At 36.1% G+C, this 144,179-nt stretch overlaps 8 protein-coding genes across 13 annotated transcripts; 5 read left to right on the forward strand and 3 right to left on the reverse strand.

Annotated features, from left to right (window-relative positions):
- Positions 1 to 32,827: 32,827 nt before the first annotated feature.
- LOC115981309 lies at positions 32,828 to 35,213 on the reverse strand. The gene is made up of 4 exons (XM_031103463.1): positions 34,412 to 35,213; positions 34,155 to 34,325; positions 33,604 to 34,082; positions 32,828 to 33,527 (listed from the first exon to the last, which is right to left on the reverse strand). Exons 1-4 carry the CDS (start codon positions 35,211 to 35,213, stop codon positions 32,997 to 32,999), a joined length of 1,983 nt encoding a protein of 660 aa, XP_030959323.1. The 3' UTR covers positions 32,828 to 32,996.
- Positions 35,214 to 44,626: 9,413 nt separating this feature from the next.
- On the forward strand, positions 44,627 to 45,349 carry LOC115981312. Its single transcript, XM_031103465.1, has one exon. The coding sequence runs from the start codon at positions 44,627 to 44,629 to the stop codon at positions 45,347 to 45,349; it is 723 nt and encodes a 240-aa protein (XP_030959325.1).
- Positions 45,350 to 56,733: 11,384 nt separating this feature from the next.
- Positions 56,734 to 60,231, forward strand: LOC115979444 (glycerol-3-phosphate acyltransferase RAM2-like). Its single transcript, XM_031101492.1, has 2 exons — positions 56,734 to 57,551; positions 58,976 to 60,231. The coding sequence occupies exons 1-2, from the start codon at positions 56,940 to 56,942 to the stop codon at positions 59,879 to 59,881; spliced, it is 1,518 nt and encodes a 505-aa protein (XP_030957352.1). The 5' UTR covers positions 56,734 to 56,939; the 3' UTR covers positions 59,882 to 60,231.
- A 20,929-nt stretch (positions 60,232 to 81,160) lies between these two features.
- Positions 81,161 to 83,637, forward strand: LOC115982917 (glycerol-3-phosphate acyltransferase RAM2-like). Its single transcript, XM_031105676.1, has 2 exons — positions 81,161 to 81,772; positions 82,738 to 83,637. The coding sequence occupies exons 1-2, from the start codon at positions 81,161 to 81,163 to the stop codon at positions 83,635 to 83,637; spliced, it is 1,512 nt and encodes a 503-aa protein (XP_030961536.1).
- A 9,576-nt stretch (positions 83,638 to 93,213) lies between these two features.
- On the forward strand, positions 93,214 to 99,255 carry LOC115979625 (exocyst complex component EXO84A). Of its 3 annotated transcripts, XM_031101680.1 has the most exons (7): positions 93,214 to 93,525; positions 94,656 to 94,753; positions 95,525 to 96,566; positions 96,995 to 97,510; positions 98,290 to 98,478; positions 98,575 to 98,711; positions 98,922 to 99,255. In XM_031101680.1, the coding sequence occupies exons 1-7, from the start codon at positions 93,352 to 93,354 to the stop codon at positions 99,073 to 99,075; spliced, it is 2,310 nt and encodes a 769-aa protein (XP_030957540.1). In that variant the 5' UTR covers positions 93,214 to 93,351; the 3' UTR covers positions 99,076 to 99,255. The 3 variants fall into 3 exon arrangements, with proteins under 3 accessions (XP_030957540.1, XP_030957543.1, XP_030957541.1); XM_031101681.1 differs by lacking the exon at positions 93,214 to 93,525 and having other exon boundaries at positions 94,681 to 94,772; XM_031101683.1 differs by lacking the exons at positions 98,575 to 98,711; positions 98,922 to 99,255 and having other exon boundaries at positions 98,313 to 98,440.
- Positions 99,256 to 104,125: 4,870 nt separating this feature from the next.
- Positions 104,126 to 107,074, forward strand: LOC115982969 (LRR receptor-like serine/threonine-protein kinase FLS2). Its single transcript, XM_031105736.1, has one exon. It carries the CDS (start codon positions 104,435 to 104,437, stop codon positions 106,376 to 106,378), a length of 1,944 nt encoding a protein of 647 aa, XP_030961596.1. The 5' UTR covers positions 104,126 to 104,434; the 3' UTR covers positions 106,379 to 107,074.
- On the reverse strand, positions 106,858 to 113,366 carry LOC115982970. 2 transcript variants are annotated; one of them, XM_031105739.1, is made up of 10 exons: positions 113,283 to 113,366; positions 112,970 to 113,179; positions 111,191 to 111,277; positions 110,638 to 111,078; positions 110,082 to 110,217; positions 109,685 to 109,847; positions 108,411 to 108,539; positions 107,915 to 108,109; positions 107,280 to 107,402; positions 106,858 to 107,145 (listed from the first exon to the last, which is right to left on the reverse strand). In XM_031105739.1, the coding sequence occupies exons 2-10, from the start codon at positions 113,154 to 113,156 to the stop codon at positions 107,038 to 107,040; spliced, it is 1,569 nt and encodes a 522-aa protein (XP_030961599.1). In that variant the 5' UTR covers positions 113,157 to 113,179; positions 113,283 to 113,366; the 3' UTR covers positions 106,858 to 107,037. The 2 variants fall into 2 exon arrangements, with proteins under 2 accessions (XP_030961599.1, XP_030961597.1); XM_031105737.1 differs by lacking the exon at positions 113,283 to 113,366 and having other exon boundaries at positions 112,970 to 113,276.
- A 14,641-nt stretch (positions 113,367 to 128,007) lies between these two features.
- LOC115979194 (leucine zipper protein 1) lies at positions 128,008 to 134,641 on the reverse strand. Of its 3 annotated transcripts, none has more exons than XM_031101167.1 (14): positions 134,407 to 134,641; positions 134,282 to 134,326; positions 134,054 to 134,152; positions 133,861 to 133,971; positions 132,076 to 132,250; positions 131,891 to 131,947; positions 131,395 to 131,531; positions 131,225 to 131,284; positions 131,062 to 131,139; positions 130,418 to 130,491; positions 129,826 to 129,866; positions 128,765 to 128,844; positions 128,567 to 128,629; positions 128,008 to 128,410 (listed from the first exon to the last, which is right to left on the reverse strand). In XM_031101167.1, the coding sequence occupies exons 1-14, from the start codon at positions 134,476 to 134,478 to the stop codon at positions 128,330 to 128,332; spliced, it is 1,173 nt and encodes a 390-aa protein (XP_030957027.1). In that variant the 5' UTR covers positions 134,479 to 134,641; the 3' UTR covers positions 128,008 to 128,329. The 3 variants fall into 3 exon arrangements, with proteins under 3 accessions (XP_030957027.1, XP_030957026.1, XP_030957028.1); XM_031101166.1 differs by having other exon boundaries at positions 129,790 to 129,866; XM_031101168.1 differs by lacking the exons at positions 128,008 to 128,410; positions 128,567 to 128,629; positions 128,765 to 128,844 and having other exon boundaries at positions 129,789 to 129,866; positions 130,413 to 130,491.
- Positions 134,642 to 144,179: the final 9,538 nt, after the last annotated feature.

Consider the following 144,179-nt stretch of genomic DNA (forward strand, 5'->3'; position numbering starts at 1 on the left):
AGTTTGTCCATGGACCTTGTCCATTGAACTTAATGTTTTCATTATTCCTTTCACTTTCTGGATACAATTATTTTCGCCCCCACTTTTTGGCGCATGAATCCTTACATTATATAGCCCTTCTTAGTTGATCTTGACCTTCCATCTGTCGATCAGGTAGATAACTACTCGAGTGCCTGTCCCATCAATCGCCTCCCCCCCCCCCCACTTTCTGTTAGTTGCAATAACCGAAACCACACTATTCAGGGGTCTTTTCCCATCAATGTGGTTAGGACGTTTGTTGGTGCATTCAATGCGGAGGTGACGTCTTTTCCTTAAACTACTCCCACACTGTACCCTCGTGCGAGTCCCATTCTACTCGCCTTTCCTTCTGGGAGCGCTTTGGAGGCTGCCTTTGATAACGTGTCGTTTTTCCCTTTTAGGCCTTGGGATGCCGAGGACAGGGTCATCCTCGGCTGCATCTCTAGGCTATTTGGTCTTTCAATACTTGTCATCGGCAACTACTCTCTTCGGCGCGGGCCTTGGGCCCTAATGGAAAGTGGGTCGGGACCACAAATTCTCTGGCCCCACAGTTCTAATTTGAACTCATCACTGAAATTAATTTTTTATCATTAATAATGCCTTGTAACAACCTGTCTCTTAGGATTTATTTTGAAAGTGTTGTGAAAAATGATGTGGACGTAACATTTTTTTTTTCTTTTTTTTTTCATTTGATAAAAAAATATTATTTTATTCATTGGCTAATACTTGGACTTAATTAATACTATTATAATATTTTTTTTAAACCCTATTGATTAAAATTTGGGGGCCTTTTTTCTACTTGGGGCCTTAGGTGACTGCATCAGTTGCTTTATATATAGAGACGGCACTAATAATCAGATACTAAAAATAATTAACTTCTCTGAAAAATCTTTGCAGAAAACATTTTAGAACAAAACCTTATGAGGGTCCCCCTCAAAAAAAAAAAAAAAAAATTTCTTATGGGGACGTTTGGCTTGCCGTGATGTTACATTACGCTGTACTATTACGTTATTGTAATCTTAATATAAGAATACAACATTACATTATTTAGAAAGGTGATGAGATTATATAATTTTAAATTATGATAATGTTAAAAAAAATAAAATAAACTAAAAATCTTAATGTCACATTATCATAATGCACATCACAACGAACTAAAATTTATTTACATAACTAATACTAGAAACAGTCCCACACGGATTGCACAAGTCACATTGAGAAATGGAATTGAATATATCTTTTTTTTTTTTTTTTTTTTTGGATTCAATGGAATTGAATATATCATATCATAAGAAAATAAGAGCATCACAGCAAGCTGGCTATCTCTAAATTTTGGAGAGAAAAGCCACTGTTCACCCCAAAAAACACCTCCAACAGCCTCTCCATCTCCAAATTCCTTTTTAGATTTGCTACAGTAGCTCTTAGACATGGAGAGCACTGTAGCAATCACTGTAGCTCCTCTAAACAATATCCTCACTTAAAATATTACCTGGTTGAATAAAAAATTACTTTTTTCTCTTTCTTCCTCACTCTCTTTCTCTCTTCTTTATCTCAATGGCTACAAAACGCAAAATACAATCCAAACACGAAAATAATTTTTCTCATAAACCAAATGAAATCAGAAAGAAAAAAAAAAAAGAAAAAAGAGAAAAGAGAGAGACTTGTTCATGAGAAAAAGAATTAATTCAGGCTGCGTTTGTTTTAGTGTAAAATATTTTCCGGGTGTAAAATATTTTCGGGAAATGAAAATATTTTCAAGTGTTTGGTTGCATTTCAAAAAATGCTTTGAAAAATATTTTCTGGTGTTTGGTTGTATTCTTGAAAATACTATAGAAAACACATTTTTTTTACTTGTTGCTCACATTTTCTCAGCTTCCAAACAAATATATAATATCATTTCTCAATAAATAAACACAAAAGAAACAAAACCCAACAAAAAAAATTCATCGAATCCGGCAGTCGAGGGAAAAAGAGATAGATTGGCGGTCGAGAACGGCGGCACCGATGAGCTTTGGGTCAAGAACGAGATCGGTTTTGGGTGGATCGGTCTTGGGTGGTGACGATCTAGGCGGTGCTGGGGTGCGACGATCTCGCCGGTGTTGGGGTATGACTCGCCGGTGCTTGGATGTGCGATCGAAGCTCTCACCGGTGCTTGGATGTGCAATTGGAGCTCTTTCTACTTCTCTCTCTCCTATTTTCCAGGGGTGGAAATCAATTGAAGGTAAAATACAAGTGTAAAATATTTTACAGGGTTTTGGGGCATGATTTATAGTCAACGGAAATTATTTTCTGGGACAACCCAAACACGCCGATTGGTGTAAAATATTTTCTGGAAACCTACTGCCGAAACAAACGCACCCTCAGTCTCAATAATCACAACTGATTAAAATATTTAATTTTCACTCAATAATCACAACGGTAACAACAGAATTATTCTTGATCTTTTCACTCAAAAATCTCTATTTCTTATCACTGTAGAGAGTGTAGAGAGAGCTAGAGAAAGAATGTGAGAGTTGGAGAGAGTGAAAGAGAGATCCGGAATGAACTAGAAAAAAGAAAAAGAAGGGTAGATAGAGATGGGAATGGGATAAGTGTGTGGTGGAGAAAAAACCAAGAGAAAAAAGAAAAAGAAAAAAAAAAGAAACATATGGATGTAATTAAGTTTGGAAAAATAATATAAAAAATAAGAAAAGGCAATTAAGAAATGCTACCATAATATTTTCACAATAAATTTTAAGTAATAGATTGTTATTAGCTAATATTGATAAGTAAAAAAATAATTTTAGTAGTGGATTTAAATTAGAACTAGTAATAACTTTCTACATAAGATTTTGATGTTATTTTTGTGAAAGTATTGGGAAAAATATTGTGGATATAACATTTTTCATTGAAAAATATAATTGTTGGGAATGAATATAAGAAGAATAAATATCATAAAAAAGAATAAAAAATGAATGATGAAATAATATTTAAATGAGATGAAAAGTGCATTTTAAAAAATAAATAACAAAAGGTAAAATGTACTGTACACTCCCCAGACGGGCAAAAATTTGGAGAGATGCTCCGAAAGAAGAACAGGTGGCCGTGGAGCGCACACACAGCACAGCTCATCTTGCTCTTAGTCAACTTTTCATTCTTTCTTTTTCTGCCTCTGAGAGAGATGTGTTTAAGATTTGTTTATGATAAAGAATTTGTTTTAGGCTTTTAAAACATATATTAAATAGGGATGCTTTACACCATGAATTTGGTTGGTTAAGATTTTAAATATTGGGGGCATGATTTGAATATGTGTGGGGACTTTGAAGAAGATGGGGGCCTTAGGTTGGTGTTTTAGTAATGGCGTATTTATTATTTAACTATTTATTTGCTGAAGATTATTTTTCCCTGTATTTTTGTAATGAAAATTTAATAATTGGAGTAGCTTTAAAAAAAAATTGTGTACCTCCAGCTTCTTCATGAACAACAATTACGTAGCAACCAATTAAAAATTTTAACTTTGGCCTCTAATTCCAAAATTTCATGAGGTGATTCAGCTTTAGTGTGACTTAAAAATGCAATTAAAATCAGTTTATTATCTAAAAGAATAAGCTTTTTAAAAAGTATCACTTCTTTCTAGGCATATTAGATATCTTTAAAAAAGTCTCAGCTCCCGGTAGGGCTTTTTACTTCTTAATAAAATTCTTAATTAAATTCAAACTTATAACTGGATGAAATAATACAGTACAAACAATATTTTTTTCTCAAAAAAAAAAAAAATTTAAGAAAAAAAAAGAAAAAGAAGTTAAATATTATATTTTCAAAGGAATTGTAACTACATTTTACGCATGAGAATGTATTATACCAAATTAATACTCAAGCAAAGCTAAAAAAAAATTAATACTCAAGTAATTAAAGTCTTAATTTTTTGTATACATTTTCAAGTGAAGGGGACAAGGATTTGAATCTTACATGTTTTCATTGAAAATATAATATTGTACCATTAAATGATAAGATTCTTGACGATTAAAGTTTTAATGGGTCTTTTGCTGAATTACTCTCTTCAATTGAAATAAATAATTTTTTTATAGATTGATAGTAAGGAAACTCAAGAAAGAGAAAGGTGGGGATTCAAACCACATATGCTCAGTATAAAAGATGTCACTATTAATAAATAAATAAATTTAAAAGTATATAGAAGGAAAAAACAAAACACTAAGTGAGTGTTTGGATACACCAGCGTCTGCGTTGAAGCTGGCATTTGGTGTTTTGTGTAGGTCTCGTGCACTGTTTATGAAACCCGCAAATACGGATTTCAGAAATTTTTAAAAAAACTGGGTCTCACGGCACTATTCACACATTTAAAAATTATTTTCCTATAGTGTTTTCAGTTTTCAATTTTCAGCAATAAGTAGTATCCAAATAGACCCTAAAAGAATTGATTGACACGTTCAAGAGACGTATTTAAAATGAAAACCACTAATAAAGTGTAAATGTATTTCTAAGGAACTGTAACTACATTCTACACATGAAAATAATTTATATCAAATCAATACTCAAGTAATTAAAGTTTTATTTTTTTTTTATATATATTTTCATGTGAGGATGGAGAGGATTTGAATCTTTCATGTCTTCATTCAAAATATCATATTATACCATTGAATGACAAGACTCTTGACAATTAAAGTTTTAATGGCTCTTTGCTTAATTGCTATCTCCAATTTAAGCAAGTAAATTCTATCCTATTATAAAATATACATAAGTAAATAAATAAATTTTTTAATATATAGATAGTAGGGAATGGAGAAGGTGAGATTTAAATTATAGATATCAATACCACCAAAGATGTCACTATTAGCAAAAATATAAATTTTTTATAAAAAAATATATGTTTTTTTTTTAATAATTTGATAGTTATAATGGGGAAATGAGAATTTAACACACGATAGTTATATATGTTGAAAATATTACAAGTAATCAACCAATTGAGTTATATAAGAGATTTTGTCAGTAAATAAATAAATTTGAAGTATAGAGAAGAAGGAAAAAAACAAAATATGAAAAGACCTGGTTCGCACATTCAAGAAACACATTTAAAAATGAAAACCACTGATAAAGTGATTGACAAAAATGAATATTGGTTCAAGGATTGTGGTTCGAGTAGTGGCTCTTTAGTTTAAAATGCTATGCCTACATAGATAGCCCCAAGCAGCTTTGGTGGTTTCAAGTCATAGAATTCGGGTTCAAGTGGATCAGGACAATAATACTGCATTGTATGAGCATTTTTTTATATTCATAAAATATATATATATATATATATATATATATATTGGTTGGAAGTTCTCATTTAAATCCATGAATAATAATCAGAATGCTACTAATTGGAATTTAGCATTGGCCACTCATTGGAGATCTCGCCTTCTTGCCACCAAAAATTTAATAGATTCTTTCCAATCTTATTTTGCTAGGTGGTACTTATGCTGCTTAAAAAAAAAAAAAAAAAAAAAGGCATTTCTTACATTACCTTATTTATTTATTTTTTTTTTGAGAATGCTTTCTTCCATTACCTTGATCTAACAAATATACGGTATGTTATATACCTTTTAAAGATCGAATAAAAGCTATTGATGACCAACTATAAAACTACCTGGACCTTTCTCCAAAAAAAAAAAAAAAAAAAAAAACTACCTGGACAAAAGAAAATTTTCTTGATTATGTTAGAACTACACTTCAAGGAGATGCCTTGCATTTGCTAAAGCAATGGAAAATATCAGAAGAAGGCAAAGCACAAAAAATTGCTTTGTTAAGTAATTTTCTTGAACATGACGAAATTCTAAGAGAATTTTCAAATATCAAATTAAACACCCAAAAGAAAAGGATAGCTCCCATTCAAAGACAATATCTGGTTAAAATCTTTTAGGATAATTATATAAAATCCTCAAAGTTCCATTTTAGTTCTAAATTAAATTGGAGTTCTTAAATATCAACTTAAGTATAATTTCAAAATTATTGTAATTTTTTTTTAATAATTCAATTTTACAAGTGGGATGGGCTTAATCTTAATCACCTATGAAGAAGTTGGGCTATGTGTTTCGCCTTGAGTTTACAAATGAATGACACCAAAATAGATTGGGCTCTTAACAGGCCTAAGGATAGAAAAGTTTCTGGGCGTAAAGCAGCTACTGATTTTTAGTGATTCATAAGCTAAAGATGGTCAAGTTGGAAAATATAGTACGAGGAAAAGGGAGAACTTGAAGAAAAATCTCAGGGTCATCTCAATTCTCAATTCTCAAGGCTGATGAAGGAGTTTGTAGAAGTCAAAGTAGAGTTAATCCCCATATATCAAAATCAGAAGGCAGATAATAAGCTCATGCGACTAACTTTCATGGCAAGAGAGTTTATCCAACCTAAATAGAATGCTTGGCCTCGTCGATTATTACAGAAACCGAGCAAACCAAGTAAAATGGGTCCTAGTAGGGAACAAGAGGTTTGCTCAGCGTAGAGATTGAGCGAAAAACAATGAAACTTCTCAACAAGAAGATGGATTAGGCTCGGCCCATTATTGACTTCCTTGATTGAGAGGGGGAGTATGAACAAAAGAAATTCATAAAAATCCAAAATAACATTTATTTAGTGATTCTTTTGGCTAGATTTTGTCTAAGTGTGAGTTTACTTGTGATATAACTGTTCAAAGTTATTTAGCTGAGTGAGGAAAGAAGTGAATTTCGGCAATGGTATTATTGAAATTGTGAGAAAAAAATAAGAGAGAGAAAAAAGAAATGATGTGACCAAAGAGAGGAGATAGAAGTATCTAAAAATAAAATAGAAGAGAGAGAAAAAGTAATTTCAGCAATACCATTGCTGAAATATCTGTTGCCTAATTTTTGTGCCTATGCTCAACTGACCAAAATCGGAAGAGAGAGGAGAGAGAGAAAATTTGAATTGTGACAATCTCATTGCCGAAATAAGAGGAGAGAGAGAAAAAAAAAAGTTGAATTGTGACAATACCATTGCCAAAATAAGAGGAGAGGTTGAATTGTGGCAATCTCATTGTCGAAATAGAAGGAGAGGAGAGAAGAAAAAATTTGAATTGTGGCAATCTCGTTGCCACAATTACCATTTGGTTTACTCTTTCCTTCTATTTCGGCAACTCAATTGCAGTTAACCTATAAAGCATTCTATGAATAGGTTGTCTTAAAAAAAAAAAATCATAGAACCTATGCACAGATTACATGGATATCACTTTAACATAGAGGCAAATGAAAAAAATGGTAAAATGCAAAGTTGCAAATATTCTTATTCCTTATGTGAAAGATGATGGATTAGTGTTGGAGGAAAGATAAAAATATCGGCATTGGTCTTGCCGATTTAAAAGAGAGAAAAAAAATTGACATTAGTGCATAGATAGTATGAGATTTTTTTTTTTTTTTTTTTTTTTTTAATTTATAAATTTTTGTCGAGAAATAGATAGTATGGGATTTAAAGGCAAAGAATAAACTGAGGAGGAATTAGACATTTTGGAGGATTTGTAGGGGACAATAAAATTATGTATATTAGGAGTGTTCTATTATTAAATAAGTGTTTCCTACGGTCAATATAAACATTGAGCATATTAAAAGTTATAATAATAAAAAAAATGAATAAGTATGAGAAAAAAATAGTAATTGTGGAAATTAGTTGCCGGAATAGGAGAGAGGAAAAATTACAATATTGTCAATTGAGTTGTAGAAATAGGAGGAGAGAGAAAGAAATTGGTAATTGTGGCAATGGTATTGCCACAATTCAACTTTTTATTTATCTCTCCTCTCTCCTACCATTGCCACAATGAGATTGCCAAAATTCAACCTTTTTTTTTTTTTTTTTTTTTCCTATTTTGATCAGTATCAGTCAGCTAGGTAGTCGAGCATGGGCACAAAAATTGGGTAGCAGATATTTCGATAATGGTATTGTCGCAAATACTTTTTATCTCTCCTCTCTTTGGTCACATCATTTCTCTCTCCTCTCTTTTACTTTTTCTCACAATTTTAGTAATTCTATTGTTGAAATTCACCTCTCTCCTCATCCAGCTCAATAATTTTGAAGAATACATATATTACAAATAAATTTGCATTTAGACAATATTTATCCGAAAGACTCTTTATTTAGTATTAGCAAATTATGAACAAATGAAAAGACATAAAATTATTGTTTTTTAATACATTACAATACGTTTATTGTTATTTAGATTAATTATGGTTACTAGGTGAAAAGGAATAGAAGAAAATTATTACTAAGTTAATTATTTATATCTAACAATCTATTTAATATAAAGATGCTAAACTAAAGACAAATGCTCAACTTTTTTATTAAAAAAGAGGCAAATGTTCAACTAATTAACTTTATTAAAAATTCAGCAAATTAGAAATCATTAGATAAAACATATAAGCAATAAAAAAATGAATATTCAATCAACCATTAGCAACCAGTAACTAATTAACTCTATTCAAATATTCTAGACTAATTAACTCTACTTTAGTTACTTTATTTTCTTTCTAAATTGACCAAACCAGCTCTAATTATTGGTTTTTTTTTTTTTTTTTTTTTTTTTTTTTTTTTTTTTTTTTTGGGAACGATTTTGACTAAGTGAATCTGATGGGTTTGGTAATTTTTTGGCAAATGTTTGGGCTTACATATGCCGATTGTTTAAATTTCGTTGTTGGGCTATGGTTATTTGGGCTTTTTGTTTTTGTTGATTTAAGGATGCCAAGGATTTTGGGGCCAAGTCAATTTTTTTGGGGTCAAAATCAAATACCCCATCGATTTACACAAACCACCATAACACCTTCCATAATCACACAAAGTGACCGTAATACAGAGGGTATGGTCACACGAATTTGAAAGGAACCAATCCAAAAGGAGAAGGTAAGTCATTTTTGAGCAAACAATTATTGTACTAAAAATTTATCAAAAAAAAAAAAAAATTATTGTCCTAAAAAGAAAGTAATCTAACTTGAGCATCGTTTTAGAACACATGTTCTGGACTCTCACTTTCTTATCTTTCTTTGTGTACTTATCCATGAATTTGGACTTAAGAGCACTCACAGTAGTGGTGCTAAAAAGCCATATTGGTATATTTTAGCTCCTCACACACAAAAAACTTGCTCCAGCAGTGGAGCTATACTTATTTTTTTTTTAGATGACTTGCTACAGTGCACATCTATAGATAGATGTGCACTGTAGCTTAGAGCTAAAAAAAAAATTCAATTTCTTATTCCTGCCCCCATTAAAATATTACCTCTCTCTCTCTCTCTCTCTCTCAACTCTGATTTCTCTCAACTCTCACCTCTCTCTCTCTCAACTCTCTTAGCTCTCTCTCAATTTCCTCTCACCGCTGCCAGCCCACCCCCATGCTGCCGACTCATGCCACCGGCTCACGCCGCAGACCCCGCTGCAGATCCATGCCACCAACCGATCTCGCCCTTACTTGGTTTTTTTTTTTTTTTTTTTTTTTTTTTTTGGCTGCTGTGGTGTGGTGGTGGTTATGGTTGTGTAGGTAAATCGGCGTCGGTGGGTGGTTGGGTTCGTCGGCATCAATGGTGGCTCGGGTGGGTTTCGTGGTGGTGGGTGTGGGTGTTGCCGCCGATTAGTCTCAGACCCACACCACCAATCGGAGTGCTTACTCGCCGATCGGGTGGGTTTCTGGTGATTTTTTATTTTGTTTGGTCTAGGTTGAGGAAAAAAATTGGAGATTTGAGTTTTTTTTTTTTTTTTTTGGCCAGCTGTGGACTGTGTGGTGGTGGTGGTGGTGGTGGTGGTGGTTGTGGATGTGGTTGTAGCTGTGGTTGATGGTAGAGGTGGTTGTGGCCGGTGTTGTGTATTTTTTTTGGTAGTAGGATATATTATTTTATTGTAGTGGTTATATTATTTTATTGTGTTGAAAGCTAAAATAGATCCATTGCTTTAGCATGTGTGTAGGTAAAATAGATAAAATAATTTTTGGTGGAGCTAAAAAGCTAAATGTTAGCTCCACTGCTGTGGATGCTCTAAACTTGATGCCTAAATTTCAGATAGAAAGCAACAATCAAGGTGTCAATTATCATGCAAAGAAAAATCTCTTCTTATCTATTTTATGCTTAATCTTCGTCCTACATTAATCAACTGAATCATTAAAATGCTCTCACTTTCTTCTCTTTCTTCATCCACTAATTCATGAATTTGGACTTAAACTTGATGCCTAAATTTCAGATAGAAAGTACCAATCAAGGTGTCAATTATCATGCAAAGAAATATCTCTTCTTGTCTATTTTATGCTTAATCTTCGTCCTACTACATTAATCAACTGAATCATTAAAATGGGTAAATTAGATAAATGGTCCTTATTCTTTATACTATATTTCAATTTAGTTCATAACTTTTCAATTGTATCAAGTTGGTCCCTAACCTTTCAATATTGTATCAATTTAGTCCATGCCATTATCTATTGAATGGAAAAATCTGTCGTGTCAAATAGCTTAAATAAAAAAAAAAATTTATTTTCACGTCAACAAATAGATGTACTGTAACATCAATTATTTTTTGAAAAAAAAAAACTGCTGTACCGCCTATCAATGTTTTTGAAAAAAACCCAAATCAAATTTTTTTTAGTTTGATAATAAAGTTCTCTTATCTCATTAAACAAGGCAAACCCAATCTAAAACACATCTCCCTAAAATCCAAATTCTCTAACGTGAGAACCGCAATGCCTTCCTCTTCCTTCCGGCGGTGCCTTCTCTCTCTCTCTTAATTAGTAAAAATGCATATGGAGTATGGACTGTATTGAATGGAAACTGTTGAATATTTTGCCATATCACGACACTTCATATATTATGACATCTGGGTCGGATTTGTGCAAGTTAATTGTTTCTTAACATGTTGTCAAATATGTTTCTAAAGCTTTTGATAATTTCTAGTGCTTACGGTTTGAATAAAAAAAATTAATATAAAAGTTTGTTATCAATTTAGTTAAAATTTATTACGATTTATTTGTGTTTTTCTTGAGCAATGATTTCGTCTTTTTTTGCTCTTAATTGAAATCCAAAAGGTACTGGAAGATGAATTTCGTCAATGCCTAAAATGACCATATCAGTCTATTGAATAAAGTATTACTAAATAAATGTTTACTGAATAAATATTTCTGGCACATATCATATTTTCAATGTTTACGCTCTGACTGCATAATAACAATTTTTTTTTGGTAATCGACTGCATAATAACATGTGTACTGATTATATTACTGTTACAAGCAGAGGTCATACCAGTCTATGCGCTGAGTCTTGAAGGGCATGGAGGTTGTTTTCCACTTGGGTACCAAAACTGCTTAAATGAACACAGTATTTGAAAGATCTCAGATAAGGATTAAATGGGAAGAACCTTGCTAAACGCCATTTGATTTAATATGATTATACCCAAAAATTAAGCTACATGATCTACACGTGCTCGAAACAACACCTATACAATACAAAAATAGAAGACCTCACAGAGAGCATCGGTGTGGTGCCGGCCAAATACCCTCCGAAGGTCAAGTTAGAATTTCTCACAATTCTAGAGTACTAGAGTGGCTAAATTATGCGTACCTTGGTTAATGAGGGTATTGGGGTTTTTATAGTAGTAGAGGGTTGACATCTTTTCCTTGTGATAAGGATAAAATATAAATGTACCTACTGATATGGAGGCATAGAGTAATGTTCCAAACAAGATCCGTCGGCCCTGTTTCTAGTAATATATATTTGGAGTCTACGGCTCCAAGTTGACGGTGTCAACTTTTAGCAAAGATAAAAGGCTGACAACATTAAGCTGAAGGGCATACACAAGACAGACGGATATGACATGACTTGGCCTCCACATATAGGTATATAAGGAAATATCTTGTGTCCCACATTTAGAAAGACTCCTACAAGGAAAGGGTTCCGTAAAATACGATCATGAGGATTCCTATAAGGAAAGGACTTCTAAACCAAGGAAAAGATGTCAACCCTCTACTACTATAAAAGCCCCAATACTCTCATTAATCAAGGTACGCATAATTTACCCACTCTGACACTCTAGAGTTGTGAGAAATTCTAACTTGACCTTCGGAGGGTATTTGGCCGGCACCACACCAGTGCTTTTTGCAAGGTCTTCTCTTTTTGTGTTGTGCAGGTGTTATTTCGAGTACGTGTGGACCGTGTAGCTTACTATTGATTTTTCGGTATCATCAGTTGGCGCTGTTATGGGAAACGCGCACTTTAACCTATCGCTTCCCGGACAAAGAGTTGCATGATACTTACTCGCTCAATGGCAGCTACCAACAATGTTCAGGGAGACGAGCCACGACCCATTGCCCTGGAGAGGCAGGTCCAAACCCTCACGGCAACAGTGGAACGTCTCACCAAATAGAATCAGGACCTTGAAGAACAGCTATGGTAGAAGAAGGCCACTATAGGTACCCAAGAGGAAGACCAAGAAGGTACTAGTGCTAAGAGGAGGGACTGAGAGGGGTCAGAAGGTAGTAACGCCTCGAGTAAACCGGAGCAACAAGATATGAGCCGTCCTTCCATTACAGACATGGCTCCCCCTCACATTGTTGTAGAGATGCAGATGATGAAAGAACGGATGGACCTTATGATGAATGCCCTCAAAGGACGAGTGTCCAGCGACCTCGATGATCTGGTCCACCGAATTGATTCACCTTTCACCATATCTGTCAACTCCTTCCCCCTACCGCAGAAGTTTCGCATGCCGCAGATAGAAAGCTATAACGGAGTTAAGGACCCCCTTGATCACCTAGAGACATTCAAGACCTTGATGCACCTTCAAGGAGTAGTGAACGAGATCATGTGTAGGGCTTTCCTTATGACACTGAAGGGTCCTGCGAGAATTTGGTTCAGCCGGCTAACGTCTAACTCCATCAGCATTTTCAAGGAGCTCAGCACCCAGTTTACTTTGAACTTTATTAGGGGACATTGGTATAAAAAGTCTATTGCGTGCTTAATGAGTATCAAGCAGCAAGAGGACGAGACGCTGAGATCTTACATAGCCCACTTTAAGAAGGAAGCACTCTCGATTGATGAAGTTAACGACAAAATACTTGTAGCAGCCTTCACAAATGGGTTGCGGAAAGGTAAGTTTTTGTTTTCTTTATACAAGAACGACCCAAAGACCATGTCGGATGTACTTTACAGGGCCACCAAGTACATGAATGCCGAAGACGCGTTGCTGACTCGAGAAGAGAGGCTTAAAAAGAGAGAGAGGCAGGAAGACACGCAACATGACAGAGGGCGGAAGATGGCAAGGATTAGAGAGAGAAAGGATGACAGGGGGGAGGTTCACGAGCTTCACCTTGCTGATCGCCCCAATTGACCAAGTCCTAATGCAAATCAAGGATGAAGGAGCCTTAACCTTCCCCGAAAAACTGAAGGGAGATCCCAACAAACGGCCTAGAGACAGATACTGTCGTTTCCATCGTGATCACGATCATGACACGACCGACTGCTATGATCTGAAATAGCAGATCGAATCCCTTATCAGGCAAGGGAAGTTGCAGAAGTTCGTCAGTAGGGAGAGAACAGATCCACCTCCGCAAGAGCAAGCCCCCCAACGAGACAACAAGTGTCCCAAACCACCCCTAGGAGACATAAGGATGATTACGGGAGGCACGGCAACTGTCGTCTCGTCCAAAAAGGACCGAAAGACTTACCTTAGAATGGTTCAGAATGTTCAACTGACAGGCGTCATCTCGAAGATGCCATGGGTCGATAACCCAATTATTGGTTTCTCGAAAGAAGATGCTCGACGTCTTCACCACCCATATGACGACGCGCTCGTCGTTAGCATCTGAGTAGGAGACTATAACACATACTGGGTCATTGAGAATGGAAGTTCCGCAGACAATCTCTACTACCTAGCATTCCAATAGATTCGAATCGACAGAGAATGTCTAGTTCCAACCAACGCTCCACTCGTTGGGTTTGGAGAAACAAAAGTATACCGCCTTGGCACGGTTACATTGCCTGTAATAATTGGGGACTATCCTCAGCAAATCACTAGGGATGTTACATTCCTTGTTGTCGATTGCTCCTCCGCCCACAATGCCATTAAAGGATGACCGACCCTTAACTCATGGAAGGCCATAACTTCAACCTACCACCTGATGATTAAATTCCTCATGGAGTACGGAGTAGGGGAATTACGAGGAGATCAGGTAGCTGAACGCGAATGCTATATTGCGGTGCTAGAGATGAACAACCATCTACAGACCATGAGCATAAAGGAACATCAAACGGGGGCGTAACTCGTAGAGAGGCTCGAGGAGATACCTCTCGATAGCTCCAAGTTGGATAGAACCATGAGGATTGGCACTCTCGCTAGCCCAACGGTTCACCAAGCGCTCATAGCCTTCCTCAAGGAGAATCAGGACGTGTTTGCCTGGAGTCATAAAGACATGCCAGGAATCGATCCATCAGTCATGGTACACAAGCTGAATGTGTCACCTTCTTTTCCACCCATCCGGCAGAAGAAGCAAGTATTTGCCCAAGAGCGAGACCGAGCTATAGCAGAAGAAGTCGGCAAATTACAAGAGGCAAGCTTCATCAGGGAAGTAAACTATCCTGATTGGCTAGCAAACGTGGTGATGGTTGAAAAAGCCAACGGGAAATGGAGGATGTGCGTAGAATTTACAGATCTAAACAAAGCATGCCCCAAGGATAGCTACCCTCTTCCTTAAGTTGACATACAGGTAGATTCTACAGCTCAGCACTAGTTATTGAGCTTCATGGATGCCTTCTCGGGGTACAATCAGATTCAGATGGATGGAGTGGATTGGGAGAAGACTTCATTTGTTACTAGCCAAGGTCTTTTTTGTTACAAAGTAATGCCGTTTGGCCTTAAGAACGTAGGCGCGACGTATCAAAGGCTCATGAACAAGATGTTTGCGAACCAAATTAGGAGGAATGTTCAGGTCTACGTCGACAACATGTTGGTAAAAAGCTGAAGAGAAGACCATTTGAAGGATCTCGAGGAAACATTCGGGCACCCTTCGCTCTTACAACATGAAGCTTAATTCGAGTAAGTGTGCATTCGGGGTGACAGCAGGAAAATTCCTAAGTTTCATGGTGTCTCAAAGAGGTATCGAGGCCAACCCAAACAAGATCAAAGCCATAGTAGAGATGGCCCCCCCTCGAAGAACGTGAAAGAAGTACAAAGTTTAAACGGTAAAGCAGCCGCCCTGAACAGGTTCGTATCCAGAGCGACGGATAAATGTCTACCCTTCTTTCGCACGCTAAAGAAATCTTTTGAATGGACTGCAGAGTATCAGCAAGCATTCGAGGAGCTAAAGGCCTACCTCTTTTCCCCACCACTGCTAAGTCCTTCACAACTGGGGGAAGAGCTCTTCTTGTATTTGGTTGTCTCCCCGGCAGCCGTCAGCACGGCCTTGGTAAGAGAAGAAGACAAGGTTCAAAACCCGTGTACTATGCCAGCTGGGCATTTCGTGGTGTAGAGGAAAGGTATTCACCCATGGAAAAGCTTGCCTTTGCCTTAGTTACAGTAGCTCACAAACTCAAACTGTACTTCCAAGCCCATATGGTAATCGTCCTAACTGACAAATCCTTACGGCGAGCAATGAGCAAACCCAAAGCTACTGGTCGGTTGGCACTATGGGTGATAGAGTGAAGTGAATTTGAAATTCAGTACTGCCTACGCACCACCATCAAAGGGCAGGTCATCGCTGACTTCATAGCAGAGTTCACCAACCTGGAAGACAAGGGGGCAGATGAATATCCGTAGTGGAGTATACATACAGACGGGTCGTCCAACAGGTAGGTCGGGGGTGTAGGTGTTGTACTTCTTTTTCTTGAAGGAGACCTAATCGAATGTATGGTTCGCCTCGACTTTCCTACCACCAATAATGAAGCGGAGTACAAAACTTTAGTGGCAGGGCTTGATCTCACCAAAGCAACAGGAGCCACAAGAGTGGTTCTTTATTGCGACTCTCAGGTCATCACTAACCAAGTAAACGAGGATTATGAGTGTAGAGGCGAAAGAATGAAGAGATATCTGGATCAAGTAAGGAGAAGGGTAGACAAGCTGAAGGCCAAAATTATCCAGATCTCCAAAAAAGAGAACGAGCAAGCCAACCGCCTTGCCAAAGCAGCTTCAGCCAAACATATGACTACCCTTGATAATGTACTCTCTTTTGTTCAAATTTCTCCATTAATAGATACCATCAATGTGCAGGAGATAGGTTCCGAAAGCAATCGGACCACGCCATTGATCTCCTACTTAAAAAATGGCGTCTTACTAGACAAAAGGGAGGCCGCAAGAAAGCTGAAGGTCCAAGTAGCGTGGTTTATCTTGATGAAAGACGTCTTATATAAGAGAGGCTTTTCCCGCCCATGCCTAAGGTGTTGGGGTCCCGAAGAAGCAGACTACGTCATGAGAGAAGTCCATGAAGGGATTTGCGGAAACCATTCAAGTTCACGATCGTTGGCACACAAGCTAATTCGAGCAAGGTACTACTGGCCCACCATGCAAAAAGATGCTTAGACTTATGTCAAAGTCTAAGACAAATGCCAAAAATTTAGCAACATCATCCAATAGCCGTCCGAAGAGTTAACCCCTATGACAGCCCCATTGCCGTTCGCTCAGTGGGGGTTAGACATCGTGGGGCCGTTCCTAATAGCAGTGCAACAGTTGAAGTTCCTGATAGTAGATATCGACTACTTCACGAAATGGGTGGAAGCTGAAACCTTAGCCACCATTGCGGAGAGGAATGTGAGAAACTTCGTCTGGAAGTCCATCATATGTAGGTTTGGGATCCCTAGAGTCTTAGTCTCAGACAATGGGAAACAATTTGACAACAACTCGTTCTGAGATTTTTGCTTGCAGTTAGGGATCAAAAATCACTACTCCTCCCTCGCCCACCCTCAAGCAAACGGAAAAGTTGAAGTCACGAACTAATCCTTACTCAAAATTATCAAGATTCGACTCAAGTGGGCAAAGGGTATATGGCTTGAAGAGTTGCCAAGCATACTATAGGAGTATAGGACAACATCAAGGATGCCCACAAGAGAAACACCATTTCAGCTAACGTATGGAAGCGAAGCAGTCATTCCAGCTGAGGTCGGACTCACAAGCTACAGGGTAGATAACCATGATGAAAGAAAAAACGATAAGGCTATATGTCTACAACTTGATCTAGTTGACGAAGTTAGGGTGACAGCAGAACAAAGGTTTGCATAGTACCAAGATCGCATGGTTAAGCACTACAACTCCTGGGTCCGACACAGAGACTTTAAGGTTGGAGATCTCATTTTAAGAAAGGTCATGGGCGCCGCTAGAGACCCTACCCAAGGAAAGCTCAACCCCAATTGGGAAGGACCCTATTGAGTCTCATGGCAGAGGAAGGGCACCTACCACCTGGAGATAATGGATTGACGGAAGCTACACCATCGATGGAACGCCGAGCATCTGCGGAAGTACTACTAGTAAACAGGATAGCGTGAAGAGCATCACCCCCTTATTTTTAGTATACCGTAGTTAAATTTAGCAACACTCCTCATTCTTTCTATTTTACTTTAGGTTTTCCTACAATAACTCTTTTTTAAGCCCAAAGGGCAAGTTTTCTTCTTTTTAAGAACTACATTTTCTACGAATGCACGGTTTATCATAATAAGAGGAGTTTCATTCAGATATGACTTAATGTGTTTTTTCTACAATATATTATCAAGTCCATAAAGTGGACGACCCCACAAAGTGGACTAATTACTAAGTAAACAAAGTCATTATTAAGTCCATAAAGTGGACGACCCCACAAAGTAGACGAGTTTACTACTAAGTAAACAAAGTCATTATTAAGTCCATAAAGTGGACGACTCCACAAAGTAGACAAGTTTACTACTAAAGTAAACAGTCGTTATCATCAAAAAGGACGAATTTAATAAAGTCTGTAAAGTGGATGACTTCATCCCAGAAAGATGAAATATTTTAAAGACCACCAAGTGGACGAGTTTATTATGTCCATAAAGTGGATAAATTCAATAGTAAGTCCACAAAAGGGACAAACCAAAGTCCATAAAGTGGACGGGTTCATTGGTCGACAAAGTGAATGAATCCATTACTTAATAAGGTGGACAAGGTCATTTGAGGCTGACGACTTCATAAAATTACCATTTAAAAAGCGGACGAGTTTAATAATAAAGTCCACAAAAGCAGACAAGTTTGTTAGCCAATCCTAAAAATTAGACGAGTCCATAAAAGTGGACGAGGTTATAAGGTAGACGGATCTAACAAAACTAATGGCCTCAGTAAAAAGCTAGGAAATCAAGTCTATAAAGTAGATGTCCTTAGGTGGACAAGCCTATCAGACAGACGGGTTCGTCACTAACCTATGAAAACATATCATACAAGCACGAGGAACAAGCATATAGATAAAGAGCAACGCATATATGCTTAAAACGCGGATATATAAATAAGATGACGTTTTTACAAACAGAGCCCAAAAATAAACAAAAGGGCATAAAACATTGTCCAGAAATTAGTTAAACTTTACAAAGAAAAGAAAGACCCTAAGTTCATGAGGCCGGGAGGTCTTGTGGGGTCCCGTTGCCCTTGGTCTAATCTGGGGCATCCTGAGATGAAAGGTTGTCGGCAACTGGGGGATTGGCCGACGGATTCACAGGAATAACGGGAGGATTCATGGCAGGCTGAGCAAGGATGATGCCGTCATCTTAAGTATCTTGTTCTGACTCAGTGGCCCCGTTAGCACCTTCAGGAATGGCGTCGCCTGCAGGAGTTGTTGGCAAAGGCTCATCCATTGAAACCTTTGCCAAATCCAGGTAAGGGTAATTGGATTTAACCTGTTTGAGGCAATCCTTATACCCCACACCATAATATTCAATGCCGGAATCAATGAATGTCAGCGACTCCTTAAACTCTTTTACAGCGTCAACCTTGGCCATTTCCACTTGGCCCAGTAGAGCCGTCAACTCCTTCTCCGCCGTCTCTTTGGCTTCCTGATCTTTTTTCCTCTAACGACCCTCCTCCTCCAATTTCTCTTTCAACTCTTTCACCTCCCTATTAAAAGTACGGAGGGCGTCCTTATACTAATCTTACCTGTCAGTTAGGTTCTTAATATGCTTTTCCTAATGGGCAATCACCCCTTCTTTGGCAACACCTTTGACCTGTAAAGCCTTCATATGAACTAGTGCCTAGAAGATAGAATAGCTGTTAGTTGGTTAGTATGAAAATGAATAAGTAAAAGAAAGAATGAAAGATACTTACCCTAGTAAGGTCATAGAGGCTTGAATCCCCTAATTCACCCGTCGCCTGACCAATACAAGGATCTGCTTCTTTGTCTTTGATAATGGACTCAAGCATCTCGACAGCATAATCCTTGTGGGTAAGAAGGTGACGCTCAGAATCTTGAGTGATGGGGCCGGGTGTCATCATCAACCCCTTACCAGCCCCGTGCTTTGGCGGCGACGGCTTTTTAGGAAGCTTCTTTCCCAGAGTTATGGACGCCTTTTTCTACAGGTGCTCGTCCTTCCCGTCAGCCTTCCTTTTGGCCGTCCCCTTACCAATGGCCTTAGGGGCTAACAAGGACTCCCCCACCTTAGTTTTTTCTTCTTCTTTCTTACGAGCAGCAGCTGCCCTTACCCTTTGTCTAGCTGCTTCCATTTCTACAAGGGCAAAAGACAAGTATGCACAAGTGACGACCTAAAAGAAAATGCATACAAAGATGACGAGAAATTAAGGGACACTTATGTTGATGAGAATAAGCATTTAACTGACGAGAAATTGGTGTTGGCTTCAAACCTCCGCAGTAAAGGTGAAAAGTGTCAAATGTAATGAGATCTCAACACTTTCTCTGATCCAACGGGATCTTTGTTTCTCAATGGATGAAATCTTCCTGCTCCTCTGTAATATGGGGACAGACGCTTGCTGAAAATTAGGAAAGTAGACGGTGTTAGAAGTTTGTAATAAACAAACAAAGGAAAAAGAGCAGATAAGATTAACCTGAATCTTTGACAAAAGCCCAAGTGTTGTCAAAATAACCATGGGGCATCGTCTTCCATTCTTCTTGACGACACACCCAGTTCGTCCCTTTTATAAAAAAGTATCTACCCTTCCAATTCCTATTGGAGTCAGGCATGTCAAATACCAACTTCAGCCCCTTTTTTCCTTACCGTGAAGTGGTATATCCCCTGAGATGAGACTATATGTTGAGGTCGATAGCACCAAAAGAACTCGTCAATTGTTAACTGACGGTTCCCACCACTTAAACGACCCCATAAAATTTCAGCCCCAATGAATATCCTCTAAGTATTAGGGGCGATCTGGCTGACGGACAAGATTAAAAAATTGGCAACTGACGGTGAAGTGCTGTCAACGGCAACCTCAACCTTGCTGCAAACATGGCATCAAATATGCCAACATTCGCAGTCTTCCCGAATAGCACTTCTCAAACTTCCCAGGGAGACGGATTGGGATGTCGTCCAATATTTGGTAACGATCTCATAGGGTTTTAAAGATTTTGTCCGACATCATCGGCTAAAAGTCATTAACGGTCCATATCTTGGGGAGAATGAAAAGACAGTCATCTCCAGGGGCTCCCGGGGTGCTATCTAAAGCCTACTCGTCACAATTATCCTCGTCATTGTCATTGTTGTCCCTATCACTCTCTCTCCCTTCCCCCTCATCTTCCTCATTGCTCATCACTCCCTCATCTTCCTCATTACTCATCACTCCTTCATCTTCCCCTCTATAACTCTCCAATTCCTCGTCAGAAGGTTGGGGTGATGTTTCCCTCTCTGATAACCAGGTGAAGCCCTCCTCGGGTTCGTGACTTGATGGGAAGACCTCGTCGTAGCCCGCTTCATCGTAGACTGACGACTGTTCACTCGTCGCTTCTCTAGACATCTGACTACCTACAATCAACGGAGACATTCTAAGAACCTAAGTTGACAACCTTTCTAAAAAAATACATAGAAAACAGAAAGTAATAAGAGTAAGAGTGACTTACTGAAGTAAAGCTGACGGATTCTTGGAAGATGATGATTTGAGTTAGAGCAGAGGATGTGGGTGAAGATTTCTTAAGTGACGGGTTCGCTGTGACAGTCAATAGTAGTAAAATGGAGAAAAATGAAGGGAAATGCGAGTTATATATAGGGAATGATGGGCATGGAAGACGAAGCAACATCCTCGTCTAGAGGCGGAGCCAATTGGATTGCATCACGCGTCCAAGCATTAAAAAAAGGCTGCTTGAGGAATAGCCCATAATTGATTCTCCCTTTCTCCTGAGAAAAAGAAAACTAAACAATAAAGTTCAACTCCATAACTCGTCAGCTTAGACTAACGGAGATATGGAGTAGGGGGCAACTAATAAGGATAAAATATAAATGTACCTACTGATATGGAGGCATAGAGCAATGTTCCAGACAAGATCCGTCGACCTTGTATCCAGTAATATATATTTGGAGTCCACAGTTCCAAGCTGACGGTGTTAACTTTTAGCGAAGATAAAAGGCTGACGACATTAAGCTGAAGGGTATACACAAGACTGACGGATCTGACATGTCTTGGCCTCCATGCATAGGTATATAAGGAAACATCTTGTGTCCCACATTTAGAAAGACTCTTACAAGGAAAGGGTTTCATAAAATATGATCATGAGGATTCCTATAAGGAAAGGACTTCTAAACCAAGGTAATGGTATCGAAAAATCAACAGTAAACTACACGGTCCACATGTGCTCGAAACAACACCTGTACAACACAAAAAGAGAAGACCTCACAGAGAGCACCAGTGTGGTGCCGGCCAAATACCCTTTGAATGTCAAGTTAGAATTTCTCACAACTCTAGAGTGCCAGAGCGGCTAAATTATGCATACCTTGGTTAATGAGGGTATTGAGCCTTTTATAGTAGTAGAGGGTTGACATCTTTTCCTTAGTTTAGAAGTCCTTTCCTTATAGGAATCCTCATGATTGTATTTTACGGAACCCTTTCCTTGTAGGAGTCTTTCTAAACGTGGAACACAAGATATTTCCTTATATACCTATGCGTGGAGGCCAAGTCATGTTAGATCTATCAGTCTTATGTATGCCCTTCATTTTAATGTCTTCAGCCTTTTATCTTCACTAAAACTTGACACCATTAGCTTGGAGTCGTAGACTCCAAATATATATTACTGGATACAAGGCCAACGGATCTTGTTTGGAACATTGCTCTATGCCTCCATATCAGTAGGTACATTTATATTTTATCCTTATTAGTTGCCCCCTACTCCATATCTCCGTCAGTCTAAGCTGACGGGTTATGGAGTTGAACTTTATTGATTAGTTTTCTTTTTCTCAGGAGAGAGGGAGAATCAATTATGGGCTATTCCTCGAGAAGCCTTTATTTAATGCTTGGACGCGTGGCACAATCCAATTGGCTCTACCTCTGGACGAGGATGTCGCTTCGTCTTCCGTGCCTATCATTCCCTATATATACCTCACTTTCCCTTCATTTTTCTCCATTTTACTACTATTGACTGTCACAGCGAACCCATCACTTGAGAAATCTTCACCTACGTCCTCTGCTCTAACTCAAATTGTCATCTTCCAAGAATTCGTCAGCTTTACTTTGGTAAGTCACTCTTACTCTTATTACTTTTTGTTTTCTATGTATTTTTTAGAAAGGTCATCAACTTAGGTTCTTATAATGTTTCCGTCGCTTGTAGGTAGTCAGATTTCTAGAGAAGCAACGAGTGAACTGTCGTCAGTCCGCGATAGAGCAGGCTACGATGAGGTCTTCCCGTTAGGTCACGAGCCCGAGTAGGACTTCTCCTGGTTGTCAGAGAGGGAAACATCAGCCTAACCTTATGACGAGGAATTGGAGAGTTATAGAGGGGAAGACGAAGGAGTGATGAGCAGTGACGAAGATAAGGGAGTAATGAGCAATAAGGAAGATGAGGGGGAAGGGAGAGAGAGTGATGGGGACAACAATGACAGTGATGAGGATAATAATGACGAGGAGGCTTTAGATAGCACCCCGGGAGCCCCTGAAGATGACCGTCCTTTCATTCTCTCCAAGATATGGACCGTCAATGACTTTTTGCCGACAATGTTGGACAAAGTCTTTAAAACCCTACAAGACTGTTACCAGATACCGGACGACATCCCAATTCGTCTCCCTGGGAAGTTTGAGAAGTGTTACTCGGGGAAGACTGCGGATGTTGGCATGTATGATGCCATGTTTGCAGCAAGGTTGAGGCTACCACTGACAGCACTTCACCGTCAACTGGCCAATTTTTTAGACTTGTCCATCAGCCAAATCGCCCCCAATGCTTGGAGGATATTCATTGGGGCTGGGATTTTGTGGGGTCGATTAAGTGGTGGGAACCATCAGTTAACAATTGACGAGTTCTTTTGGTGCTATTGACCTCAACATATAGTCTCGTCTCAGGGGATATACCACTTTGCGGTGAGGAAAAAAGGGGTTGAAGTTGGTATCTGACATGCCCGACTCTAATAGGAATTGGAAGGGTAGATACTTTTTTTGTAAAAGGGACGAACTGGGTGTGTCATCAAGAAGAATGGAAGACGATGCCCCATGGTTATTTTGACAACACTTGGGCTTTTGTCAAAGATTCAGGTTAACCTCGTCAGCTCTTTTTCCTTTGTTTGTTTATTACTAACTTCTAACACCGTCTACTTTCCTAATTTTCAGCAAGCGTCTGTCCCCATATTACAGAGGAGTAGGAAGATTTCATCTGTTGGGTAACAGAGATCCCATTGGATCAGAGAAAGTGTCGAGATCTCATTACACTCAACACTTTACACCTTTACTGCGAAGGTTCGGAGCCAACGCCAATTGCTCATCAGTTAAACGCTTATTCTCGTCGACGTAAGTATCCCTTAATTTCCCGTCATCTTTGTACACATTTTCTTTTAGGTCGTCACTTGTGCATACTTGTCTTTTGCCCTTGTAGAAATGGAAGCAACCAAACAGAGGGTGAGGGCAGCTGCTGCTCGTAAGAAAGAAGAAAAAAAAACTAAGGTGGGGGAGTCCTCGTCAGCCCCTAAGGCCATTGGTAAAGGGGTGGCCAAGAGGAAGGCTGACGGGAAGGACGAGTGCCCATCAAAAAAGGCGTCCGTAATTCCGAGAAAGAAGCTTCCTAAAAAGCCATCGCCACCAAAGCACGGGGCTGGTAAGGGGTTGTTGATGACGCCCGGCCCCGTCACTCAAGATTCTGAGCATCGCCTTCTTACCCACAAGGATTATGCTGTCGAGATGCTTGAGTCCATTATCAAAGACAAAGATGCAGATCCTTGTGTTGGTCAGGTGACGAGTGAATTGGGGGATTCAGGCCTCTATGACCTAGCTAGGGTAAGTATATTTCATTCTTTCTTTTACTTATTCATTTTCATACTAACCAACTGAAGGCTATTCTATCTTATAGGCACTGGTTCGTATGAAGGCTTTACAGGTAAAGGGTGTTGCCAATGAAAGGGTGATTGCCCATCAGGAAATGCATATTAAGAACCTGATCGACGGGCAAGATCAGTATAAGGACGCCCTTCATACTCTTAATAGGGAGGTGAAGGAGTTGAAAGAGAAATTGGAGGAGAAGGGTCGTCAGAGGAAAAAAGGTCAGGAAGCCAAAGAGACGGTGAAGAAGGAGTTGACGGCTCTATTGGGCCAGGTGAAGAAGGCCAAGGCTGACACTGTAAAAGAGTTTAAGGAGTTGCCGGCATTCATTGATTCCTGCGCCGAATATTATGGTGTGGGGTTTAAGGATTGCCTTAAACAGGTTAAATCCAATTACCCTCACCTGGATTTGGTGAAGGTTTCAATGGATGAGCCTTTGCCAACAACTCTTGCAGGTGATGCCATTCTTGAAGGTGCTAAAGACGCCATTGAATCAGAGCAGGATACTCTTAATGATGGCGTCATCCTTGCTCAACCTGCCGTGAATCCTCCCGTCATTCCTCTGACTCCGTCGACCAATCCCCCGGTTGCCAACGACCCTTCATCTCAAGATGCCCCAGATCAGACCAAGGGCGACAGGACCCCACAAGGCCTCTTGGCCACATGAACTTAGGGTCTTTCTTTTCCTTGTAAAGTTTATCTAATTTCTAGACAATGTTTTATGCCCTTTTGTTTATTTTTGGGCTCTGTTTGTAAAAACGTCATCTTATTTATATATCTGACGTTTTAAGCATATATGCATTGCTCTTTATCTATATGCTTGTTCCTCGTGTTTGTATGATATGTTTTCATAGGTTAGAGACGAACCTGTCTGCCTGATAGGCTCGTCCACCTAAGGATGTCTACTTTGTAGACTTGATTTCTTGGCTTTTTACTGAGCCCGTTAGTTTTGTTAGATCCGTCTACCTTATAACCTCATCCACTTTTATGGACTCGTCTAATTTTTAGGATTAGCTAACAAACTTGTTTGCTTTTGTGGACTTTATTATTAAACTCGTCCACTTTTTAAATGGTAATTTTATGAAGTCGTCAGCCTCAAATGACCTTGTCCACCTTATTAAGTAATGGATTCATCCACTTTGTGGACCAATGAACCCGTCTACTTTATGGACATTGGTTCGTCCCTTTTGTGGACTTACTATTGAATTTATCCGCTTTATGGACATAATAAACTCGTCCACTTGGTGGTCTTTAAAATATTTCATCTTTCTGGGATGAAGTCATCCACTTTACGAACTTTAATAAATTCGTCTTTTTTGATGATAACGACTATTTACTTTTGTAGTAAGCTCACCTACTTTGTGGAGTCATCCACTTTATGGACTTAATAATGAATTTGTTTACTTTGTGGGGTCGTCCACTTTATGGACTTTGATAGAGAAGCGGAAAATAATTCCCATCTCCAGCTCGTCCAACGGGCTCGTCCAGAGCCTACAACGCAGGATTGATCCCAGAGTTTATCCAGAAGAGGAAGAAGCGTCCATGAATAATAGCACCACTCCATAAACTGTCCTCCATGAGGCATGATCGTCCATTAGGTTCGTCCATGAACAATCGATAGATATCTTTGGACGAACCAAACCGTCCTATGCTAGACAGACGGAAGCTCAACACTTAGACTTTCAACAAACCCTTCGAATAAGTTAACTTCCATTAGCGGTTACAATTTTATATCCGTTGAGGTAGTTAACTCCGGAGTTGTTGGTTTCCACAAATCCTGGAACGGTTATTGGACAAGTAACCGTCCCAGGCTCCCTATATAAGGGACCGGTCTGAACCCGACAAAGGTAAGATTCTCACTCAGACAATTTTCCAAAATACTTAGAACTTCCTTCTCTACAAAACTAACTTCTCCATCGGAGGGGGTTCGACCGGTCTTCTCCGGTCTCCTCTTTGATTGCGTTTCCTTCCTTGCAGGCCATCAACCGTTTCGATAGCCCACCGAAGCCAGGCCATCCACCTTACTGATTCGGAGCGATATCAGTTGGCGCCGTCTGTGGGGAGCGAAGGTTGTTTTGCGACTTTCTTTTCCGCGACAAAGGGTTAGGATGGTCAGGACCAGGTCGAGGGCTACTAGCCCTGGCCGTCAGGGAAGCAGAGGCGCTTCAAGTGATCCCCAGCGTGATCGCCAATCTGCACCAGTCATGCAGACGTCATCCGTTCAGAATATGCAATCCATGGCGGCTGCAATGGCGGAATTGACTCGCCAAAACCAGGAGTTAAGGATGGAGATCAGTCAGAGAAGACAGACACGTGAGGAACACGCAGGACAGACACAAGGCCATGGTGACAAAGAGAATACTGAGGTTGGAAGCCAGTTTAGAGGCACTACTTCACGGGTAGTGCCACACTTGAAAGAGGAGATGGACCAAATGAAGAAAGTCATGGAGGAGATGAAGGAGAACATGAGGAGAACTAATCCTATAGAGGATTTGGTCCACAGAACAGATTCTCCTTTTACGGCTTCCATCAATGGCCACCCCTTACCATCAAAGTTCAAACTGCCTTCCCTGGACTCGTATGATGGGACGCGTGACCCCTTTGATCACATTGCAACATTCAAGACGACAATGCACCTCCAAGGGGTCCCTGATGAAATCATGTGTCGAGCCTTCCCTACTACCCTTAAAGGCCCGGCACGAGTTTGGTTCAGTAAAATCCCCCCAAGTTCCGTAAGTTCTTTCGAAGAGTTAAGCAAATTGTTTGTTAACAATTTCATCGGGGGACAGAGGCACAAGCGCTCTTCGTCCAGCTTACTGACCATAGAACAAGGGGAGAACGAAAGCCTGCGGTCATTCATCACTCGCTTCAACAGGGAAGCCCTTAGCGTGGACGAGGTGGACGACAAGCTTCTACTGGCAGCCTTCCACAATGGGATTAATTCGGATTTATTTATCCACAAGCTATACGAGAAGGAGCCGCAAACCATGGCCGAGCTCGTCCATTCGGCTCAGAACTTCATGAATGCAGAAGATGCAATCATAGCCAAGAAGAGGAAAAGAGCTGAGAGGATGGAAGCGCACCCAGCTCGACACTCAGAACAAGCCCCTCGTCCAAAGAAGGGACGGACGGAAGATAGAAAGGAACGAGACAGCAGGAAGACAGGTCCCATGGGAAGAAGCCAGAACTATACGCCCCTGAACGCTCCACTTAATCAGGTGCTCATGCAAATCAAAGACGATCCTTCTTTAAAATGGCCAGAGAAGATGAAAGGGGATCCCAACAAGCGCAATAAGAACAAATATTGTCGCTTTCACAGGGACCATGGGCATGACACGGATGAGTGTTATGACCTAAAACAGCAAATTGAGAACCTTATCAGGCAAGGAAAGTTGAAGCACTTTGTTGGAAGGGATCGTACAGATGAGAAGCTGAAAGGCAAAATGGAGGAATCATCCCGGCCCCCACTTGGAGAGATAAGGATTATCGTTGGAGGGAACCTGATGGGGCGATCTTCCAAATCGAAGAAGACGTATCTCAAAGCGGTACAAAATGTCCAGCTCTCTGGACGACCACCAAGGACGAGATTAATGGACGAGCCAACCATTTCCTTCACCGATGAAGATGCTGAGAGGATCCATCACCCGCATGACGATGCGATCGTTATTACACTGCTCATTGCAGATTATACAACCAGAAGAGTGTTAGTTGATAATGGAAGTTCAGCAGACATATTGTACTACCCCGCCTTCCAACAGATGAGGCTTGGACGAGATCAACTTCATCCAGTATGCTCACCGCTGATAGGATTTGGAGGAATGAAGGTGCAGCCCGTGGGTACCATTACATTACCAGTGGTGGTAGGGTCATACCCGCAACAGATAACCAGGGAAGTCAATTTCCTCGTGGTAGACTGTACTTCTTCATACAATGCCATCATCGGAAGACCCACTCTTAATAGTTGGAAGGCGATAACCTCAACCTACCATCTATCAGTCAAATTCCCTACGGAGTACGGGATAGGACAAGCACAAGGAGATCAGTTGGCAGCTAGAGAATGCTACTTAGCCATGATGGCTTTGGACGAACAGATGCAGACAATGAGCATCGAGGAGAGAAGAGTTATTGCAGAGCCCACGGAAGTGTTGGAAGATGTTCTTTTGCAAGAAGATGATCCTGAGAAATTTACCAGAATTGGAACAGGTATGAAGGAGAAGGCAAGAGAAGACCTCATCCAGTTCCTGAGAAAAAGTATTGACGTTTTTGCATGGAGTCATGACGACATGCCAGGAATCGACCCAAGTGTGATCACTCATCGATTGAATGTATACCCCTTTTTTAAGCCTATCCGTCAGAAGAAGAGGGTATTCGCTCCCGAGAGGGACAAGGCAATCAAGGAAGAGGTTCAAAAACTAACCACGGCAAAGTTCATTAAGGAAGTCTATTACCCGGACTGGTTAGCCAATGTGGTGATGGTGAAGAAAGCTAATGGAAAGTGGAGAATGTGTGTAGACTTCACTGACTTGAACAAAGCATGTCCCAAGGATAGTTATCCTCTGCCACGCATTGATCAATTGGTGGACTCTACTGCTGGCCATCAGTTGCTGAGCTTCATGGATGCCTTCTCAGGATATAATCAGATCAAGATGGATGAAGCCGATCAGGAAAAGACTTCCTTCATCACCAGCCAAGGCTTGTTTTGCTACAAAGTGATGCCCTTCGGCTTGAAGAACGCAGGGGCAACTTATCAAAGGTTAGTGAATCATATGTTTCGTCCACAAATAGGACGGAATGTGGAGGTTTATGTCGACGACATGCTTGTGAAGAGCATAGACGAGGGAAGCCATCTAGACGACCTACAGGAAACCTTTGAAACACTTCGGCGATATAAGATGAAGTTGAACCCAAGCAAGTGTGCATTCGGAGTATCGTCGGGAAAGTTTCTGGGGTTCATGGTCTCGCAAAGAGGAATTGAGGCAAATCCGGACAAGATCCAGGCTATATTGAACATGGAGCCACCGAAGAATATCAAAGAAGTCCAATCCCTCACAGGACGAGTTGCCGCCTTGAACAGGTTTGTTTCGAAAGCCACAGATAAGTGTTTACCTTTCTTTAAAGTCCTCAGGAAGGCATTTGAGTGGACGGACGAATGCCAAAGGGCCTTCCAAGACCTGAAGGACTATCTCACAACTGCCCCATTATTAAGTCCATCCGTGCAAGGAGAAGAACTGTACTTATACTTAGCGGTGTCCCCACACGCCGTAAGTTCAGCTTTAATCAGAGAAGAGGGGAAAATACAGAAACCGGTGTACTACACTAGCCGGGCACTCAGAGGAGCAGAGGGAAGATATCCGCTCATGGAGAAATTGGCTTTTGCGCTGATAACGGCTTCTAGGAAGTTGAGACATTACTTCCAAGTTCATGTCATCAATGTCATGACGGACCATCCGCTTAAGAAGGCAATGAACAAGTTGGAAGCCGCAGGACGACTGATTCAGTGGGCAGTTGAACTTAGCGAATTCGACATTCGGTACCAACCGAGAAATGCAATAAAGGCTCAAGCCTTAGCAGATTTCATCGCAGAGTTCACTCCAAGTTACGAAGACCTGGGGGAAGGAGAGTACAACAAATGGGTCATCCATGTAGATGGATCATCTACATTATATGCTGGAGGAATAGGAGTTGTTTTGCAGTCGCCGGAAGGGGACAAATTGAAATACAAGGCCCGTCTGCAATACCAGACTACTAACAATGAAGTGGAGTATGAAGCCCTTTTAAAGGGGTTGGAACTGGCCAAATCTGTAGAAGCAGACACAATACTTGTCATGGGAGATTCTCAACTGGTCATAGGCCAAGTCAATGGAACATATGAAGCCAAGGAAGACAGAATGAAGAAGTATCTAAGGAAGGTAGTACGCCTTGTGAAGAAATTCAAAAAAGCAGATTTTGTTCAAATCCCAAGGGAAGAGAATGTAGAGGCAGATACTCTGGCGAAGGAAGCATCTGCGAATGAGGCGTTGGACGATATAGATGGTGTATACTACATGCCAAGTATAGACCTTCCAGAACTGATGCAGATAGAGGGAGAAGAAAATTGGATGACCCCAATAGTGTCCTACTTAAAGGACGGAAGGCTTCCAGAAGAGAAGGACGAAGCTAGGAAGCTCAAGGTCAAGTCAGCCAGGTATGTGCTTATGGACGAGGTGTTATACAAGAGAGGTTTTTCCCAGCCTCTCTTAAGATGTTTGGCCCCAGACGAAGCGAATTACATGTTGAGGGAGGTTCACGAAGGAGCATGCGGGAACCATTCAGGAGCCAGATCACTCGTCCATAAAGTCATCCGTAGCGGGTTCTATTGGCCAACCATCCAAGCTGATGCTAAAGCATATGTCAAAGTATGTGATCAATGTCAACGCTTCAGCAACATTCCCAGACAACCAGCAGAATATCTCACGCCAATGATGGCCCCTTGGCCTTTCGCGCAATGGGGACTAGACATTTTGGGGCCCTTTCCGACTGGAACTCGGCAAATGAAGTTTCTGGTGGTGGGAATAGATTACTTCACAAAATGGGTGGAAGCCGAACCCTTAGCCAAAATTACGCAGCAGAATGTCAAGAACTTCGTCTGGAAGAACATTGTATGCAGATTCGGAGTACCTAGAGTACTAGTGTCTGACAATGGACGACAGTTTGACAATACACCCTTCAGGGAATTTTGTGAACAGCTTGGAATGAAGAACCATTACTCCTCACCTTCCCACCCACAGGCCAATGGCTAGGCAGAAGTAGCGAACCGATCCTTGCTGAAGATCATCAAGACTCGGCTCGAAGGGGCAAAGGGAATATGGCCGGATGAATTACCAGGTGTTTTATGGGCTTATAGAACGACAGCGAGAACTCCAACAGGAGAGACTCCTTTTAAACTAGCCTACGGAAGCGAGGCAGTTATACCAGCAGAAGTACACATGACGAGCCACAGGGTGAGGAAGTATCAAGCTGAAGAAAACGAGGAACAGCTCCGTCTTAACCTTGACCTTATGGACGAGGTCAGGATGGATGCAGAGCAGAGGACAGCAAGGTACAAAAATCTAATGGCAAGACAATATGACGCTATGGTGAAGCCTAGGCGTTTCAACATAGGGGATCTCGTCTTGAAGAGGGTTACCTTGGCAACAAGAAACCCGGCCTACGGGAAACTTGGCCCAAATTGGGAAGGACCTTATAGGGTTATCAACTGCAAAAGGCAAGGATCCTACTATTTGGAAGCTTTGGATGGGCGGAGGCTGGAACACCCTTGGAATGTTGAGCACCTCAGGAAGTACCATCAATAAGTGCTGACTCTTCACCAGTGTCCTTGGACGAGGTATCCGGACGAGCAGAAGTATTTACTACTATTAAGTGTTTTTAAGTATTTTAATAATCCCCTAGAAAGTACATTAGTGTCTTCACTTTTGTGCTATTCATGGATGAGTTGGTTTGTATTTCTAATTCAATAAGGCACTAGCTCATGAGCATGTGCCATGCCTGTGGACGAATGATTACATAAGTTTGGGTTTTCAAATATATATATTGTTTTAAAGTATATTATTGGAATCCTTATATGGTCATTTAGATTGATCCGCAAAAAAGAAAGCGAGCATGGACGAATGAAATCCTTGGACGAAAGGACATATCGTCCATGAGCTTTCCTCCAAAGGAAAGATGAAAAGGTACATCCGTCCAAAGCAAGAGACGAGATGAAACCTAAGCTGAAAATGAAGCTAAGGTCTATCCGTCCGTAACACAGGACGACATGGAACCTAACCCAAAATTGAAACTAAGGTTCATCCGTCCAGAACATAGGACGAGGTGAAACCTAACCTAAAAATTGAAGCGAAGTTTCATCCGTCCAGAACATAGGACGAGATGAAAAATAAGCTGAAAATAAAGCAAAGTTTCATCCGTCCAGAACATAGGACGAGATGAAGAATAAGCTGAAAATAAAGCAAAGTTTCATCCGTCCAGAAAAAAGGACGAGATGAAAAGGAAATACTCGTCTAGACCTCAAGACGAGATGAATTCCCAAAAGTGTTCGTCCAAGACGCGGACGAGCGAAGACTTCAAAACTAGCTTAACAATCCATTACATTGGACGAAAAATCGTTAAAAAAGTCTAATCATCAAGGACGACAAAATGATCGTCCATAATTTCGGAATAACGAAAAATCTGGGCAAAAGGAACCAATTTACTTTCTTGGTGATGTAATAAAATTCACCCCCATGCCCAAGACGAGGTGAAGTAAATTCCTAGATGGACGAACCACACATTGATGAAAATAAGAATTTCATACATAAAGCTGGAAACATATATATTCAAACACAATGGAAGTAAAAGTAGAAGTATTCATTTCTTTCATGAAATTCTAAGGGTGGACGACCAACGTCCAAAAACCCCTTTAGTTTTGAATATGAAAATGTATATAAAACTCGTCCATAATCCTGGACGAGATGATTGTACTTGCATAAACTTTAAAAAAAAAAGGAAGAAGTAAAAAGCCCAAAACAACAGGCACTTCTATGAAAAGGCAAATAAAAGTAAACTTTCTAAGGAAATAGATTTCACTTGGGCAAGCTCGTCTTGGGATCGTCCTGAATGACTTCAGTGTTAGCATCGTCCATGATGTTGACGTCCTCGGAACTCGTCTGCAACGCGGAACTCTCTGTAGCAAGAGGGAGCTTGAACGAGTTGAAGTCCAAATCAGGATACGCCTCCTTGGCATCAGCACGGAAGTCTTCATACCCAGCTGCATAATGACTGTCTAGACGATTCTTGTACTCGTCAGATTTCTTAAAAGCAGCTATTGCTTCCTCACGTGCCTTCTCCAAGGACGAGGTAAGCTCTGAAACTTGTCCCTCGAGATGGACGATGCGGGTATCCTTCTCTAAGTTGTCAGCTTTGAGCTCCTCTACTTCGTTCTTCAACTTCGTCTCGCTTCCCAGCAGACGATTAAAATCCTCTGTCAACCTGATGACCTCCCCCTTCTTAAGCAAAACCTCATGGCCCAGCTCCTTAGCCTTATCCTTGGCTGTCTTGGCCTCTGTAGCAAGCTCCTTGGCCTGGCAGGTCGCTGTATAAAACTTTGACATAGCCTGCATTTGGACGAAAAGGAGTTGGACATTTTATTCAAACTAAATGTTTACACACGAGGACGAGGAAGAAATTTACCTTGAAAAGGTCATGGATGCCAGAACGCTCAAACTCCTTCACTGACATGTTGTAGCATTCGTTAACCTCATGATCAGTGACGATCCCTTTGAACGTCCTCCATGCATAACCCTCGTCCAGAACCAAATTAGAGGGACGATCAGAGGATTCAGACGAGCCAGACTTCTGAGAAGTTTTGGGAGCTGGGGGAGGATCAGACGGAGCAGGATGAATCGTTTGGACGGGCTCCACGTCCACCACAGGCTCGTCCAAGTTCACTGTTGGTGGCACGAACTTGGGAACCTTTGGAAGGGAAGGCCTTTGTTTTTGCTTCTTGTGGCCACGACGACTGGGAAGGTCGTCCAGGTCCACAGTACTTGAAATTGGTTTTGACTTCCTCTTCCCAGCCTGGACGGAAGCCACTTTGACAGTAGGAGCAGCAGCATCTTCGTCCCCGCTAGCCACTGTTTTCTCTTTGTTTTCCCTCATCGTGCTTATCCCTATGACGAGAAAAATTAATTTAAAAAAAAAAAAAAAAACTGAAATAACAAAGTATAGTGGACGACACTTACTTCGACGAGTGAGCTCTTCGTGACTTAAATTCTCAGCAGTTGGGATTGGACCAAGTCCCCAAGTTGCTAGACGAGTAAAAGTAACCAAGTCGTGGAAAGTCCTTCCTGGAAAAGTGCGAACCACTTCTATCTGATCCAAGAAAAACTTATCCAAACGTGGACGAACGACAGCTGCATCACCAAGATAAATGGTTAGACGAGTGACAGATTAAAATTTGTTGAAGGACAAAAAAGATAAAATGGAAAGAAAAACATACCCTCAGGGCGAAGACGACCTAGAGGGCTGGTAAAAGGAGGGAAGGAGGGAATACCCACATCAGCTGGGTCCCCAGCCCAATTTCCAGAAATAATAAAAAATTCTTTTTTCCAAAGACGGTCAGACGAACTACGGCCCGTTATTAAACTGTAATACGAACCTCTGGACGAGAACTGGTAGAACCCAGCAGATTTTTTGATCTCTGAGGGCTTATAACAGTAAAGGAACTCGTCCACTGTAATTGGACGGTTCCCTTCCAATGCCTCACGCCATAATACTTGCATGGCAACTATCGTCCTCCAACCATTGGGATTGAGCTGGTTTGGCCCAATACCCAACCTTTGGAAGAGGTCTCTGCAGAAAGAGTTTAAGGGAAACCTAAGGCCAGCTAATAGGTAAGAAGCGTATACCCCTAAGCCTGAGGAAGGGGAACAACACCATTCTCCAGGCTGGGGTAGACGAGGGTTAAGCTCTTTAGGGATTTGGTATCTATCTACAAGAGTTTTTAACTTAGCATCGTCTAAGGTGGACGCTACCTCTGGGGCACAACTATAGATTACATCTTCGTCCTCTTCCTCGTCTTGAGGAGGACTTGATGGCTGTCTGGACGAGCTAGCCCCAGATCCAGAAGCCGCCCTACGTTGTTGTTCCTGAAATTCCTCTAAGGGAATCCCAGGAACCCCAGACGAGTAATGCTCGTCTGAGGAGTCACTACAGGACGAACTATCTACACTACCGTCACTCTCAGAAGAACCGTCCTGGTAGTCGTCTATCTCTCTCTCTAGACTAGAAGATGAAGGCATGGTTGAAATGTAGAGGACTTAAAACGAGAGCCTAAAAAGAAAAAAGGAAGAGGAAATACCTGATGAAACTAGGACGAGAGCTAGACGAGAATCTTGGACGAGTTGGCAGAAGAGTGAGGAAAAAAGTGAGGGGCATGAAAGAGAATGCGCTATTTATAGGCCCCAGCAACAGGGTCAACGAAGCGACACTCACCACTCAGAGATTGACACGTGGCGATCTCTTTGGGAAACGGGATCGACGCGACTGGCCAACCAACGGTTTCGTGACACGTGGCGTACGAAAAAGCGAAACTTTGTTGAAATCACGACAATGTCCTGGACGACCCTTTGGACAAAGGGGCAACTGATAGAGAAGCGGAAAATAATTCCCATCTCCAGCTCGTCCAACGGGCTCGTCCAGAGCCTACAACGCAGGATTGATCCCAGAGTTTATCCAAAAGAGGAAGAAGCGTCCATGAATAATAGCACCACTCCATAAACTGTCCTCCATGAGGCATGATCGTCCATTAGGTTCGTCCATGAACAATCGATAGATATCTTTGGACGAACCAAACCGTCCTATGCTAGACAGACGGAAGCTCAACACTTAGACTTTCAACAAACCCTTCGAATAAGTTAACTTCCATTAGCGGTTACAATTTTATATCCGTTGAGGTAGTTAACTCCGGAGTTGTTGGTTTCCACAAATCCTGGAACGGTTATTGGACAAGTAACCGTCCCAGGCTCCCTATATAAGGGACCGGTCTGAACCCGACAAAGGTAAGATTCTCACTCAGACAATTTTCCAAAATACTTGGAACTTCATTCTCTACAAAACTAACTTCTCCATCGGAGGGGGTTCGACCGGTCTTCTCCGGTCTCCTCTTTGATTGCGTTTCCTTCCTTGCAGGCCATCAACCGTTTCGATAGCCCACCGAAGCCAGGCCATCCACCTTACTGATTCGGAGCGATATCAGACTTAATAATGACTTTATTTACTTAGTAGTAAACTCGTCCACTTTGTGGGGTCATCCACTTTATGGACTTAATAATGACTTTGTTTACTTTGTAGTAAACTCGTCTACTTTGATAATGACTTTGTTTACTTAGTAGTAAACTCGTCTACTTTGTGGGGTTGTCCACTTTATGGACTTAATAATGACTTTGTTTACTTAGTAGTAAACTTGTCTACTTTGTGGGGTCGTCCACTTTATGGACTTAATAATGACTTTGTTTACTTAGTAGTAAACTAGTCCACTTTGTGGGGTCGTCCACTTTATGGACTTGATAATATATTGTAGAAAAAACACATTAAATCATATCTGAATGAAACTCCTCTTATTATGATAAACCGTGCATTCGTAGAAAATGTAGAAAAGAAGAAAACTTGCCCTTTGGGCTTAAAAAAGAGTTATTGTAGCAAAACCTAAAGTAAAATAGAATGACTAAGGAGTGTAGCTAAATTTAACTAAGGTATCTCTTCTTTTTGAAATGGTTATGTCGTAAATAGAAGCACTACTTTGCGACTTCTTTTTTATTTCTATACTCCGAATGATACTTAGGGCCAAAATCCCAGTTAATAAAAAGATCTTGCTCTATGCTTATTGAAACTATCCGACTTTAATAATACTGAATCGAACAAATGATACTTAGGGCTGAAATCCTTATTAAGAAGAAAAGGAAAAGATATTATGATGAGCTTATTAGGGCTGTCTGGCATGATAACACTGACCTGAGAAAACAATACTTAGGGCCGAAATCCCTTACCAAGAAAAAAGACGTTATCCTGAAGTTACGAGAACTGTTCAGCACAATAATGCTAATTTGAACAAATGACACTTAGGGTCGAAACCCTTGCTAAGGAAAACATATTATTATGAACTTAATAGAGTTGTTTGGCACAATAATGTTGACCTGAGAAAACAATGCTTACCCCGAAATAGCCGAGATGACAGCTGAATGCTCGGCGCGGTGTAGAAGGTAATCATCTGAGGACATATAACCCAAAATTGAGCAGCCCCTACAGGTTGCTGAGTAATAAGGCGTTTCACCATCTTCTTAAGAACTTTCATAGCTTTAACCTCTTCTGGTATTTGATCCGAGGATTGAGCAACTTAGAATTCTTATTAAATAGCTGACCTTTCCATAGGTTTGAGTCCGAGGACCATGCAATACCTTGGTTCTGTCCAAAACTTGACATTTATAAGTAGTTGGTTTCCTCATAGGTTTGAGTCCGAGGACCATGCAATACCTTGGTTCTGTCCAAAACTTGACATTTATAAGTAGTTGGTTTCCCCATAGGTTTGAGTCCAAGGACCATGCAATACCTTGGTTCTGTCCAAAACTCAGTTTTTCTTCTAAGTAGTTGGTTTCCCCATAGGTTTGAGTCTGAGGACCATGCAATACCTTGGTTCTGTCCAAAACTCAGTTTTTCCTCTAAGTAGTTGGTTTCCCCATAGGTTTGAGTCCGAGGACCATGCAATACTTTGGTTCTGTCCAAAACTCAGTTTTTCTTCTAAGTAGTTGGTTTCCCCATAGGTTTGAGTCCGAGGACCATGCAATACCTTGGTTCTGTCCAAAACTCAGTTTTTCCTCTAAGTAGTTGGTTTCCCCATAGGTTTGAGTCCGAGGACCATGCAATACCTTGGTTTTGTCCAAAACTCAATTTTTCTTCTAAGTAGTTAGTTTCCCCATAGGTTTGAGTCCGAGGACCATGCAATACCTTGGTTCTGTCCAAAACTCAGTTTTTACTCTAAGTAGTTGGTTTCCCCATAGGTTTGAGTCCGAGGACCATGCAACACCTTGGTTCTGTCCAAAACTCGATATTTATAAGTTGTTTGGGGGAATTAACCCCTCGGCAATGGCATGAGACCTTGGTTTTAGGGGAATTAGCTCCTCGGCCAAGCCCCTAGAACCATCCGTGCTGCTGACGCTACGAAGCGCAGCCCTTAGTAAAGAAACATAGCCCCTAGCGAAGATACGTAACATCTAGCGAAGAAACGTAGCCTTTAGTGGAACTTTACGCTAGGACACTACAACTGGCCGTTAGAAATGACAAGGGGACTGCCTCGACCTACCGCCTATGCCAACACACAAGCCTTCCCCACAGACGGCGCCAATTGTAAGGACGCGATTTGTAACGACCCGTAATAACGTTGGGTTCGCACGTAAAAAGGCCCAAACAATATCATTTATAAACGTGGGTTTGAAAGGTTAGGCCTTGATCACAAGACAGTGGGTTTTTCGTGGTGTTCATGCTTAATTAAAATCGTATTCGCCCTGGGAGTCTTTCTCCTGGAGGCGGGCTGGGAGGCTCTGGTTTTTGGCCATTTTCCCCAGCCGCTTCTCTGGATTGCTTACTTTTCCTTTTATACTAGCAGGTGTTCCTTATCCTTCGTCCACATGTAGGATCGACTTTTCCAAAACTGATACTTGTCCCATCAGCCTATATCCAGAGTGGTTGGGGGGTGGTTGTAAAAACTGGAGAGTATGGCTCTGTCAGGTGCAGAGTATTGAATGGTAGTAATGGTAGCTTTCCCTTTGTCCTTGGTCGTTATTCTATCCAGCGTCTCCTTCTTTATTGACATAGATATTTTAGATTTTTTCCCAAACTGTTCCTATATCTTTTTTGCCCTTCCTTCCAGGGGGACCTCGAATATGCCGAGGACAGAATCATCCTCGGCTGTGTCTCAAGACTATTTGGACTTTTATTACCTATCCTTGGCTATACTCTTCCTCGGCTCGGGCCTTGGGCCCCAATGAATAAATGGGTCAGGGCCACAAATTATTGGGCCCCACAATATATATATATATATATATATCATTTTTGAAGTGAAGTTTATTCCAATATGTGAATGCCTAAATCTTATGACAGGTATGCTTTCTTTTTTTCATTATCATTTTTTCATTTTGTTTAAGCTATTTTTCTTTAACTTCAAAAAAAATTAATAAAAACTTCTCACATACGTTTTAACCAAATCATAATATTGAACTTTTGTACTCATTTATTCTCTTCTACAATAATTGGTTCAGGTTTTTGTTACATACTCACATTTTCATTTCTCAGAGTGATAGAGAAAGCAAACAGGTTTATTATTTGTTCTTTTTCTAAATTTATATCTTAATTTATAATTTGTGTTAATTTCTTAATTTTGAATTATGAATAAGTTTGATTATATTCTTTATATTGAATGTAAATTGCTGTTTATAGGTTTTTGGTTGTGTTATATTCTTCAGAAAAAAAGAAATAAAATAAAATGAAAGAGTTTATATAAATTTGGCAACAAAACTAAATAGATAAGCCTAAGAAATGTTTACTAATAATAGTTTTATCAGTAACTTTTTATTAACATGATTTTAAAAAAAAAAATGAATAGAGAGATAACTTATTAACGTGATTTAAACTCTACTAAAACTTTTTTAAGGGATTGGTTTAAAAAAATTTCAAAGTAATTTTCTAACTACCAAAACTCACAATTGAAATACCAATCTGTAGGAGATATCACTTCCAAAGATTAATATCTTAGCTATCATATATTATACGTTGACTTTTTTTCTTTTTCCAAAATAAGCATTTCTCTCTCTCTCTCCGCAAAACAAATGAATTATAATAAAAATTAGCTAGACATGGGTAAGGCTACACCACCTTTTTTCTATAATAAATGTTTAATTTAGATCATTTTTCATGTATATACACACACATGTAGCATGCAACGCACATGACTTAAACTTTAAGTTTAAACTTAAACTTGGTAAGGTGAAACTCACTCAAGTTTTAGTATCTTCTTCCATACTTTTAAGGACAAAAATTAAATTCTCATGTGAGTCTCTCTACTTCAAATTTTTAAATGTTTAATAATTTAGATTGTTCTTAATTATTGAATTGAGGTTTCTACTTAAACATGATTTCAATTATTATTTTGGATAGTTTTTAACTATTAAATTCAAGAGTTTTCCATTTAAATATATGTGATCGATAGAGCCTTAAAGTTCAATGTATTATTGAAAATCATTATATATATATATATTTAGTAACCTCTACCATCTTCCAATCAATTATATATATAATTAATTAATTAATTTACTAATTAGTTGTTCTTAAAATATTGATAATAGACTTTTAGTTTGAATATAATTTAATTTTGTTCAAGTTTAAATGTATAAAATTAAGTTACTAATCAGTTGTTCTTAAAATATTGATAATAGATTTTTAGTTGGAATAGAAGTCAAAACGTGAGTTTTTTATTTATTTATTTATTTATTTTTTATAGAAAGGAAACATTGGTTGGTATTTGAAATTTAAGTTTATAATTTTTTATAATAGACTTTTAGTTTGTATCCATAGAACATTTGGCATAACATATATATATATATATATATGATGTGTTCTGTTGGTTCAAAATAAAAATCGTATTAGAGATGATCTTATAGAAAAAATAAGCTAGGTTACTCTAATAATAACTGGCTGAGTTCTATATATAAATAAATAAATAAATAATTCTAACCAACGTCTTGTGCAGGAGGATTATACACAAGTGATTGGAGGAATAACCATATAATGGATCTAGAATAGCTTTGGACACCCATAGACAAAAAAAAATATATATATATAAATATAGTAGTGTAAATAAGTCATAAACATTTTAAACATGCTAACATTTAAAAAATTAAACAAAAAGTGTCTATCAAAGTTAATAAATATGTGCTAAGATTAAGAAAAATATTACACTATTTACCAATATATGTTCAAAAGAAAATGTAAAACAAAAAATGAAATATCCAGCCTTAATCACCAAAGCATAAATGTGGATTTATTCGATTTTTTTGGTTAACTCATAAGGAATTAGGCTATTTTAGTCTTATTTTATTGTAATTTTTTAATTGATTGAAAAGTTAAGAGTTGGAATAAGATTTTGAGTTATGAACCATTATAAAAGAAAGTTTACATTGATAATTTGGAAGACTGTGAGTTCCAAATACTAAAATATATCTTTACGTAACCATCAATATATAAAAATCAATTTTGAAAGGACCATCTAATATATAAATACAATTAAGCATGTACATATAATATTTATAAAAAATTCATTAGCTTTAGTCACTCTCCCTTTAGTGGCTCCCCACTCCTACTAGTAATGTATAATCGAATCCTTTATCAATATATATATAATTGAAACCTCAGAAACTTCCACAATTTTCCATGTTAGCACAATATTAAAAAAAAAAAAACGTAATTGAATTTTTTTAAACTCGACTCTACCTTTCCCTTTCACGAAGACTCTGCCTTTACCTTTCACGATATTGTGCCTTCTCTTCCAGCTCCTCCTAGCTCCTCCTTAATCAAACCCACGACAAGCCAATCAAACCCACGGCAAGCCAACAGCAAAGCATCATCACATCTGAAAACCCACCATATCCACCAATAGACATCTTCTTCCTTAAAATCGATCTCCTTCCTCAGACCACCCATGATGAACACTATAAAAGAAATACAAACCTCAATATTTTAACATTTGAATTATTCTTTTGACATTCTCATGCTACAATCTCCTTCCCCCAAAACCCAAAACTCAGATTATTTAAATATTATCCACACAAAAAAACCCATAGAGAAAAACGGAAGTCGATACCAGATAGCTGCTGTCACCTCCATCTTCTTCATCTTCTTCGCCAAGACTCCTTTCTTTTTGCTTTGTTTCTTTTTCCTTTCGTTCTTTTGTCTTCTCAACCTTATTTTGTTTTGTGTGCCTCTGCCTGACCAAGCCTGTGAAGCTTTCAAATTCAAGTTTATATGCCTTTGCCACGTCCATCAACGGTTAACTTCGTGTGCTTGCATTATTTATTTTATCATTTATATTATTTCATATTTAGTATTGATTGTTTATTTTATTATTTATATTATTTTATATTAAGTATTGATTGTTTACTTTATTAATAGTGCTATCTCTTTTGACAGTTCTTTTGATAGTAGTGATTTTAAGGGCCGTTTGGTTAGCTAACTCAAACAACAATTTTCACATTTTAAAAAAAATTTCACACATTTCAACACATTTTTTTACCCCCACATATATAAAAAACATTCAAACAATATTACTCAAACTAACTAACCAAATAGGCCGGCATATGTTTTGTGGTTTACAACGACCACTATTAATGTTTTATAATTTTAATTTACATTTAGCTTTTTGTTTTGTTTCTCTCTTTGTACTAATATGATACTTTTTTTTTTTTTTTTGTGTGTTTGGATATAATTTAAGCTTATGAGTTGTATTTTTGTTGTTGGATGGGTTAACATATTTGCTATTGTTGTGGTTCATCAAGATTAATTAGAAATATTGAATAATTTGTTCTTTATATTGAATGTTAAACCTTCATACCCAATAGCTTTCCCGTGCATCGCATGGGTTAGCAACTAGTTTATTGTAATATATATATATATATATATATATCCCCTTTTGATACAAGATAGAAATTATACTCTAGCCTAAATGTATATGTGTGTGAAACTCTCTCCTAAAGACTTGAACCCTGGCCTTTACCCCCCACCCCCTACAAACACTTATACTTGTGGAGTGACCATCGTGTCAAGGGTGCGTGGAGATATTTATTGTAATATCCTAATATCCTAATACTTTTTATAAACCTATCCTTTCAAATAATTAGTTACAAGCATAGTTTTAAAAACGGGACCGAACTAGCCGGTTCGACTAGATTAATCGAGAACCAGACAGTAATCCGGTTCAGTTATGCTTAAAAACTAAAAATGTAAGAAAAATCGTATTTAACCAGTAACCATCGGCTTAACCGGAAAAACCGGAAATTGGAATGGTTGAACCAGTTTTGCAAAATTGATGAAAGAGACCTGAAATGGAGCTTTATTTTGCAGAAAAATCTTATTTTTTCTCAGATCTACCAATCTAAGTGGGTAAGGACAGATTTTTTGCTAAAAAAATCTTCTTTTTTCTCAGATCTACTAGGCTTGAGAGAGTGAGAAAATTACTAAATGCTCATGCTTGGTGTTGAAACCAGCCTCTTGGACTGGTATGAGGTATCCACAGCTCTTCGGTGAGACAGGGAATTAGAGGATCTGATGGAGATCTAACTTCCATACACACACACACGCACACACACACACACGCGCGCGCACACACACACACACACACACACACACACACGCGCACACACACACACAGAGGTACTGGACGACAAAACACTGAGAATTGAAAAAATAAAAGTTTTTGACAATAAATCGTGTGGGGTGCTAGGTTTATGAGGAGAAATTTAAAAAAAAAAAATTTATTATTAAGGAAGGGTGTAGGGATAAGGGCCCAGGATCGTATATTGGGCCTTGGGCTTTTTTCAAAGACGTTGAATGGTCTGAAAAGGAACAAATAATTATTAGGGGTTCCAATTTGAAGTCTCATGAGTAAAGAACGAATGGAAGGTGGTCTGAGGAGGAACTCCTCCTCAGATATGATGAATTCAACTCAAATATCTATTCCAGCAATTAGAATGACCTTTCAAGAAGCTCCAATGATAGGGACGTCTCTTATGAACATAAAAAAAGGAAGGAAACCCAAAAATATCCAAGGAAAAACTGCTACCACCGCATTAAATGCACTGCAGCTACTTTTCTAACTGCATTTATGTGGAGAAGACCTCTAAACAGTGCTGCCTTAGCTACCACAACTCACAGAAAGCCAAAAAGGGTGTCTAATAGGACAGGTACTCAAGTAAGGGCTTAAATGATCAACAAGTGTAGGATCAAGATGGTCTGAAGGGAGCTATATAATGTTAGAAATCCTCCATGAGTGAAGGAGAGGAAAAAAGAGAGAGATAACACTGTAGCAATCTAAATTGTTCTTGAACCCCATCGTGATCAATTTATATAAATGTGACCTCCTTGGACAGTGAAGTGTTTCAACTTTATTTTCTTTGTTCTTACTCGATCACCTTCCAAATCCCTACTAGCCATTGTTAAATTTATTAGGTCTTAGTTCTTTGACCCATTCTCTAGAAATTTATTGTATTGGGCTCATTGGGCCAAGATCCATACATTTTGGGCTTATGCTGTAAATCGGGTCCCTACAATTGGTGTCATCTGTGGGGAAAAACTTGTGTGATAGTGAAAACAACGGTCAACTATGGTAGGTTCAGGTCTACACCAAGCAGAATCCATAACATCCCAACATGAAAATTCATTTGCCAACCTTGAGCGTAGGAGAGATTAAGAGGGCAGCGTGCGTACTACACACACAAGCAAATGCCACTCTCGAGTTGGGAGTCACGTCTCTCAAGAGCAACATAATAAAGTCATGCAAAGGGAGATCAACCATCTAAAAAGGAAGTTACGCCATGCACATCGAAGACGAACTCCCTCCCCATCTGATTCCTCTTTAGACGATGAGAAGGATAATAGTTATCGACGTAGGTCAATGACTCCTCCTAGTGAATCTTTCTCATATGAAGAGGAGCACCACCGTGAACACAGATGCAAAAGCCCAACTCACAGAGGGCTGGGAAACGATGCTATGAGCAAAGTTTTGAACCAGATTTCCAAGTCACCCTTCAGGCATAGGATTGAAGGGGCAACTCTTCCTCAGTATTTTCATCAGCCAACATTCACCATCTACAATGGGCGAATGGATCCAGTGGAGCATGTGAGCCATTTCAGTCAGAGAATGGTTGTCCATTCTAAGGACGAGGCCTTGATATGCAAGGTGTTCCCATCCAGTCTGGGACCCGTGGCGATGAAATGGTTCGACGGCCTAAGGGCAGATTCTATAGATTCCTTCAAAGAGCTCACTCAGGCATTTGGCTCTCGTTTTATTACATGTACCAGGGTCCGTCGACCCTTAGACTCCTTATTGTCTTTGTCCATACGAGAAGGGGAGACCTTGAAAACATACTCGGACAAGTATTGGGAGATGTACAATGAGATAGACGGTAACTTTGATGACGTCGCCATCTGTACTTTCAAGAGTGGCCTCCCAACCGAGCATGGTTTAAGGAAGTCCCTAACAGGAAAACCTGTCACTAGCTTGCGCCAACTCATGGACCAGATTGACAAGTATAAAAGGGTTGAGGAAGACCAGCAACTAAGTAAAGAAAAGGCTAAGGCTATCCCTCAGGAGATGAGGGATTTCAGGTCAGACTGATATAGTAATAACTGACCTCGGAGAGATTTCGTTGGACAGTCAAGGTCTGCCAACACCCAGATGGTTAATGCAGTATTCTGAGACCGGTGCACCAGGTTTTGGAGAAGATTAAGAGCGAGCCGTTCTTCAAATGGCCGAACGAGATGGCTGGAAACCCCATGAAATGCAACCAGAGCCTTTATTGCCAATACCATCAAGACTAGGAGCACACTACGGAAGATTGCAGGAATTTATGGGACCATCTGGACCAGCTGGTCCGAGAAAGGAAGTTGAAGTGACTGCTCCACCATTCTAGTGGCCAAGCAGAGCATACAAGTTCGGATCACCGGAGAGATACTTCTTCAAGGCCTCCTTTGGGAACAATCAATGTCATTTTAGCTGCTCCTGGTAGGACCGGTTCTTGTTCCTCTAGAGTGATGTCTATGGCTCAGTTATCCACCGAAGACAACAATTCGGAGCCAAAAAAAAGCCAGAATAAAGATCCCACCGATCCTAAGCTTCTCGGACAAGGATAAGATTGGAATCATCCAACCCCATGACGATGCTTTGGTGGTCACACTCAGGATAGGGGGTATGATGTGAAGAGAGTGTTGGTAGACTAGGGTAGTGCTGTCGAGATAATGTACCCCGACCTGTACAAGGGGCTGAATTTGAAACCTGAGGACCTAACGGCATACGATTCCCCTCTAGTAAGTTTCAAGGGGAAGACTGTTACTACTAAAGGTCAGATTAGACTACCCATACAGACCGGTTTGGACGTGGTGGAGGTGGATTTCATTGTGGTGGACGAAGCTCCGGGGGTGGACCAAAACTTCATTTGCCACCATTTGAATGTCAATCCAACTATTACACCCAAAAAACAACCTCCTCGATGCTCATCTAGAGACCATTCTGATGCTATTAAAGATGAGGTGACAAAACTTAAGTAGACAAGGCTATCAAGGAAGTTTTTTACCTTGAGTGGCTGGCCAACACTGTGGTAGTGAAGAAGAAGAATGGGAAATGGTGAGTATATGTGGATTTCACCTATTTAAACAAGGCTTGTCCAAAAGATCCCTTCCCTATACCTTGAATAGACCAGCTGGTAGATGCCACTGTAGGCCATCCTCGGATGAGCTTTTTAGATGCCTTTTAAGGATACCATTAAATACCTCTAGCCCTAGATGATCAAGAGAAGACAGCTTTTGTCACTCCCATTGGAAACTACCATTATAAGGTGATACCCTTTGGCTTAAAAAATACGGGATCCACCTATCAAAGGACGATGACTAAGATGTTTGAACCACAGTTGGGCAAGAATATTGAGGTCTATATAGACGACATGGTGGTAAAGAGTAAAGTGGTTTCTGAGCATGTGGGAGGCCTTAGAAACATTTTTGAAATTCTGAGGAAACATAAACTACGCCTTAACGCTTCCAAGTGCTCTTTTGGTATGGGATCAGGCAAGTTTCTAGGCTATATAGTGACCTACCAGGGAATCGAGGTTAATCCCGACCAGGTTAAGGTGATAAACAATCTATAACCACCTCAGAATCCCAAAGAAGTTCAGAAGCTAACCGGAATGACTACTGCCTTGAACCGATTTCTCTTTCGGTTAGCAGATAGATACAGACCCTTCTTCCTGTTAATGAATAAATGGAAGGGATTTAAGTGGACCGAGGAGTGTGCTTTGGCTTTCTAGTAGCTTAAGGAATATCTCTCTCATCCACCTATCATGTCTAGTCCTGAGATGGATGAGGTTCTATTTACTTATATTGCTATGGTCCCTCATGCGGTGAGTTTGGTGTTGATACAAGTTGACAGTGGTATACAATGGCCAGTTTACTATGTGAGCAAGTCATTGCATGAGGTCGAGATTTGCTATCTACCACTAGAGAAAGCTATCCTGGCAGTAGTGCATGGTACACGAAAGCTTTCCCATTACTTCCAAGCACATATTGTTGTCGTCCTGACTCAACTTCCACTCAGGGCTGTACTTTGAAGTGCCGACTACACGGGAAGGATTGCTAAATGGGGCACAGTTCTAGGGGCTTTTGACATCAAGTACATGCCTCGTACCTCTGTCAAGGGCCAAGTCCTCGCCGACTTAGTAGCCGAGTTCACTGAACCCCTATTAGAAGAAGAGGCAGCGACGCAGAGCATGGATGAAAAATTGGTTGGCACAATCTCCCTACAAAAGCCTTTATTGTGGAAGGTATATATGGATGGTGTTGCAAATCAAAGAGGCTCCAGAGTGGGGCTAGTTCTGATTTCACCTGAGAAGCTAACCATCGAGAAATCATTAAGATTAGGTTTCTCGGCCACAAATAATGAAGCTGAATATGAAGCTTTGCTGGAAGGAATGTCCATGGTTCAAAAAATGGGAGGAAAGGCAGTAAAAATGTTCTCGGACTCAAGACTGGTCGTCGGCCAGGTGAAGGGTGAATTAGAGGCAAGAGACGAGAGAATGCAAGGGTACTTAAGTCAAGCTAGGCATTTACAATCAAGATTTGAATCATTCAGCCTGCTGCACGTCCTTAGGAGTGGAAACACACACGCCGATCCCTTAGTCATGCTTGTAACCTCCTTGGCACAAAACTTACCTCGAGTTATCCTTATAGAAGACTTGTGCAAACCCACAGAGGTAAAGGGAAAGGTGGTCCATGTTGACCAAGTCAGAGTAAGGCCTAGCTGGATGGATCCCATAATACTATTCCTGAGAGAGGACATCTCGCTAGAAGACAAATCAGAAGCTGATAAGGTAAGGAGAAAGGCACCTCGTTTTTGGCTGTCCGAGGACCAAAAATTGTACAAGTGCTCTTTTTCTGGGCCATATCTACTTTGCATTCACCTTGAGGCGTCAGAGCTACTCCTTGAGGAGCTACATGAAGGGATTTGTGGAAGCCACACAGGAGGTAGATCTTTGTCTCACAGAGCTATCACCCAAGGCTACTAGTGGCCAAATATGCAGAAAGAAGCGCAAGAATATGTGAAGAAGTGTGATCAAAACCAAAAATTTGCACCAAATATACATCAGCCAAGAGGAGTCCTTAACCCCCTATCCAGTCCTTGGCCATTTGCTCAATAGGGCTTAGATATAGTTAACCCTTTCCCCAAGACAGCAGGGAACAAGAGGTATCTGCTGGTTGGCACTGACTGTTTTACTAAGTGGGTTGAAGCTGAGCCATTGGCGACCATCAGAGATGTGGACGCCAAGAAGTTTATCTGGAAAAACATTGTCACCCGGTTCGGGGTTCCTCACACCTACATCTCGGACAATGGCCTTCAATTTGATAGTAAGTCTTTTAGGAGATACTGCTATGAATTGGGAATCACAAATAGATATTCTACCCCAGCTTATCTCCAGGGAAATGGATAGGACGAGGTGGTCAACAAGGTCATCGTTAATGGACTCAAAAAGAGGTTGGATGACGCGAAAGGAAGATGGGTGGAAGAGTTGTCACATGTCCTTTGGACGTATAGAACCACACCTCTCAGATCAACAGGAGAGACTCCCTTTTCAATAACTTATGGGGCCGAGGCTGTCATTCCTTTAGACTGGCTTCCCAACGTTAAGGACCAGCTCGTTCAATTCGATCTGTAGCAACGAGTTGCTAGAAAAGAGCCTAAACTTTATTGAAGAAAGAAGATAAAATGCTAAGGTTCAATTGGCATACTACCAACACAAACTCAAGTAAGGGTATGTTGTCAACGTAAAGCTGAGACCATTGGTGCCTGGTGACTTGGTGTTGAGAAAATTTCTAGGTATTACAAAGAACCCAGCGTGGGGAAAGCTAGGGCCCAATTGGGAAGGACCATATCGCATCACTTCGGTGGCTGGTGTAGGAGCATACTTTCTTGAAGACTTGGATGAACATGTAATACCACGCCCGTAGAATGTAAACAACCTGAAAATGTATTATTATTAATGAAAGTCTCTTTTGTCAATATGTTCATTTATTAAAGGCATTATACTTCCTATTATTCAATATTTATAAATGTTAAACAGAATCTTAGTCATGCCTGGGTCCTCGGACCAAATGCTTTGGGGAAATTAACACACTATGACATTTTTATAAGTGTTTAAACATAACCTTAGTCATGCTTGGGACCTTGGAGCAGATGTTTTAGGGAAATTAACATACTATGACATCTTTATAAGTGTTTAGAGAGAACCTTAGTCATGCCTGGGTCCTCGGACCAGATGCTTTGGGGAATTAACACACTATGACATCTTTATAAGTGTATAAACAAAACCTTATTCATGCCTTGGTCCTCAGACCATATGCTTTGGGGAAATTAACACACTACGACATTTATCTGAATGTTTAAGTTGATCTGAGATTGTAACCAACTCCTTGAACTGGTGGCTTTGAGTAAGTTAATGACCTTAATTATTTATGCAAGTGTTGGGCAAAATCGAGAATATCTCCCCCTTCCATTTTTCTTTCAAAGTCTGTTAGTTATCCTTATTAGATTCAGCCTTCATTGCAGAAGGGTCATTTCACAATGCAAGTATGGAGTAAATCTCTTTGTTACTGATACATAATTGTTTCCAGGTTTTATTAAAGTTAGAGCAGCAACAGTACAATACTATTTATGACAATCATAAGCTTCGAAGCGCATAAAAGTAAAGGTACGAGAGATAAAAAGAAAAACTTTTTTCATTAAACAAAAGAAGGAATACACTGTCTGAGGGCAAAACACTATCACAAAAAGTTATACACAAAAAAAAACTACAAAAGAAAATCCTATATTCGGGATTCTAGGCCTTGGCTTGGGGAGGGTCTTTCTTAGATCAGTAGCCTCGGAGTGGACATCACCAGTTTTAGACTTAGCCTCTGCATCCTTGGCCTAGGAGACCACATCCCTGATAGTGAGGGCATCCTCGAAGGGCTTGGCCTCCATCGGTGACTGAGCCCCCTTACCCACTCTAGCTCCTTTAGAAACTTTAGCATCAGGAAGAGGAGCTTGGCTGGTAAGTAGCTGCTCGGGAGGAGAGACCGACTCTGGAATTTCTCGAATATCTTCTAGGAAGAAGATATTCTCGGCCCTCCTCAACTCGGAGTCTGTAGGGACTCCCACCCGATCCATCGCTGTTCCCTACGACTCGGTGCAGTAGTCCCTGCATACTACGACCACCTCCTCTACCAGCCGGGTCTCCATGTCCTGCACCCCACGTTCGTAGGATGCCTTCACCGCAGCCTCAGCTGCTTCCCTAGCCACCCAGGCTGCATCCTTGGCTTTCTGTAGCTCCTCCTTAAGATCCAAAACAGATTGTTTTTTGATGGCCAGGTTTATCTCTGTTATGTGCAGTTTTTGGCACATGTCCTTGGCCTACCTTTCTGTGGTCTTTAGACCTGCCTCGGCACTCTGGCGAGCCTGGATAGCTTCCTTAAGCCTTTTAAATAACTTCACCTATTCTTGTTTAACAGCTCCAAGAGCCTTCTCAGCTTCAAGGCGGGAGTGGGCCTCATCCTTAACCTTGTCACGGGCGTTCCTAACCCACTCCTCGGCCACATAAATTTGTTGGGTAACCTGCATAAAAGTGGCAAAGGGTTATAAAAATAAATAAATATATGAATGAATATGTACCTTAGTATTTAGTGAAAAGAGATGTTGATTGGCTTACCATTGTGAGGTCCCTCTTCAATGATATGACCAGGTCTAGCTGCCTGGTATGCTTGAGACCTTCCACATCTCAAGGGAGAAGGAGAGGTTGCTCCAAAGCCTCGACAAGGTAGGTGGCATGCCCCCTCTAAGACTCCCAAATTGTGGCATCCCAAGGGATGGGAGCACCCTCTATCTCCAGCCGAGGGGCCCAGGTTTGCGGCACTTTAACCTCGTCCCAGCTCTCCATGGACTTAGCTCTTTTGTCCTGGGGGTCCTTAGCTTTCTTCTGCTGTTTAGCCCCCTTTTTAGGGGCATCCTCTCCTTCCTCTAGGTCCTCAACTGACCTCGTCCTTCTTAGATTCAAGTTGGCATGCAGTCCGTGGTTAGTAGGGAGCGGAGGAAGAGGAGGGAGGTTGGGAGGAACTTGGGTCTTGTGGATTTCTTTTAAAGTTGACCCCTTGTTCCTGTTTGCCATTAAACCCCTTAAGCCAGTCCTCTGCTTCAAGTCCATGCCTTCTTCCTCTTCCTCTGAGCTAGTGGTGACTTGGGCAACGACTATTTTCGAAGGATGAGCTGTAGAAAATTTGTCGGACTCGGTTTCAGAATTCGAGAGCTGCATAGGCCTTTCCTGCGCTCCTTCTTCCTATTCGAAACAGAATTTTTCTATCTTTTCTTCAAGAGATAAACGGGAGGATACTATCTCTTCTTCTACTACAAATGCTTGGGGTGGAACCTGCTGAAGTGGTATTGCGAACAGTGGAGGATTCTGCTAGATTGGTAGTATGACTGGGGGAAGGTCGTCCCGAGCAAGGAAATCCGGTTTTGATACGTCTATCCTGGCCAATCGTGGGTCACCTACTCTAATGGAGTGTCCGATCTCTTGGAGTATCCTCGATATAGGCTCAAATTCCAGAATCAAGTGGATGGCTTGCAGCTGTCTGTACTTGCTTACAAATATTTCCGATCTGAGCAGATAGCTTAGAGCCGCAACATTGGTAAAGCTGAGCTGAGGAGCAACTTGATTCTTATCTGCAAACATAGTCGAGAAGCAAAACACAGTTAGAAAATCGAATTCTTTCATCAAAAGACAACAGAATGACAGAGATAATGAGATGGTTAGGGTTAGAGAAACCTAACTCTAAGGTATCCCACTTGGCACTCCTTCTCGGACTGGGCAATGAAGACCATCATGCCACGCCCCTGAAGCGATAAGGTAATCGTTTTTCATCCCCTTGTTAGATTTGGGGAGACACGAGATGAGCCTGACGATAGGCGACCTGGACTTAAGGTAAAACCCTTCATCGGCTTGTAAGTGGCATTCGTATAGGTGGACCACATTGTGCCAGGTAAGTCCCAATTGGAGATGCTCATTAAGAGCATCGACACAGCCTAGGATCCTAAACATATTAGGTGTACATTGGTGGGGGCATAACCTATGGTTGAGGAGGTAGTCTCGTGTTATCCTACCCATGGGAAGAGTCATCCCTCCCTCTATGAAAGCTATAATGGGGATGATGACCTCCCCTTCCCTTCTGTGTAACACGATTTGTTCTGGGGAACAATATCGTAGGCCAACTTCCTGGGGTATATGGTACTTATCTTTAAAGGCTTCTATTTTGGTAGGTGAGTCTACTAGGCTCGCGAATCTACCCATTTAGACAACCTAAGAAAAAACTACTGGAATTTGTAAGTGAAGAAATAAGAACTGGAAGGCCGAGGAGATTGGCCAAGTAGAAAAAGAAATGTTTAAAAGAATATAAACTTACAAGAACTAAAGCGTGCGCTAATCCCTGATACCTTTAGAAAGGTTTTCAAAAGATTTCTTGAGGAACAGGTGAGAAAAGTCTGGTGACTTGGAAAGTTTTGAGAATTTGAATATTAGATGTCTCTGGAAAGCTTGAAGATTTGTGAAATGGGGAAATGATTTCCCTGCACGCTTTATATAAAGGGAGAAAATGAGTGGGAATACTCTCGCTAAAAATTCTAGGAAAAATATCAGCCGTTGGATTGGCGCCTCACCATTGGATGTAGGGAACATAACGCCACCTAGAGCAATTAATGATGCTCGTGGGCAACGAAGCGCTAGAAGCAATTATAAGGCACGTAAACCCGCACTCCCACATGTGTGAATCAAGGAATCAGTTGGTCTTATCTCTAAAAAATCAAAATCCCACTTTTTCTCCTTGGATGAGAGGGAAAAACCGGAATTTTGAGGGGCTATTGTAGGGATAAAGGCCCAGGATCGAATATTGGGCCTTGGGTTTTTTCGGAAGACGTTGAGTGGTCCGAAGAGGAACAAATAATTATTAGGGGATCCAATTTGAAGTCTCATGAGTAAAGAACGAATGGAAGGTGGTCTGAGGAGGAACTCCTCCTCGGATATGATGAATGTAGCTTAGATATCTATTCTAGCAATTAGAATGACCCTTCAGGAAGCTCCAATGATAGGGACGTGTCTCATGAACATACGAGAAGGAAGGAAACCAAAAATATCCAAGGAAAAGCTACTACCACCGCATTAAATACACTGCAGCTACTTTTCTGGCTGCATTTATGTGGAGAAGACCTTTGAACAGTGTTGCCTTGGCTACCACAACTCACAGAAAGCCAAAAAGGGTGTCTGATGGGACAAGTACTCAAGTAAGGGCTCAAATGATCAATAAGTATAGGATCAAGATGGTCCGAAGGGAGCTATATAATGTTAGAGATCCTTCATGAGTGAAGGAGAGGAAAAGAGAGAGAGAGAACACCATAGCAATCTAAATTGTTCTTGAACCCCATCTTGATCAATTTATATAAGTGTGACCTCCTTGGACAGTGAAGTGTTTCAACTTTATGTTCTTTGTTCTTGCTCGATCACCTTTCAAATCCCTACTAGCCGTTGTTAAATTCATTAGGTCCTAGTTCTTCGACCCATTCTCTACAAATTTATTATATTGGACTCATTGGACCAAGATCCATACATTTTGGGCTTGGGCTGCAAATCATGTCCCTACAAAGGGTATACGTGTGTGGCTAGGAGTGAGATGGTGGGAAAGTGGATTGGTCATAATAATTGGTAAGTCAGTGAGTTGTCTAATCACCTAACTTTGGGTTTTTTTTTTTTGAATTTTTTTTGAATAGATAAATAGTTAAAGTTAGACTATTATTTATAAAAATAAATATATGAAACCTTAATAGTAGATTATGCTTTTTTTGTCAATAATTACTGACTAGAAAAAAAAGGTGGTATGCAAAAAAAAGAAAAAAAAAATTCTATATTTTATATTTTCTTAAAATAATTTATTGAAATTCAAAATTCATATAAAAATTATTTAAATATTTAAATTATATTAATTATGACATCATTGGTTCGACCATCGGGTCGGACCATAAAACTGATAATCAGTCTCTTTTCCGGTTCTTTGTCCGTTCCGGTTTTTAAAACCATGATTACAAGTAATATGATATGATAGAGTTTGTTAGAGTTATTGGCACATGTAACAATATAATCATATGGGTTAATTGGTGAGTGTTAATTAGTAAGCCAAAAGGATCAAATCATGTGTGACCATTGAATTCTATAAATAGTACTTGTAACCATCATTTGAGATATCTTGAAGAAAAACTAATTCCTTATTTAGTGCATTTCCTTTCTCTTTTAATATTTCTCTATGAATAGTGACTAACTCGAATTAAGTCAATTCACTTACAATTCCCATCTATTTCCATACACTTCTCATCCATCCTCTTTAGGAATCACCAATTTTCTAACACTTTATCACTTTAATAAGTTATTGAATAAGTTGTCTTTAGCATTACTCAAAGAGAAAGTTTATTGACAAATTTTGCCACAACCTTAACATATGCGACTATGAGTGATATAGAAAAAATAGTGAGTTTATGTGAAAGTTAGTGGCTTCTCATTAATAATAACAATTTATCACCTTAATAAAGTATAAAATAAGTTAATGTGTTTAGTATTGCTCAAAGAGTAAGTATGTGGGAGATCATACTCAAGAGAACTTTCTCAAAACTCTACTAAACGAGAAGTGTCGAACTAAGTGTGAGTATGGATGTTGCTAAAATGATAAAAGATGAGTGTTTGACGTTTTTTCTGTGGGTCCCGTGCACTGTTCACAAGACCCACAAGTACGGAATTCAGCAAATTTTAAGTTAAAACTGGGTCCCACGACACTATTCACACATTTAAAAATTATTTTGCTACAATATTTTTAGTTTTCAACAATAAACAGTATCCAAATAAACCCTAAACAATACCAATTTAATTGACACTATTCAACCAGTGGCGACTCCAGGAATATTTCCCAAGGTGTTCCTAAATTTTTTTTTTTTAGTTGAAAGATTCAAAGGCCAAAGCCATCATCAAGTAGATGAATCTTGGGTACGTAGTTTTTTTTATCAAATATTTGTCCATAATTCTAGCAAAAAAATAAACAATAAACTATAAGTTGATTTGAAATATTAATAAAATTATTAATTATTATTGTTTAGTTGTTTCATTAATTTGTTTGTCTTTTATAAACTATAATTTGTTATATTATTGTTTCATTAATTATAAAATTATTAATTATTATTTAGCCTAACATAATTTAATTTGTTTATCTTTTATAATATATTGATTAATTAAATTATTAATTATTGTTTATTAGTTGCTTCCATTAATTAAATTATTGTTTATTAGTTGCACCATGTGCATTTACTTCCCCCAATTCAAATTCCTCACCCGGTCCCATGTGATGTGCCCATTCACCCCCACCCCACTCAATAGACAATGAGACAAACCCCATCACAAGAGCCAGCTGCCAATTTGAAAATTTCACAATCACAAATCACAATAAAAAAATTAATTGTATCTCAAGTCTCACCAACACCAACACACGGATAAAGCCAAAAAGGAAAAAAAAAAAAAATCAAGAACAAAGTCAAAATATTAATAAAGTTAAAAGATAAGTTGAGCCAATCAATTAAAAGATAAATTATTAAAGTTAACTTTTAAAGTCTTAAAAGAATAAAGAGAGCCTTAATTTTTCAGATAAAGAGAGAGACTGAGAGAGTCAGAGAGAGAGAGAAAAAAAAATAAAAAATAAGAAGTTATGAAATACCTTGAGCAAGCTGAGTGACAAGCAACGGAGCACTGAGCGACGGGCGACAGAGCAAGCCGAGTGACGGGTGACGGAGCAAGCCGAGCGACGGGCAACGAAGCAAGCGACGTGACCGAGCCGAGCGACGAGCGACGTGACCGATCAGTGATCTCCGATCCGATCCAGTGAGCGATCGATGCCCGAATCCCGATGCGATGTGCTCTGGACTGGAGCTCGAGTTGTGTTGGCTTTTTTTTTTTTTTTTTTTTTTTTTTAATTTAAGAGTGTTCCTCATTTTCTTAAGGGTGTTCCTCATTTTTTTTTTAAGGATAAACAAATAAATTTTTTTTAATTATTATATATAATTTTTTTTTTCAAGTCAGGGTGTTCCCAGGAACACCCTGACTCTAACGTCTTTGCCGCCACTGTATTCAACTACGTGCACCGCATCAATTGGAACACCCTGACTCTAACGTCTTTGCCGCCACTGTATTCAACTACATGCACCGCATCAATTATATGTATGTTAAATGAAGAGTAGATGGTGGTTGTCCGTCTAATTAAATTTTGATTTGTACTTCATTGGGCCACATTGGCACATCAATTGTTTTCATACGATATATACGATAAGCTGTGCATCAACCCTTCACAGACATCCAAAAATAAATAAAGAAAGAAAAAAAAAAAAAAAAAAAACCCTTCATAGACGTAGGACCTCGGTTCTTCCCTTATCTTTGTTTTCATAAACCAAACATTTTGTCCCTTTAAGCAAACTCAACAGTTAATACAAACTGGTTTTCTCTTTCTTATTCTAAATTCTATATATAGCCAAAAAAGCATAGACAAGAAATTTCAATTAGCTAGCTCTTTTAGAAGTTAATAGGCTTAATTTCCTATAGCTTCTAAACCAAACCATGGCCAAAACAACCTTCCCAACTGTGGACAAATGCACATCAATAGGCCGAGAACAACACGCAGTGGTTGCTGACATGGATGGTACCTTACTTAGAGGCCGTAGCTCTTTCCCTTACTTTGCACTTGTGGCCTTTGAGGTTGGTGGGATTCTGAGGCTCCTTTTCTTGCTCCTTGCAACCCCACTAGCTGGACTTCTCTATTACTTTGTCTCAGAATCTGCAGGGATCCAAGTTCTGGTCTTTGCAACATTTGCTGGTATGAAAGTCTCAGATATTGAGTCAGGGGCTCGAGCTGTACTGCCAAAGTTTTATTCGAGTGATCTTCACCCAGAGACTTGGCGTGTGTTCTCTGCATGTGGGAAAAGGTGTGTGCTGACTGCAAATCCAACAATTATGGTGGAAGCGTTTTTGAAAGATGTGTTGGGAGCTGATTTGGTTTTGGGTACTAAGATAGCAAATTATAAGGGCAGAGCAACTGGGTTGGTTTGTAAGCCAGGGATACTTGTTGGGAAGAACAAGGCTGATGCTCTTGAAAAGGCCTTCGGAGAAACTGAGCCAGATATTGGTCTTGGTGATAGAGACACTGATACTCCCTTTATGTCACTGTGCAAGGTTTGCATTTCTAATTATTTCAAAACCAAACTCAATCAATTTTTATTCGCAAATCTAATTATTTCAAGGACCATGTTAATGAGTGTCTTTATGGCATTTGATAATAGATAATTTTATAAAAGCTTTGATATTACTTTTATAGAAAATATAAAAAAGTTTCAAAAAAATCAACTGCTTCTTTCTTTTTTCATAAAAAGTTTCTAAAAGTATCTCCTAAACTAGGTATCCGTTATCTTTTTCCAAACTCAATCAATTTTTATTCGCAAATCTAATCATTTCAAGGATCATGTTAATGAGTGTCTTTAGAGCATTTGATAATAGATAATTTTATAAAAGCTTTGATATTACTTTTATAGAAAATATAAAAAAGTTTCAAAAAAATCAACTGCTTCTTTCTTTTTTCATAAAAAGTTTCTAAAAGTATCTCCTAAACTAGGTATCCGTTATCTTTTTCCTTACTTCAAAACCAAACTCAATCAATTGTTATTTGCAATTATATTTTCAAAATCAAGCACTTATTCACAACCACTTTTTTTACAAGAGGAAAACAAAAGAAGTATGAAGCAAGTTTTGGTATCCTCTCATATTTTTTACTATCCATATGGGCAAGGGCGGAGCCAGAAATCTTTATTTGGGGGGCCAAGTTACAGATCTAATATATTTTTCAAGATAACCCCCCATAAACACATATACACACGCTTTTTTATTATATACACACACTTTTTTATTTGATAAGTTATATATATACATACACCCAACCAAAAAAAAAAAAAGAGCTTAGTAATTTCAATCAAAATTATGTTTGGTGGTGATCTTTCATAAAATAAAATTTATTTTTACTAATTTTTACAACGAAATTCTTAAAAAAATTCATTTTCGATACAAATTATTAAATTTTATACTAAAGTAAGTAAAAAATCTTTTAATTCAATTAATGAAATCTTCAAAAACATGAATGATACAAAACTTGGAGGAATAAGTTAGGCTTCAAACATGTTTGAAACTATTTTTCTCTAACCCATTATGTGGTAACTAAAGAGACATTTCATGTGTAATTTTAGTGACATTATTTTTTTAATGAGTCAATAACTTGTTAATTGCCATATAACTGGTTGAAAAAAATATAGATTCAAACATGTTTGGTGTCAAATTTTATTAAATATTTAACAGATATAAGAACATATTTTACAATAAAAAATAGAATTGCGAAAAATAATATTATGTCTCTATAATTATTAGACTAATTTTTTTTAAGAGCATCATTTGACTAAATCAAATATTTGGAGGAGCTAACTCTTATTTTTGTAGACTAAATTTTGAAAATATTAAAATAATTATATATATTAAAAAAAGAACCAATTAGAATTTGTAGTGCTATAATTTTACTAAAATTCGATTATTAACTGGATGCAAAACACATGCAGGAGGCTTTTATTGTGCCACCACAGCGAGAAGTAAAACCTGTGACAATGGACAAACTCCCCAAGCCAATTATCTTCCACGATGGCCGCCTTGTTCAGAAGCCAACACCTCTCATAGCATTTCTCACCATTCTCTGGATCCCTATAGGCTTCCTATTAGCCTGTCTTCGAATCGCTGCCGGTGCTCTCCTCCCCATGCCTCTAGTCTACTATGCTTTCATGGCACTAGGCGTTCGTGTCACCATCAAAGGCACCCCTGGCCCTCCTCCTCAAGCCAAAAAATCCATAGGCCAATCTGGTGTCCTCTTTGTTTGCTCCCATAGAACACTACTTGACCCTATTTTCCTCTCCACCGCTCTTGGCCGTGCCATCCCTGCCGTGACCTACTCTGTCTCCCGCCTCTCTGAAATAATCTCACCCATCAAGACCGTCCGCCTTAATCGTGACAGGGCCAAGGATGCATCCATGATCAAGAAACTATTAGAAGAAGGTGACTTAGCAATATGCCCTGAAGGTACAACTTGTAGGGAACCATTTCTTTTGAGGTTTTCGGCTTTGTTTGCTGAATTAACAGACCAACTCGTGCCGGTAGCCATGGTGAATCGGATGAGTATGTTTCATGGAACCACAGCTAGAGGTTGGAAAGGAATGGACCCGTTTTATTTCTTCATGAACCCTAGCCCAGCTTATGAAGTAACTTTTCTGAACAAGTTGCCACTTGAGCTAACGTGCAGTGCTGGGAAGTCTAGCCAGGAGGTTGCGAATTATATACAAAGGGTTATTGCTGCAACTCTTTCTTATGAGTGCACAAGCTTCACTAGGAAAGATAAGTACCGGGCACTTGCTGGTAATGATGGAACTGTGGTTGAGAAACCTTTGCTCAAGGCCAACAAAGTAATGGGATCCTAAATTATATATGCATGGTAATATATGTTTGCTGAAATATATCAACATAAACAATAAAATAAAAAAGAATGTAGAAGAAAGTTGAAAAGAGATGGATTAACTGATTTTCATTAATTGCCTGAGAGAAATGATTGTTATTTTTGTATCAAGGTTCAAAACTTCAAATTATGGTGATACGTTTGATAAAGTATATGAAAATAAACAAAAATTATATATATCTGTAAGTTTTGAAAGAGGAAAGTACATGTTTAATATTATTGTTTGCGATGATAACCATCGGAGAAAAAGTGTAGTAAATTGAAAGTGTGAAACTGCAATTTCAATAAGCTCAATTCAGAAGCATGAAATGAGGTCAAGCTAATTTATTAAAGCACATCCATAATGTTGGCAATATTTCTTGCCATATGTTTCTATTATAATTGTAATTTTTTTTTAATGTAATTCAATTTTATTTCAATTGTAATTGCATCAAGTCAATGGAGTTTAAGTTCAAATGAAAGAAGGGCTGCAAAAGGAAACTAAGTCAAGTGAAATTCAATATGCCATACAAAATTGACTGTAAGACAGTTAGATTTGAAAATCAGTTACACAACACAATTTGACTGAAATTCGCCAAAAACTTGGTCGAGCAAGTTTGCCATGAATTTCAATTTTTGATTTTCTTGATTATTCTTATAGCCAACCAACCCTCGAATTTAATTTGTAAATAAACCCTAATCTCGGTAGAACTGAAGAGAGACTATCTCTTACCCTAGAGAGAAATTCTTGTCACCTCCATTCTTCTCTATATTACTTACCTTTGATAGAATATTCCATTCAAACACCTTGATAATCCTAAGTGCATTAGATTAGTGCTAGAAATCATTGAAGCAATCCTCAACTCTCCAAGTGACCTTGAAGTATTTGAGAGCGGATTCGCAGTAGGTGATCAACTTGTGTAACTGAGAAGCTATTGAAGAAAAGTGACTGGTACAACCTGTTGTATCAATAGTGGGGAGCTCGAATACAAGTTCCTTACTTATACTGCAGGAGGTTTTATAAGTAGAATTGTATTATAACTATTTTCATAGTGGATTCAATTTTTTGGATGTGCAACTAATTTGGAGAGTTCTCTAATTTGAGTTTTATTTTCATCAACATATTGCTTGTTTGCGTGCGTGCTGTGAGTGATTGTTGGTTTATTGCTCTATTGATCTTGTTCATGATATTGATTAATTAACTACTTGAACCATAATTGTTGTGAAAATAAATCTACTTACACAAGATTAACGAAGAGCAAAGAAAAATAAACAAAAAAAATTTATGCGGTGATAGAAAAAGTTCCATTATAAAATAAAATAAGAATATTACAATAGTATCACAAAAGAGTACTCTATTGTATTTGCACTAGACCCGATAGTTTTTTTTTTTGGTAAGAACTAGACCATGTAGTTACTTCTTTCTCTATAGTACTTAAAGTGCGGCATATTCTTGTGGTATATTTATATAAGCATAGGTCGGCTACAACTACAAGTCCTAAACCGACAAAGACTTAACTCCCAAGTCCATAGTGCTCAAGGATTCTAGAACCAAGTAAAACTTGGTTTCCACCTGACTCTGGCAATCCAAAGTCAAGCTACGCACAACAATAATTAAAGAATTTGATAAAATCTAACACCGTATGGATGTATCTAGCTGCCTTATCCGAAAGAAGAGCCCGAAAGACTTTGAATGCATTTCATTAAAGATGACAACGGGACACATGGTTAATGGGGAGACTAGCATCAAGGCTGCTGCATTTTCTCATTTCCAAAGCATCCTTGGACAGATCAGATCTTGCATTATAAATAGCAAGTAGTAAGAATCAACATTTTTCACATATGCCAGTGAAACATTCTCATCACTAAGCCAAACTAATAATCTTCCTTATTAGCAAAATCTTTTCGGCCTAGTCCACACATAAAGATCATTCTGTGAGCTTGTTGGACAGGTTTTTGAAAAGTCAGACTTATTTTATGAAAAGAAGTGTTGCGTGGGTGTGTGTGTTTTTGAAATAAGCTACATGCTCGGAAAGGAGCATTTTCAATCGGTGAGAGAGCAGTCCAAAAATTGAGAGACTGCAAGCTCACGAAAAGTGAAAAATAAAAATGGGTTTTTTCTTTGTTAAAGCTACAAGCATAAAGGGAAAAATTTTTGAAGTTTTTTGCTCAGAAGAATTTTTGAGTGCTACAAACATGGAATTGAAATATTTAGTTGTGAGATTGTATTTATAAGTGGTGAGGTATTATTGTACTTAACTCATTTTATTGTGAACTCAAGATTGAGCATAAACTTAAGTATTATAATATTTATTTTATTATAATGAATTTGTCAAATTTGAAATGTAGTTTTTCATTCTAGACTAGAGGGGTTTCCATGTAAATTTGGTAGTATTGTGTGGTTGATTTTTTTTTTTTTTTTTTTTCTCAATGAATGAAAGGGTGGGCGGGAGACCATTGTCACTCACCCCTATGGGCATGAACATAGGGGCATCCCCCGCTAAAAAAATGTTGGATTGAGTTATTGCTACCATGGTTGATTTTTGCTTAGAATTTTGGGTAATTCTATTTGTCTTCATTGCTTGGGTTTTTTTATTTGATTTAATTCACATATAGGCAAAGATTTATCCCAACAAATGTCATTAGAGCTTTGGATTTTGGAATGTGGCTGTCTTGTGTTAAATTAAATGAAAAATATGACTATGACAAACACTCTGGTTAAACTCTTGGTATTGAATTTTTTTAATTTAGAAGTTGATGATGGAGGACATCCTTTATTTTAAGGACTTTCATGGCCCTATTAAGGGTGATAGTGCCAAGCCAAGCAATATGCCAAACAAAAAGTGGGAGAAGATGCATAGAAAAACCATTGGTGTATTAGACCATGTATTGATGTTAGTATTTTTTATCATGTATCTCAAGAGACTAGTTCAAATACTTTATAGGAAAAATTGGATAGTCTCTACAAGAGAAAGACGACTCAAAATAAAACTTTTACAATTAAAAAGCTTGTAAGTTTTAAGCTTAATGAGAGAATATCAACTGCAAAGAACCTGAGTGAGTTACAAAACTTGGTAAATTAAATAGTTACAATTTGAAATTTCTGATAGATGTTGAACTGTAAGCTTTATTACTTGAGTTCCTTAACATTTGAGAGACTTGTGGATGTCACTCAGTAACTTTGCTTTGAATGGTTTGTTAAAAATTTGATCAATGAAGAAACAAGAAGCTAGAGAAAGGAAAGGACAAAAATCATAATAAAGCTGATACCACTGTTGTTGAAATATGAAATTTTCAACCCGAAAAAAGAAAAAGAAAAAGAAAAGAAAAAGTGGTTTCATTAAAAAATAAAATAATGGAAAGGGTAAAAATCTAAGAACAAAAATATGGGGCTCTTTGGTACTAATGTTTAAACAATAGTTTTCAGTATTTAAACAATAATAATATTTTTGACACGTATTTCTATAACATTTAAACATGTTTTTCTACAACACTGAAAACTAAACAATAATACTAAAATTCTCTAACTAAGAAAGTGTTCGGTACATGTACTTAAAAACTGAAAACATTTATTTAAAAACATGTGTGAAAATATATATAAGTGAAAAAATGTGTAAAAATATATATAATATTTTTTAAAAACTGAAAATATGTGTTTGAGTGACTATACTAAACTGACCTAAGCAATCCTAAAAATGGAAAGTGTGTTTTATCAAGGAAAATAGTAGGACGTGTGGCTGAGTAAAAAATAACCTCCTGCCACACGCATCAGTCACTCGAATTAAAGAAAGAAAAAGATGACATCAATGTGGCTACTGGTTGGCTGCAACACATGACATAAAGTTAAAAAAATAAAAATAAAAAACAAATATCAAAAGTGAAACGTGAAGACGTGAAAGATTGTCCCCGTTTAAATTGCCACTTGGGGAAGCAACCTCTTTTTCCAAATGTCTGTAAATTAAGACTGCGTTAGGCTCCATATAAATGAATTTTGGAGGTTAAAATAATTGCAGGTGAATATTTTTGGGAAAAGAAAATATTTTTTTAGTGTTTGGTTGCATTTTAAAAATTGTATTAAAAAATATTTTTAAGTGTTTGATAACATTCTGAAAAATACAAATTTTCTACTAGTTTCTTACGTTTTTTCAACCATTTTCTCAGCTTCCAAACAAATTTATAATAGAAAATTGCAAGATATAAACTTTTTAAAGAAGCAAAAATCAAAATAAAACCATTAAACTTTCAAAATCGGTCAAACAGAGAGGGGGAGGAAGAAAGAGTGAGAGATTGAGGGAAAGAGAGAGGTAGATCAAGAGAGGTTGAAATCGGGTCAAGGCTTCAATCTGTGTTTGGCATTGACAACGAGCTTCAGTGGAGACGAGAACGAGATGACAAGGCTCCAATCTGTGTTTGGCAGTGACGACGAGCTTTAGGCGGCGACTATGAGTCAGCAGCGGTGATGAGATTCTCCTAGGTTCAAGCTCTCTCTCTTTGGGTTCACTTTCCCTTTAAGCTCTCTCTCTCTCGTGTCTGGTTTTCAATTCGTAAAACTGGATTTGAAGGTATGGGTTGGTTCGAATGAGGGATGGGTTGATGGAGGTGGGTTGATGAGGACAAGGACAAGGGATGGGTCAGCAGAAGACGAGGACAAGGGATGGGTCGGCGGAGTAGCTTGCATGCGACGGCGAGGCCATATGTCGAGGGGTGGTTCTAGGCATCACCGGCGAGGATGGGTTTGAATAAGGACGGCGATCTAACCAGCAAGGATGTGCTTGGGTTGTCTTCAGGTAGAGTGTGCTTGAGCTTTCTCTCTTCCAATGTGTAGTCCGTAAATTCGTTGAAGGTAAAATGCAAGCGTAAATGATTTCACAGCTTTAGGGGGTTGTTTTACAGTCAACGTGTATTTGAATTTCCATTTTGTTAGGTTCTAAGACTTTAGGAACTAAATGTATTAAAATTTCAATATGTAATGTGTTGGCAAACCATGATCAAAACTTAGAGTCTAGATTTAGGCTGCTCAAAGTGTGTTTATTTGTAAAGTTGGAATCAAGTGAATTGCAGGATTTATTGGCTAAATCTGCAAGGCTCGATCGATCGAACCTCATGCAAATTAATTTTTTGCAGATTTTTCCAACTCAGCCCAAGCTCGGTTTGACGTGTAGGGTTTTATATTTTACTCCAAGTATAAAAGGAAAAACCCTAACCACGTTTTAGTTATTGTTGATATGCTGTGTGTTGAATCTCTTGTGAGATCTAGAGGTGTTTACCTTCATACACATTTAGGGTTATCAAGATTCATGTCAAGAACTTAGTAATCATTTCAGTTGCTACATAAAGAATTTAAAGAAGATTTGAAACCTTTGAGTGGGGAGTCTCAAAGTCACAAGTGGGAGTACTTGTGGTTGCGGTGGATCAAAGAAAGAAATAGTCCGTGGACTCGGATCTATCACGTGGTCGTGGTAATAAGTTTTCTACACGAAGTAGCAATAGGATGTTAGTGGTCTAAGTCTTATCGTAAAAACTTCAATTCTTTCATAGTGAATCTATTTTACCTTGAGTATATATAGGTTAAATCCTCCCCAGGTTTTTTACTGATTTGGTTTCCCTGGGTTATCATATCATTGTGTTATTTACTTTTCCACATTATTTACATAATATGAGTTGAATGTGTTAACCTAGATCTGAATAATTTATCTAAGTAATCACTTGGCTAAATAATAGGTTAAACAACTTGTGTTTTAAGGGGTCTAAAAACGTACAAGTGGTATCAAAGCGGGTTAGCTCTTGTATTTAGATCTTTTGATCTAAGAGTTGATCTTTGACCCCTGTTGTCATGGAACACGATTACTCTTTTGTGATCCCACCTCACTTTGATGCATAGAAAATAAGTCAATTAATGATGTTAATGGTAATGGATTTGATGGTGAACTCTTTTCTATAGAGATTGCATATCTTGCCAAGAACTTTAGAAACTTTCTTAGGAACAACAACAGAAGGACAAGAGGTAAAAACAATGCTGAACCTAGGAATTTTAAGAGGAATGAACCCACTAAAGTGAATGATACTGATAAATCTAAAGAAAAAGTAAGTCAAACTTCTAATAGTTTCATGGGTCAACAATGTTTTGGTTGTCAAGGGTATGGTCATGTGAAATCAGAATGTCCTACATTCTTGAGATCAAAGGGTAAAACTATGGCTGTAATCCTTAGTGATGACGAAGTTTCTGATCATGAGTCTGGTAGTGATGAGGATGGGAACTTCATTGCTTTCATAGTGATGTACATGAAATATATACAATAAAGTACTCACATATCTACATATTTAGCCTTACTTTTATGTTATTTTGTGACTAATTATATAATATCTTTTTGTTGTAGGTAACAAGGGCTTTACATGCAAAGTGGGGCTAGGCCAATTGAATCAAGCCAACTTACATCCAGCTAGGCATGAATTCAAGAAAAGACCAACCCAATTAAATCCAAATCCAATTCGGATTAGGATTCCAGCCTGCACATCAGTTAGTATTTTTAGCATAACTTTCTGGTAAGATGTCCAATCTAGATGATTCAAGTTGGGCTGGAACTTTAACTTAAAGGGCTACAACTTTGTAGTTTACCAAAAGTCCAAATTCTGACGTTAAATGGGCCAAAACTGTCGGTTAAGTGAAGTCTAAAAATCTGGGATTTTCTCCAAACGGGAATTCAACTTGTAATAGGATTCCTTGACCTATTTAAGGGCTCTTTAGGGCAAAATTCAGGGGGGAGGAGGCTAGTGCTAGGGCTGAGGGCTGAATGTATAGAGAGTGCGGTTACTTCTTTGGTTTTCTTCCATGACAGTTAATTTTATTTTATTTGTCTAGTTTAATGTTTAGTATTTTATTTTTGTGTTTTCTTTCAATTACTATGAGTAGCTAAATTTATAATTAGGGTTGAGGATGAAACCTTGTTAAGGATTATTAATAATATTTATGTGATTTGATTTTTCCCACAATAGTTGTTCTTTAATAATTTAAATTGTTCTTGCTTCATATCAATTGACTAAGATGAGATTCTAGATATGAGTTCAATCATGTTTTTCTCATGATTTAGGATTTGTCTTAATTAATTGAATGCTTGGTTTATTAATTATTGATTATAAAATTAGATATCACTTGTGATTTGTCTGTCAATGGATACAATTTATTATTTGATTTTTAGAATTGGATATATTTTGTGATTTGTTTGGCTACGGATATAATTAATGATTTGATTTTATACTTAAGAACCGAAGAAGAACATGCTTTTGATTTTTAAAATAAGGATTTTAATGATGATATTTTCCATGATAGCAAGATTGATTTCTAGATTATCATGCAGTGGTTGGGAAAAATTAATGATCATAAATATATGCTGATATGATTTACAAGGCGGATTCCAAAACCTTAATTCCTTTCTCTTGATTGTTTACATCTTTTTATTGTTTTATATCTTTTGCTTAGTTTAACTATTTGCTTAATTTTATTATTTGTTTAGTATATTTAATTGCAAAAAAAACCATTTTTTATTAAACTAGATAAGGATTAGTTTGGTTAAGGTTTAGTTAATTTTCCTACGTTTATTCAAGTCTCTGTGGGTTCGACCTCATTCTTGTCCAACTATACTTCAGTACGGTTCGTACACTTGCGAGTACTTTAAAATTTCACAACACATTGCTACTACTATAGTTGATGAAAGTGTTGAGGTTGATGAGAACCCTTCTGATAGGGAACTCTCTGAGAATGCTGATTTGCAAGAAACCTATAATAAGTTTTGCAAGGTTGCTGCAAAGGATGCTATGAATGTTGACATAGGTTTGAAGAAAATTGCTTCTCTTGAACTTGATAAGAAAAATTTGCTGTTGAAATCATTGTTATGAATACCATTTCGGTGTCCGTTCCAGTTTGTCTATTAGAATGGAATATTTCGGTACCGGCCTATTTCGGCGTACCATTTTAGACCGTTTCGAAATTGCCACTTTATATATATATATATATTAGTAATTAATAAAAAAATTGTTATTACTCATTGTTATTCTTAAGCCAAATTTTATAAATATAATATCATCATTTAATGAATGTAATATAGTGTTTTAAAATAAATATTACTATAATAATAAAGTGATTAGATTGATTATTTTAAAATTCAAATTTAGGTATTTTTGTAAATAAACATGTTAATATTTATAAAATAGGAAGCTTCTTGGAAGCCCCCTTTTCACCTTTTCACCTAATCCCATTCCATCATCCACGTGCATTCCTTTCACCTTCTCCTCCACTCTTTCTTCTTCGTTTTATATTCCCATCAGTTACTTACACCTACAGAAGTACTTCTTGGAAAGTTTTAGAAACCCAAACCAGAAGTTTAAGTGCAGGACTGAAGAAGAAAGTTTCAAACGCAGCTAAAATTTGAGGTTCCTCCACAACTGCTCTAAATTTCTGTTCTCTTTTTCTTCCTTTGTTTTTTTTTTTTTTTTTCAAATCATTTGGTAGCTTCATAGCAGATCTGATTTGAACTTCTTCAGGCGATCAGTGCTAGGTGGAAACATGCTGTGCTGATGGGTTTGTTAGTTTAAGTTTTTTTTCTTTTTTTTTCTTTTTTTTTTCTTTTTTGGTGGCTAAGAACTAGTAAATTTCGGCCGAAATTGACCGGAATCTACCAGAATGACCCGAAACTGGCTGGAATTGGACCCGAGGTGGAATGGGTGGTATTACCGTTCCGGATTACATCCCGGTACGAAATATTCCGACCATTCCGGCTGGAACAGAACGAATTTAATAACATTGGTTGTAATTGTTTGATGCTAATGAATTGATTAATAAGGTGAAGACTGAAAACATGCTATTGCTCGATAAAGTTAAGAATTTGGAACTAGAATTATCTGTTGCAAGAGAACAAACAAATAGGTCTGCTAGTTCTAAACTCAAACACATGTTGAGTATTCAGAAGTCTTCCTTAGACAAAACTAGTCTAGGTTTTGAAGATAGCATTTCTGTGTCTGAAACTCATTCCACAAACTTTGTTTCTTCTTCTAAGCCCCCCAAGAGTAGATTGTCAAACCAGTAGAAGTCACACCACCTCCTAGGAAGATTAGGGTTGATCTTAAAGAGTCTAAGCCCAAGAATCCTCCTCTTCCTAAGGATAAGTTGCATGATAGATCTTTATGGGTTTGCCATTTTTGTGGAAAGACTGGACATATTTGTCCAAACTGTTTCAAGTTACAAGCTGCAAAGCGAGTAAATAAGCCAAAAGTACCTTTGCTTCAAGCACAAGATCCTATGGTACTTATTGGTGAGTTGATAAAAGCGTTAAACCTTTATACCAATTGTTGGGAGCGGTTTTTTGCGCGTAGCCACGTGTCTTTGGAGGTGTGACTTTGCTAGGCCTGGATTTTTTTGGGGGAGTTTAACCTGGAACTCAACATTGGGCCACATAGACCAATGGCTTCTAGTGTATTTTTTAAGCCTGCAAAATAGATAAAACCCAAAGTCTTAGAATCATGCTAATGGTGGAAATAAATAAATAATATGCTTAGCATGATAGCTTTAATTAAATGGTGAATTGATGCATTATTATTATGTATATTAAGTGATGTCCAATATTAGAAAATAATTAATTAGATATCAAATGTCCAATAATGGGATGAGTCCAATAGTCCATGTCTAGTTGCGGTTCATGGTTCATGTTCAACATAATAAGGTATGTCCGGCAATAGTCCATGTCCAAATAATATATGTCCAATGGTAGTTCATTTCAAAAAATAATATGTGTCCAATGGCGGTTCATGTCCAAATAATATATGTGCGTTGGTGGTAGATCAATTTATTAATATATATGTCCATTATTAAGGAAGTGTTAGTGAAATCATGTTCATTAAATAGTGAGAAGATATTAAAATAACTTGCATCCAGCGGTAAAATGATAATGAATAAAATATACTTAATAATATAAAATTGAGGATAAAACATAATGACTTATCTTCATATTTTGCAGCTCCAACCGTAACATCAGTGGAATTAACATTTCAGCAACTTTCATATTTTGCAGCTCCAGCCGTAACATCAGTGGACTTAGCATTTCAGTAACATGGTGAAGTGAATCCTCTTATGGTGACTTCATGTTTGAAAGGGAAAAATGGGTGCAACTAGAGGGAGAGAAAGCATGTCCAGCCGTGTGCATTGGTTGGTTAAGTTTGTCCCCTTAATCATGCACTTAAATGATTTTCCTCATGTAATACTCTTTTAGTTTTTAGTCAAACATGAGTGATATTTTCCTTCATAAGAAGGGATTTTAATTTCATTAGTATTAGATATGTATATCTTCAATGAGAATGACTCTAATATGAAGTCTTTGTGCCTTTAAAGAGAAAGGCCTTAGTACTGATGTTCATATGCCTTCTATGAGAAAGGGCTTTTGTAATGTGTTCTTGAAAGAGTGCTTGATGTGTTTTAAGATGTGTGGAGATGGTAAGAAATATATATATATATATATATATATATATTGTGAGATATGGTGTTTGTAATATGCATAGGAATTATATGTAGATACTTTGTTGGACATGGATCTTGTATATGTTTACTTTGTGAAACATGGAGTTTAAAGATATATGAGAAGTGTGTATGGGTATTTTGTGAGGAATGTGTTTGTAAAACATACGGAAGTGTGAGATAGATAGTATGAAGGTTAAATATAGTAAATACATGAGATTATTTGTGTTATGGGTTATGTTGCTTTCTAAGAAGGGAGATTTTGTGTGAGAAATAAAGAATGAGATGGAGATGTGTTTTAGGCAGCAAAAATGATGAAGTTTCAGTATAATGAAGTGTGGGAAAAATGGGTAATGGATAATGGTGTGGTATGATAGGTGTGATGTAATGGTGTTATCTAAGAAGAGATATCTTTGTAAGGGAGATGGAGAAGTATGGAGGAGTTTAGAGGTCTGTGTAGCAAGGTGAATGAAATTTAAGAATATTGAAGATGAGAGAGGGATGGATGGTGCCCCCTTTAATGTGTAGCTTGGTCCTCTTTTTATAGAGCCAAAAATGTAACTAGATCAGCACTTAGTTGAAGGGAAAATTAGCAAATAAGGAAAAATCCTTGGCAAAGTAAGTGGTTTCATTGATGAGACTTTGTTTTTTAGCCAAAAGAAGAAAGCTAAAGACTTTAAGGATGATGTTATAGTTGTAACAGCTGTCAATCACAGCTGTTACAGTTGAAAGATGTCATCCAAATGACACCTTGCTTGGAGGAAAAAATATTTGGCATTAAAGTCATGGTTTGGCTAAAAAAGGCAAGATAATCTTTATGGGATCCTCTTGTTTCTTTGGGTATGACAGCCAGCTGCTAGGATTAGGTATTAATGGGCAAATGACATCATTTTAGGACATGTGTCAACCTGCTGGAGCTGTTTCTGTAGAAGTTGTTTTCTACTTCTGCTGGAGCTGTTTGCTGCTTCTGCCGGAGCTGTTTGCAGCTTCCACTGGAGCTACTGTTGGTATTTTCGGCTAAGTTTCCTCTCTTGGAAAAAATTATATGTTTAGTCCATATATAATTTTGATAAGTAATAGACTACTTGGTTGATTTTTGATGAAGTTTTAGAGATGTAAATATGGTCTTTTTGTATTTTAACCAAATCTTGGAGAGTAAAGAAAGCATTTAATGCTAGATATGAGATACTAATATATATTTAACCATGTGCTTGGAATTGATTTATATGAAAATAATAATATAATTAATATGGAATGATATAATTATATTTTAAAACTTATATTATATAATGGACATTAATTTTTATGTAAAGAGCATGGGGAGCTTTATCATTTTAAGTGTTATGTTATATAAGAGGCTTACCAAATGTTACCTGTTGCACACTAACCCATTAGAGTTCAGGGAATTGGGGAAGACATGCCAAGCAATATGCTTTCCTTTATCAAGTTTGAACCACTAGAGTTTTACTGAACATACTTTTTGGCCTTCCAAACCACAACTCCCAAAATTCCCCCGATGAGACTCATAAGCTTGGATCATGAGCCAAAAATGAGATGTTGTGCCATGAGCTCAAACTATGGGCCTTGATGAGATTATATCGCCATGAGTTTTGGACCATGGGTTTCGGCATCATTTTTGTGAATATGGACTCTTTTGGGCTTTAAAATAGATTCTCCCAAAATCCATGATAGTGTTGATGTAGTGCGGGTTGCCAATGAAATGAAGTCATATGGTGTGAAAATTTTGTCCTCAACACCAATCTTGGAGTTGCTCATCATTCTAATATGAACAATAACTCCAATGCTAGAATTGCATCTAAAAGGTTTTGGATGCAAAAGGCTCAATCTAATTGAGTCTTTCTGACATGGTTCTTATACTTCATCTCTCTACTCTTTGTGACCATTCTTCTTTGCTATTTTTGTTTTTGTTTTTTGTTTTTTTAGGATTTGCATTGCATAACATTCATGCATTTCATGATATGTTGTTTTTGTTATTCTTTTCAAAAAAATAAAAAATAAAAAAGGAAGAAAGAAGGAAAAATGTGTTTTGCATTATCTCTCTTGGACTTGTAATCAAGGTTGGTCATATTATCTTTACATAATATGCTTGTGTACCTTGTTTAGTTTGGATGAGCTTATTTTATTGCACTTTGCTAGTTTTAGCTATGTAGTGCATGTTGTGTGGGAGTTGTTTATAGTTTTTGATTACCTTATCTTAATCTTGAAGTTACATGCCTTTGATTGTGTGGACTTGAACTTAAGGAGAAAGGCATAAATAACTATCTCACCACTGTTTTCTAGCCAATCATGAATACCTTAGTGCATATCATAAGATTTTGTGCTTAAGAAAGTGTAGCACATGCACAAAAAGAACATAAGGTGTAGCCTCGGATTAATACTAAAATTTAGGGCTGTCCAACCCACCCGGCCACTTGCCCAACCCGCCCAAACTGCCCGTACCCGACCTGCTTCCACTCGATCTGACTGCTCCAATGGTCGGATGTGGGTCCTGAGCTCCAAAACCCGACGCCGGTGGGTCGATTTCGAGTCCCCTCCTTCAAAACCCGTGAAACCAGACCTGCCCGAAGAGCATGAACATTCTGGTGAATTCTCCAGCTTTTCGATGAGATTTCAGCTTGATTTTGCAGATTTCGTCAACCAAAACAATCAGATTTGGCATAAATACATCAGATCCGGCGATTCTTAGCACGATTTGAGGGAAAAATCATCGGATTTGACGAAATCTCTGCCAGATCCAGCTAGATCTCACTAGATCTTGGCCAGATTAGGCGAGATCTTGCCGATTTTCAATGGTTTCCAACAGGTTTCAGCTTCCACCAAAACCGATCCCACCCGACGGACATCCGACCCGCGAAACCCGACCCTCTTAATGGGTCGGTTGCGGGTTGGATTCTTGTAGACTCGATCTCTTACGAGTCGGTTGTGGGTTGGGCACAAACCCAACTTGCCCGACCCATGGACAACCCTACTAAAATTGGTGTGTACATTACTTGACTAATCTCATAATTTCAAATAAAATAAAATTGGTATGTACATTATGAGGCAAAACAAGAAACTTACATGATTGCAAACTTGTTTTCTAGGAGATATGAGAGTTATATGATGTAACTCTTTAGGTGATAGTCTCTTTCAAACTTATGTGATGAATTTTGTAGAAATTACGATTGATTACTATCTACTTATCACCTCACATGTATCTCAAGCTATTACTAGTTGTACACACTACACAAGTTATTCTTTACTAAACTTAGTACATGATATTGTGTGAGATCATGTTGTGGCCATCCAAGATTAAAAATTCCTTGATTTTAATGCAAAATGTGTTTAGTATTTGAGTGTTTGAGGAGAAATTGATTCAAAAATGTGTTTTTGCAAGATCTAGGTTGAATTCATGTGTTTTTGGAAAACTTTTAAACTCAAATTCATGCATTTCATTCATGAAATATGATGTTTTGAGTCGTTTCTGCATTAACTTGCTCTGTTTTTCAAAAAAATTCACTTTTCCAGATTTTTTATCAATCGAAGCTGTTGCTCGACCGATCGAAAATGCAATAAAAATTTTGGTTACAATCTGCTTCACTCGATCAGTGCTCAATTGATGCTGGATCGATCGAATATGTTTTTCGATCGATCGAAGCTAATTTTCGACCAATCAAAAATTGGTCAGTGAGTGTTTTAAAAACTATTTTCTCATGTGTTCTTCACACATTCTAAAACTTTTCAAACACTCTTTTGACTGTTCTTCTTTGACTGATCCAATCTAAACCAAATTTGTTGTTTTCTTCCTCCAATTTCTCAAAGGTTTTTGTCTTCTAGTGCTTGTAAGTCACTTTTACCCTTTCTTTTTCAATTTATTCACATTTTTCATGCATTTTCATGCATTTTTTTTTTTTGAAAATTTTGAACCTAGGAATTTTGGGATTTTTGTTCAAATCAGTTGTTTTTATTCAATTTTGTTTAATGGGATTTTGTCCTTAGATGTTATTAACATGATTCCCACGCATTAATTTGATTAATTTTGTGATTTGGGAAAATTTTGAAATTCTAGGGTTTGAAAGTTTAAGAAATTGGAGATTTTGTTCAATTGGGCTAAAATTGATGAAATTGACTTGTTTTTTGATTTATTATGTCATTATATGATGTTATCTAACTAGTGTAATGATAAATTGATCAATTTGTTGGGATTTTTGAAATTGGGTTTTTCAAATTTTGGGGTTTTTGATCTAAAACTCTGTGTTCAAGTCAATTGATGGTTTATGAAGAAAATTTGAACAAATGTCAATGCATTAGAGCATGCATCATATGTGCATTCATTACATGCATCATATAGATTGTTATTTATTGAGTTTTTTGTGTTCTAACTCTCTTTAATGCAGTCTGCCCCTGTGTTTTCTTTTTGTTTATGTTTTCCTTTTTGTCTACTCTCTTAGCATCATGGTTAGGAAAACTAGAGCGAATAAGAAATCCACCACCACCTTTACCCCTGTTTTTGAGAGTGATAGGTTCAAAACCAAGAAAAACCAAGAAACCTATGAGAAGCTTAATATCTATAGGACGGTTTGGGCTAAGCGCAACCTTGACTCTCAAAGTTCCTCCTAATCGCCGAATCTAACTCATCTAGAATGAGTTAGATTCGGCGATTAGGAGGAACTTTGAGAGTCAAGGTTGGTTACCTCTTTTAGATGTACAGCATCCTCCTCCTGCTGCCTTGATCAAAGAGTTTTATTCGAACCTATTTGTCCACTCCGATGATTCCAACACTTAGGTTGTGAGGAGTTGGATAAAGGGTGAAGAGTATGTCATTACACCCCAGGTGGTGGCCTCTGCTCTTGGTGTACCTTTGGTACAGCAGCCTATGTATCCTTACACTGAGACCCCTTCGCTTGACGATATTATGTCCTTACTCACTGGTACTACCATTAGATGGGGTACTAATCCTCGGATCACCTCCCATAAGCTTACTGAGCTCAATTATATGTTTTTCCGAATATCTTGTCATTCCATTTGGCCTATCTCTCATTTACACACTATTCCTCTTGAGAGATGTGCGTTTTTGTACACTCTCGTCACTAATGCTCCTATGAGTTTTCCTACTCTTTTCATTCATTCTTTGATTGAGGTTCATAGGAGTAGTGCTAAATCGCATTGTCTTTTCTTTCCTGTTTTCATTCATTGGAATTTATTAGACTTAGGTTTAGAGGATTTTCCTGCATCCGAGCCTGTCCATATTATTGCTCCTATAGTTGCCACCTTCCTTAGGCAAAGAGCGGCTCAGATGAAAGTTAGCTCTAAACGCCCTAGAGTAGAGTCTTCCACAGGGGATGCATTTCAGCCTCCTTCTTCAGGTGACCCCATTGTTGAGGAGTATTTTGATTCCACCTGTTGATCCTCCACCTTCTTCTTCGAGTGATTCATCCATTCAGAGTATGCTGGATACTCTCATGACCGTTTAGGTGGTGCATGGACAAATTTTGTTAGATGTGCTCACGGAGCTTCAGGCTTTGCGTGCTGATTTGGCTGGTGCTCCACGGTCTTCTCCACCACCTCCTTTTGATGATGAGTCTTGATTGCCCTTTGGCAATTTGTCACAAAAATGGGGAGTACATATTGTGCATGCATGGACTTTGGGGGAGTTTTGGAGCTACTTTAGATTGTATCTAAGAGCTTTTTATGTATATGTTTTTGGCTTGTGATGTATTTATTGTTTATGAGTTGTATACTTGTATATGTTAGGGGGAGACACTTTCTTTTATAGTTTACGTTATATTGTTTCTTGTTTCACATATGATACATTGGTTATTGATTTATATTATGAGGTTTTTTATGATATATGTCTTTTATTTTCTGTTTTGTGAAATCAAGAATTTACTTTTGTTTTACTTGTATTTTCCACACATGCTTTTATGTGTTTGTTGAGTGTTTCAGGAATATACAGGTTTATTCAGTTGTGCTGCTGTCTACACTGGCAACTAATAGATAATAGTTAGGTTGAATAATTTTTGGGCATGTTTAATGTTTAATGGGCTGTTTGTAACTTTGAGCATTTCAGTTTTGTGGTGTGTTTTGTTACAGATTGCCAAAGGGGGAGTATGTTAGGTTCTAAGACGTTAGGAACTAAATGTATTAGAACTTCAATATGTAATGTGTTGGCAAACCATGATCAAAACTTAGAGTCTAGATTTAGGCTACCCAAAGTGTGTTTATTTGTAAAGTTGGAATCGAGTGAATTGCAGGATTTATTGGCTGAATCTACAAGGCTCGATTGATCGAACCTCGTACAGATTAATTTTTTGCAGATTTTTTCCAACTCAGCCCAAGCCCGGTTTAATATGTAGGGTTTTATATTTTACTCTAAAAATAAAAGGAAAAACCCTATCCACGTTTCAATTATTGTTGATATGCTGTGTATTGAATCTCTTGTGAGATCTAGAGGTGTTTACCTTCATACATACTTAGGGTTATCAAGATTCATTTCAAGAATTTGGTGATCGTTTCAGTTGCTGCATAAAGAATTTAAAGAAGATCTGAAACCTTTAAGTGGAGTCTCAAAGTCACAAGTAGGAGTACTTGTGGTTGCAGTGGATCAAGGAAAGAAGTAGTCCGTGGACTTATAGTTGTTACGTGGTTGTGGTAGTAAGTTTTCTACACGAGATAGCAATAGGATGTTAGTGGTCTTAATCTTATTGTAAAAACTTCAATTCTTTCATAGTAGATTTGTTATACCTTGAGGATAGATAGGTTAAATCCTCCCCAGGTTTTTTACCAGTTTGGTTTTCTTGGGTTATCATATCATTATGTTATTTACTTTTCCGCATTATTTACATGATATGAGTTGAATGTGTTAACCTAGATCTGAGTAATTTATCTAAATAATCACTTGGCTAAATAACTAGGTTAAACAACTTGTGTTTTAAGAGGTCTAAAAACATACAAGTGGTATCAGAGCGGGTTAGCTCTTATATTCAGATCCTTTGATTTAAGAGTTGATTCTTGACCCCTGTTGTCATGGAACACGGTCACTTTCTTGTGACCCCACCTCACTTTGGCTAAAAATGGTAAGATAACCTTTATGGGATCTTCATATTTCTGATACTACAGCTAGAGGCTAAGGATCTTAACTTAAAATGGTAGGAATTCTTTTATAGGATATTTGCTTCTTTGGGTATGGCAGCAAGCTACTGGGAATGGGCATTAAAAGGTTGATGATGTCACTTTGGACATGTGTCAATTGCCTAAGTTGTTGCTAGAGCTGTTGCAGTTGCTACTGGAGCTACTGTAGCTTCTACTATAGTTGTTGTTTCTGCTGGAGCTGTTGTAGCTTCTACTGGAGTTAAGGCAGTTTTTGCTATAACTTTGCTGGTATTTTTGGCTAAGTTGCCTTTTTTGGAAAATTATATGTTTAGTCTATGGTTTTATTACAATATAATTTTGGTAAGTAATAACTAGTTGGTTGATATTTGATGAAGTTTTAGAGATGTAATTATGGTCTCTTTGTGTTTTGACCAAATCTTGGAGAGCAAGAAGAGCATTTAATGCTAGATATGAGATATTAATAAAGATTTAGCCATATGCTTGGGATTGATTTAAATAATAATGTTAGGACATATGTGTTTCATGTGTTAAGAACATATGTCATGATTTTATGTAATTGGTTTATTCTTTAACAAAACGTATTTTACTTGTATTTGGGTAGATTTAGGATGTCTTTAAATACTTCAAGAAACCTTGTTTCAAGATCAAGTATTGAAGCCTTCAAGTCTGTTCAAGAAAACAAGTTCAAAGTGCAAAATTATTAAAACTCGATAGCTGCATCTATCAAGCTTAAGGAAGCTGTTCTACATTCGGTGTGCTTGACACCTGCTCGACACCTTCTATCTATCGAGATTTAAGATTTTCAGAATTCCAATCTGATTTTCTTGGGATCCGTGAATGTGTCTTTTGGCTTTCTTTTCTCCTAATCCTAGACATATAAAAGGATCAGTTTAAGGGCCGTCAAAGTGTTCACAAGTTGCACAAGCTTTGAGCAAACTCTATTCAAACAAATTGTTACCGGAGACGAAGTTCTTGCCCTAGTTCATCTCTTTCTCTTGAAGAAGTTGCCGTGTATGTGCACCGTAGGGTTTTGTGACCAAGCATCTTCTTAATCTTCATCGTGTGGATGAACTGAAGAACTTTGCAACCAACAACCTTCTTAGTTGGTGATTGATGTCGCGTACTAGGATCCGTGCAATTGGTTAGTCACATACTGGAAGTCGTGCATCTGAAAGGGAAACTGTCAATACAGAACAAGTTCAATTGGGTATTGGGGTAAAAGTTCAACTGTAGGTTGGTAAGGTACTTAGATTCCTTTACTTGTAACCGCTTGTTGTGATAATAGTGGAGTTTCGGGAGTGGTGACCTGAAAATCACCCGGTGGGGTTTTTGCCGTTAGGTTTTCCCCATTCATAAACAAATCACCGTGTTATTTATTTTCCGCTGCATAATTAGTTTATTGGAGATTTGTTTGTGCTACCACGCGCTTACATGATAAATTGATTAATTAATAACTTGACTAATTAATTAATTAATTTCTATCACAAGGAGTCATTCAGTTTGTGGCCTATCAAATAATATAATTTATATGAAATAATATAATTACATTTTTAAACTTATATTATATGATGAACATTAAATTTTATGTAAAGAGCATGGAAAGTTTTTTTATTTTAAGTGTTATGTGATATGAGAGGTTTACCAGATGCAACCTATTGCATACTGACCTGTCAGAGTTCAGGAAATTGGGGAAGACATACCAAGCAAAAAATGTTTTCCTTTATCAACTTTGAACTACTGAAACTTTATTGAACATACTTCTTGGCCTTCTAAACCACGACTCCCAAAATTCCCCTGATGAGACTCATGAGCTTGGATCATGAGCCGAAAATGAAATGATGTGCCTTGAGCTTGAATCATGGGCTTTAATGAGATAATATCGTCATGGGTTTTGGACCGTGTTCTTTGGCATCATTTTGTGTAAATATGGGCTCTTTTGGGCTTTAAAGTAGATTTTCCCAAAATCCATGATAATGTTGATGTGATGCGAGTTGCCAATGAAATAAAGTCATGTGACGTGAAAATTTTGTCCTCAAAAATAGGTACAACGAAACATGAAATCCCATGTAACATATAAGAATATGTGTTCTGAAATTTAAAATATACACAGACTTACCTCCTGGCATGACTCTGTCCACAAATAATATAAAAGACTCCACGAATAATATTAATATGTAGAATTGTTTAGCATGAAATTCATTGTGCCTGTGAAGTAGGAAAATGCATGGGACAAATAATTTCTTGAAATGCTTGCTCAAACTAGGTAAAGTAGAGCACTTGTAATTCATATGCAAAATATTAATATGTAGAATTGTTTAGCATGAAATTCATTGTGCCTGTGAAGTAGGAAAATGCATGGGACAAATAATTTCTTGAAATGCTTGCTCAAACTAGGTAAAGTAGAGCACTTGTAATTCATATGCAAAAAAAGAAAGGGGGCGGAACTTTGGTAAAAGATATAAGATTGTGATAAAATCTAAGAAAAAATGGGAAGAATTGTAAATGCGGTGCTGTGAAATTATGTTGTTCTTCTTATTTTTATGCTGGAGCATAGAGCATCTAGTCATTATCTTATTTTATTTGTATCATGTTTTTTTCATTTATTCTAAAATATGATATGGATTGTTTTAATCTTGTTTTAATATAGCACCAATGGATGAAAATTTAGTTATAAGTGAGACTTATCAAGTTGGTAAAAGGAATTGTTTTAACTAAAATGAATTACTTCGAGAATGAACTTTTATTTTATAATTTTTTTCATTTATCTTAAAAGATGATATTTTATATTGATTTTTTTAATCTTGTTTTAATGTAGTACAAATGGATGACAATTTAGTTGTAAGTGAGACTCATCAACTTGTCAAGGGGTTATAAAAAAACATATGATAGGATAGAATGAAATTTTCCAGCTCTTAGTGTTCGTGGCTCATATTTGGTTTTAGATAACAATGGCCATTCATTATGTGAAATGTAAAATTCCTTTTTAAGCTTTGATTCCTATCACACGCTACAAAATTTAAATTACATTGAATAAGTACAAGTCTACTTCTGATGATTTGACTTTTCTCATCTAAACTGAATCATGCCTAATACATATCCGACTTTTTCCAACCCCTAAAAAAACATGAATAGTTTATTCTAATTTTTATTGCATTAACTGGTGCTGTACACATTAACAGCACCCTTAATAAATTATAAAAATAAGTTATGTCCTTTAGCATTGCTCAAAAGTCAAAACAAATTGAAAGTTTCAAACAAATATGGTAATATTGACAAGCTCGATCGCGTGTCCCATGGTAGAGACTCGAGAGACATTTTCAAACTCAACTAAGAGTGGCGGAGAAAACAACACTAATTGACACTATTCAATTACGTCCACCACATTGATTGCTTTCATACAATATACGATAAGCTGTGCATCAATTCCTCCTTAGACCTAGGACCTCGATTCCATCATTATCATTGTTTTCATAAACCAAAACCCTTTGTCCCTTTACGCACACTCAACAGTTAATACACACTGGTTTTCCTCATTCTTATTCTAAATTCTATATATAGCCAAAAAAGCATAGACAAAGAAACTTCAATAGCTATAGCTCCTTCTAAAGTTAGATAGATAGGCTTAATTTCCTTTAGCTTTTGAACCAAACCATGGCCAAAACAACCTTCCCAACTGTGAACAAATGCACATCGATAGGCAGAGAACAACACGCAGTGGTTGCTGACATGGATGGAACCTTGCTTAGAGGCCGTAGCTCTTTCCCTTACTTTGCACTTGTGGCCTTCGAGGTTGGTGGGATTCTGAGGCTCCTTTTCTTGCTCCTTGCAACCCCACTAGCTGGACTTCTCTATTACTTTGTCTCAGAATCTGCAGGGATCCAAGTTCTGGTCTTTGCAACATTTTCTGGTATGAGAGTCTCAGATATTGAGTCGGTGGCTCGAGCTGTATTGCCAAAGTTTTATTCGAGCGATCTTCACCCAGAGACTTGGCGTGTGTTCTCTGCATGTGGGAAAAGGTGTGTGCTAACTGCGAATCCAACAATAATGGTGGAAGCGTTTTTGAAAGATGTGTTGGGAGCTGATTTGGTTTTGGGTACTAAGATAGCAACTTATAAGGGCAGAGCAACTGGGTTGGTTTGTAAGCCTGGGGTACTTGTTGGGAAGAACAAAGCTGATGCTCTTGAAAAGGCCTTTGGAGAAACTCAGCCAGATATTGGTCTTGGTGATAGAGATACAGATACTCCCTTTATGTCACTGTGCAAGGTTTGCAATTCTAATTTCATAATCAAACAATTGGTTTTTGCAATTATAGATTGAAATCAAACATTTTTTACCAACAAGGGGAAAAAAAAAAAAGAGTTTGAAGGCAATTTTTTTATCCACACGTGTTTTTTACGATCCAAATGGATGTGATTTACTAAAAAGTATTTTAAAATCATACCAACTGTTCTAGAATAAAAATATATTACATTATCTAATAATTTTGTATTAAATTAATATTTTAAAGTTCTCATAGTAGAATTACACGTTTTTTTGTTTGTTTTTACCACACATATAAAATTTTATATTAACAATGTACAACAGTATATCCGTAAACATAAATCAATAGAAAGTTAAGTTACACCAATCACCAAATATATTATTTTAATACACAATTATACTGACCATACTCATGTATATAGTTGTATAGTTAATTAATTATACTCAATTATACTTTTTTATATTTGTTTTAATAGTATAGTGTACTTGAAAATTTATATATATAATATATAAATATTTATATATTATATTTAACAAAAAAATCAAGTAATTTATAAATAAACAAAAAAAAATGAAATTCTTCAAAAAAAAATTCAATATAAAATATTATTAATAGTTGCAATTCAATCCAAATATATTTATTATTAGGATGCTTTAGATAAACAGATATTATGGAGGACAGGAATTCTATATCATTTAAGATAAATATTAATTAATATGTTGTATCTGTAGATAAGAGGAGAGAGATTTGTCTAACAAATAAAGTTTGGTTTGACCACCAAATAAAGTTTGTAGTACAATTTTACCCCTTAAAATTGGATTCACCGAATCTGGAGCATAAGTTTAGGTTCAAATGTGAATCAATAATAATTTAACAACTTAATGGTTGTAAAATTTGTTATGAAAAACATTGTGTATATATCATTGATCAATTGGATTATTTATTGGATGGTGCAAACCACATGCAGGAGGCTTTTATTGTGCTACCCCAACCAGAAGTAAAGCCTGTGACAATGGACAAACTCCCCAAGCCAATTATCTTCCATGATGGCCGCCTTGTTCAAAAGCCAACACCTCTCGTGGCACTCCTCACCATTCTTTGGATCCCCACAGGCTTCCTCTTAGCCTGTCTTCGAATCACCGCGGGTGCCATCCTCCCCATGCCACTAGTCTATTACGCTTTCATGGCACTAGGTGTTCGTGTCACTATCAAAGGCACCCCTCCTCCTCAGGCCAAAAAATCCATAGGCCAATCTGGTGTCCTCTTTATTTGCTCCCACAGAACCTTACTTGACCCTATTTTCCTTTCCACCGCCCTCGGCCGTGCCATCCCTGCTGTGACCTACTCTGTCTCCCGCCTCTCCGAGATCATCTCACCCATCAAGACCGTTCGCCTTAATCGTGACCGGGCTAAGGATGCATCCATGATCAAGAAACTATTAGAAGAAGGTGACTTAGCAATATGCCCTGAAGGTACAACTTGTAGGGAACCGTTTCTTTTGAGGTTTTCGGCTTTGTTTGCTGAATTAACAGACCAACTTGTGCCTGTGGCAATGGTGAATCGGATGAGTATGTTTCATGGAACCACAGCTAGAGGGTGGAAAGGAATGGACCCATTTTATTTCTTCATGAACCCTAGCCCAGCTTATGAAGTAACTTTTTTGAACAAATTGCCACTTGAGCTAACCTGCAGTTCTGGGAAGTCTAGCTATGAGGTTGCAAATTATATACAAAGCGTTATTGCGGCAACTCTTTCTTATGAGTGCACAAGCTTCACTAGGAAAGATAAGTATCGGGCACTTGCTGGTAATGATGGAACTGTGGTTGAGAAACCTTTACTCGAGGCCAACAAAGTAATGGGATGTTGAATTATATATGCATGGTAATATGTGTTTACTAAAGAATATGAAAATAAACTAGAAAAAAAATCTAGTTGAAAGTTGCAAAGAGATGAATTAACTGATTTTCATTAATTGTATGGGAGAAATATGATTGTTATTTCTTGTGTCAAACTTCAAATTATGGTGATAAACGTTTGATGAAAACAAATAGAATATCTCTCTCTCTCTCTGAAAGTTGTCAAAAGAGAAAGTACATGTGTTTTGTTATTGTTTGCGTGATCTATTGGGAAAAAGTACCTCAAATTGAAACTAAAATCATATATATTATATTAAAACCAAAGCATAATTAAAAATAACTCATCATCAATATTAATCTCAATTTTTTCTGTACATAAGTACAAGTTTTACCTTGATTATATAAATAGTATATTAAAGATGAAGCAGAGAGAAAATTTAATTGAATCTGTTGTAAACCTTCTGTCATCTATATTACCTGCATAGTCTGAATCCACATATCCTACCATTGAAAAGGGAAGCAATAGTGATTAAGAAGATCACAACATGATATCAAAATGGCCTAAACGCAATATAAGACCACCGGTCAGGTATGGTTTCGAGAATCTTGCTTCTTATTGCTTAGTAATCAGTAGCGGGGATCCTTCCACTTTTCAGGAAGCAATTAATAGCTTTGAAAGAGACAAGTGGATGGAAGCTATGGTGGAGGAGATGGAGTCCTTGAATAAGAACAAGGCTTGGAAGTTGTCAGAACTTCCAAAGGGAAAGAAACCGATAGGTTGCAAGTGGGTGTTCAGAAAGAAGGAAGCAGTATCAGAAAAGGAAGGAGAACGGTTCGAAGCAAGATTGGTAGCAAAAGGATATTCACAAAGACATGGGATTGACTACAATGAGGTTTTCTTACCTGTGGTTAGGCATACTTCTATCAAGGTAGCATTGGCCTTGGTAGCATATCAGGATCTGGAATTAGAGCAACTGGATGTGAAGACGGCATTCCTTCATGGGAATTTGGAGGAAGAAATCTTCGTGGAACAACCAGAGGGGTTCAAGAAACTTGATACGAAGAATCTTGTCTATAGATTGAAGAAGTCACTCTATGGGCTTAAACAATCTCCCAGACAATGGTACAAGAGGTTTGATTCCTATATGATTCAGATTGGTTATACCTGTTGTGAGTATGATTGTTGCGTATATTATAAGATGCTTGATGATGGTTCTTATATTTTCTTGTTACTCTATGTTGACGACATGTTAATTGCTGCAAAGAGCATGTGTAAGGTTGACAGGTTAAAAGATTTGTTGCACAAAGAGTTTGACATGAAAGACTTGGGTACTACTAAGAAAATTTTGGGTATGGAGATTCGCAGGGATAGGAAGTCAAGAAAGCTGTGGATATCTCAGAAGAACTATATCAAAAAAGTTCTTGAAAAATTCAACATGCAAGATGCTAAGCCTGTAAGCACACCATTGGCGAATCATTTCAAATTATCTGGTAGTCAGTGCCCGAAGAATGAAAAAGAAATTGAAGACATGTCAAAGGTTCCATATGCAAGTGCAGTTGGGTGTTTAATGTACACGATGGTTTGCACCAGGCCAGATTTGGCTCATGCAGTAAGCACTGTTAGTAAGTACATGGCAAACCTAGGTAAAGAGCACTGGAATGCAGTAAAGTGGATATTCAGATACTTGAATGGAACCATAGGATATGGGATCCTATTTGCGAGGCAACATAGGGATAATTTAGTGGCAGGATATGTGGATTCAAACTATGCCAGGCAATATAGATGACAAAAGATCTACAACAGGTTATGTGTTCACACTGTCAGGAGGGCCTGTTTGTTGGAGATCCACACTACAATCCCTAGCAGCCATGTCTACTACAGAAGCTGAGTACATGGCAGTAGTTGAAGCTACAAAGGAAGCACTGTGGTTGAAAGGGCTAGTCAAAGAGCTTGGTTTGAACCAAGGAGGAGTACAGTTGCATTGTGATAGTCAAAGTGCCATTTACTTGGCAAAGCATCAGGTTTATCATGCTAGGACAAAGCATATTGATGTTAGATTCCACAAGATAAGAGAGTTGATTGCTATAGGAGAAATTATTCTTGGAAAGATTGACACTTCAAAGAATGTAACTGATATGTTGACGAAGCCAATACCTACAAGCAAGTTCAAGCACTGCTTGGACTTGATCAGTGTTTATGGCTTGTGATAGCCCGCAAGGGCTAAGGTGGAGGCGATTGAAGAGTTTAGTTTGTGAAGCTTAATACAATTCAAGCCAAGGTGGAGATTTGTTAAAACGGCTTGAATTTTAATGTTGGTGGATTAACATTACAAGAAAGCATTAAATGCTATCTTGTATGAATAGTCAAAGGCAAGGAACAACATCGGCTGGAACTATATTTCATGCATAGCTAAAATCCATAGGTAATAAATGGATGCATGCCTATGTTAGAAAGTATGGCTTGATCAACAAAGTCAAAGATATGCAATTCAGCATGTAAGCTTGCGTGAAGAAACACAACACTCATGCATTAAATGTTGCATGGATTGTTTGGCCACTATTGTTGACTTCCTTAACAATAGAAGTCTCTCATGTGCTGAAATTTCTGATATTTCGACTGAACATCTAGCAATAAATAGATGCGAGTTTGAGAGAAGATGTGAGAGTAGCAAAAAAAAAAAAAGAGTTCCTATGTGAGTTAAGGAGATCGCAAAAGAACTTCTTCTGTGTGTGTGCACCAGAGCTAGGAAGTTAAAGTGTCTTTCAATTTGTCTAAATACAATAGGGTGTTCTCTATTTATTTGTGAGAGAACCATGGGTGTATTTGGGGTTTGGGTTTGTGTGAGTGTCTTCAAGTCATTGTTGTAATCTCCACAGTTATAGTGAAAATTTATTCTGTCGTCTCCCATGGATGTAGGCATATTGCCGAACCACATAAATTCCTTGTGTTCATATTTTCTCTCTCTCTTCTTTAACCTTGTGTTAACAGATTAATTCACTCAATTCTCACAACAAAATCCAATTTAATTTGAATCTAATTTTGTGTTATGTATCCCAATTTATTTCTTTAATTTTGGCACCAAAGGTGAGGACCATAATAATAACACTTACTTACATAAGTAAGATTAACTCATTATCACTTCATCAATCTCAAAAAATATGTATTATTCCAATTATTTTTTTAATATAAAGGCTGTCATCTTTTTTTTTTTTTGAGATAAATGGTAGAAACTTTTATTAAAGAAAGGGGAAACAATGTACAAGTATAGACACAGCCAACTAGCTCTGACTGGGGGAAAACACCAGTAGAATATAGTGCTGTTGTGTTTTCCAAGGAAAAGAAAACAAGAAAAACACGGAATATAATTATGAAGAAATGAGTTACACAGGGGTATGGCCTCAAACTAATGCATGTGCTACCATTAGATGTTGATACTCCTCCAACAACCCATTAGCCTCCTCGAGTATTACCCTTGGATGAGTTTGAATCTGTTGGAAATAAAACTTAATCCTGGCATTCCAAATGGCCCATGTCATGACTGCCCACCTTTCGAGATCCACCTTACTCAACTTGTTTTTCATATGTTGGAAAAGTAAGAAAAACTCATCTGCTTCGTTGCTACACTTTTGAATTCGACCCATCCCACCATGCTCCAAACATTTCTTGCAAAGGGACAGACCCACAAAAGGAGGCCCATGGTCTAAGGATGTTGGCAGCATAACTCACATATGGTGTCCACCTTGACCCGCTTTCGATGTAGGTTGTCACGAGTTGGTAAGCAATTCGAGCATGCTCTCCAAATGAAAGTACAAACCTTTGGCAGCACATGAAGGGTCCATACCTTGTTCCACGTTGTACGATGAAATTGAGCAGACGAGTGTTCTACTCGGCTTTGGTTATGAAACCTTAGTGCTACTTGGTAAGCTGTCCGAATTGAGAAACGTCGAGCTTTGTTTTCCTTCCAAAGCAAGGTATCAGGTGAGTTGAGAATTGACAGCGAAGTTGATAGTATCTCATCCCGTTTCCTGGGAGCAAAAGTAGCAGAGATTTACCCCTGTCCCACTATCTAGAGTTGCTATCAATGAGATCACAAACATGCAAGCCAAGTTGAGCCCCATTCAAAAAAATTGGTGAGTGAGATAGCCATTTAAATTATGATGTGATTATTAGAAATCATGAACATTACTTATGATATGAAATTCATCATTTTTCAAAAATAGTAAATGTTATTTACAAAGGCATTTTGAAACCTATCCTATTATTTTAAATATTACAACTCATTGCCTAAAGACCCATTACAAATATCTATGAAAAACCCAAAATATTTACTAATAATAAAAGTCCATGAGGGATGAAAACTCATGGCAACATGTGTTGTTGATGTCCATTTTGTAGGATGAACACAACCCAACCCAAAGGGACCAGCCCACATGAGCAAGCCCAATCCAAAGAACCCCAGCAAGAGGCAGAGGATTGAAAGTGGACAATCAACCCTTGTTCATCCTTGACCAAGGTATAGCTGGAGGCCTCTACAAGAGAACCAAGTCTTTAAGGATGAACTAGGGGTTATCCTATCAACTTTTGTCACCCTCTACCTGACGTGAACAGTGCCCAAAAGTTGTGATATCAACTGAAGTCTAATGGGTGATGGAACTCCATCATTTTCCTCAAGACTATATCTCCAACGAAAGGGGGGCTAAAACCAAGTTATCCAAATCTCAAAAAATTGATGCTATAAATGTCAAAAACGTTCAAGACATGGTTCATGTGCCAAAGCCCATGAATCCTAAAGGGGAAAAATTAGGAACATGTGGTTTGGAAGGCATAAAAGGATCTCCAGTAAAACCTCCTGAAGTGGACTTAAACTTTGACACCTAACTTGGGGTGTTGAATCCTACTTCTTAGGGTCCAAATCTCAATTGCAATACTAGGATTCCTCAAGCCCACACTCACCTAGGCTCAGACATTCCTTTCCTCTTTTGCATATTCACAGCTCATAAATGCTTCCTAATCAGTCACAAACAATCCACCACTCACTAAAGCCTTAACAACAACATTAACTTCATCTCACTCACTCAAAATAGCCCACATTACCCCATTCATCCCTCATGTACATGTATTCCCCAAAATCTTAGTTTAACACTTGCTACACTAAGCTGGGATCTCTCTCTCCCTTCACACCATGCCAATTAATCCATTTCTTCTTCCTATGGAACCTTTAATTTTTACCTTTTGTTTTACTATTGAAGAATATAGTGTATTTGTAACAATGGAATTCTTCCCTCACATTGATGTAATGATGGCTAAAAGTACAATAAATTCCCCTGACCGAGACACAAAAGAACCCCCAAGAGTGAACACTTTCCTAAATTTATTTAATCATTGACTGCTAGACTCTAAGTGTAATTTCACCCCTACCGCTGGAGAATTTATTTTTCTTGCACCATCAGAACAGGACCACTAACACATTAATTAAGTATTATGAAGTATTTTTATTGGGATTTTGTTGATGTTTTGTCAAGTGTAGCCTTTATTTCTTACTTGGATAGGCTTATCACCACACCGAAAGCCTTTAGGCACCATCTCACAAGAGCCCATAGTTGAGTTTCGGTTTGGCTTCCCAATATTTTATTCAGAGGCGGCGATTTCACCCTCAACAACCTGCAAAGAACAAAATGCCTCTTTATAGTGTGTTTACTATTTACACTAGGTAGTCCATGAGCAGGTCCGATGGCAAATTCTGTGCAAAATTTGTTAAATAATAACTTTTTAGAAGAATATTTGGTGAATAGCATGCGTTTAAAGTTATTTAGTTATGTAGACTGTTTTTGGAACTCAAGTTTGGCAAAATCAAGTTTCAACCCAAAATCAAGTTTAAAAAACTCGAGGTCCAACTAGTATAGGTCTAACGTAAAAAAAAAAAAAAAAAAAAAAAAAAAAAAAAAAAAAAAAAAAAAAAAAAAACCACATGGAACTCAAGTTCCAGCCCAGTAAATGAAAAATCTAACAACACACCATGAACACCATGAACAAACCCAGCAAATTCAAACCCAAAAAATCAAAACCATAAGCTTCATGACCAAAAATAATCAAACCCAGGCAAGTTGAACAATCAAAGATCAAACACAACACACACCATTAGACCCAAAAACCATTCAAATCCACCAACCCATCAGAGGAAATTCATTGAACCAAACAAATCTATTGAAGCACCCATCGAAGCCAATCACCAAACCAAGCCAAACAAAATCCCAGCAAACCCATCCTCTCCCTCGCATTTGTGACCCATCAAACTACAAAACCCATACCCATTGACCATCGTGACCCATCATAACACAAAAACCAAACACCTATCAACTATCGTGACCTATTAGAGCACAACAACCCAAATACCCATCGCCGTGACCCATCGGCCAACTATAGAGGGAGAATGGGTCTGTGCGAAATAGACAGAGAAAGAGGATTTGAGTTGAAAGCCACCACCACAATGGCAATGGTGATTTGTTGCTAGCAGCGATGACAGGCTGAGCTTGGAGCTCTTTGGTATGGAGGTCTAGACTGGGCTAGAACTCGAGTTTGTTAAACTCAATTTCCACGTGTTTTTTTTTTTTTTTAAATCCACATCAAACGACTAAACCAATTGTAACTCGAGTTTGCTAAACTCAATTTCAGCTTGGAACTCAAGTTTGGCAAACTTGAGTTCCAAAAATAGTCTACGTAACTAAATAACTTCAAACACATGCTATTCACCAAAAAATTTTCTAAAAATGTACTATTCAGCAAATTTTGCCCAAATTCTACAATGTGAAGGTTTGGGCATCTTATTGGAACTTCTTTAAATATGACTCTGCAGATTGGTTAAAAGCGATGCTTCATACTATTTATACAGCTTAAGAGCATCCACATTAGTGGATGTAAAACTTTGCAAAATACAAAAAGCAACAAATTTTACACATTTTGTCCCTAAAATCTTCCACATCAATCAAGCTAAAATTGTCTAAATATCCAAAGTCACTACAGTAACCGTGTATATTTACATGGTTACGATAGTTTTCTATTTTACTTTTTTATTATTTTTTCTCTCTCATCTCTTACCTGATTATCTCTCCTCTCTCATTTGATCTCTCTCTTCCTCTACCCTCTTTTTCATCTTATCTTCTCTTAAATCCAACAACAAATCATCAAATTCTTCAAACTTAAATCAATCTAGATCCCAAATTCATCAAGCCCTCTCCTCAAAATATATATATATATATATATATATATATATATCTCAAACCCATATAAATAATCAAACCCAAATTGCAAAAGAAGAACAAGGTGTTGAAGAAGAAGAAGCAGCAGAAATAGCAGGAGCAGTCAATGGAGAGCCCCAAAATCACCATCCACATAGTGGAAAAATCTGCCCAAAATCACCACCAAAATTGCAAACCCAAAATCACTGGTCATAATCAAACTCAAATAGAAAAAGAAAAAGAAGAAGAACGAGAATGAGAATGAGAAGAAGAAGATGAAGATGCCGAAGATGTAAGAAGGAGAAGGAAAAGAAAAAGAGAAGAAACAAAAAACAAGAAGAAGGGGAAAAATAAAGAGATGGAGAGTTTCAGAGATATTTTGGAGAGTTTGGTAAGGTGGTGGGACCGGTGGGAAATAATAATAAAAGTGAGAAAATATTATTTAAATAAAATATATGGTAGAATAGACAAACTGATGCGGTATTTTGTAAAAGTTGGTGTGTAAAATAGAAAAAGTAAGTTTTTCTTACAGAATAGATAGAAAATTTGCACAGACTGATGTGGTTGCTCTAATAAGTAACAATATTGAGTTAGTCCTTCGTGGTCTGACTATTTGTATGTCATCACACATGTCTAATATCATTGGTTGAGCTTAATTAGAGTTGGAAGCTTACAATCACTTGAGATAACTGAATAACATTAGAGGCGCTACACATTTTACTATATATATACTTTACAAATTAATTTGCCACCAATTACAAAAATATAATTTTAAGTTCTAACATTCATTTACTATGTTATTGAAATCTTACTAATTGCATTCATTACTACATCAATTTATAAACTTTGTGTAATAAAATCTGTATTGTTTTAACATTTTACAAGAGAAATTGTACAGCGAATCCATGTCATGGTGACTTAAAGTTTTTTCTTATTTAGATGGATATATTGAAAAATATAAACAAATCTATTGAAAGATCTCACTTATATAGATTGATGAGAATACTTACTTAATCTTTTTCGATAGATTTTGCTCTGTATGGAATTTTTTTTTTTTTTCTTACTAGTGAGTACATTACATAATTGCCATAGAAGAACCCATGATATGATTTTTAGGTTGATAATACACACATATATAGATGTATATATATGTGTATATATACACAAAATATTAGAATTAAAGTAGAATTTTTAAGGTGAAATCTTATAAGCAATAAATTTTTTTCTCCTGTTAACTGGATTGATGAATTGTTTTATATTTCAACCATGTGGTGATATATATCTTATTTTTTGGGAAAATAATGATTTTGGTTCTTAAACTATGTCTTAGAGTTCAATTTCATCCATGAACGATCAATTTCTTGAAATTGTTTCTCAAAAAAAATGTTGAAATTGAAGTTTTTGTCAATTAGTGAAAAGAAAATTCAAGTGCCTTGACTTAGCCCCTAATTTAAGTTTTTGAAAATGGTTCAATGCTTTATGTATCTACATTTTTGTTGTTGTTATTGTTGTTTTTATTTAGTAATTGCCATGAAAAGAAATGGTAAAGTATGTTGAAGGGAATATTGTATTGCATATCAATTCCGAATTTGATTCTAAAAAAAAAAATCCAAATTTTAGTCTCTTTGAACTTTCTTTCTAGACGTGATCTGACTCTTAATTTGTGCATCCATTCCATGTGATCTGACACTTTTGAGAATCATTTGAGCGTTATCATAATAAACCTTGATTACTATTCATGAGAATTTTAAGAATTTTTCCGAACATTCCCACATATCAAGGAAATCCATATCTCAATTCTCACTATGCATTTTGATTCTCATCAAAATTTTCTTTCTAGGAATATGAATTTCCTTCTAGAGTGCTCCTATTACTTTTTTTATTTTTTAGATAACAATAATACCCAATTTAACACCCTTTAACTAATAAAAATATAAGAGTGATTCTTTTCTACTCTTATATGATACAAATTCAACAAAGCTAAATCTTGTTACACATTTTGTATACACTCCTTGTGAAATCAAGTTTTGAAAACACAATTTCAATTAAAAAAAAAAATGTAAATTCATGTTTTAATTTTACTTTTTTAAATAAAATCGTGTTTTTAAAATACAGTTTCAACAGACCTGGTAATGTGCTTACGGTGAATACGCATTTGAGAATGTGTGATAATCATTGCCCATCACAATAATACCTACTCTAGCTTCATCATTTATGCCATCAAGAGCTTTTAAATGTGTGATGTGGCAGCGTCTCATTCGGCCAAGTAAGCAACATTGCAGGAATTGCACCTTCTTTAATTGCAATTGATATGCCCTCCCTACGTCTCATCTCCTTGTTGATCCAATTTTATAGGAACTCAAACAAAACTACATATTTGTATGTTTTCTTAGCTTTTCATTTGTTTTCATTCTTTTTCTTTTGCATCACATATTGATCGAAACTTCTCACATTCTGGGCTTAAAAAAAACCAAGAGAAAACAAAGAATATGGACTCGTCAACATTCACATCTCTTTCAAGAGGGTCATTTTCATCGAGTGTAGAAGACTCCTCAGAATCTGAGGTAAATTTAACACTCAGCGATAGGATTAAGGTGTTCAAGACCTCTAACTTCGACCCTGATGCCTATGTCACCTCCAAATGCCGGACCATGAATGAAAAGGTTTTCTTCTCTCTTGTTTTCTCTCCCTGCGTGGTATTGGTTGCGTTACATATATGGATATTGATCAATATACAACAGTTTCAGAAAATATATTTGAGAAATGGGTTTGCACCAATAGGTTCATATTTGAAAGTATTTTATGCATGCTTGTAATAAAACCCAGAAAATTTTTTTCTTTTAATAAAAATAAAAATCGAAGTTGGTTGAGTTGTTAAGTTAAAATTTAAGAAAAATTTTCATGTGGGTCCACTAGTAAATACAAAATGAATCAAGAATATTTTTCATTGTAGTGCATTTTTTTCACTGGCAATTGTGGAGGTCTTGTAGTATGTTACAATGGCCATTTGTTGTGTCCATATATGGTGTCCTGATTGTTTGTGAAAAAGCTTAGGTGGGATCCCATTTAACTGTCCATTGAGGTGTGGGACAAGGATGAACATTGATTTTATGTTCACAAGAGTTAATAAACAAGCCAATTTTGTATAGTTTTTATTTCTCATTTGGACCAATGTGTTCATAAAATGAGTAGAACTAAAATAATATTATTAAGATAGATAAGTGAAAATATAATTAAAGACATGATACAAGACGTGGATATTGTTTTAAGATATATAAGTGGTTCTATTGATGAAAAAAAGACAATGGGAGAGTTGCTTGAGATGATTTGGTCAATATGCAGACAAAAGCAATAAAGTTTGACTTTAGATGTAATAGAATGGCGGAATTGACCCTGATTATTCAGTTGAGAATACGAGATTAAAGATTGGTTGTTGTTGATTTCTCATCTGGCCATAAATTTATTTTTGATGTTCAGGCAGTTTTGTACAATGTAACATGATTGTAAATTTGTAATCAGAGTTTAAAATATTAAAATTCCTATTGTTTGTATGTTGCAATGAGATTTTCCTAATGTGAGGGCATATGTTTCAATTTGCTAGAGTATACATACAGAATATGAAACTATGTGCTTGATATTTTATTTTTTCATACATACCATTAAAAAATGAACATTTCTCTTATCTGTTTAAGTTCTTAGTTGGTGAATCTAGCAAGTTAAGGAATAGAGAGCATAGTAATGAGAAGATTGTCAAGTGAAACATAAGGTTAACAGTTTTATCCACGTTTGACAGGAGATAAGGCACTTGTGCTCTTACCTTGTTGAACTGAAGAAGGCATCTGCTGAGGAAATGCGTAAAAGTGTCTATGCTAATTATGGTGCCTTCATCCGGTGAGCATCACTATATTAAGTATGTAAACGAGTTTCAAAGTGGTTACCACATGTCTCAGCTATTGCATATTCTCAATTTCATACTTCCAAATGCTTGTGATTCTTAAGTTGTGCTGTTAACTGTAACCTTTGAACTATTTAATGATCTTCTCAATTGTCCTTTACTGGAAATCTCTGAGTTTTGAACTAATGCAGAATTGTCAAAATTAGACACTGGATCAACATCAGGTTTTGTATTTTTTCAAGATATGGGCATGAATATCATTGACATAACCAACTTATTGGAACCTGCAATTGGTGAATGTCAATACTTTGTCTCCACATGCCACACTTAATACTAGTAAAAATTGGAAAGGTTTCTTTGTCCTGAAAAAGAAAAATGTGCAATGAGAGTTTAGGAGCAACTCATATGTTGGAAGACAGAATGGTTGTAGACACCCTGAAAATTTTCTGGTGTTATTAGAGTCTCCTAAAATGAAACTTCTGAACGGATAGGAGTCTCCTGGCAATGTTATGAACTACTTAGCTATCTTGGCTTTGCAGTTCTTAGGAAAAAAATCTATACCTTTCAAAAAGCATGTTTCTACTTTTCTTTTTTTTTTAATAACAGTCATTCTTCCTTTCTCATAATTTTCTGACCCTGACTAATCTATTGTGGATCCATAACCAACCCCAAATTTTTAGACCAAGGTTTGGTTGTTGTTGTATTCTTCCTTTCTCAAAGTATCCACATTCATTGTTTGTGAACTATCTGGGTTTTTTCATTTGCAGCACATCAAGAGAGATTTCAGATCTTGAAGGTCAGCTCCTCTCAATGAGGAATCTCCTATCTACTCAGGCTGCTCTAGTTCATGGTTTATCTGAAGGAGTTCACATTGATTCCTTGTCCACTGGTCCTGAAGATTCAGCTGGAGAGGATGTATTGTACGAAAACAAGGAACTTTCCAACATAGAAAATTGGTTAGTTGAATTTTTAGACACCCTTGAAGTTCTATTGTCTGAGAGAAGAGTGGATGAAGCTTTGGCTGCCTTGGATGAAGGAGAAAGTATGGCCAAAGAAGCCAAAGAGAGGCAAACATTGAGCCAGACCATTCTCTTATCGCTGGAGACTACCATCACCGAACAGAGACAGAAACTAGCTGATCAGCTTGCAGAGACTACCTGTCAACCTTCTACTCGTGGTGTTGAGCTTCGTTCAGCTGTTCTAGCTCTGAAAAAACTTGGGGATGGTCCTCGTGCCCATACATTGCTACTCAATTCTCATAAGCAGAAGTTGCAGGGTAATATGCAGAGTCTTCGCCCATCAAATGCTTCATATGGAGCAGCATATACAGCTTCACTCTCCCAGATTGTTTTTTCCACCATTGCACAAGCTGCAAGTGACTCATTGGCAGTTTTTGGTGAGGAGCCTGCATATACTTCTGAGCTTGTAACTTGGGCAGTCAAACAAACTGAGGCTTTTGCTCTTATCCTTAAGAGGCATGTTCTAGCTTCCTCAGCAGCAGTTGGGGGCTTAAGAGTTGCAGCCGAGTGTGTTCATATATGCTTGGCTCACAGCTCTTTGTTAGAAGCTCGTGGATTATCACTTTCTCCTGTCCTTTTGAGACTCTTTAGGCCGCTCATTGAACAGGCAATAAATGACAACTTAAAAAGAATTGAACAGAGCTGTGCAGCACTAGCTGCAGCAGATGATTGGGTACTTACTTGTCTGCCAGCTGGTACACGTCTGGCTTCAAGTACATCTCTTAGTAGTGTGAACCTATCCCAGCCTAAGCTTTCATCCAGTGCTCACAGATTCAATTCAATGGTTCAGGTGATTATTTTCCTTTGTATAGAATTTCTATCCTAGCGAAGGATGAATGTCATCTTCGTCAACTAATTTCCTCTTTCTAAAGTGCCATTTACCCAATTGCTTTTCTTGGAAAAGAAGCTTGTAGCTTTCTTGTTTTGCTGAACCTGATTGCAACTATTAAATCAATAAGAAAGCGAAGTGTACTGAATTTTGATTATAGTATGGGATGAAAGATGAATCATCTGCCAAGCTCCAATTTTTATTGTTCATTATATCTTGCTAATTTGTTGAGGAGAATAGAATTCTGAAAAACAGTATATGTGGTTGACCTTGACTACGTTGAGAATCCATAGCCAACCCCAAAATTTTGGAAATAAGGCTTGGCTGTTGTTGTTTTAGATGTTGCTGATTTGTTAAACTTAACTAATTATGAAACATGCTGGAATCAGGAATTTCTTGAAGATGTGTGCCTCCTTGAAAGCCTGCAGTTGGATGTTTCCACATTGGAAGGTGTTTTACAAGTGTTCAACTCCTATGTAAACTTGTTGATAAATGCATTACCAAGTTCAATGGACAATGAGGAGGACACAGAAGTTTATGCGAACAAAATTGTTAGGATGGCAGAGACTGAAGCCCAACAGATAGCTTTGCTAGCTAATGCATCACTGTTAGCAGATGAGCTGCTCCCACGTGCTGCCATGAAGCTCTTGCCCTTGCAGCAGACGAACAGAATGGATGAGCCCCCTAGAAGAGGTTCAGACAGGCAAAGCCGTCTTCCTGAGCAAAGGGAATGGAAGAGACGACTTCAACGTTCAGTCGACCGCCTGAGAGATAGCTTCTGCCGACATCATGCTCTTGAGCTAATCTTCTTAGATGATGGTGACACTAGTATCAATGCTCAAATGTACACATATATGGATGATAATACAGATGAGCCTGAATGGTTTCCATCTCCAATTTTTCAGGTAGTTGTCATTCTGAATTTCAATTTTACATCTTGTTTGGGATGTTATGGTACTATGCTTGATGTAGTAAAGGCATGGAATTGGTGATGAATTTGATTAAAAATTACAAGATGTCTCAAATAGAAACCTCAGAATAAATTGATCTCTGTCATAGTTGTCATCATGTTGGTGCTTGAATAATACTCAAAAGACATTAATATCAGTTTGTCTAACACAGCTAAAAGTAAATATTGAAGCCTCTTAGTTCTTGTTGTACTTTATCATCTAGAACTCTTTCGAAGTCAAATCTAACCACAAGGGAAGCTTTTCTGTTGTGGCCTTACTAATTTGTGGTGTGTTAGTATGTTCTGTGCAACTGTTTTACTTCTGTAATAAAATTTATATTTTTTTACTGGAAGTAATATTGCTCTAGAAGTGTGCTGACATTATATAAGTTAAAAATGCAAGCACTTTGAACAAAGTACTGCAATTTTTTTTCCATTTGATGCTGTTGTTTCCATCTCTTCCTAGTTACGATAGTTGCTTTCTCAGCTACCTTTCCATTTGCAACTTCTATAATGCAGTGACACTGCAGATTATTCATATTCAAGGACTCAAACCAAGTAATTTGACTTATCCTAGCTTTTTTTTAGTATGGTTGATTGCTGTCTGATTAGTGCAGCAAATAATCTGCATTTATATGGACCATATAATTATATATCATACATCTTTTTTTCACTACAAATGCCATTTTGTTTACCAAAATCCTTTAGATTACCATTGACTACATCTCCTTTCAGGTACTCTTTGCAAAATTGACAAGGATGGCAAGCATTGCAACAGATATGTTTGTAGGTAGGGAAAGGTTTGCAACTGTTCTATTGATGAGACTCACAGAGACTGTAATCCTGTGGCTTTCTGAAGATCAAAGCTTTTGGGAAGACATAGAGGAGGGGCCAAAGCCTTTAGGTCCTCTTGGCCTTCAACAGGTACATTTTCACAACTGTCTCCTTTATGGCTTTATCTCTATGTGTTTTTGTTGTGAGCAATTGATATATTATATATACGGTTTCATTGTTATGCAGTTATATTTGGATATGGAGTTTGTGATACTTTTTTCATCCCAAGGCCGTTACTTATCCCGGAATCTGCATCAAGTTATCAAGAATATTATAGGTAGAGCTATAGACTCAGTTGCTGCCACTGGAATGGATCCTTACAGGTACATTTAGTTGGCAGAAAAGTATATTAAAGAAAACTCAGGGCTAAAGAAAATTCTTTTGACTATGGCAACATAGCCCGGTCTTGTTGTGAATTGAGGCTTTGAAGCTACCTACTTGTCTTATAAACCATTATGCATAATAAGCTAATAACCTTTTTTACGAACCAAAGTTGCCTATGAAAATTTGTCTAATGACCTTGTTTTTTGCAGCGTGTTGCCAGAGGATGATTGGTTTGCTGAAGTTGCTCAAATAGCAATAAAAGTGTTGACTGGGAAAGCCAACTTTGGTAATGTAGATAGAGATGTGACCAGCCCCACGGCATCTATATCAGCAACATCAGTTTTTTCTCATGGGAGCAACTAGAGATCTGCCAATTCATAAGGGTATTATGCCTACTGCCGGAACGAGAACCTGGCCTCTCTTATTTTCTATCCAATGATTGATTAATCAGCAGCCTTGAATCTTTGATTAATCAGCTGCCAAGAGCCTTGTAGCTCAACAGGCACCTCCTAGTGTTTCTAACGGAGGCATTCAAAATTCAAATCTCCCCCCCCCCCCCCCCAACCCTCCACACCAGTTGCTGTATCTTGTAACTATTGAATTATTCAAAAATAAATAAAAATTCTCTCATTAATGAACTACTTATGATCTTTCACTCTAGTCCATTGGTACAAAAGCCATTTTTACAAATCTTTTGGGTAAAAAAAATAAACTTTTTTAAAAGGTATTATCCTTCCCACTTTTTTTCAAAAAGCTCTCTTTAATTTCTCCTTTCATACCAAACATCCAAAAGTCACTTTTAAATCTCAATAATCAATACGACATGGACTGAATATAATGGAAATGATCAATTTTTTTGGAACTGCCATTAAAAAGTTACAATAGGTTATTAGATCTTTCCTCTAAAGTAAAAAATAAATAAAAATGAAAGGTTTTCTAACTCTATGATGCATCTTGAGGTCCACATATAAGGTGGATCCGCATAGAATAAATGCTTGTGACATGCATCGGAATCTAGAGACTGAGAAGATCCAATTCCAAACTCACCAGAACAAGGGAAAATTTTTTCTGTTCTCAATTATTGTATATGCTGATTGTTCTGCCTGCTATTCTCCAGCATTGTTATTTTGCTACTGTCTCATAAAAAAATTTCTGTAATGAGCATTGTACTTCCAAGCAATAACTTTGAAGAAATGCTGCTTGTTCTTTGTGGCATATTAAGTAGAGAACAATAACTTGTATGGCTGTTTAAATCATTGGACATCAAAATCACAACCTACTCGTTGGTTCTGAGCTTCTGGTCCATCATTACAACAACCATGAAGGCTTAGAGGGGTTATCTAGATCATTGTGGTTGTTTGAATTGTTTATGTTAAAGACTCCTAAAATTCATTGAGCAATACTAGCTATTCTCTTAGCTCAACTACCATAGTAAATCTATATAATACTAAAATTTGAAGTGTAATATTTATTGTTACTACATTCTTGTTGAGTCATATCAATGTAGCATTTGGGTCCATTTTCGTCCACTACGGTCCAATTTAGTTCACTTCGGTCCATTTTGATCTCATTTGGTTCACTTCAGTCCCCATCAGTCCACTTCTGTCCATTTAGTACATTTTAGTCCCATTCAGTCCACTTCAGTTCTATACAGTCCAGTTCTGTCCACTTTCGTCCCATACAGTCCTCTTTGGTCCATTAGGTATACTTCAGTCCATTCGATCCATTTAAGTCCACTTCGGCCCATCCAATCCAATTCAGTCTACTTCAGCTTACTACAGTCCACTTTGATGATACTTTGGGGGGGAGAAATTTGTATAAAAAGATGAGCTACTTCATAGACAATTATGTTATCTTTTCAATGTAATGTTAGGTTCTTGATAAAATTACATTTTTCTTATGGGTAATGTTAACGGGCAACTTGCGGTACCCGTTAAGAAACAATTTTATGTCAATAAAGTCAACTTTTTGTTAGATTTTTTACCAAGTTTATAGGTTGTAGAGCCAATAAAGTCAACTTTTTAAGTTTCACTTATCACTTCAGTTCTATTTTTCCTTTCACTAATTTATACCCATTTTTCATTAAATGGATCCCACAATAAATCATCTTTAACGGACACCTTACAATGTCCGTTAACATTTCTCTTTTCTTATATTACATATTATTAAAAGTTTTGTATTTTTTTTTTCTAATATAAGTGATGGATTTACTTATATATTTGCTTCTCCTTTAGGAGATTCAAGATGTATAAAGAATGAACAATTTGTAAGGTATACTTGAAATAAATTCCAACCATACATTATATTATATACAAAATATCTTGCCTTATATAATATTTGGATGTCAAATGCATTATGTTTCCTTAAAAATAATAAATAAATAATTACTAAATTTAAAACACTTTTAAATAATAAATATAAATAGCTTAATTTAGAAAATCTAATATATTGTATCAACTATAGTTACTATACTTTGGTAGAAAATAGTCACATCATTTTAAGAAGGACAAAACTTAGGTACAGTATTTTAGGTGCTGTTTCTTAGGTTCCCCTTTTAAGATTCAACCATGTGGCTACTTAACTAAAAAAAACACTTTCATCCCATGAGAAAAAATCCACATGGTAGAATCTTAAAAGGGAAACCTAAGGAACAACACCTAAATATTGTACCTAAGTCTTGCTCTTTTAAGAAAATTTTGGAACTAATACTTATAAATCTCATCTACTATTGTCATTTTTCACTTAACAAAAAAAAAATTGTCAAATTTTTTCACACATCGCATAAGTCTGCAACTAGTATCATAGTTGTCAGTATCGTACGATACGCAATACGTATCGTATCGTGTGTAAAAAGCTCTGTATCGTATCGGCGTATTGTAAGTGCTCATGAATCGTACGATACAGTGTGCGTATCGTATGAACCATATCATATCGTAAAATTGTACGTATCGTACAATACATTGACAAATGTTTTAAAATGAGTTTTTTTGTTAAATTTTGTATTTTTATTTAAATCTAATAAGTTATTAGACTTGTTTTTAACACAAAATTATTAGTTTACTTAGTTTACCCTACTAAAATAATATATTCATAAGTTTTTTTCCTCTCTCCTACAATTGGACTACACAGTGCACACTTACCCTTCACTTTAATATTTACAAATTTATTTTATACACTAGGAATAAAATATTAGTTGACAATATAAAATTTTTTTTTTTTTTATCATTATTGTTATAAATCCGACAAACTAGAATGCCAAAAATAAAAAATTATAAAAAAATTATTAGAATAAAAGGAACAAGAAGAGTAGTAAATGTTAATGACAAATGACAATGAAGAAAATTTTAATGAAGAAATAATTTTGCAAAATTATAAAAATGATGATAAATTTTTTATCTTTATCATTATTGTTATAAGTCCAACAAACTAGAATGCCAAAAAAAATTATAAAAATAAAAAGAACAAGAAGAGATAGTAAATGTTAATGATGAATGACGATGAAGAAAATTTTAATGAAGAAATAATTTTGCAAAATTATAAACATGACGATAGAATTGACCAAGATGGGGTTAATTAGGCAATTTGATAAATATGATGAAAATAAATTATTATTTTGGGTCATTTGTAATATATTATCACTTTTGAATTTAAGTAATTTGAATGTGTATGTTATAAATACATGCTACTTTGATTTATTTAGTTAGCTTGTTAAATATTATTATATAAGTGATGAATAAATTAGTCATTAGTTGAATATATTCAAAATTTATAATGAATATACACTTTATATATGTATATTTATATTTTTTTATAAATTTTATTAAGTGTTTGTGTATCTTACTATACACGATACGATACGATATACGATATAGAAAAATTAAAAATCGATTCACGATACGATTCATGTTTTGACAACTATGACTAGTATTATTAATAGCACAACCAAAAATATGGGTCTCATTTTTACAAAATACGATGCTACTGTAGTAATGAAACTCATTAACTTTGATACATGGATAAATTCTTAAATTCTGGTAAGACCATAAATATCTCATCCTTTTTCTTGTACAATAGAGGGCTAGCTTAAACCCCATGGGGTTGATCTAGTGGTTTCCAAGCTTCATTTCATCTACACGAGGATTTGGGTTAAAGTTTACTAGCCAATAAGCCCAATACCTTGGGGCCATTTCCAAGGAATTATTTCCTATAATTTCTTGAAGTGTATGGAATATACACTCTAGAGATTAGTCTGGTGGCAAAAATGGCTCACTACCATTGTTTCTCAAAAAAATTAGCAATATATCACTATTTTGAAAATATGTAGGGATCTATCACCTTTTTAAAATTCAAATTTGTAAAACTTGAATATACCTTGTAACTTGAGTTCTAGAAACTCGAGTTTTTTGAAAAAATAACTTTCAAATTTGTTGAAAATTTTTTGATAGAACTCGGGTTCATAGAACTTGAGTACCATGGAAAACTCGATTTCTTTAAAGTCAAGTACCCAAAATATGGTAGATCTCTACATATTTCCAAAACAATAGTAAATTGCTAATTTTTTCGAAAAACAGTGGCAGTGGGTCATTTTTGCCTTAATCTGGCTCTCTAAGAGCCTTGGAAGCCCATCAACAGAAAAGAAAAGTGTTTATTAAAATTTGAGTGCAATTTTATTATGAAAGGAGGGAAAAATAAGTTTCCAGGCATGAATTAACATTTTTTTTTTTTTTTTGCTGAAGACATACCTTAATATTTAAATCTTAAGGTAAATATTAGTACACACTTGTTATTACACACCTTTTGCGCTGAATTGTGACTGTAGGTTTGTGTGCAATGACAAGAATGAAATAAACATGACCCTAAATCTTATCCTGATGTGCATGGAAAATGTAAGCTTTAACAGCTTAAACAACGCTGACAACTGCAAGATCCTTCTTGAAATTTTTAAAAAATAAAACAGGTTAGCCTTGGACTTTGTAAACAAAGACAGGAACCCTCTGATGTTTGAGCATGGAAGTTTTATAAGTACATCAATACCTTCAACTTGCAGTATTCTAGGAACGTAAAAGTTTGTCAAGATTCCTTGTAAGGGAGAATAATCTAATGAGCTCAGCTACACTAGACTTGCACCCTATCAACTATAGTATCAGATCTCCATGTGAATATGTGATTTTTATGTTGCATTTTGCTTTTCATGAACTGCTATGCTGTCAGAGTCAGTGAACATGACTTTGAGTTTTACAGATAACAAAGTTATAGGGCGCGTGCTGCATCACCATCTAAGCTACATGGAAAAAATGATTTGGATCCTTTGAACAATGCAAGAGCCAAGGATTACTTTAATCATTTTGAAACTATTTGAGGAGCGTATACTCGAATGTGCTAGACTGCTAGTGCTATTCATTGATCTTTATGACTTCTTTAACCACAACCAAGGATTTCTGGCCCCCCCTAAAAGAAAAACCACAACTAACCAAGGACAATATGATTCAGACACAAGCATGCTTTTCAGTAATACAATCTGTAAAGGAAAGAGAAGACAAATAAGAAAAAGCATAGAGATCTTTTGACAACCATTGCTCTCTTTTCTTTGCTATTTCCTATAAACTAATTCTCCATTTAATTTAGTCCCTCCCTAACTGATTGTCAACTTTCTAAAATCTTCCAAATCCAACACATTTCTCAACTCCTATAGAAATCAGATGAACCCATCTGTTTAGACAAAATGTCTTCTCAGCTGCTGTGGTTTGTGTTTGTGTTCAGTATCATAACATTTGTAGAGGGAAACATAAGTATTGGAGGTGAAGCATGCAGCCTCAATGATCTGAGGGGTCTAACCAGTTTCAAGGCTGGAATTCAGATTGACTCGTCTGGCCGGCTACCAAAGTGGGTTGGTCATAGCTGCTGCAAGTGGGAAGGCATTGTCTGTGATAACAGAACCGGCAGGGTAATAGAAATTTATCTTCCGGGACTCATTTCCTCTGATGAATTCTTTTTTCAGTCACAGATGAATGGCCAGTTATCTCCTTTGATAACACTTCTCACTTCCCTTGAAGTCATTGATCTTGGTGGACTCGTTGGTCTTGCTGGAAACATCCCATCATCGATCGGTTATCACCTCCCGAATCTCCGAAAGCTCAATCTCTATGGCAATAATCTAACTGGTGATGTACCAGAAAGCATTGGTAAGCTGTCAAAACTTGAAGAGCTTCTACTGTACGAAAATAGATTATCTGGGTCACTCCCTCCAAGCCTTGGAAGGCTAGAGAATCTGAAAATGCTGCTTTTATATTCAAACCAATTTTCCGGTCCTATACCTGACTCCTTTACAAACTTGACAAATTTGATACATTTAGATCTTCACAGTAATTATCTGACTGGTCAAATTCCAGATAGAATTGATCAGTTGCAGGTTTTGAAAGAGCTTGATCTTTCAAACAATTCCTTAAGGGGGAAGATTCCCCAGTCATTAACTAATTTAACCTCCATTTCAGTTATGTACTTGGACACCAACTATCTTGAGGGAGAAATCCCATTTCCATCAAGTTTTGGCCAATTGCCTTCTCTTGCTTTTCTAAGACTGCATAATAACAGTCTGAGTGGAAAGATACCACCCAGCTTTGGATATTTGGTCTCCCTCCAAAGAGTTTCTCTGGCAAATAATAACCTTAGTGGAGCAGTTCCCTCCAGTTTGGGGAACTTAGTAGCTTTGACAGAGCTATATCTTGGTGGCAACAGGTTATCTGGCCAAATACCAACATCAATTGGTCAACTTTCTCAGCTTATTCTCTTGAGTATTTCTCATAATTTGATTCAAGGACCATTGCCTCATGAGATGTCATTACTCCAAAATCTTCAAACGCTTGATCTTTCATTCAACAGTTTAGAACTCTCCACTATACCACAGTGGCTGGCAGAACTGCCATCTCTTTCCAAGATCTTCTTGGCGGGATGTGGAATCCAAGGCAAAATTCCAGAGTTCTTGCAAACAACTCCGAGTCCGATACAGGAACTGGACTTATCAGCTAACAATCTCAGTGGAAGCATTCCAGCATGGCTTGGAAGCCTCACTCAGCTCTACTTGTTAAATCTTTCTGGGAATTCACTCGTGTCAAATATTCCTGACACAGTTACAAGTTTGCAAGATTTGGGTGTGCTTGATCTCCACTCAAATAAGTTAACAGGCCCCATAAATCAGATTTTCGAGATAGGAAAAGGCTTTCCTGATGGATCACTAACGTGCATTGATCTTTCTGATAACAGCTTTTCAGGAGGAATTGAAGAAATTGGTATGGGAGCACAATGTGGGATTCAGTTTCTTAATTTATCACACAACTTCTTGGAAGGCAGAATACCAATGACTATAGCAAGAATGATATCTATGCAAAGTTTGGATTTGAGCTACAATGAGTTAAGCTTCAACTTGCCAGAGGCTCTAGCAAATGTAAGCTTGTTAGAAACACTGAAGCTGCAGAAAAACCACTTCACTGGTAAAATACCAATTGGGTTTTTGGAGCTGAGAAATCTCAAGGAATTGGACTTATCAGATAATCTACTGGAGGGGGAAATCCCTGTGGGAGAACCCCTAATTAACTTTCCTGAGAGCTCCTACTCTGGGAACAAAGGTTTATGTGGGAAGCCTCTTACTCCTTGTAAGCCGAGGTTTTGAGTTAAATTCTTGATTACTCAAGAAGTAGAACCTATGATTGTTTCTCAAATTGAGTCTATGTATATACTCTTCATTTTAAAGATATATTTGGAACTGTTGGTCCTTCTGTAGAAGGCCAAGGGCACAGGACTAATGTACCAAGTTATATGCATTGCATTGCATCAGGAAAGACAAGTAATTTAGCACTTAAATATTAAATTCCCCATGCTTCAAGTGCGAAGATAGGAATCTGAGTGCTTTTTTCCCATTTGCGAAATTGTATGGAGTGAGTATATACACTTTTGACCCACAGTCTACTCAAGATTCTTTCCTATCTAACACCATACTCAACATATCCTGTTTCACCAGTTCTACACATGTTATTTTAGACTTCCAACTACCTCTTTTTTACTCCCTCAACTCTAACTCTTTCTCACAAGTGCATTACTCAATCTCCATTGCACATGACCTGACCATATTATGCGAATCTTGTCATTTTCTCAACCTCAATTGGAGCAGTACTTGCTTCCACTCATGCTGTGATTCACAGTCAGGATCTTTAATCATTAAAGAGTACAAGAGTTTATACAGGTACACACAATATAAGAGAATTTCTCTAAAATTAGCCTTTATTAATTTTAACCTTTAAGCCTTACATTGTTTTAGTAATTGTAATAATTTCAAAGGGGCTCCTGATTATTCCCCAGTTGCCTGTAATTCATGTAGTCAATTCCGTTTAGTCGTATACAACATAAGATCTGCTCTGGCAACTCTTCAGCCTTGTTTCCCTGTTTTAGAATCCACGGATAAGGCAGAGATTAGCACAGCACTCAGAAAGCCAAAAGCAAAATTAGAATAATGTATTATAAAAAGAAAATATTTTACAGGGGAGACAAATTTCATTATAGAGAAAAAAAATTGCCTGAATAGTGAGGCCAACGTCCAAGATGCAGATCTTTAGTCTGTCCAGGAATGCTTCAAACCCTTTCCTAGAGATATAACTGAATCTGTGCATATCCAAATCAATCTCGAAGTAATTGTCTCCCTGTAACCAAGAAGAGAAACGTAGAGGTAATCTTTTGTAATCCAATGTCGTTTGATTGCTCAAATAGATTTTGAAGAAAACATTGCAACATAAAACAAATAGAATAAATTAAGATATTGTGTAAAACACACATGAACTCACACATTTGACTCATTAATTGTTATGTAGAACACAATGGATTTTTTCAACACTAGAGGATGTCTTTTTCAACACTAAAGTATGTTCCATGAAATCTACAACAGAATTTTCTTGCTATAAATATCTTGTCATGATGCGGACCTATTATATGCAAGATCATGAAATAGATGGCAACATCATTGCCACACCAACATTGTAGAGTCTTTAAAAACAATTGTATCAGTAACTAAAAAAATGTAAAGATATTGAATTCTGACACCTTTTTAAGATAAACTCAAACCTTTTTAAAAGAGAAAAAAAACCATTCATTTAAAGAGAATTAAATTAGAATGAACTCACTATTAACCAATATAGTTGGTTGGATGCAAACTTACCGAGTAAAACTCATGTTGAGGACGTGAAAGAACAGGTTTTTCATTGTAAGCCTGCATAAGCTTCCGCTCTGGCGCACTCAAATGAAGATCTTCCACGTTTGCAACACGGCCCAATATCTTCAACCTTTCCCGAAAGGGTACAATTGAATCAACAGGAAACCCTTTCACTTTTTCAACTTCATCGTGCATTAACCTCTGTTGCAAAAGCATGGATGTGAAACAATGGAAACATAGATAATCAGAAAGAATTGATTACTTCGCTTTTCCATTTTAATTTTTTTAAATACTATCAAACACAAAACAGGGAAGATATGTTGTCAGACAGATAGGCACCATAGGAAAATTGCAACGTGCCTTTTATTAAACAGATTATGATGTGAAAAATGAGACCATTAAGTTATAACTAGAGTGCATTGATGTGAAAATCATAGAGCTTATCTTATCATTATAAGAAGAAACCAGACTAGAATGCAAAGTTACAAATGCTCCTTCTTACTCTGATATTTTCTTGAAAATTGGATGGAAGCTCCTTAGCGTAACTTTCATTAAGCTTAAAGTACAATACAAAACTCATTCCTTCTCCATCAGTTTCACCCTGAAAAATTGTGGTAGGGTACAACGGAACCTGTAGAAAGGCCGGTATCAGAATGTACAGGGAAAAAAAAAAAAAACAACAACAACCAAAAAAAAAAAAGGAAAATTCTATAAGCCTCAAGAAAAATGCCTAGGTAAAGTTTATGAAGAAAATATGCTTTATGGGTCCTTCTTAATTTGAAATGATAGCTAACCAGCCAAGAAACATGAATACATAAATGAGAAAAACACATTTGAGCATGTTGAGACGTGATGATAACAAACAAAATTCAAAAGTTTAGAAAATATAAATAAATAAAGATTGAGAGACAGTCAAATATGGTTTGCTTGTATGCAATAAAAACCATTAATTTTTCCCAACGAGAATTAGAGCATAGGCTCAATTTAAAGGCACAAGAAGGACAAGGGAGGGAGAATCAGAAAGTTAAATAAAAAAATTGCCTTCCTGTCTTTCAAGAGTAAAAGAAAACAAAGAGAGAGAGAGAGAGAGAGAGGACTCAGCACAACTCTTTAGGAGACTAAAATGGCTTTTATGCCAGGCCCAAATAAAAGGATTAGGGCTTTGACAAATTAAATTGTTAGTTTATAACTAGTAGAATGCAAGCACAATTTAATTTCATTATGAACTGGAGGTATCTGCATTAATGACCCTCACCAATCAATCACAAATAGGATAATGATGAAAGAATTTGCTTATCAAAAAGAAGGGAGGGGGACAATGAAAGAAGTTGCAACTTTGGCACCTGAAGTATAAAAATTCAAGCTCTCAAGAGGTGGGACAAAATCTAATAAAGCAAGCAAGATATATTTTCCATATCAGTTTATGGGTCTTGCCTCATGTTACAGGGATGATTAGATAGGTTTAAGGCTCGAATCGTGTTCAAGGGGAAAAAGTTTACCCTGTGATGGTAAAATATATTTCACAAATTCAAAATTCTTACATTTCTCAATTTTTTGACCACAATTCCCAAATAAAACAACTTTTATTCTTGAAAACACAAGCTGGGCTGCCAGCAAAGGCATTGGATATCATACATAACAACAGGTGTCAAGATACTTAGAATTTTTAAGCTAATCTCCACCCTCTAACTACTAAAAAGACAAATGACACATACAAACACTTACCAGCATGTTCATACAACATGGAGAACAATCAAAAGTAGAAAAAAGGTATACCTGGACATTTACAATGAGAAGAGGAGGGAGGTTTCCAGAAGAATTAACAGAGGGGAGTTCCACAAAACGAGCTATATGAGTTATTTTCCTCTGAGATAAGAATACATCAACACCAAAGGGATAATATGCAGCATAATTAGAAGCAAACTCCTTCTTCTTGTCCCTGTCACACAAAAGGCCGATTTCCACAATAAATAGTTTAGCATTGCAACAACTCTATTTATAAGAGATCCAACTACGTTTACATGAAGTCTCATTATGGGGATTTGTAAACTTTAAGTGTAAGAGCATACTTGCATTTGTACAATCACTATTTTAATATGTATACATTTACTTGTGTATATGCCATGTAATTATGCATATATAAAACAATTGAGTACTGTGTTCTCAGTCTTACCTAAAATAATTTACAGCTCGAACTTTGAAAGTACTTGGCTCAATATGTGACCAACAATCAAGCATTTTCTTATCTATTGGACAAAAAGGTACTTGGGAACCTGCTATTGGCCTTTCCAGTAGCATCTTCGAGGAAACTGTAATCATACAAAGAAATAATTAATTAAACTTATTCAACTTGCACATGTTTTATATTTCTCTCTGAAAGCATTTACTTGTGTATATGCCATGTAATTATACTACTACTGAGCACCACAATATACACGTGTGAGTGTGTGTGTGTGCGTGTGTGTGTGTGTAAATTACCACCATCAATATCAATATGAATTATTTGGAGGAAGAAGGATTTGGAATGACCACACATCAATCTAGTAGAACGAAAATGCTAAACCAAAATTGATAAACTGCACTCTATCTAAATTCTACATATATTCTCCCAACGTAAAGCTTTTTTTTTTTTTTTAGGGATGATGTAAAGCTGGATTTTCTATGAGGTCCATTTATGTTTGTATCCATAAGAAACTAATGTGTCAAAATTTGACAATCTCAATACTCACATAGAGGGCCATTCACATTTCCATCTTTCCATTTGAAGGAAAGCTTTAAGGAAGCCTTTTTTCTCGAACTTGGTGGACTAGAACTTAATGATCTTCTCTTTTCAACTGAAGAAACAGTGGATGCAAGACAAGGTAAGCAGTTGCTTGGAAGAATCCCACAGTTATCTAACACTCCTGCCTCCTTGCCAGGACTTCCATCCACAGACGAGGAGACTTCATCAAGGTACACAGGATGGTTTGCTTCATTTGAAGGTCCACATCTAGAAAGCTCATTAACAGAGTCGAGTGCAGAATTCCCTGTTGACAAATCCCCCGGTTTCTGCATATGATTGGTGGAATAAGTATGATGGTTATTGAGATTATGGTCCCAATGATTGGCATCTCTCAGAGATGGAATACTTGATACGGATGCACCTTCAAAGCCGTTCAGAGATAACACATCTGCAGATATCATTGGTATGCATAAGTCAAATATAAACATATCTCTTCTATCAGAAAGCGAAGGAAAATAATCCTCATTTGTATTTGAGTCTAAGTATCTACAAAATCATACCATCTGCAACACTTTGGTAATCTTCATCACAGTCAGACTCCAGAATTGCAGCTGAATCAAACCATGCCTCTTCAACTTGTCCTGATCCTGTCATCATATTGAACAGAATCAGGGGAATGATATAAGAAAATCAGAGTGACACATAATTTGAGAATTCGATGCTAAATTACATGGTTAGCCAAAGCTAGACTAGTATTTCAGGGAAATTTTGGCTCCTAATTCATCATATGTTCAAAAAATGGCAAAAGTTTCAGAATAAAGAAAGTAGAAGAATAACAAGCAAGATTATGCTCCAATATCTTCAATGTGACTGATAAAGCAGATTTATTGGAGAAGTCAATGAGCTTTATACATTGCATATTTCTCGCAAGTTCCCCTAATGTTCCAGGTCTTTATTTTTGATAACCTAATCACTGCAAGCCTTAAATCCATGAGAAGGTCCACCTTTCTAGATTATACACCTCATGTTACATTGTCAGTGAAAAACAAATTTATATTCTTAGCTGTTTACTTAGCAAACCTCCAATGACAGCTTTCTTTCCATAATTAGGAAGCTCTGTGATATTCAGTTCATAGGACAGTCACTCCTATGGTTATCCTATAGACATGCCCAATATCAAAAGTTCATTTGCCACTTGACCAGAACTACTGTTAGCATTTCAAAAACTTCAATGCACAGTCTCTTAGACAGGCAAACCATATTGCTTTTTGATCCAAGCACATTGAACTTCAGACCTAAAAATCCAGTTACAGAAGCCATCTCTCACAACAATATCAAATTGTAAGGCTGTCTTGTTCATAACCCTTGCAAAATACCATTTCCAGTTCTTGGCACATTAACTAGCACTGAGACAACTCAAACCAAATGCAATATGGTTATACATGGAGGGCTTTCACAATTATTATATCTGCAAAAGACAATTTCCTATGATTGGTACATCAATTCACCTAGAAATGGACTCTCAAAGTCCCCTATTGAGGTCAATTAGTTATCAGGGTACAATTGCTAAAAATCAGTATGCTAATCTCCCAGTAAACTAAGAATCAAGGACAAAGTGATTTATCTCCTCCAGCTGTCAAGAACAATCAAATTCATAAAATTTCCATCTGGATCACTGATCAATTCAAAAAATATAATCTATCCCCCTCTTAATCAACCACATTCTATTCAACTACCAATGTTAACAAAAAGCAACTCAAACTTATCCTCAACTTTCTGAGCTTACCAACAAAGTTGCATGTAAAGAAAATTGCAGATAACTTGAGGTAACCAAGATTATTCTTGTAATATATAGATCAAAACCCCACATAAAGAAATATCTTTCTTTGCATAAAAGCTCAAAACAGAAGAAAACCAACTAATAATTTACGTGTACTTTACCCCAGCATCCTATCATCACAAAACTCAATAATTGAGTCACTTTTGTAAAGAAATGCCACTTTTTTTTTTCTCTCTCACTTAAAACAAGTGTACATTCATGCTATAACAGATTAGCAGACTCAAATAATTTCCAAAAGCTGTACTCTTAGCAATCCAAAACACACCTTCTATAACCCAAACCATAAAACAAAACCAACAAAAGAAAATGTCCAACAACATAACCCACCAATAAATCCACACAAAAAACACAAACCCAAAAATAAAAATCTTAAATTTATCAATATAATAATAATTAAAAACACCACCTGCTCTTCATGTTATCCCACAACTTATACCAAAGACCATTCTAGAGAAAGAAAGAAAAAACAAAAACATAAAGAGAGGAAGAAAGATGAAACCTTGGAAAGTGGGGTTGGCATAGGATCTATCAGATGGTGCAGACCTATCAACCCTGTCCAGTGATCCCTCAGATAAACGAGAAGGGACCTTTTGTTTGAGTCCTCCTACTCTCCTCCTTTTCCGGTTCTTCCTATTTTTCAATCTCCCACCAACACACCCTTCAGGCGCGGAAACACACGCCCCCATGTCTCTCTCTCTCTCAGATCAATCTGCAACCACCACCATTATCTTCAACACAAAGATATAAACAATTCTAGAGGAAGATAGTAAATTGAAGTGGGAGAAAGAGAGAGAGTTTAAGCTTTAAGCTACCGCTTGTGAAATTCTCTTCCTTTTATTATTGGGTTCTCAAAAGAAAAAACCAAATGTTGTATTTTGTCTTTTAAGTTTTATAAAAAAACTTTCACTCAGTTGGCATGTCATTATTGGTAAATAAATTAAAAGGATAATATCAAAAATAAATATAGATAAAAACAAGTAAATATGAAAAGAACAAATTCTATATCAATTATTTTTGTGCCACGGCAATTTGTAAACTCAACCCTTATGAAAAAAATAAGTTCTAGAATCATTATTTTTGCGTCATCATTTATCTTTATTTTTTCTCAACTATTCACAGTCTATTAATTTATCGTATCTGTTAATCACTTTTCCTCAACAATTCATAACTTATTGCATTAGAGTGAATTGTGGCATAAAATGTTATAGTGCTAGATTTTCTCCGTATGAAAAAATGCATAGAAATTGTTGTTGTTTTTTTTCTCTCTACATTGGTGTAGAGAGAGGTACCTGATGATGCAATAATGAGCAATGGCAATCTTTCTTTATTTTATTTTATTTATTGTTGTAGGTGGTGGCAGCGTGAAAAGGGCAATTAAAAAGGCTTAGAATTGCCCTTTTTACTATTTAGCAATAGGCATTTGCCAATAGTGGGAGGTGGGACCCACAGGGTGTGAAATGAATATGCCACGTGGGCGCAGAAATGGTTAAGCAAACGTGTGTGTGTGTTTGTGTGTGTTGGCACTGAGTTTCGTGGACCTGCTTCGTTCAAAATGTTGTACTCTTTCTATATACTGCTAGTAGCTAGCTAGCTAGCAACTACTACCTGACCTAACGTTGTTGTTGCTGCTGATGTTATTGATGTTACACAGTTTTTTGACGTAATGTGTGTGTGTTTGTGTCTTGTACAACTATAATGTATCTCTTTTTTCAATTTTTCATTATCTATGATGATTCTATGTTTGTATAACCAGTCCAAAATTTTGTCAGGGCAAAAAAGCTTTGCCTAGCTAGACCATCTATTATGAGGAGGTCGGCCAACTTGTTGATGTCATTTTTACTGATTACAAGGTTTTATATTTTACAACCAAAAAATATATATATTAGAGAAAAAACTTTAAAAAGGAAAATGAAATTTTAGGAGGGATAAAATTTGATTAAAAATATTCACACCTTGAGAATTTATCGTGGACATGTATTTTGAAATTTTAATCATTGAATTGGATATTTTTTATCTTTATAACAGATTCAGATTCTATAGATTTCTTAGAGAATTCTACCAAATAGATTTCTTTAAATCTTAACTATTTTTTAATTATTTAATGATATAGATTTTGCCATGTCAGTATTTTATGGTTGTCAAAATCACGATCTAGATCATAGGATCGCATGATTTTACGATCTCACCTCACCAAAACGTTTAGGATCGCACTAGGATCGTACGTAAGATGGTATAGGATCGTAGGATCATATGGGATCCTACTGATCCTACCAAAAACATAAATTTTTGGTTTTTTTTTTAATGGGATAAAATTTTTTGTTTTGATGAAACTTTAAGGGTTTTTATTTTTTCATATTGTGATGGTATGACTTTTTATTTTATAAAATTATATTAAGCTAAGCAAATGTTTTCTAGTTTCTAGCTCACTTGTAATCAAAATAAATGAATACTTTATCATTTCTAAATAAAGAATTTGATGTTGGCTCTACTGCCTTTTAAGTTATAATGTTGTTAAATTTGTTTGATCAATATAATAATTTGGGTTCTAATATTACTAAAATATTTTTTTATATATAATTTTATCAGTTATGCTTGTGTTTTTATATTGATTAATTAATTTTTTTTGAGCATGCTCTTTAATTGTAACTAAGTGGTATAACTTGAATAGTTGAGTGTGAAATTGTATCTTGATATCTTTTGCAGCTCTAGTATACAAATATGTAATGTCTACATAGATGATGAAATGGATGATGATGATTAGGAATTTAGAACGACTATTATAAGAACCTTAGAATAAGATTAATTAAATGTTCACTTCACCTTAATATTCATCTTGCTTTTGGATTTCATATTGTAGTTAGCTAGTTTCCATTTGCTAACATATTTTGGATTTCAGACTTGAAACTTAGAACTTGGAAAATAGTTTTCATATGTTTTGATAAATATTTTGATATTTGGTTGCTAATTAAACATTTATTGAACTTTTTAGATACACTGGGTCAGAACTTAAATATATTTGTTTTGTTAATATAGACTTAGTGATATATGACATGCAAATTACATCATATGATACAAATCTTAGTTTTTTTATGGGTGAATTTATAATTTACATAATTATTCAACATACAAAGTCATTATCAATGTGTTTTTTGCTTTAAATCTGAAAATATGTAGGATTTTACGATTCACAATCCGATTCGCCGATTTACAATCTCACATACCTTTAACGATCCTACATAAGATCCCAATTTTGACAACCTTGCAGCATTCCACTACCAATAATCTTAATTGTTTTGTTTGCAATATTATTTTATTATTTTAAGAGTATTGTTAATAGAATGCTGACATGGCAAAATCTAGGCCCTTATATCATAAAAGAGTAGTTAGGATTTAAAGAAATTTATTGGTAGAGTATCTTAGGAAATCTAAAATATCTGAATCCAGAAACATATATATATATATATAGTTTTATTCTGATTAAGTTAGCATTGAGTCATAATGTAATGTTTTTATCTTCATCTTAATAAAATTACAATTTTCTTATTAAAATAAAATTTATGTAAAATTAGGTTCAAATCAGATGTTAATTACTATAACGACTTAGTTACACTTGCCTATACTTAAAAAAGACTAGTTATAATTGAGACTAAAACCCAAATCTACCTAGTATGCCCGATGTAAAACTCATTACACACCCACATAACACACATGGTCAATCAAATTAGGGTATCACATAATTACTATTTGATCCAAAAATTATTTTTTTTTAAATATAATTTAAGATTTCAAAAACTTAAAATTTAAACATTTAACTAATGACATGGTTATTAATTTTTTATTTTCTTAAAATTTTGTAAGTATAGAAAATATATTAAGAAAATGCAATTTATTGATGGATTTATCAAAATCTACGTTCAATAAAAATATAAAATGGGAGTTTAAAGAGTTTGTTTGGAGAGAACTCAGTCTAGGAAGGTATGAAAAGAAAGTAAAGTATATTGGTGGGTTTGTGATGTTACTCTTATGCATTGGTTTGTAATTTTGTATGGGTCCTCCAATGAGTAATGACTTAGTTGAGAAGTAGTTTGAATACTATGTTGTGTTTAGGTGTTTGCTGGTATTATTGTATTTTGTACAGGTATTTCTAGTCAATAAAATAGTATTCTATTCATTAAGACATAAAAATATTCACAACATATATAATTTTTATATAAATTCTTAATGAATTAACATTATTTTAACAATAATTAATACCAATTTTTGTGCTATAAACCAGTCACATCAATAAAAACAATTATGTTATCAAATTTGTAAGTAAATGAATAATAATGAAACCGAGCTTGCGTGAAGTGGGTTTTACCTAAATGCTGCTTTTTTTTCAATGGTTGGTAACTGAGAATATTTGTCAACACTCAGGGGAGTTCTCTTCTCTTCTAAATTAATATTATTCCAAACAACTCACCTACCATAAAATAAATAATAAATAAAAACGTGTCACTTTAGCCCAAAAAACGTAAAGGAAATGAAAGTTTGCGCAGCTTGTGTTTGCTATATATATTTATCAACTTATTCCTTATTTGTGTGTGGATGTGTATTTTTAGCATTATAGTAAATGATGTAATAATAATAATATTCCCAAAATGACTTCTTCTTTTCTTGTTTGATTCCCACTAATAAGTCGTGTGTGTTTGAAAGAAACTTACAATGTTGTGAACCGAATAAGTCAAAAATTTTGTGCTGCGTGTAGAATAATGAAGACCATTCAATTGTTCGGTGGAGGGTAAAGAGAGTTTTGGGAATGAAATAATGATAAGACAATGCAAAGAATAACACTAATTGGTCATGTTGAGGAATAAAAAAGGAATTGAAAGAAACGTCTATGTTCATTCTCAAATTACAAATCAATTATAGCTCTATCTTAAAATTCTATAGTATCATTACTATTTTTAATAGATACCAATTGAGTTGAGAACTTGCGCAATACTTAAGGTAATAAATAGTGTTAATTCATATTTGTTTAAATGTTGATGGCGTGTGTGGCAAGATAGAACCATTCTTATAACTATAAATAAATGTTTAATTTTTTAGAAATGCATAGTGAAATTACCTTAGAAATTGTTTATCCTCATAATTTAAATATAATAAAAATGATATGAAAATTTGTAAGGGAGAATTTCTAAAAAAATGAACCATGCCAAGAACTTTGACTAAAGCGGGTGGTGAGATGAGTAGAGAAATTCATCAGGTGAAACAACCTATTCCTAGGCTTCAAACCAACAACAAGTGGGATTGATCGGGAACACTTAGAAGGTTAAAATAAGTGAAGAGATTCTAGAAAAATAATAGTGTAGCAGTGGTTGAAGGGGAAAAAAATGTAATTTTATTCATGTGATAATGGGTAATTATAGGGTTTATGATTGGGGGTTGGTAACCAATTCCCTAAAAATTAATTTGGAGAGGTCCTACTAATGTACCATTCCTTAAGGCCAATTGAGGGTACATGCTTCTAAATTACTTTAACCAATAATGTACAATGATGGCTTATTTAGTAAAAAGGGATGGCAGTTGATGAGGGCAATTAATGCTAATATGATAGAGTAAGTGGCCGTATCAATACACAAACATATTGACATAAGTACTACTATTTAACATTATTAATGGATAAGGGTTTTTAGAGGTCACACATGGAATACCAAGCACATCATACATAGTTTCTTCTCTAAAATAATTAGCTTAGTTATGGATGATATGTTTTTGAAAAAATAAAATCAATCACATTATAGAATGTGGGGGAGAACCATGTTAATTTTCCCCATAAGTTAACCCAAAAAAATATTCATACTTAATTCTAGACTATGTCACTATGCTAATAGGATTTTGTATCATATACCGACAATTAAATAGGTTTTTTAAAATGGCATGCCGTAAAATTTTTTTATTTTTTTATTCCTCCATATATTTAATCTAGGCGAGATCTACAAATTAATGTTGACAAAACAGCTGCTATTAATGTGGTGTACATGAAGTGGCAAGGGCCCTGTCTTGCAACAACGTGGATCCAAATTCATATAGCGACGCATCGCTCGAGTGGCAACAATAAAGTTTAAAACTCTGTGAGACAAAAATATTATAATTATTTTTCCAAAATTTTAAATAATCAATGATGTTATAGAATTTATGCTCATGATGGCTAAGTTTCCAGTCAAGGATAAACAACAATGACATCAAGTGGTAATTTTCATTTTTCAAAATGACAATAGTAATGATATCATTTATGTCGCCACATGTCTATGATTCAAACTTCATCTTTCCTGTCCTCCAATATTTATCTATAAAATAGAATGATAATAACAGTGATTTGGCATGTCACAAAATTAATATATAAATTTTGATGGATAAAATAAAATTTTAAAAAATTCAAGTAATGATAAAAACACAACAATTTTCTATTGGTTCTTATGGATTACAATCTTGTCTAAGGGGTGAACACATAAGTAACAATTATGTTTTTTGTGAGTACACACATCTCTTAATGAACAAAAATATATTTAACCCAAAAGTTAAAACTTTACCCAAAATTCGATTTTTTTTATAGTAATGATTCTCATCTACCATGCAAGGTTATTGTATGCACGAGGCTTCACCATGTTATGATATGATAACCCATCATAATCGTATACTAGCATTTTCATTTTTTTAATAAAAAAAAAGTTCGAGTTATTGACATGATAAATTGTGATTGATATAACATCACTTTCACATAAATCTCCCACTATAATTATAATATGTTACCTTATAAAAAATTTTATAAAAAATAATGAAACAATTAATTTTATTAACAACTTTTTATATTTCCCATAAAAATAATATCAAAACTTTTTCATTATAATTTATTAACAATGATTTTAAGGACATCCATCACTGTAGCCTAGTAAACAATTATATTATCGTGTCCTTGACTCCTTGGACTTATTGATACTCTGATACTTTAGAGTTTAGACCTTCAGTAATACTGTATCAAGTGGTCATTTTCTGACATTTTTATGGTTCTGCATCAATCGTCACCCACACGGAAAATCATGTTTTGTTGAATTCTAAGTCAAATTGCTTAATCGTGCCAGCCGCCTCAAATGCTGGGCCTAGGAGGCTAGAGCTAGACTAAATCCCATTTTTTTAAATTCCGAAAACTGAATTTTTATTGAAACAAAAGAGGGGAAGGGTAAAAGATAAGAAATAGGGATGGTTCCAACCTAAATATAATATAGATTATAGAAGGCCCACGCAGCCAAATTGTGAGCTGGAGAATTGGCCTACATAAAAGACATTGAAAGAACAAAATATGCAACCGAGTTGTGGCTTCTGTACATGCAATAATAGGAGAGATAAGTAGCCACAACCGAGTTGTGGTCCTTGTGGAGAGGCTGTAAAAAATTGAGGCAATCACCTCAAGGATCAATAGGTTTGGATATCTTCTTGACTATATCTAGTTTTAGAAAAATAACTACAGTACCAAAAGAGTACAGTGTTACACTAAAAACTTTAAAATTTTCATGTATTACAAGAAAACCATGTGAGAATTTGTATATTTTTCCAATTTATATATATATATATATTAATAGGCAAAACTCAAAAAAATTTCAATTAGAATTTCAAATTAGAGTCCAATTTTACACCATGTATCCTAAATTATTTATTTTTAGAAAGTTTTATTTTCTAATTTTAAAATCAAATGTAGGATCACATCATAAATATTCATCCAAGTGAGTTACTGAGTACCTTCTCAAAAAAAAAAAAGTGTGTTACTGAGTACAAAAACTTAAGAGTTTAGAATAAATAAATCGTAAAAAAAAAAAAAGTAATTCACAATAACAAAAAATAAGAAGTAATAAAAATAAATAATTAAATATGGACAGTTTACATTTTATACTTAATTATATTCTTACAATACTTTTGAAAAAGTTAACAAAATATAAAAATGGCTATCAATAGTATTTAAATTATATATATAAAAATTATATTATGCATCTTATTGTATATCTTTAAGTATATTTATACATATACATGAGGTTACAAGCTAATATATATTAATAGGCAAAACTCAAAGAAATTTCAATTAAAATTTAAAATTAGAATACAATTTTGCGACATGTGTCTAAATTTATGTGAGAACCATACCATAATTATCCATTTAAGTTTGTGCTATGTGTCCACTTAAGTTTTTTAATATTTGTGCCAAGTGAGCTAATGATTGTAAAATACTAACAATCTAATATTAATGAATTATAAAATTTTTATTAAAAAAAAAAAAAACCAATCACATATACTCAATAAAAATCACCACACAACAAATATCACACATGTTCTATCTTATTAAAAATTAGAAAAAAAAATTATAAGTAGTATTAAATTTAGGTAAGAATTTTAATATGTGATGTTTACTTTAAAAAATAATAATTTGACTAATTATTTATATTTTTAAGATAAAAATTATGTTTAATTTTAAATTTATCCATGCGTATGCATGTGTTACATGCTTTAAAAAAAATTTTGACTAATAAAAATTTATATTTTTATAATAAAAATTGTGTTTAATTTTAAATGCATCTATGGGTTTGCATGGGTTATATGCTAGTAATAATAAAGGTTAAAACTTAGGTACAATTTCTTGTGTTGTATACCATAGGTTCTCCAACTAAATTCAACTGGGTTTTTGTATTGACTAGAAAACACATAGTTGAATTTAATTATTAGTATTTAAAAAGATAACATCATTTTTATTGCACTAGAAATCTTAGTATCTTATAGGTTCCTTGATTAAATTCAAACACTTGCTTGTATTGATTAATGAAACATATTCAATTTTATCTTTTTAAGAACAATTAGATGTAATACAGTTATGTGTTTAAATTTAATTGAAAATCTTATTACACTACACCTAATGAAATATAATTAGTTTTATATATTTTTTTATATAATTTATTTTATTTTCTTTCAATGTTATAACTAACTAACTAACTTTTTTGCTTTAATCTCAAATAATTTTGTCAAAATTCTTATAGCTTAATTGGTTGACACTTATTGATATTTTCAAAAGAGAGGTGCTACGTTTACAACATTTTTATAACAAATCATGGGTAGTTAGTTATTATTGGTTCAAATTTGAATTTAGCACTGAGATTACTTTTTTAACCCAATAATAATAACCAATAATAACCCACCACTTAGAATTTATTGTAAAATTGTTGTGGATATATTATTTCTCTTTTCAAAAAGAATATTTAGAGTTCAAATCCGGAATCCCCTATTTTTATTTATTGAATTATTCCCAAAAAAAATTCTCAAAAGATGTTTTTTTATTTATTGAAAACTCAAATAATGTCATAGGTGTGTCATAACAGTTGCAAAATTATCTCACGGACGAATCATAAACGTTATGCAAGGGCCTGGGAAATCTACCCATAGTCCATATATTAGCAATAATTAAATCCACCCCCCCCCCCCCCCAAAAAAAAAAAAGACAAACAAACAAAACAAAAGAGAATTCCCCATTAGTCAATAATTGAGTGTCGTACTCCGCTACCAATCCATACATCAATTCATCGATGGATCATCTGTTACGTAAAGGGAATGGAAAATCCACCCATAATCCATAGATCCGGAATAATTAAATTCCAAAAAAAAAAAGTGCAAATTAAGTAAATTCAATTAATAGGGTCTTTTATCGTGGAATAAAATAACTTGAATTTAATATCTGCCGACACTAAAAATCAATTAGTCACTGTTTGAATTGAGGTAAAGGAGGAATAATTTTTAGATACTTCTAGAACACAGAAAATAGTGATCCCTCCTCTTACATTCATGGAGGGGTCTATTCATTAAATTTGATATTTGCCTACACTAAAAACCAATTGGTCTATGTTTGGATTGAGGGAGGAGGTAGGGGGAGTAAAGAAAGAGTAATTTTTAAATACTCCCGGAGCACGGAAAATAGTGATCCCTCCTCTTACATTCATGGGGGGGTCTATTCATTAAATTCACAATAAGGTCCACCATAAATGTGAGAGGAGAAAACACAATTTCTCCATATTTTGGAAGTACTTAAGAATTTTCTATAAAAAAAAAAGTATGATAGATTTAACCGAAAATAGACCAATCTTGACAAATTATACTCTACTTTTTTCTGCATTGTCTTACTCTTCAATCTAAATAAATAGTTTAAAGAACAATTATATGGAGGACCATCATAAGTTGACATTTTGTGTACGTTTGGATTGAAATTAAAAATTAAAAAATTTTCATTATTCATTTTATTTTTACTATTATTTATAAGTTTCACTATACTTTTTGGTACTATTTATATGCTTCACTGTATTATTTTAATTAATTTTTATTTTTATTTATAGTAGTTTTAATAATAATTTTTCAATTTCAGTAAAATAAATTATATCTAAACTATTTTTTATTAAAACAAAAAAATTCCAATGGTCAATAATTGAGTGTCGTACTCTGCTACCAATCTAGACATGAATCCATGGATGGATCATCTGGCGCATGAGAATCATACATTAGGTTGCTCTAAATGCAAAATAGATACCATTGAAAGCAGCCAGGAAGTAACTGCAGCCCACACATTGGGGGTACACCTTTTACGAGAGAGCATTTATTTACTTCATTAATGCTCTCTTTTTGGCTCTCTGGCCAATGCCCATACTTCACGTTTCCACATTTCTTAGTTCAACGCTGTACAGCCTCTGATAAACTAATTACTACTACTATCATTCAGTACTACTTCTTCACTGTCCTTAAATCTTTAATCAGCTCACAATGTAATTAATTAGTCAGAGCATTCAATGAGGTTTTTTCTTTTTGTTTGTTATATTTATATAGCAGCATTGAACGAGCTGATTGGGTGTGGAAACCTATGAGCAAGGCTATCAAGGGAGGTTTTTAGAATTTGGTTGCTTTCATCCCTTTTCACTGAATTTTCATATTCATAACTTAAAATTGGTGGATCCCATGAAAGTAACACTTGTTTGAATTTGTTTAGAGTTTTTGTTTTTGTCCTTCAATTCTTACTAAATTGAGTGATGAATAATGAAAACTGAAAATAAATTTTTAAGTTATGAAAACCAAGTAATGGTGGCAGTTTGGTAATTTCTTAAGAAACACATGGACCCACAGCAAAGAATAGTCAAATCCAACTCAGGTCTTTTGCTCTCTCCACCACTCCACCAACGGCTACACTACTCAAATGCCTCTCTCCTCTCTCATCATACCAGACGTCTTCTTTTTTTCTTTGTTCTTTGATTTTTTGTACTCTTCATCATCACCTTGTTGTCTTCTTTTTTCTTTCATGCTAGGTCTGGGCTTGGTTTCTCTTTTTTTTTTTTTTTTTCCTTTTCACATTGGGTTTTTGGGTTTGGTTGCTTTTTTTTTTTTTTTTTTTTTTTTTTTTTTTCCTTTCCTTTTCACTGGGTTTCTGAGCTTGGGTTCTCTTCTTTTTTCTTTTCTTTTTTCTTCTTTTTCTTTCTTTCTTTCTTCGCTCTTCACGATCTTTTCTCCTCTTTTTTCCCTCTTTTAGTTCTTTCTAAGCTTTATAGTGTAATCTATTGTGGTGTTGAAAGTGTTGGTGGTGTGAATGGCCGAATCTGCTATGATGGATTGGTTTGATGTTTTGTGACTTGCAAGGTAATGGTTTTTTTCAGTTGGGTGCTGGGTTTGATGTTCTATTTATTCTGCACCAAGTCAGTTCGTAGATCCCAAAAAAAGTTGAGATTTTTGAGTTTTTAGAATGAAAACTCAACTGAGTTTAAAGGCCAAATAGAACTAGGTATAAGTTGGGAATTTTCAAGTGATAAAAAATGAGTTATAGGGTGATGAGTTTTGAGTGATAATTTTTGGGTGATGAGTGATGAGATATCAATCACTCACCATCCAAACATGGCCTAATGCTTCAAATTAAACTTCTCATAAATAAAGAAAGTTATAATTTTATCGAAACAATAAGCTTAGTTGGTAAAAAATTTTGTAATTAAATAAAAAATTGACATTCAAACTTGACTATATCAAAATTTAATTGGTGTCTCAGCTTGATGATAAATAACAATTATTATGAAGTGAATATAATATGTATAAAATTTATTGTGTATCTAAAAAAAATTCAAAAGTTTAGATGGGCCTAGTTTATGCATCAAGCAAGTATTTCTCCACTATTATCTATTTTTAGGTAAATTGCTTTTATTTAATAATGTCACGGGATACTATTTTTTTCAATTTTTTTATTGATTGAAGCAATAAATTATTATTAGAATAATCTTTAAGAAACTTGAGCAATTAATATAACTTAAGCGGGCTCAATGTGAGTCTCCTAAAGTTTCTAGTGTTAGACCTTTGATGGTTGACACATGTTCCCATGGATGGTGTACAAGAGCCTATGGATGACGAGTGGTGAAGAAAAAAAGCTCATAGACAAGAAGATACCCATAGAACTAGAACAAGAGAGGGGTCTTTAATCCCACAAAGAGACAATGACTCACACAAGAAAGATAAATTATTGAGCGTACGCAAATAAATGGAAGTCTCGCACAGAGGAAAAATAAGGAGCTTAAAGGATTTTTTTTTTTTTTTTTAAAATTAAAGACTAGTAGTTTTATTCATTTTTCAAATATCAATTTGTACAATGGGTAAAAAATAACATAATTGGACTCAAATTATTAGAATTAATATTTTGAGCTAAGTGGTGTGAGTGATTATGTATTGTATTAAAGTTTCAATTAAATCTTTCCAAAAATGTTATCTCTTCCAACATTCTCAAAAATTATAAACTTGCATGTGTCAACGGCAAGATTCAAACCAAAGAGTCTAAGACTTTAACCTAGTTTTCTTAATGCCTACAATGACACGTTATGATAGCTCTATTGACTTCTTTAAATAAACATTTACTATCTACATTCATGTATAATGTTTTACATATATTAAGCTTTGTTATTGCTAGGTTCTCATTGCCTATGCCCAAAAAAGATAGAGAAATATTCCCTTCTCAAAAAAAATTCAAAGATCAAAGTTTACAAAGAAACGGGTAAAATAAATAATTGCAGCCAAATTTGACCGTGATCATTATTAAAGCGTCGGTAGGGGAAGTTGTCATTTCACGTACCGTACAGGAAAAGCTGCACACTTTCCCAGCTAATAGCGGGGTTTTGCCCAGGAGAGGTTTGGCAATCCAAAAAAAAAAAATTTGTTTTCTTTTAGGCCAGCTATGCGCACTGTCTTTGTTTGCCTCTTTCAGAAGATTGAGACAAAATTGCAACTACTACTACTAAATTCGCAGATAAAAACAATATTGCCTTCAAAAGAAAGGACGATAAGAAGAAAAGAAAAGTTAATTTGGGTAAGAGCACACGCATAAATGATACCTCTTGTATGGTTGAGAATTTCATAGCACGTGTATATATAAATATCTCTAATAATTAAACTATACATGATGACCCGTGAACACGACATGCATATAGTGTGAGTTTAGATAACACTGTGAATGAAATTTTCAATTGCGTCTGGCGTTTTGTGTAGATCTTGTATACTGTTTACGAAATCCGTAAATATGAATTTCAACAAATTTTTCTTTAAAATTAAGTCTTACGGTACTATTCATATATTTAAAAATTATTTTGTTACAGTGTTTTCTATTTTCAGTAATAAGCGGTATCAAAATAGACCCATAGCATGATATTTTTTTGTTAGTATTTAGTATAAACGTGTTCGTATCAGGCTGACACACTTTAATTGAATAAATTTAAAATTTAGAAGATTAAAATAAATGAAAGCAAAATTAGAGGACTGAAATAAAATTTGAAGAAACTTAGAGGGTCAATTTTGCATTTTAACTTATAAATAAATATAATTTTTATCTAACATAATTTTGAATTCTAAATATAGTTGAATAATTTTTTTTTTTTAAATGTAATAGTTATATTAATAAATTTTTTATTGAAAGGTTATATCTCTTTTACCTTAAACAAAAGGGGAAAAAAAAAACTTTTTTTTTTCCTTTTTATTTCTCCCTTAGGTTTTGTATTAAACAGACTAAAATGGTTCGGGTCGAGCCATATATTCGAGTACTCTTACCTCGACACCATACAACCACAACCCTCTAGTACAAACTGCCACCGCACCTCTATAAATTAAAATGTATTATAAGATTCATATGGATCTAATGCTCAATGACCGCAACCTCCACGTCAACGACCCACAACAGCCCAAAGTTCAATGACCCATCGTCAGCCAGATTAGTCACAGCAGATTTGATGAAAGAGCAGAGGAGAGAGAGTGAATAGAAAAAGAACATAACAGATTTACAACTTACAAGTGCTATAGAATACTGTAACGTTTTGCAAAAAATTTTGAACAATGATAAACAACTAGGTGTGGAAGGTTTTTTTTTTTTTTTTTTTTGGTGAAATTTTGCTACAACAGTAGCCATTTTTTAGAGAAAATCTATAATGAAAAACCGGGTGTGGATGCTTACTTATGGTTTATTTTCTCTCTTTTTATTTTACTTTTATATGAAAATAATGGTTTATTCTCTCTTAATTAAACTTCTTATATAGATGTTAGCTGGCAGTTATGTACTCTTGTGACTTGTCTTTTGATTAAAAAAAAATCTACCATAAAAAAATTTATTATTATTTTTTAATTATTATTTATAATAATCAAATTCTCGTCTTTTGTATCTTTGACCCCCCAAAAGGCCAAAAATATTCATATTAAAGGAAGTTTAGAAATTAATTAATACCGTAGTAAGTGATCTGTTAAGCATTTGCCACATATAATTTATCTTCTTCTTTTAATAATGAATACATATAATTTATCTATATTCGTACAACTATATTATTTAAAATTGGCCAACCGCTAATTAAATTACCAAGGGTTCTACGATTTTTGGATGTGTCAATTCTGCAAATGGCAACCGCACATTGAGATTGACTCTGTGGTGTGCCTGCAAATACCCAAAAAATCCAATAGAAAGATCCCATTTTTCATAGGACCACAACACACTAGGCCTGCAAAAGAATTGACCAAATTGGCTTTGTACACATTGATGATGATGTTAACATGATTGAATTTTTGCATTTTCTGATAGCCGCTTAATTCATCTACCACATTTTGGAGTTTGGACCAGGCTGATTCCCTTAGGTTGACTTTTATTGGCAAATATCCATTCAAAATTTCTAATGCATACAAAGTTGTGTTCAACGAAGAAAATATGAAGCACAAGACAAACACTTTCATGGCTAAGAGATGGAAATTGGAAAAAGTCAACTTTAGCGGGGAGCCCATGTGAAGTCTGACAAAGCTAAAGACAAAAGAGGTAAGAATTGAAGCTTACCCAAAGAAACGAATGCTTTAATTGCAAACCACATATAGCTTTGGACAGCCCAAAAATCAAGCAAATTGGGCCTAATTCACCATTTTCCTAACTACCCGGTCCAATTAAGTTTATGGTATGAAATAGTTACTACTTGAATGTCAAGAAACATATAGCAGTCCCAAAGCAGAACATACGCAGCACATACAATGGGTATATACATCCTTCCTCTCAAAGGAGGATGTATATATGATATATCCAATACATGAAATAATTATTGCTGTTCTTCTGGAAACTGAGTCCCAAAGAATGTTAAGCGTATAAAAGGCTTTTGGATATGATAGTGCCAGGTGGAATTATCTATACATTGTCATATTTAAAAGGCCATTACTTCATCATACTTTGTGCTCCTCAATTTTATGAAGATCTTCTTACTTGCCAGAATATTGTTGACACAATTGAAAATGAAATGATATTATAACATGACATAAGAACCTAACCTGGATCTTCTGAGGCTTCTGCTTGGGTTGTTGAGCACTCAGAATCTAAACGTTGTGCCAACCTTGTGTGGTTTTCCTATGCATACAAAAGGATGCAGAACTAGACATCAGGTGCCTTAGAACAGGTTTGAAGTGTTGAAATATTCCATCAAGTTAAGTATTCTTTCAAGTAATTTGTTAATTCCATGAAAATAGCTCTGCATCTTGACCATAATATCAGTTATCTCTATACCTTTCCATCATTTACAGAGATGCTTAGAAAATTAGCTGCGGATTGAGGCTCTGAGCAGGCTGACTGTGGAGAACGGGCAAACAGTCCAATGAATCTTTACGAAAAAAAATAGTAATAATAATACCATACTTTTCTTTTAACATGTCACCACATTAAGAGTTTCTGAATCTGCAGCCTAGTAAAAAACAACCCACTTGCCTCTGACAAACAGGAGTTACTGTTATTGTTCTCTCGTAAGGGTTCAGCAACTTCTTTGTACTCATCACTTAGAGGTGAAGCTGCATCAAAATATTAAGAAATGATGCTTGTCTTAGGCATTCTTTAAAGATCTATACAGAACAAAGTTTAGCTCCAAACTAGTTTAAACAAATCACATGACTCATTAAAAAAGTTATGTGACTAAAACTACAAATGGATGATCTCTTTAATCGCCACACAATGAGTTGGAGGAACATAGCTCCAAACCGGTTTGGAGCTAAACTTTTTCCATACATAAAACCACAAGGGAATGCATGTGTGCATCAATTTTAACTTGCAGTGTCTTGTGGTAATCTGCATTATGTATGTAGTTGCTTTGGCAATGCCATTGAAAGCACTCAACATTTTGTACTTTACATGGCATGAAATGAGACTAATTCTTCATTTAAAATATTAATTGCATACATTTGACCAATTTCTATGATTCTTGAAGTGGCTTTTGATTTTAGTAATATTGTACATGGGTGCTGCTCCATTATAGATGAATTTTTCCTCTGCTACTATAGGAACAAAGTACATTCCTAATACAACCACCATGGAACTTAAAAAAAACCAGATCATAAAAAGGATATCATTTTTATAAATTCAAAAAATCCAGTGCCTCTTCAGAAACAACAGTAGCCTAGCAAATCACTTAACAGATTAATGTATAAAAGGATACATGTGAAAGAAAGAATCTCCCTCGATAAAACCTAATTCTCCTAGATTTCCTTAGGTTAGCAGCATGTCATTTCCTACCACAGTATCAGCAAGATAGCAAGCTTAAGTTACCTTACTGACAAGTTTATTCTTGCTTCTTTTTTGCTAAATATAGCTAGATGCGCACACACACGCGCGCGCACACACACACACCACATATTTCAAAATATATGATAAGGTAGTTGACATGAATATTTGTTAATATACTCAGCTTTTATGGATAGGCCTTAAAGCAGGACACACAACTGAAAGTAGACAGAATAAACCTGTATTTTCTGCAGAGCCTGTCTCAGATGCCTTACTTGGAGATTTTTCAATATTACTTTGAGGCACATCTTCAGTCCTGATAAGACAAATTCATTATGTATCACATTAAGAATACGATCTAGCTATCAAAGGGAAAGAGAATATTAGTTGATTATCCCGATTGTTTGGGTCTGAGTTGCATGCACCATTGTTGAAAACTCCTACAAGAATATACTTTTATTTTATTCTCAGGATATATAATCTGTATCTTGGGGTAGAGCTTGAGAATGGAACTATGGAGTACATGCACATGCACCCATGCCCACTTAAGGAATACGAGAATCATTTACACATGTTAAAAGGTTATTTCTGTGGGGGTAGAGGGTGCCATTTTAATTGCTTGAAATTCAAGGTTGTGACTATAAAACAACTAGGCCAGGATCACCCCCGTTTTTGTTTTTTTTTTTTCTGCTAAACCAGGAAAACCTAAATTGAGACCATTGGATGAATACGCTAATTTGTCTAGATCCCAGACAGGGATAAAGATAGTTTTTTTGCTATCACATGCTAATAAGTTTTAAATTTGGAAGTACTCCACTACTCAAAACATGAACGATAACAATATATATGTGTGTGTGTGTACCTTACCTATTATCATCCCTTGTCACAATTATATTGCATCTTTCTTGGCATTCAAGTATTGATGAGAAAACTCTTTTATCCTGGCATGAGAATTGAAGATAGTTCACAGAGGTAGCAAAGGGGGACAAAAGGAGCATAAAAAGAATTTACCGTAACAACAAAGAGAAAACCTAAAAGAGCGCACACACACACACACACAAGGCATTCACTGGGAATTTATGAGGAAGAAAATAACCAAAGGTTGTTAGAGGCATTACAAGACACTACTAAATTTTAAACAGATTAAACCAAATATCACATGTAACATAGATTGACAAGATTACCACTAATAACTGTGGCATTTAAATGCTTTGGCAGAATAATTTTAAGACCAAAGCAGAACTTAAGATATTAGACAAATTTTAGGACAAATTTGAACCCTATGTTTTATGAAGAACCATCATGTTATGAAATACTCCCTACATTACTTGCCAAAATATTTTTAACCACAGGTGGATGCCCTCTGGCCTAATAGACACAATCGGTACAATATTTTGTAATCTAAAATGAAAATCACGATGGCTTTGGAAAGTTTCTTAAGAGCAAAATATATGACAGCTTCAAATATAAAGACTAGAATATTCTGTGTCAAAATCAGACCCTTTACTAACCTCTTGATTCATATTGGTAACAGTTTCCTGAATCTTCTGTAAGATAATGCCTAAACTCCCCACTTCAGAATGCAATGCCTGATTTTGGAAACTTAAAATAAGTTTAGAAAACCAACAAGCATGGACAAGCAAAAAGAAAGAATAATAAATCTATAATTCATACCTCTTTTTCAGATACTAAATTCTGTATGACCACATCCTTTGCTGAGAGGGTTTTCTGAAGGTTTGGCCAGTTAAGACAAAAAAAACTCATAAAGTAGACCTTATGCTGAAAGTGCAAGTTATTTCTTATCAATCAATAAACACATGAATCCTCAGTAGTGGTACGGATATCTCTTCTATTTGAGTTTGGTAATTTTTGCTAGCTCTTTCTGCCTCCAGATGTGCTTCTAGCTCTGAAATTATTCTATCCTTTCTTCGTAACTCATCCTCATCATTTTTCAGTTTATTTTCCAGGTAATGGATCTTCCCTACAAGAAACAGAGTAAATGGTGTAAATTCTAGACCTCACAAATTATAATAGGATTACAGCACTTTTGTCCACAAGTCAAGTACTAGGTGAACCTATAATAGTGAAAATTAATTTATGAGCATTATGGCAGCGTCCAAATAGTTGATGTATGAAATACACTCTAGAATAGTACGATATGAAAGTTCACCCAAAGTAACGTGCGCACGCACACACAAATATGATGTGACAGACACAACATACATATGTATATGCATAAAAATGTGGTTAAAATTCATATACACAGACACACACACAGGTACATCTTATAATAATAAGTGAAGAGCAAATTCAGTCAAGTGAACGAGTATAAAGAATTACCAACAAAAACTTTTTCAAATGTAGAGACTTTATCCAGTTTGCTCCTTAAGCCAGCCACTGAATACGGCAGACAAAGTTAAAAAGGAATCTGATACTGCAACTTTCATGAAATTATGAGTGGCCTATGTCAAAATCTAAAAATGAACAGACACCTGGAATAAGTAATAGTTCAGAAAGCTACTTGCCTACTTCCTCTTTTTCATTCAAAAGGCATTGCACATCATTCACAACATGCTTGATAGAAAATGCCTCCTTCTCTATTGAATCAAATAATAATAAATGTGAGTTTATCTTCTCAGATAGGACAGTGAGCTTTCTATCTCTGGTTTCAATTGAACGTTTCATTTCACAAGTGGATTCCTGCACATAATTATGACATCAGAATAATATGTCTCTTGAATACGCATTGATAGGATGAAGTTTTCAGAATAGCATTCAGATACAATAATTACAATGATGATTGGTTCATACATCACTACTAGTCTTCAGAGTAATATTTACATCGCATTCTACCTCTCCGAATGCTCGGCATAAATTTTTATCCCTTGATCCCTTCTCAAATACTCCGTCCATCCCAATGCAGGAAAAAGCATAAATTTAAAGGAGACATGACAACTAAAATACTGTTTGTTTTTTCTTTGAAGTACTCTTATACCACTGATGGTTTGAAAATTACATAATGGACACATTTATGAAAACTACCACTTGTCTCAAAAGTATAGGCCTCGCATGTGGACCCAAATTCTTCTCAATAAATGGGGTCCAAACTTGAAATTTTATCTTTAAATGAGAGGTCGAATGGACACAAAGTTCAAATTTGGAACCACATGCTCTAATACCATGACAAAATAACATTTGTTCCAAAAGTTTAAGCTTATATGAAAGAGTGGATTTAATCATTTAACCATTATTCCAACAATTTCAAAGAGATAAATATTGAATATGAAAATTTGAAATTTTCATTTATTTTATTTTATTTTTTAAATTTAAGGCGGACATTATGGGACAAGGAAAAAGGAGATGGAGGGAGTATATGGGTAGCATCTATGCACTGAGCACCACAGAGTTTCAGAACAATGTAAATAGGAGCATAAGGTTCAAACAAAGTATTTATTTATCTTCCAAAGTCAAGTTCCAGACTATAAGGTTAACTCATGCAAAGGACCAACAGCAAGAAGTAACAAGCAACAAGCCTAACTTTGAAGCTCAAATATAAAGATTGAAACAATAATTAGTTGCTGCAAAAGTAGGAAGGTCAACCTTGCGTTGCTCGCCTGTCTGGTAGTGGTTGGGGATCTTTTCGTATGTTAACATATAGGCCTGACAGTAAACAACCCGTCAAATTGACAAGCAGACTCCTTGTCAACTTGGCGAGCTGATTCTCCTAAAAGGCTATATCGTGTTACCATTGAGGGAGCCTTACCATGCCCAGTAGATCCTTCTTCTTCCTAAGAATTGAACAAAACAAGTTCACCTATACAAGAGTTCAGGTCAAGAGAAGGCCGACTATAACTGTAAGTAGACGCTTCAGAGGCTATATCCCCATCTACATCATAGCGCGACGAAAACTAGGACTACAGACCAATCCCCGATCAGAAAACAAACATGTTACGCACTACATCATCAAAATATAACTCTTCCTATGAAAGGACATTCACCTACAACTTCAATGCCCAAACACCGGACCACTACACGAGACCAAATTCCTCATAAAGTCAATCCTTTATATGCCATTGACACTAAGCCAAAAGGGCAACACCAACACCACAATCAATCAAATTAACATCTTCATATGAATTTTCAATCGCTTTCAACCATCCCCCTTTCTTAAAATCCAAATTCGATCCATGCCCACTCTTTTACTAACTTACCCCACTTCTTCTCCTCCTCCACAAAAAATATCTATAATTAAGAAAACTAATCACCATCATTATTACAACCCATTATATAGAGGATTACAGATTACAAACCTCATAAGCATTCACGAAACTTTCCTTCGATTGAAGTAAGCATTGTATAGTTCCCTTCAATTCCTTTTGCTTGTTCTCGAGCAAAGCATTGTCATTCTGAAGATAACTCACCTATTAAAAGAAAATTCCTATTACTAACAATAACTTAAGATTTGTTATCACGGACATTTCGTCGAACAGGTTGAGTGCAAACCTTTCTCTCCAGCTTTTGCCGCTGTTCATTGGAGGAAGCTAACTCTGCTTGCAATTCCTGTAACTTTCTGCCATATTCTTCCTCTGTTTGCTTTTGCTTCTGTGTCGAAACAAACACCAAAATCCAAAATTTCCCAGAAAGTTAAGAAAACAAACCTCAACGTTTGAATTGGAAGTGAATTGATTATTAAACACCCCCCCAAAAAAAAAAAAAAAAAAAAAAAAAGACCTGATTTAGAAGACGAAGTTGCTCTGTGGCTGAGCGTTCTCTTTCCTGAAAGATTAACAAAATTTAAAAAATTTTAAAAAAAAATTAGAATACAGAGAGAGAGAGAGAGAGAGAGAGAATCGCACTTTAAGCTCTCGAAATTCGGTGATTAGGGTTTGAAGCTGGAGCTTGAATTTAGACAATTTAAGTAACTCCATTTTTTGCCTTTTCAAAAATGGGTCTGATTGATATTCTTCTTCTTCTTCTGGAATATTGCTTTCGTTAACGTTTAGGGTTTTGAATCTCAAATTTTCAATTCACGACCGCCATTGCCAAGACAAAGTTTTCGAATGGCTGTCCTTTGAAGCTGAAGGGCACAAACTGTTTTTTTCCCGCCATTAAACAAATTTGATTCAAATTTCCAATTTACCCCCATAATATTGCTCTTGTACTTTTTTTTTTTTTTTTTCTATGGATTGTATTATTGTTTTACTATGATACACAACAAAAGAAATATTTTAATAATATAAAAAGCTGAATTAAAAAATATATAGTAAAATTGAAGAATAAAAATACTTTAAATTACATGATAAATGCCCATGTATAAGACTCAATTTTTATATTAAAAAAAACACCTTTAAGACTTAAATTTTATATAAAAGAAATTCAAAGATTATAAAATAATTAAATTGAATAATGAAACTCCCTTTAAATTTCTTGAAGTTCTAGCAATAGAGTTTCCCTTAGAAATTAGTAACTATGTTAATTATTAGAAGACATCCAATGTTCAAATCCTCTCACCTCCATTTATATATGTGTATATAAAACAAATAAAAAAATATATAAAAAAGATGTCATTTTGGAATTATTATAGAGTGGAAAATAATTTTATTATATAATATATCATATATCATATGATATAATATAATTTGGACATGAGTTTATTGGCTCCATACCCCTTCACCCATTTTATGTCACACACACCTTCCCATCCTAAAGAGCTATCAAGAGAGAAAGTATCTTATATAGAACCAGTCTTTCACAAGGGTATAAGGTTCATGTGCTATGAGAGGCTAGCTCCATAGAGTGGGCAAAGAAGATAATTTTCGTTGTTGGGTTGGGGACAAGTTTTTCGTTGATCCTGTCTCGCCCTACCTCACCTTGAATGTATGTATATATATTATTGAATATTTTTAAAATGGGTAAATGATGTTTTTAATCCCTATCCTATACAATATATTTCAATTTCATCTCTAACCTTTTAATTGTGTTAATTAGGTCCCTTACATTTCAGTACAATATCAATTTAGTCCCTGCCATTATCTTTTAGATGAAAATTGGTAACATGTTTAACAGCCAAAATAAAAAATTACCTTCCGTTGATAGAGAATAAACTAAAATTTTATTTTAACCGTTTGTCATGTTACCAATTTTATTATATAATTATGATATGATATAATTTGGACATGAGTATATTGGCTTCGTACCCCTTTATCCATTCTGCATTGCATGCGCCTTCCTATCCTAAAACGCTATCAAGAGAGAAAGTGTCTTATATAGAACCGGTCTTTCACAAGGTCATGAGGTTCATGTACTATGAGAGGCTCACTCCATAGAGTGGGCAAAGAAGATAATTTTTATTGTCCAGTTGGGGACAAGTTTTTCACAGATCCCATCTCACCCCACCTCACCTTGATTGTATGTAAATATATTATAGAATATTTTTTAATTTTATAAAACTTAATATTTTTTGTATAAATGTTTCATTTATAATATTCTTTTATTATTTCAGAAAAATCTCTCTCTCTCATCAATAATATTAGATTCACTTTTTTTTAGAATGACAAAATACCTCTAGCCTACCTACTCCTATCCTAAGCAAGTTTTCCCTAACCCAAAGAAGGGATATGGCAACCATGATACAATTCTGTCCTATCTCGCCACATTGTCACCTATAAACCCAAGATAACGGTTCAATGTTACAAGGCTTTTAGCCTTTAGGCCTTCAGGTTCAAGTTATGCCACTCAAGTCTAATCTCATGTCTAGCCATGGCTCATATTAATGACATTGACTTATTTTTCCCTTGTTCCAACTTGATAATACAGCCAATTTGAATTTCAAAATCAATGTTTCAAAGGGTACATACAGTCACAGTCGAGTGTCCAATAACTTATCATATATGTTCCCTGTCTGTGTCCTTTTTAAAGCTGGCTGGCAAAGATGGATCTCCCTCATCTTCCAGAGCAACACGGTTTACAGCTTGTGTTCAAAAAAATCATAATTGACAGATCTATGTAGCTAGAATTCTAGATGCTTGCTTGGTTGGTTCGTAAAACCCCATTACAATGACACAATCTTCAAATTATTGGTTTCTGAGGGTCCATATAGGGGGGCCATTTTAGCTCTCTAAAACTAAAACTGAGGTCCCTAGTTCCATTAAATCCTCTACCTTTCTGCTGGCAGCCTGTCACAAATCATATACATACTGCATTCCAATAAGTTGGGGCCATTGCTTTATCCTGTAAAAATATGAACCATTCAAGTAATCAAAGTTCTTGATCCCAAAACTCCCTATTTCTAATGTTGCTCATCTCCATTAGCTATGTATGAATTATGATATGGTTTCTGGCTAAAGCTGAACTTATCTAGTAAAAGAAAAGGCAGCCAAAAAATCAAGTTTAATGAAGATCATCAAAGCACCTGCTATTTTCTTGTTTGCACAACTAGCTGAGCTTCTATGAACTTGACAAATTTATTCATAGGAACTCTAACTCAATGTTAAACCAATTAATTTTCTTGCTTATCATCCTTGAATATGCATGGGTTTCATGGAGAGAATTCATTTTATGGTTAAGATTTTGTTTTCTAGATCTAAAAGTGTACATAATAACGCGTTATTTAATTAATGTGACACTAGATACACTTTCAGATTTGTAATATTTATTCCTAATCATGAGTTGGATCTATTTCAAACAATGATGATCCTTTTACCAGAAAGAGGACCCTGGACACCTCAGTGGATTGAACTTGGGAGGACTATAGATGCATATACCTAGAAACTCTCGCTTAAGAGCTTGATGGAGCCGACATCTGTCATTGTCAACCACTGTATAATCCAGTTCATGCCGTGTAACATCATTCTTTTTCTTTTTTGCTGGCTTATTGATGGTGATGGTAGGAGAAGAAGAGATTAATCAAGTGAATTACAGAGTTTTCATGCGAGTGAAGTTTGTTGCAGCTTAATTGTTTTTCCTGGATTTGGTTTGAGTCTAAGAGCATCCACATCCGGATCTCATATCCCATCTTATTTTACCATCCTAAAAAGCTACTTTATCACTTATACCATACCATTTTTCAATACATCCAACATCCCAACTTTTATTTTCCTATTCTATTCATTAAAATAATATTTTTACATAATAAAATAATATATCCTAAAACCCAAATAAAAACAAAAACCCAATCCCCAAATAACCTCTGCAACCACCTCCACGAAGAACATACCAAACTGTTGTTTTCTTGAAAAACCAGAAACACCAGCCACAAACTCATGGCCACCGAAACCCAGAAACCCATAGATTAACAAAATTAAAATCAAAATCAAACCCATAGATTAACCCAGAACTCCAAACCCGCCGATCCACCACGATCCTCAGCCCCAGAGCCACCACGACCTGCCACGATCCACACCGATTCAAAAAAATCGGACTCCATTTCCAAATCAATCGAGCCAACACACACACACACACAAACGATTCACAGAAATTGGGTTCATTCCCTCAAATCTAAATCAATCAACTTTCACATTAATTCACACAAATTTTCTTTTATATCAAGAATTTCCCCCAACACCCAAACCAAAACAGAAACAAAAAAACCCACAATATTTTTGTCTCACACACCAAACAGTCAAAAGCAAACCTTGCAACCCACGGTCAAAAAACAGTCAACACCACCACCACCACCCTCTCCGCCCATCAACACCACCAAAAAAAAAAAAAAAAAAAAAAAAAAAAAAAACCAGCAGCCCACTGTCAAAAACCAGACCCACCACCGCCGAAGCTCGAAGGAAGCGGATTTGCCGCTGGGAAGCTTGAAGGAAGTTGATTTTGTTGACCCACGCGAAGAAGGAAAAATGAAAGAGAGAGAGAGTTGCCGGAGAAGGAAAATAGCAGAGACCCACCTACAGTCAAAAGCAAACCTTGCAACCCACAGTCAAAAAACAGTCAACACCACCACCACCACCCTCTCCGCCCATCAACACCACCAAAAAAAAAAAAACCCAGCAACCCACTGTCAAAAACCAGACCCACCACCGCCGAAGCTTGAAGGAAGCGGATTCACAGCTGGGAAGCTTAAAGGATAGCGGACACCCACCCACCACCGATCTAGAAACCCACTGCCGATCTAGAGACCCACCACCGATCTAGAAAACCAACGCCGATCTAGAGAGTTGCCGGAGAGAGTGAAGATATTGAGAAGAATCAGAGAGCAGAAAGAAAGAGAGAGAAAGCAGAGAGAGAAAAGAAAGATAAAAAATGAGAGAGGAGAGAGAAATTGCCGGGTTAAAATGAGAGAGGAGAGAGAATTGAGAGGATTAAAAAAATATTTTTTTTATGCAATTCAGCTACAGTACCATCTTACATTTGAGATGGTACTGTAGCTATATCTCAAAATAAATTTGGCCTTATAGCATTTGGCCTTCCCATTGTTGAGCAGTTTTGGGGCTTAAATGCCAAATGTTACTAACATTTGGCATATACATGCCCCACTGCTGATGCTCTAAGAGTGCTACTATCATTCATATGGCACTAACCCGGAAGTAAATCAACCTCTACCCTTCAGTCCTTGGCATGATTATAAATTATAATAGCATTCTTTTGACCAAAAAAACTAATTCAAATGTTAGCAATTAGATGATCGATATTTGTATTCTTTGAGTTAGAGGTTGGGTCTTAGTGCAATGGCAAAGTCCTTCCATCTAAACTGGTACATATGATGTAGGTTTGAGTCTGAAAATCAACTTTTCCAAAAATAAGTTTGAAGATAAGTCATGTCATGTTCCAAGTAAAAGTCACCTTCCTCAAATTAACCTCGTAGAAGTTATGTCATGTTCATGTCACTATTTGGTCAACCTGTAAATAGTTACCACTTACGAGCTCAAACATAGTGTCACACCACACCAGCTCTTCCCTATCCAGATGATAATATTCCATGACACAAGCAAATATTGCCATGAAACTACAGTGTGGCTAGTATATATTAAACCAAAGCAAGCAAGTGGACAGTAAATCACACTACCATTTTTAGTAATTCACCACATGACATGCTGCATTGTCATAAATCATACAGTAATATATAGCTTGATGTAACAATGAAATTGCTACAAAGTTTTTGAATTCAGCGCATGTAGTTTTAGAACAAGTGAACCATGATTGAACCCACATGCTAAAATTCCCAGCATGGTTTTAAAAAAATATATACAATTACCAAACTCCCCTTGCTTTGTTGGCAACCATATCTATATTGCATTGGGTTGGACATATTATCGAATTTATCATAACATTTTTCACATGTGTTGAAATAGGGTCCTATTCAATTCGCATGAGTTGATTTTGTATGTTATTTCTTGAGATTGAAGCAATCTACTTTCTAGTGATTATACATGCCTAACTAAATTTGATAGTAGAAATGGCAAGGTCGGCATGACCATAATCATTTTTTTTATCCATCATCACTATTTGACAAAGGGGCGTTTTGCATTTACCACCGTCACCAATTGTGCAAGTTGAAACACTTTACTTCTTAAAAGTAGCATGGGCATCAATCAAAATATTTATAAAAATTTAAAAAAATCACCACTTAATCAAATCTATAAATATAATAAAATTAAATTCTATAAGAATGTAGTATAAAACTCAAGTTTTACACTCTCTAAACCCAACATGTCACATCATTATATCACATATTAAAAAAGAGTTTCAAATTTAGTAGAGATAAGGTATAAAACCCATGTTTTATTTCATCCAACAAGAGATTGTCACATCAACTTTTTATTTAAAATTTAATACATCTTACCACACATAATAACATCTCAATAAATTTACAGTTGAAATAGGTATTAGAATTGATTGAGTATGGTTATGCCTATTCTTTAATATGTAATATAATGATATGGTATGTTGGGATTGGATATCTTAATAGAATTTAATCATTAAATAATAGACACAACCACACCTAATCAATTATAATATTTATCTGAAAATCCAACCCAGCCGGAGTTTTTTGAAATATTATTAGGTGTGGTAGGATGTATTAACTTTTAAATATAAAAAACTTATGTGTCAATTTCTTATTGAATGATGTAAAACTCTTGTTTTACACCCTATCCTTACTAAATTCCAACTCAAATACAATCAAAGTATCAAACAATTCTAAAAAGAGATTAAATTTTGTAAGGATATGGTGTAAAACCCATGTTTTACCTCTCCAATCTCAATATGTCACATCATCTTATTATATATTTAAGAATAAGTTCAACCACACACAATCAACCCTAATACCCATATATAAATCCAACTAAATTAAGAGTTTATTGAGATGTTATTAGGTGTGGTAAGATGTATTGAATTTTAAGTAAAATGTGATGTGACAATCATTTACTAAATAGTGTAAAACATGAATTTATACCATATCCTTACCAAATTCGAACTCTTCTAAAAAAAAGTTGAAGATATAGATGAACTCTAAATAGACTTTTTGTTCAAAATGTTATCCTACAAAGTATACAAAGACACATAATTCATTTGGACCAACAAGTTAATTAAGGTCATTAATCTTAATTAAGCACATAATAAGAGAGAAAAAGGGACTTCAATAAACGAATTACTCTCATAATTTCACAAGATGTGTATCACTGATGACTCTCTTTTGCTATTGTTGATTATTGTGGTATTTCCAAGTCAACGTATGGAAAATTATTTCCCAAGGCCAAGCACGTGAGATTTGCGTCCTAATCAAAAAGTGTGAAAAGTCACTGTCCTGTGGCCAACATTTTCTGTACTTGTTAAGCTGACAAAACACTTTGTGGTTGAAATGTGCATGTGAAAATAATGAATCTTATTTTACCGAAAATAAGGATATAAACGAATTCATGGATTCCTCTATTTGCACGTGGGATTTTCAATTCCAAGTTTTGGTGAGTAATAAAATCAATGTCACATGTTCTTTCTATAAATTTGTAATGGCCAAATGGGTTATGACTTTCTGTGAAGGTTGTTTTACTTATTTTGGGGTGGCAAATAGTATATTACTATTATTTTGAGCTGGACTAAGAAAATGTGAATAATTGCAGCTCATCATTTTAGGGTTTAGGCCTATGTTTAAATGCAATACACCTACATTTTGTTTGGCAGCAGCTAATTAAGTTGAATTTTGTTTGGAGGCCTATCATTAAGTGCATGCTTTGTAGCCTAAAGTAGATTAGCAAGCACATAATTAATGGGGGCATTTGATGCTAACCAAGGTCAACTAACATGATTTATTCATGTAGAAGATGCTAACCAAGAATTAAAAGCATCACATTGCAATACATTGAGACTGTGGGGGAACTATTAGAGATATATAAAGCTTTTTTTTAAGAAAGAATTCCAATCAATAGCATCCGTTTTTTATGATTGCTTTTTATCATCAAATCTGGACACCAATTGATTTTTGGTGTAGGCAGAAATCGAATCTCAAATATCTTATTTGATGATAATAGACTTTACCAATTTTACATTAAGAATATGAGTCACGCCATACAAGTCCTTAGTTTTGCCTTCATCATGGTTAAACGATAGAACGGGCTGTAAATAATTACTGTGTTCAAACATTTCATTAAAAGCAAAAAAGAAAAAAGAGAAAGGAATAAACCAATTTTTATAGAGAGAGAGAGCCCAAGTCTCTCTATAAAAATGAACGAGACAATTGTTGTGAGTGGAACCAAAAAACTCTATGCGGTAATTAATTAATTATAATGTTGATTATATCTACCAATAGATTCTAAGGTTGCATTTAAATATTACATAGGAAATGAATTAGAACACCCAACTTGTTGTAACATTTCAAGGCCAATTCCTCTTCTTAAACAGGAAAAAACCAATGGAGGGATCATTGGGTCCATGAAGATTAACAACCCATCCCCATGTCCCTTATACTTCATCCCACATAAATTATGACAGTACAATCTGATTTTATACCACTTAAACAAGTGGAACTAACTTTTTTGAAGAATTGATGCATACCAAACAATGGAGTGCTCAACACCCCCCACCCCATAAAAAAAAATGAAAGGAATTATATGAAAATTGAGTTGACATGATAATGTCTGCACTTTTAAGAAATAACTGAAAGAAAAAAAGAGAGTTGAACGTAATTTATTTCTCTGGAGGAAAATTCGTCTAACCTGTAACAATTTAAATAGGCATTAAATTAATAACCTCACCTTTTTAATAGTCATATGAATTAAGGACAAATTTCAACTTATCCACATGTAGTTTGGCTGAAATTTAAGTTGTCTACGTGTGATTTGAAATTTGACACTTTATCCACTTGAGGTTTGATTGAAATTTAATTTGTTTACCTGTGATTTGAAATCCCATAATGCAAGTGTTCCGCTGGATTCTTTTTGATCTTGTATTTTTATGTTTTTTTATATTTTTGGAGGAGAAAGACATAAAAGTTGAGCAAAATTACATATTTAGTCATGTTTTCAACCGATATGATTTACAGAACTCTAACTGAACTAACTTCAGGTGGATAAAATGTCAAATTTCAACTCAAAGATAGGCAATTTAAATTTCAGCTAAACTATAAGTGGATAAATTGTAATTTGCCCATGAATTAATTAAGTTATTTAATGAGTCATATAGTAATTAAAATATATGTGTATGATTTTATGAACTGTAATGGATTTCTAATCTTATTATGATTTTTTTTTTCAATTTTCTATTCGTTCTTTTTTTTAAAATCAATATCTATAAAACTTCGCATGAATATTTTTAAAATAATTATAGAATGGATTCCGCGATAATGTCCAATTTTGTTCTCTACAAACATAAGAAAGTATTTGTTTATAGATTAAAACTTGTGGTGTAAAACTGTACAAGTATTATATATATATATATATATATATATAAGTAACTGCACAAGTATTTTTATCAATTTAGCTATTGGGAACTTATTAAAAAGTTAAATTTGGGAAACAATATTTTCTGTTCACGAAATCGATATATTTTGGAATACTCCAAACACGTCAACACCGGGCCATTAACGGTGGGCCTTCTTCCTCTTTCGAATAATATATATTTTTTCTCAGGCTTGTCAATTATCTCTAACCTTTGCAATAAATTGACCGCTCATACATCCATCACAATCATAACAATGATTAACTGAAACTAAATCATACGTTAATCAAACACGCCTCCTTTATTCACTAATCACTAGGACCAACGAAAAAACAAAACACTTTTGTGTATGTTGAATTTCACTAGTAGAGATGATATCATGCATTGCATCAAACATATAGAAAAGATACAATATAAATCAGTGAATTAACTATTAAGCTCTTCAATTATATACAAATGCATAATTAACTCATTTTCCTTTCTCTTGTGTCTGCTTGTTTCTTAAAAAATTAAATTTAGTAGGAAAACTTAATATAATTAATTCGTTACACATAAAACACTATATCTAAGTTTTAATTATATAAAAAAGTTGAATTTGGTGCCATGTTAGAATAAACTCATTTCATGATTTAAATTAAATATTAATCTAAATATGCATCGAGTGTCACATTAATACACTATTAGATGCAAAAGATAAAATATTAACAAGAAATGAATTTTGTTTTGGCTTTTGTTAATAGGTACCCGTAGA

This window comes from Quercus lobata, chromosome 3 (assembly GCF_001633185.2).
Source record: "Quercus lobata isolate SW786 chromosome 3, ValleyOak3.0 Primary Assembly, whole genome shotgun sequence".
NCBI lineage: Eukaryota > Viridiplantae > Streptophyta > Magnoliopsida > Fagales > Fagaceae > Quercus > Quercus lobata.

Excerpts from the sequence above, each read along its gene's own strand:
- LOC115981309 (XM_031103463.1), bottom strand. The coding sequence starts at position 35,213 with ATGCCTTCATCTTCTAGTCTAGAGAGAGAGATAGACGACTACCAGGAC. Across the intron at positions 34,326-34,411 it reads AGGTCGTCTTCGCCCTGAGG|CTGTCGTTCGTCCACGTTTG; the intron begins GTATGTTTTTCT and ends TTGGTGATGCAG. Across the intron at positions 33,528-33,603 it reads GCATCCATGACCTTTTCAAG|GCTATGTCAAAGTTTTATAC; the intron begins GTAAATTTCTTC and ends GTCCAAATGCAG.
- LOC115979444 (XM_031101492.1), top strand. The coding sequence starts at position 56,940 with ATGGCCAAAACAACCTTCCCAACTGTGGACAAATGCACATCAATAGGC. Across the intron at positions 57,552-58,975 it reads CCTTTATGTCACTGTGCAAG|GAGGCTTTTATTGTGCCACC; the intron begins GTTTGCATTTCT and ends AAACACATGCAG.
- LOC115982969 (XM_031105736.1), top strand. The coding sequence starts at position 104,435 with ATGTCTTCTCAGCTGCTGTGGTTTGTGTTTGTGTTCAGTATCATAACA.
- LOC115982970 (XM_031105739.1), bottom strand. The coding sequence starts at position 113,156 with ATGGGGGCGTGTGTTTCCGCGCCTGAAGGGTGTGTTGGTGGGAGATTG. Across the intron at positions 111,079-111,190 it reads TTACCAAAGTGTTGCAGATG|ATGTGTTATCTCTGAACGGC; the intron begins GTATGATTTTGT and ends TGATATCTGCAG. Across the intron at positions 107,403-107,914 it reads CTCAACATGAGTTTTACTCG|GGAGACAATTACTTCGAGAT; the intron begins GTAAGTTTGCAT and ends TCTTGGTTACAG.
- LOC115982917 (XM_031105676.1), top strand. The coding sequence starts at position 81,161 with ATGGCCAAAACAACCTTCCCAACTGTGAACAAATGCACATCGATAGGC. Across the intron at positions 81,773-82,737 it reads CCTTTATGTCACTGTGCAAG|GAGGCTTTTATTGTGCTACC; the intron begins GTTTGCAATTCT and ends AACCACATGCAG.
- LOC115979625 (XM_031101680.1), top strand. The coding sequence starts at position 93,352 with ATGGACTCGTCAACATTCACATCTCTTTCAAGAGGGTCATTTTCATCG. Across the intron at positions 96,567-96,994 it reads GATTCAATTCAATGGTTCAG|GAATTTCTTGAAGATGTGTG; the intron begins GTGATTATTTTC and ends TGCTGGAATCAG. Across the intron at positions 98,712-98,921 it reads ACTGGAATGGATCCTTACAG|CGTGTTGCCAGAGGATGATT; the intron begins GTACATTTAGTT and ends TGTTTTTTGCAG.
- LOC115981312 (XM_031103465.1), top strand. The coding sequence starts at position 44,627 with ATGACTCCTCCTAGTGAATCTTTCTCATATGAAGAGGAGCACCACCGT.
- LOC115979194 (XM_031101166.1), bottom strand. The coding sequence starts at position 134,478 with ATGGAGTTACTTAAATTGTCTAAATTCAAGCTCCAGCTTCAAACCCTA. Across the intron at positions 133,972-134,053 it reads GGCAAAAGCTGGAGAGAAAG|GTGAGTTATCTTCAGAATGA; the intron begins GTTTGCACTCAA and ends TTCTTTTAATAG. Across the intron at positions 128,411-128,566 it reads TCTCTGTAAATGATGGAAAG|GAAAACCACACAAGGTTGGC; the intron begins GTATAGAGATAA and ends TTGTATGCATAG.